We start from the raw sequence: 144,179 nt of genomic DNA, 5'->3' as shown, positions 1-144,179 counted from the left end.
TTATGATCACTAGCGTTTTGAAAAGATTGGTTAATCTAATCATATGGCTATTTTAATTAATAACCAGTTTTTAGTGGTGCGCTCCTTCGGGAATCCAATAATAGCAGTGTTCCAACACTTTTTTTTAGTTCTGCTTGGATCGCTTTGACCTAAAGCTAGGTGTCACCCTTCAATGTAATAATAGTAAATAATTGATCTAGCGCTTAACAAGTCCACATGTGTCAATCTACGCCTTCACAGTTCCAATACAGTTCAACAGGAATCTTGGCAATAATAGTCTCTGAATGCGCTCACCAGATTTGAATGCTAATCAGTTACAGATCAGCTAATGCGTTTTTGGCCCAGCCAGCTTGTTGTCTCCCAGACCGTATCTTGAGTAGCTCAAAGAGAGGAGAAAAAAAAACATATATGGTGTAGTATGCTGGAACAATTTCCCCCAAAGACTCCATACACATACAATGCGCTCACCCAGTGGCGGACATACGGCCGTGCAGGCCGTACCGCCGCACGAGGGCCCCTGAAGTTCAGTTGCTTCAGGGGCCCATTAAGTATTGCTGTTTTTTTTTTTCCTGGGGGCCCCCGACTCCAATCCTCCCCCCCTGACCTCGGGGCCCCCCCTCATGCGGTGGTAGAGCGGCAAATACAGGAAGTCTCCGGGGCTCCAGCAGGTGCTAGAGGCTCAGCCGCTTGGTCTCCGATGTCTCTCTCCTCTGTATACTGCTCGCTACTAAACCAGGAAGTAGCGAGCAGTATACAGAGGAGAGAGACTTCGGAGACCAAGCAGCTGAGCCTCTAGCGCCTGCTGGAGCCCCGGAGACTTCCTGTATTTGCCGCTCTCCCGCCGCGCATACCGGGAGGGGGGCCCCCGAGGTGAGGGAGGATAGGAGTCGGGCCTCCCACCCGGATAGCTACCCACCCACCCGGCTACCTACCTACCTACCTACCCACCCGGCTACCTAACCAACCACCCGGCTACCTACCCACCCACCAGGCTACCTACCTAAAGACCCACCAGGCTACCTACCTACCCACCCACCAGGCTACCTACCTACCTGGCTACCTAACCATCCACCCGGCTACCTACCTACCCACCTACCAGGCTACCTACCTAACCACCCACCCGGCTACCTACCTACCGGGCTAGTTACCAACCCACCCACCAGGCTACCTACCCACCCACCTACCTACCCACCCACCAGGCTACCTACCCAGCCATCCACCCACCAGGCTACCTACCCACCCGGCTAAACTCACCCACCCACCAGGCTACCTAGCCACCAGGCTACCTACCTACCCACCCACCAGGCTACCTACCTACCTACCCACCCACCAGGCTACCTACCCACCCACTAGGCTACCCACCCACCCGGCTACCTACCCACCCAGCTACCCAGCCACCCACCAGGCTAAGGGCTACCTACCTACCTACCCACCCACCAGGCTGCCTACCTACCTACCCACCCACCAGGCTACCTACCTACCCACCAGGCTACCTACCTACTAGTGTTGGGCGAACAGTGTTCGCCACTGTTCGGGTTCTGCAGAACATCACCCTGTTCGGGTGATGTTCGAGTTCGGCCGAACACCTGGTGGTGTTCGGCCAAACTGTTCGCGTTCGCCCGAACTGCCAAATTACTAGCCGAACAGGGCCCCTGTTCGGCCGAACAGGGCCCTGTTCGACCGAATACGGCCCCCCTATGGGGTCGCAGGCATAAGGGGGGAGCATGCCCCGATCGCGGGGGGGGGGGTCGGAAATTCCCCCCACCCCCTCCGCTAGCGCTCCCCCCTCTGCCCGCTTCCCCATACAAAAGTTGCAAGAAGTACCTGTGTCCGGGTGGTAGTGGGTGGCTGTCTGGCTGGCAGTGGGCGGCACTATGCAGTGACTAAATGAGGAGGAGGAGTCCGGAGAGTGACGCGTTGAGGGAGGCCGGGCAGCGGGCGGTTCAGCAGTACTACTGCTGAACCGCCCGCTGCCCGGCCTCCCTCAACGCGTCACTCTCCGGACTCCTCCTCCTCATTTAGTCACTGCATAGTGCCGCCCACTGCCAGCCAGACAGCCACCCACTACCACCCGGACACAGGTACTTCTTGCAACTTTTGTATGGGGAAGCGGGCAGAGGGGGGAGCGCTAGCGGAGGGGGTGGGGGGAATTTCCGACCCCCCCCGCGATCGGGGCATGCTCCCCCCTTATGCCTGCGACCCCATAGGGCCCCTACAAGCGGGATGTTCGGGGAGTTCGGGGTTCGGCCCGAACATGCCGAACATTGCGGCCATGTTCGGCGAACTTTCCCGAACCCGAACATCCAGGTGTTCGCCCAACACTACTACCTACCCACCCACTCACCAGGCTACCTATCCACCCAACCACCCATGGGAGCTGCACGCCAGATGGAGGCTGGGACAGGAGGTCTGCTGCTGCAGGTGAGTAAATGTTTTTTTTTTTTAATTTATATTAGCAGGTGTATGTTCTGGGCAGGTCTGCCACATGATTGCATGTATTTTCTGGGCAAATCTGCTACATGATTGCATGTATTTTCTGGGCAAATCTGCCGACATGATTGCACGTATTTTCTGGGCATATCTGCCGACATGATTGCACGTATTTTCTGGGCATATCTGCCGACATGATTGTACGTATTTTCTAGGCATATCTGCCGACATGATTGTACGTATTTTCTGGGCATATCTGCCGACATGATTGCACGTATTTTCTGGGCATATCTGCCGACATGATTGCACACATTTTCTAGGCATATCTGCCGACATGTTTGCATGTATTATCTGGGCATATCTGCCGACATGATTGCACGTATTTTCTGGGCATATCTGCCGACATGATTGCACGTATTTTCTGGGCATATCTGCCGACATGATTGCACACATTTTCTAGGCATATCTGCCGACATGATTGCATGTATTTTCTGGGCATATCTGCCGACATGATTGCACGTATTTTCTGGGCATATCTGCCGACATGATTGAATGTATTTTCTAGGCATATCTGCCGACATGATTGCACGTATTTTCTAGGCATATCTGCCGACATGATTGCATGTATTTTCTGGGCATATCTGCCGACATAATTGCACGTATTTTCTGGGCATATCTGCCGACATGATTGCACGTATTTTCTGGGCATATCTGCCGACATGATTGCACGTTTTTTCTGGTCATATCTGCCGACATGATTGCACATATTTTCTGGGCATATCTGCCGACATGATTGCACGTATTTTCTGGGCATATCTGCCGACATGATTGAATGTATTTTCTGGGCATATCTGCCGACATGATTGAATGTATTTTCTGGGCATATCTGCCGACATGATTGAATGTCTATCCACACCCATTTAGGTCATAGGGGCCCACTGCTGGCTGTGTCCGCCACTGCGCTCACCAGATGCTGTGGCCAATCTGTCTTAGATCAGCTATTAAGCTTTTGGCCCGGCCAGCTTATACCTCTAGTTTTCAGTTCTTCTTCTCAAAGTCGTATCTTTATTAACTCAGAGAGAACAGAAAAAAACATATATGGTGTAGTATATTACATCAGTTTCCACCCTAGGTGTACATACACATACACTGCGCACTCACCAGATATTGTGGCTAATCCAAATTAGATCAGCAGTTAAAGAGAATCTGTATTGTTAAAATCGCACAAAAGTAAACATACCAGTGCGTTAGGGGACATCTCCTATTCCCCTCTGTCACAATTTCACCGCTCCTCGCCGCATTAAAAGTGGTTAAAAACAGTTTTAAAAAGTTTGTTTATAAACAAACAAAATGGCCACCAAAACAGGAAGTAGGTTGATGTACAGTATGTCCACACATAGAAAATACATCCATACACAAGCAGGCTGTATACAGCCTTCCTTTTTAATCTCAAGAGATCATTTGTATGTTTCTTTCCCCCTGCAGCTATCTTCCACTGAAGTGTCAGGCTTTTTCTTCCTGCAGAGTGCAGACAGCTCTTCCTGTATGTAATTCCTCAGTATGTGAAAGCCCAGCCAGCTCAGAGGAGGATTTATCCAGATTGTAAAAGATAATAGAGCAGAGAGAACCTGCCATAATCTAAATAACACACTGGCAGTGTGCAGAGAGGGGCCTGGAGGGGGGAGATGCATCACAGAACCACAACACTGAAGAACTTGGCAGCCTTCCAGACACAGGCTGACAAGTCTGACAAGAGAGAGATAAGTTGATTTATTACAGAGATGGTGATAGTAGAACGTGCTGCAGTAAGCCAGAACACATTAGAATAGCTTTTGGAACTTGTAGGATGATAAAAAACAGGATGCAATTTTTGTTACGGAGTCTCTTTAAACTTTTGGCCCAGCCAGCAAATCTCCTCTTTTTCAATGGTTCCTCATCAGCTCCAGCATATGTGAGAAAAAAGAACACATCTATGGTGCAGTATGTTCATCCAGGTTTAACACCAAAGTGCAATCATCCACCTCAGCACCACCAGTGTGACCCCACACCAGACAATGTTAAAGCCTCCCATCAGATGCAGTAGCCAGCCCAGTACAAACCAGCCAAATTTCACTTTGTATCACAAACTCAACTCCTCCTCAATGATAGGACACTTTCAACTCAAAGAAAGGTTCCCATAGTGTAATACTGTTTATTCTAAAAAGATAAAATTAGTAGTGCACTTACAATATCCACATATCTTTGCGCATTAAAAACAGTTGCAGCACTTGTCCTGCCAGGGCTCGTCCTGCTCGGCTCCACCCTGGCGGGACGAGGAGACGCTGAACACGTGTGTTGCAACTGTCTTTAATGCGCATAGATATGTGGATATTGTAAGTGCACTGTGCACTACTATTTTTTTTTTTATAATAAACTTGTAACGATTGATGGCAGCACACAGAGAGAATCTGATCATTAATGATCTGCAGAATCATCAACAATACAGATGTAAGCGGTGATGGTTCATTCTTGTGCGCAGTTTTTGTCCTGTTTCTCCTATATAGAGTTGCATTTCATCTTTGCGTTTACCATTTACCTGCATCAGTGTTTTACTTCAGCTCACATCTGGAAATATGCCTGAAGAAGGGGACTAGATCCCAGAAAGCTTGTGCTAACATCTGGAAATATGCCGTAAGAAGGGGACTAGATCCCAGAAAGCGTGTGCTAACATCTGGAAATATGCCGTAAGAAGGGGACTAGATCCCAGAAAGTTTGTGCTAACATCTGGAAATATGCCTGAAGAAGGGGACTAGATCCCAGAAAGCGTGTGCTAACATCTGGAAATATGCCTGAAGAAGGGGACTAGATCCCAGAAAGCGTGTGCTAACATCTGGAAATATGCCTGAAGAAGGGGACTAGATCCCAGAAAGCTTGCATCATTTAACTCTATCAGTTAGCCATTGAAAGGTATTATTTTGTACAAAACGTTGTTTTTTCTACCTATAGAATTTGTTTGGTTAACACCGTACAGAAACTTTTTTGCCACCATCATACAATCTTTAGGAAAAAAATAAGAAAAATGTCCAGCATTCCGAATCGATAAAAAAAAAAATGGAAAATCTGATTCGATTTTTCAGTCGAAAGAAAAAAAGCTTTAGATTTTTTTGGGGAGATCAGATCATATTTTTTCGAATTGCCGCAAAATCGGATCATTTTATTGTATCGTGTGTGGCCACCTTAACCTCTTGACGACCAGCTAACGCCGATTGGCGTAAACTGGTCGTCTGCGGGTTACCATGGAAACGGCCGCTCGATCGAGCGGCCTTTCCATGTCAGTTCACGGAGGGTGTCTCCGTGAACAGCCGGAGAGCCGCCGATAGCGGCTCGCCGGCAAAATGTAAACAGGCGGGGAAGAAATCCCCGCTGTTTACATCATACGGCGCTGCTGCGCAGCAGCGCCGTAAGTCAGATCGGCGATCCCCGGCCTCTGATTGGCCGGGGATCGCCGCCATATGATAGGCTGAAGCCTATCCCACAATGCGCAGGACGGTTATCCGTCCTGCGCAGCCCAGCAAGGGAGAGGGAGGTAAGGGGAGGGAGGAGCGCACAAAACGCTGCGGAGGGGGGCTTTGAGGAGCCCCCCCTGCTACCCACTAATGGCCGGCGGCGATCAGACCCCCCCAGCAGGACATCCCCCTAGTGGGGAAAAAAGGGGGGTAGTCTGATCGCCCTGCTGCACTGCTGATCGGTGCTGCGGGCTGTAGAGCCCACGCAGCACCGATCAGTGAAAATTCCCCTGGTCGGCAAGTGGTTAAGGATCCCTGTATTTGCACAGAAGTATTATGCAGTGTTTTCCTGAATAAAGCATTCCCTGGTTGTGATGTACACAATGACTTCATATGTGACATTCTGCAGCTTGTATTGGATGAAGCGGTTTATTATAAAAAGATCCTTTTACCAGATGGTATATGAGATGTAAATAAGTAATATGCAAATTTACACAGTTTGAGAAAGGACCAATCATATTCCATCTCATCAATGTTGGATAGGACCACTTTCAAACTGCGTAAAATTCCATAAAAAGTTTGCAGAGTTCTGCATCCACTCAGAATTACAGTGGTTTGCAAAAGTATTCGGCCCCCTTGAAGTTTTCCACATTTTGTCACATTACTGCCACAAACATGCATCAATTTTATTGGAATTCCAAGTGAAAGACCAATACAAAGTGGTGTACATGTGAGAAGTGGAACGAAAATCATACATGATTCCAAACATTTTTTTACAAATCAATAACTGCAAAGTGGTGTGTGCATAATTATTCGGCCCCCTTTGGTCTGAGTGCAGTCAGTTGCCCCTAGACATTGCCTGATGAGTGCTAATGACTAAATAGAGTGCACCTGTGGTTAATCTAATGTCAGTACAAATACAGCTGCTCTGTGAGGGCCTCAGAGGTTGTCTAAGGGAATGTTGGGAGCAACAACACCATGAAGTCCAAAGAACACACCAGACAGGTCAGGGAGAACGTTATTGAGTTATTGTAAAACAGGTTTAGGCTACAAAAAGATTTCCAAAGCCTTGAACATCCCACAGAGCACTGTTCAAGTGATCATTCAGAAATGGAAGGAGTATGGCACAACTGTAAACCTACCAAGACAAGGCCGTCCACCTAAACTCACAGGCCAAACAAGGAGAGCGCTGATCAGAAATGCAGTCAAGAGGCCCATGGTGACTCTGGACAAGCTGCAGAGATCTACAGCTCAGGTGGGGGAATCTGTCCATAGGACAACTATTAGTCATGCACTGCACAAAATTGGCCTTTATGGAAGTGGCAAGAAGAAAGGCATTGTCAACAGAAAGCATAAGAAGTCCCGTTTGCAGTTTGCCACAAGCCATGTGGGGGACACAGCAAACATGTGGAAGAAGGTGCTCTGGTCAGGTGAGACCAAAATGGAACTTTTTGACAAAAATGCAAAATGCTATGTGTGGCAGAAAACTAACACTGCACATCACTCTAAACACATCATCCCCACTGTCAAATATGGTGGTGGCAGCATTATGCTCTGGGGGCACTTCTCTACAGCAGGGACAGGGGAGCTGGTCAGAGTTGATGGGAAGATGGATGGAGCCAAATACAGGGCAATCTTGGATGAAAACCTCTTGGAGTCTACAAAAGACTTGAGACTGGGGCGGAGGTTCACCTTCCAGCAGGACAATGACCCTAAACATAAAGCCAGGGCAACAATGGAATGGTTTAAAAGAAAACATTTCTATGTGTTAGAATGGCCCATTCAAAGTCCAGATCTAAATCCAATCGAGAATCTGTGGCAAGATCTGAAAACTGCTGTTCACAAATGCTGTCCATCTAATCTGACTGAGCTGGAGCTGTTTTGCAAAGAAGAATGGGCAAGGATTTAAGTCTCTAGATGTGCAAAGCTGGTAGAGACATACCCTAAAAGACTGGCAGCTGTAATTGCAGAAAAAGGTGGTTCTACAAAGTATTGACTCAGGGGGCTGAATAATTATGCACACCCCACTTTGCAGTTATTGATTTGTAAAAAATGTTTGGAATAATGTATGATTTTCGATCCACTTCTCACGTGTACACCACTTTCACGTGGAATTCCAATAAAATTGATTCATGTTTGTGGCAGTAATGTGACAAAATGTGTAAAACTTCAAGGGGGCCGAATACTTTTGGAAAGCACTGTATTTGCATCTGATTGACCATCACCAGTGATAGACTACAGACCTGCAATGTTACAGAGAGCTCTGGCTACAAACACTGAGCTTACACGGGCCTCATTCATTATAACATTGCAATGTATTTATTACAGTAATCTGATTGATGCAGGTAATAGTACATCTTACATCCCTTGCAGAGGAACAAAACACGTCACACTGTGGGAACAATATACAGCAGATCTTCAGCACATTATCCAGAGGAATAACTTTATTAGCAGCTTTACTCACAGGACAGATACTTGGAGATGCATCAGATTTCCATTCCAATAGGATTTATATTGTTACATAGTGAACTCAACTTGCCTAATCTCCATGCCCCCAACCAGTGACTAAGCATTAACTGGTACTCATACTGTGCTGTGTGATCTCCATGCTCCATCCAGTGACTAAGCATTACCTGGTACTCATACTGTGCTGTGTGATCTCCATGCTCCATCCAGTGACTAAGCATTACCTTGTACTCATACTGTCCTGTGTGATCTCCATGCTCCATCCAGTGACTGACTAAGCATTACCTGGTACTCATACTGTGCTGTGTGATCTCCATGCTCCATCCAGTGACTAAGCATTACCTGGTACTCATACTGTGCTGTGTGATCTCCATGCTCCATCCAGTGACTAAGCATTACCTGGTACTCATACTGTGCTGTGTGATCTCCATGCCCCCACCCAGTGACTGACTAAGCATTACCTTGTACTCATACTGTGCTGCGTGATCTGGTTTTCTTGTATTCCTGTATTGTCATATTGCTGTATGTCACCCCTAAATATTGTCTGTAACCTAAACTAATGCTCAGCGCTGCGTAATATGTTGGCGCTTTATAAATACAATAATAATATTTGTGCTGGAGTATAATATGACCTGGGAATACATCTGACTTCTAATACCTTATCTATTGCTATCATATTTATAGTATTATTTAGCATGTAAAATAGTTGCCAATCTTCCTCTGTGAGGGTGTAACAATATAGATCTATAACGTTACCCCTAGAATTATGTAGAGAAGTCAGGAGATCCCTGGAAGATCCCGTCACAGTCACAGTAATCCATTCTCTCTTAATATCAGTCCTGGGAGCTCCTCAGCAGCTCAACTAGCCAGCCAGTGGAAGATTACACCACAACCAACAATTAAATAAGCCCCCAAATTTTTTGAAATAAATATCAGAATCTTATAACATGACTGATTGGCATCACTGACACTTCTCCAGCTCTCAGGCAGTACTGAGCCAGACCCCTCAACATCCCCAGCATTGTCTCCCCTTACCTGATTACCTCATTCATTCAGCCCCCCACATCATAGGCTTTCCGGGTCCCAGCTACTCACTGTGTCAGGTATCACTTTGTCCATTTAAACAGTTCCATTATTTTACACAATACAGAATGAGGGGTTTACCATTCAATAAAGGATCCCCATAACTTGGAGAACTTTGCCGAGGCCTTGGTCTTATTCTGCTCAGCATCAACCATAGCAATATACATCAGGGGATGCAAAGCACCCACTAATTGTCTCTGGGAGGGGGTAAAGACTGGACCTGCTGTTTCAAAATACTCTTTTTGCAGCTTATATTATGAAATTCTCCATGGACTGTGATGGTCAGAGCAGATGTCCGCTTGTTTCTGGTGTGGATTTGGATGAGAAGGTCCTGGATAGTGTCAGTTGTTGCACGTTAGCAACAACACTATCCTGCAGATTCATTTGGGATCCAGTACTGGCATGTATTGGGAAAAGGGTGGGCCTTGCACGCCACTCCTCCAGGTCCAGGCCTGTGTCTGGCAGACGGAGGGTTAACTGGCTCACCTGTGTGATTTGCATAAGAGACTGCATCACTCAGTATGCAGTGGGCTGTGTGTGGAGCAAGGAGCTCCTGAAAGGCTGTACAGCCAAGAGAGAGCTGCCAGGCCTATTGAAGCAGAGAAGCTGACAAGCCTGGTACTTTGCAGAGAGAGAGAAAGGCTGCAAAGTCTGCGTGTAGCAGAGAAGCTGTTTGAGCTGCTGGAGGGGATTTGGACTCCAGTACTGGGAATTCAGGAGAAGCCTGGGTAGGTGAGTGTCACAGGACTGCCATTAGGCCTGTGGCACGGTGTCACTCACAAGCCAGTGTGGCTGTAGAGGGCAAGAAGCCTGAGCTATGGTTGGTACAGATACAGAAGGCTTTATATCCGGTGTGTGACTACAACCCTGTGGTGGATTTTATTATTGTTTGGACATGACTGAGTCAAAGCCGATATTGTTTTATTTTAACCCTAAAAAGACTCACTGTCTGGTATGTTGTGACCCTTGTGCTTTGATCTCCTCTACTAATATGAGCTAAACACCAGAACTTCCCCCAGAATATCACAGGACCTCTGGGCCTGGTCATCTGTCTCCTCAGAAGGATCACAGCCATGAAATAAGGCCTCCCAAGGATTAATGCTAGGTACACACGGTGCATTCCCGCACTCGATGCGCCCATCGATTCCCGACAATTAGATTATTTCCAACATGTCCGATTCGCGTTTCGATGGATCGTTAGGTGGATTTGGCATACTTGACATGACAATCGACCTAAAAATCATCGAAATGCGCTTGGATATAATCGAATAGTCGGGAATCGAGCGGCGCATCGAGTGCGGGAACGCACCGTGTGTACCCAGCGTAAGAGTCCTCTGAGACAATGGCCTCAATTCACTAAGATCATGCTGGAGATAAGGCAAGAGATAAGTTGCCACCATACAATGGGCCATATGCAATTACATTCTTCACCTGAGTTTTCTCCTCGGAGATAATCTTTCAACGTCTTTTTAAAGTGGATTTTCAGCATTTTGTAATCGAAAAAGTACCAAAAGGTAGGTGAAAAGTATCATCAAAATTATTTTGAGTATTTTTTTGCTTGCTGGTGGCTTAAAAGGAATTTTATTGAAAAGTTTAAAAATATTCCCTAGGAGAAAACTCAGGAAAAAAAGTTAATTGCATATGGGCCAATGAGAGTTATCTTATCTCTTCATCCCTTAAAGCGGACCTAAACCAAACATTTTTTTTATTCAAAATATTTAGTTGCACCACTCTGACACATACAAAAATAAATAAACTCTCCTTCAAGCCTATGAGCATTTCAGTGCATGCTTTTCACCCTCCTCTTTGCATAACTAGGATTATACTGGGGGCAGCCATTAGCAATTCCTCCTTTGCTGGACACCATCAACTCCACCAGTTTGCCGGATTATTTGCCGGCAATATGAAAGGAAGAGAGGGGTTTCTCCGATAAATGTAAAATATTTTATATTTGTCATCGTGCAGCTGAAAAAAGGCTGCTATTTATTATTATAATTCAGAAAATAGATTCTATTTCTGAAATCTTGTATTTTTAGTTTGGGTCCACTTTAAGTTACCTCCTCTGTAGTTATTTTCACATGCAGTTAATTAACCTCCTGGGCGATAATCCCGAGCTAAGCTCGGGGTAAGCCGCCGCGGAGGATTTCTCAGGCCCTGGTGGGCCGATTTGCATAATTTTTTTGTTGTTTGCACGCAGCTAGCACTTTGCTAGCTGTGTGTATATAACGATCGTCGCTGCTCCGCGCTGATTCACCGCTACCCGCCGTGCTGTGCCACCCCCCCCCAGACTCCGTGAGCAGCCTGGCCAGTCAGTGCCAGGAAGCGCTGAGGGGTGGATCGGGACTCCCTCTGACATCGCGACGTTGATGACGTCCCATGGCGATGGGGGAAGCCAAAACGGGAAATCCCGTTCTGAATGGGATTTCCTGTTTGCTCTGATCACCGGAGGCGATCGGAAGGGGTAAGGGGATGCCGCTGCACAGCGGCTATCATGTAGCTAGCGCTAGGCTAGCTACATGATTAAAAAAAAAATTTAAAAAGTGCTGCGCCGCCCCCTGGCGATATTATTGTATCGCCCAGGAGGTTAACAGCCTGTCTAACTTTAGAATTCTGGGGTTATTTTAAGGATTGAAGAGTCAACTTTAGAGATCTCACCTTAACGATAGAAGAGTTAACTTTAAGGTGCGTACACACGCACTACGAACGCCAACGGCGGGTCCATCAGACCCTCCCGCTGGGCGGACTTTTAGCAGACTGTAGTGCGTGTGTATGCGCTGTCGGCGGACTGATAAGGGTGTTCCTGAACAATCCACTGAGTGGATTGTTCAGAAACAGTCTTATCAGTCCGCCGACAGTACGTACACACGCACTACTGTCGGCTGAAAGTCCGCCCAGCGGGAGGGTCTGAAGGACCCGTCGTTGGCAGCTGTAGTGCGTGTGTATGCACCTTTAGTTTTGCCTGAGGTAAAATGTGTCCTGAATACTACATGCCTCATCACCATGGTGATAACTGTAGAAACGTTATTAAAGACAGGAGATAAGCTTAGTGAATTGAGGCCATTGTAACCACAGAACACATCTGCCTAACCTTCTTCCAGAATAATGGTATTTGAGGGCAAACTCACAGCAGGTGGAATAAGTCAGGTGTGGGTTCCTCACATTTTGGACAAACCGTTAAATATCGAGATCCAGGAGGAAGATGTTTGAAATAAAAAGCATGATACCCCTTCATGAACCTGTCCTACGCGGAGTCCTGTATGTTTGTTGTGTGTGCCAAAGATCCTGTCATACCTGGTTAATAAAAAAAACATTTTGTGGGGTTGGGTTTGCTCTCCCCATCTTCCCATACAGTGGTTACCTTTGTGAGTATCACTCTTCAGCAATTTTTTTTTAAATCTCAATATCAGTACCGCCTTACTACACTATACTGGGCTCTCAGTTGTCCCCCTTTTGTATTTCAAGCAGTTCTGGAATGGGCGTCACAGTCCCCGGGCGTTATGGGAAATCTATGGGAGGATATGAAGCAGGCTGTCCATGCTCAGCAGCCATCACATGTAACTGAGCTGGAGAGATTTTGTATGGAAGAATGGTGAAAATGACCTCCACCCAGAATCCAGACTCTCATGAAGGCTATAGGAGGCCTCGTCTGGAGGCTGTTATATTTACAAAAGGAGGCTCAGCTGAGTACTGATATCATATCTCTGTTGGGGAGACACATTTCTGCACCTGTGTAATCTTGTTATGATGCACACTGCATAGTATTTCCTGTTACCCAATAAATGTAATATCACTGCAGAAATACTATTTCATTATCACATGGCATAAATTAAAAGGAAGCTGCTACTTTATTCAAGGGAGTTGAAAGTGCATATAAAATGAATATATAAATATTATCCAATATCAAATTAATTATCTCCTTTGCCTGCCCAGTCTGCAGTATTTTTCTCCAGCAGGTTTATTAGATAATATATTTTTTTTTGCTTTATTTCCATCTTGTGAGGATAAAACTGACATCACTTCCTCCCTGTCTTTTGTCTTTCTTTGTTTCTGTTCCCTCCCTCCTTGCATGATTGATGTCCCTTCCAGGGAAGGAGGTGATGACATGTTGCCTAGGGAATAGAGAGTCACTGCTGAGCACGTCAGGTGAGAGTTACCAGCACACAGGAGGCGGTATAAGCAGATACAGCACAATAAGGACATTCTCATCTGCTTGTGCAGCTGTTAGTGCTGGTGGGGGAGGGGAGAATTTGTAGGTGTTACCGAGGAGCCCCGGAGGGTGTTTGTGACTCTTAATTATCACAGTATGTTTAAAACCCCCACCCTTAATGTATTCATTTGGTGCCACAAGATCTCCCTGGCTAGCATGTCTCCTGCAGACCCCAAACTTGGAAGGTAAGGAGGGGACCCCCGAGCTGCTGCCATACCAAATTACAGAGTCCTAGATTGGTTTGTATGTGATATCTCAGGAAAAAGCAGTGTTGCAGGTCTGCAATATGACACAGAAGTGGCACGGGGGTCCCTACCCTACAAATGGGGGGGATTGTAGGAGGCCTGGCTGGGGGGATATTCAGCATGAAATGTAATGAATGAGGGGTGCATCTGAAAAGGCCCTGACTTCTGGTTCAGACAGTACCCATGATTCTTTTCTTTGTTTCACTTTTCGATGCTCATGCTCACACACTTTCTCTGCTCTAGGTGGTTATCCCTGGAAGAGAGAGCAAGACCTCTTGGCCTCCTTTTAACCAGGCTCTCCAGGGATGCTCTACTTCTAGGTTCCTATTGACCAAACTCTCACCATCTGCGTCACGAGTATCCCTTACAAACTTGCATGATTATGGAAAAGTGAAACTTGTTTGTCTGTTAAGCAATGGAGCTGTGCCAGGTGTCTTCTAAAAAAACGTATTCAATCAGCTCCATCATAGGTATTGCTGAAAGTGAGAAACCTAACCTTGTATAATGTAGCTTAGCTTGGAAATATGGGCTTATGAGACTGTCTATATGACACCAATCTCTTAACCATGTTGATTTGTTTGCGTAATTTCACACACAAACTCATCTGTGTAATGATGCATATGATTGCAATTCCCATCATTACGACCAGTGGGTGTAGAAAAAAGTCTTGAACTGCAGAGGCCCGGTCCGAGTGTCCCTGGAACATCGCCAGAAACCTGTTCCACCTCGTCAGACTGGAATTCACCTGATTATATTTGTGTTCAACCTCTTTAAGATCACCTTGATCATGGTGAAATATCTCCTTGAGATTAGTGTTCTGTTTGTTTAAACATTGTAACAAAGTGTGGTCTTGTGTCAAAACCTGTGCCCATTTGTCCAATGGCATCTCAGGATGGACACTTCCTGTGGAGCTTTGAACTTTAGAGTCCTTTTACCAATTTGAGGAGTCAAACCTTGATGACTGTATCCAAATGGGATCTCCGCTCACACAAAAGGTTCCCCTTGTGAAATCAAACTTGTCTAAACAATTATGAAAATGTACAATGAATGTGTCATTAGACCTCATGTTTAAAAAACAAACTTTTCCTTCAGCCACCGGAGAGATTGGTTTGGCATGAGGAGGGATCTTTTGGATGGCCGCTGTGCATTCTGTATTATTGAGCCAGCATGCTTTCTCACTAAATCGGACTTGCCCCGGCAAACACAGGTACCTCTCTGAGAATTGCAAGCATGATGACAAATCTACTTGTTTCACCTCCCCTTCTAGCACCAAAAAATGTGGACCTCTCAGGTCATGGTGTAAGACATGTGTTGAGGAAACAGGTGTACCCAGGGATATTACTGGAAAAACTACCTGGGTTTCTCCACCGGTAGGAACTAAGGAAGTAGTGGTGCATAAAAAATTGTCACACCCTTTCCACCTGTTTACCCAAACATCTCGGTACCTCCATGCAAAAGATCCTTCCCCAGGAAAATTGACAAATCGCTCCTTGTCAAGTCTCAGCTGTAAAGGAGTTTTACCTTCTGAAAAGGCTTGAATCCGCTGTTAACTCGGTCTGCATTGACAGGCATGCTGTCTCCCATGCAGTACCCCTAGCATTTGCAATCATCTTCTGAAGAATTATTTGAATGTGCTTTTGAGTGTACCCCTAAACTTTATAGGTGTTATGATGATGATGATGTTGGGTACCCAGATTCTGTTGTCCCAATGAGCCTAATTGTTGAATGACCCTCGTCTCCCCCCTGTACATACTCGGCCGCAATATGTACTGAGTACGGATGCCACACTCTTGTTGCTGCTACCTGCAGACTGCTTTTCAGCTAAGCTTGCAATGCTCTTACCTATTTTCGTTTACTTACCTAGAAGTACCTTTTAAGACGGGTTGCCATGCCCAATGTGGGCGGGCACTCTACTATTTAAACTTGTGTTAAATTTGTACATGCTGGCTATGATTAAGGAGCCTTTCAGAGCTCCGATACGCGTCAGCCTTTTGTGTGTCCACTGATGTGCTAATAAAAGGAAGAAAAGTTTTATACCCACCCTTGGTGTAGCGGGACATCCTTCTTTTGCCTACTTACCTAGAACTTCATTGATCAGAACCAGCTCTGCTAGAAGTCCTGTTTGTTGTGACCTCTGACCAATGTTTGCCAGGTTACTGCCTCTACACTTGCCCCAAAAATGGCTACCTCCCTGTAGGAAGGTGTGCTTTTCACTTTCACTAACCAGGGTTCAGGGTTCCACATGCCAGCTTCATATGCCTGCATAAGAATCTCTGAATGCCCACTAGGTAGGTAGTCATATGGCAAACATTCTACTGATACACTGTCACTTTGTAAATGGCAATTCCTTGCATATTTTTAATTTCCCCTTGAACTGCTTTCAGTTCTGTTCTTTGTGCTAAACTTGGTAGGAGCTGTAAAATATATGTTTAACCAATCAGTGGACAAGAAAAAAAAACACACAAACAGCCCAGCATTGACCACTTTGTCAATCTCTGGCCCTATTCACAACAAAAAACAAAAAAAGTTACCACTCTGCAGCCGTGGCGACGACCACCTGGATTGGTCAACTCCTTTTTTCCAGCTCTTGTATGCCCTATGTTCTGTTCCCCCCTTCTCTATTGGGAACTCATGCTGCACCACCGTTAAAGGTGCATCACTTAAAGGAATAATCCCTTATGTAACCATCTCCAGGTACCACCCTGATTCGCTACTGCAAATCCTTCTCAGGGAAATATCTGACATCTATGTGTCTCCATGTACCTTGCTTGAAGACACTTCCTATGACCTCAGTAACAATGATCGTCTCATAGCCACTGCTTGCTTCACATATTCTGGCATTCTTTATTCCACATGATCAGACTCTGGGAAAACAATCTGGAATCAGATACTCTGTAGAGTATCTTTGTCACCTCTATAGATCTCCAGCAATGTGCACCGTTTGCACAGCACTGATCCCTGGCCCCTACGAGCCCCCCCCCCCCCCCCCTTGCTGACATGACGCTATTTTGCAAGCTTCTCTGGGCATTGGGGGTATGCCTTCCAGCACCCCCCACCCCCACCCACGTGAGCTTCACACGTCACAAATTTTGGGGTGGACCTTCCCTGAGCTGTGTCACCATCTTGGAAACTGGAACATGCCAAACAGACCTACCACACGTCTGCTATTCGTCTTCATGAATGCAAACCTGCAATTTGTTTCACCCTCTCCAGTGTTTTGTAATGGTTTTCTATTGGAATGTCTTTCAAAGAGCTGGGATCACATTTGTGGGCCTCTGCAAAATGTGCAGAGACGCTATGCTTTTTATAACCTTTGCATATATTATACATATGTTGGTAAATCCGTTTTTTTTTAAAGGTCTAGTAGTCCTACCTATGTATTGTTTGTCACACTCACATGTCAACAAATACACCACATAGCTTGTTGAAGAAGTCATAAACTGTCTAATTCCGAATTGCTGGTTCGAGCTAGTTGATAAAAATTCAGTCACTCCCCTAGTATTAGTATCTGAACATATACAGCAATTCTTACACGGGTAATACCCCGGTTTTTGCCACGGATTACATTTTCTTTCAGGTGGGTTTACACAACTTGGGACCAATAGGTCTCGCAGATTCGGGGCCCTCCTATACACAAAATCAGGCCTCGCTAGCACCACCCTTCTCAGTTGTGTGTCCTGCAATAATACTGGCCAGTGTTTCAGAATTATAGATTCCATCTTTTTATAGTCACAATTAAAAGTACTGATAAATGCAAGCTTTTCATTCTCCCCTTTTACCCTTTCACCTCTCTTCATCAGCTCCCCTCTGTCCATGCATGCAACCTTTTCAACAATATTGTCAATTTCATTAGGCCTATATCCCTTATCAATAAATCTGTTTCTAAGTATAGGTGCCTGTTGCCGAAACCAGTCAGAAACCTCTGTACAGTTTTTCCTCAATCGTTGAAACTGTCCCTTGGGGATAACTCGTAACCATAAAGGGTGATGGCAACTTCCAATTGGAATAAATCCATTTCGATCTGTTTTTTTAAGTGACACACCGTACTTATGTCCCCTCCCACCTTCTTAATAGTAAGATCTAAAAAATCTAACACTTCTAAGCTCACTGTGGCTTCTAATTTAATATTAATTTCTAGGTCTTTCCCAGATATTCTATCCATTCATCGCTGGATCCTTCCAACAGAATAAACAGGTCATCAATAAATTGCCTCCATTACATCACCAACCCCTTCTGTAAACTAATGGCTCCCTCCTCCCATTCTGCCATACATATATTAGCTAGGGACGGGGCATACGATGCCCCCATCGCACATCCCTTGATTTGCAGAGAGAAGTCATTCTCATGCCAGATAAGTATTACGCTTAGAAGGTCCGTTATGAATTTAAATGTAAGGCTGTTTTATCTGTGGATATAGTATGCCGCTTGCCGTTGCCTAGTGACAGCTAGAGGGGGCGAGACACAGGCAGGGGAGGCAGAGCAGGACTACAATTTTTAAGCACGTCAGGAGAGTGTGTCACCAGCCCCCTGATGAGTAATTTATGACGAACCGCGTAAAGGAGGAGCCTGGTGACACGCTGACATCCAAGCAGAAAGTAGGACGGGAGCGAAGCACGGCGATAGCAGGCTATATCCGCAGTACAGCCGCTGCTGCTTGTAGCTGTACTATACGCTGAACCTCCTGAGCTGCTTTTTAGTAAGATATGCCTGTTTTATGGATTTTTTACAATTTAAAAGCATTTTTTTATTGGACTTTGCATCGGACCTATAAATTGTGGGACTGGAAGGAGAGGAGGAGTCATAGTACCCTGAGTACTGATACGCTGTATGACAAGCATCATCACAGTGAGTGCATACCCATAGGGGGGGGTGTACCAATCGTGATCCCTAACTGGTGGGCACATCCCGGTGGAGTGCATGAATGTGGTGATAAGGGTTCTAATACCCAGACAATATTGAGCACTATGTGCGATTTGTCATTTCTTCCAGGGCTGATTAATGTACCTCTGTGGTGGGGGCCATTTGATCAAGGAGCGCAGTGTGATTGGAAATTGTAATGATCAGTGGTATATATAATGATCAGAGTGAGCTCAATCAGTACAGTAGTTAGTATTTTATTCAGAGTGTGATCACAGGTGTTAGTGCACAGTAACACAGGAGTACTCCTATGTGATAGCCCTTAACGATAGGGACTATCACTAAATTCAGAGAGGTCGTACAGGCAGTGTCAGTAACGGGTCGGTCAGGCAGCGGTACAATAACGTCAGGCAAACTCGTAGTGAGAGAACAGGCAGAGGTCGGCAACAAATCAGATGGACGAAAGTACAGAATCAGGAGGCTTAAATCAGAGTGGAGGTCGGGCCGAGGTCGGCAGCAGATCAGAATGGCGAGGTACAGAATCGAGAGGCAGAGAGAGTAATCAAAGGTTCAGGCAAAGAGTCATACACAAATAATCAATATACAATGATATGTTTTTCCTAAGCTAAGTGTGAATCCCCGGGGTCCTGCCGGATCAAACACACACGGATCTGACTAAGGTCTGAGAGCTTTCACTGCAAAGTTTCAGCAACAGCAGACAACGAGCCACTGACAGCCCAGGGCTTAAATACAGATGATCATACCAAAAGGTCCCGCCCAGCGAATCCCGGCCAATCAGTGGTGAGAGTCAGACCACTGCTGTCAGATGACCGGCTGGTCAGCTGACCCGCCTCCTCAATGCATAAAGGTCCTGTCTCTGGGTACGCGCGTGCGCTACTCTGGCCTGATGCACCCTGGAGAGAACTGTTCTGCCGGAAGGAGATGAGTGAGAGGACGCGGCGGGATCCGCCGTGACGTCAGACGTGGGAGCGGCGACCGCGCCGCTCTCCGCTGCAGAGGTAACACCATAATTCCTAACAGAAATAAGATTGATAAAACAAAGACAGTGACTTTAAATTTAGCTGCGAGCCCCTGGTATTTATCTTGAACCATTTGGAGCGCAATCCTTCTCTATTGGATAAATGATAAAAAACAAGCAACAACAAAAACAATTGAGGAGGTTTACATCATTTTTTATGACAGTAAAACAATAATACGGAGACAGTCTGGATGAATGGGTGCTTCTAATATTCCCACATCTGCAGCTTACAGTAGGTAAATAACATTGTTATATAGAACTTTCCTGGGGTCTCTCATTCTTGATTGATATGTAAGAGGGTTAATTCTGGCTCTGAATTGTACAAAGCAGCCATATCAGCATGACATAAATCTGGTTCATTCAACTCCCAACAAAAACAAATAATTCACTTTCCTGCACTTTCGTTTTACTGTCAAAGTATTTTATTAAGATATAAAGTTAACAGAAAGGAAAAAATAAACATGTCATCATATATATATATATATATATATATATATCAGGTCTTGCAACAATATTCATTGCAGATGAGTATACAACCAGGGATGCTCGGGTAGTACTTTTTACTACCCGCCCGAATCCGGATCCGGGTACTCAGTTATCCGAATCCGATTCGGATATCCGAAATTGGAAATTTTTTCTACCCGAATAGAATTCGGGTATTCGACTCTATTATCTATACTATCCGGCCGGATTCGGATACCCGAACTGAAAAATCCAAAGCCTAAAAAGAACCTGAACCTCCTCCTCCATCCATCCATCCATCCTCTTATATCATCCTGTAGGAAATTGCAGTTTTTCAAAACAGCTTACATACCATAGCTGGGATTAGAACCCAGGACTCAGTGTGTAGTAGGTATCTGTCTTACCCACTAGACCATCAGCCACACTACATGCTAAAGCTGGCCTAGCATCATTGTACCATACTACCATTATGATCAATTCAATAGAAAAAGTAGCATGATTAAGGATTTGTACTTTTTGAAAAGCCAGCTCACATACCATAGCTGGGATTAGAACCCAGGACTCAGTGTGTAGTAGGTATTTTAAATAAAAGTCTAGTGCGCTCTATAGCTTGTAACAATGAGAGTTCAGTTCACATAAGTCACCATCCAGCAGCTTGAATCCATCCAGCTGAATATCCCAAGGATTTCAATCACTTAATCTCCTCATTGGTCAGCCAACACGTCATAGAGAAATAGAAAGAGAAAACATATAGCGTAATCCAGTTGCTACAAAAATCTGCCCTTCACCATTCCAGAGTGAACACACACCACCTTGTGCTGGGACACACTCCCCCCAATGTGCCCGCACTCACCCTATTAGCCTCCAATCAATCCGGAGGTATGGATATAGCGTGTATGGGGGAAGGCAGGGATCACTCCAGTATGCAGGCAATCTGTGTCGGAGAGCTGCTGGCGAGCGTTCGGATCCCCGGGGCTGGGCGAGCGTGCGTCTCTCTGGCTACTGCCGCTGGGAGGAGAGTCCGGACTCTCCTCCCAGCGGCAGTAGCTCCCTGCTGCTGGACTCTCCTCCCTGCTGCTGGATGGTGACTTATGTGAACTGAACTCTCATTGTTACAAGCTATAGAGCGCACTAGACTTTTCTTTAACGTGTGTTTTAACAATTTACAGTATTGTTTATCCAGCGCGCTCCACGTGCCGATTTTTGTGTTACCCCCTTTTTTCCATTAGCGCAGCTTTCTGTATATTCTAATTGTAGTAGGTATTTGTCTTACCCACTAGACCATTAGCCACACTACATGCTAAAGCTGGTTAATGATTTTTTGAAGGCCAGTCACTTTTTAACCAGTGTTTTAGCCACTACAATGAGAACACAACAAAACAGACTTCTCTCAAAAGGGAAAGGGTTCACCAAACATTGCCTCCAGTCACAGACTTTGAAGATTTTTGTGACCTGGCTGAAATACAGTACTGTATTAGAATCTTTTTATTGGAAATAAATTTAGGAAATACATAGGTGTGACCTCTCTCCTACCATCTGATAAATGCTAGGCCAGCAGATCATAATGGTAGTATGGTACAATGATGCTAGGCCAGCTTTAGCATGTAGTGTGGCTGATGGTCTAGTGGGTAAGACAGATACCTACTACACACTGAGTCCTGGGTTCTAATCCCAGCTATGGTATGTAAGCTGTTTTGAAAAACTGCAATTTCCTACAGGATGATATAAGAGGATGGATGGATGGAGGAGGAGGAGGAGGAGGAGGAGGAGGAGGAGGAGGAGGAGGAGGAGGAGGAGGAGAGAGAGAGTCCGGGTAATTCGGATATCCGCGGGTATCTGGATCAGTGGTGGAACTATCTGCAGATAGCTATCCGGATATCTGCAGAACTATCTGGAATCCGGATCCGACCCGGATAATAGAAAAAGGTCGGATATCCGGATTCATTCGGGTACCCGAGATCCGAATGAGCATCCCTGTATACAACCAGATATAATTAGATATAAAATGGCAACCATTGTTTCCTTTCTTTTGCAATACAATAATACCATAAAAAAACATAATTAATAAACATTGAGTGAAACAGCGAGGTTGCGTAGATGTGGTGATTTAGAGTTCTATGTGGATGCATCTTTGAGGCAGCTATAGAGGTAGATCTGAAGCTTAAAGAGAGTCTGAAGCGAGAATAAATCTCGCTTCAGACCTCATAGATAGCAGGTGCATGTGTGCCCCTGCTAAACCGCCGCTATCCCGCGGCTTAACGAGGGTCCCTTCACCTCCAAATCCCCCTCCATGCAGCAGGGGAGCGCTTCCTGGTTGGGGCAGGGCTAACCGCCGCAGCCCTGCCCCACGCGTGTCTGTCAGCGTGTATCTCCGCCTCTCCCCCGTCCCTCTCAGTCTTCCTTCACTGAGAGGGGCGGGGGAGAGGTGGCGATGCGCCGCTGATAGACGCGACTGGAGGCAGGGCTGCAGCCGTTAGCCCTGCCTCCAGGAGCGACCAAGTCTGCGACCAAGTGTTGCAGTGGGGGGTTTGGGGGTGAAGGGACCCCCGTTTAGCGGCGCGATAGCGGCGGTTTAGCAGGGGCACACGTGTCCCTGCTAACTATGAGCTCTGAAGCGAGATTTATTCTCGCTTCAGAGTCTCTTTAAGGGAGAGTGGAGATTTAATGAAAATACCATGGGATGGTGTTTACAGTTTGTGGGAATAACTCTATTGATAAGGTTACTATTCCAACCAGATTTAGGTATCTTCTGTTTCTATCTGAGACAGTATGTGTTTTCCCTCTAATGAATGTAGCGAAGGATCCCACATTTTTAGAAAGGCAGTGGTATTTTCTTTCAGGAGGCTGGTGAGGTATTCATTCAGACAGATTGTGTTAATTTTCTGAATAATCACCTGCCATGGGATGTCCTGTTTACGCCAATGTGCAGCTATCGTTTGTTTTATAGCCGTGCATATTTTTGTCAGGAGATGATTTTCATTTCTCGTAAGAATAGAGGTAGTGGGAGATTAACCCATTTTGGTTCCTGGACGTAGTTTCTACGTCCAGGAACCATGCGCGCTCCCTCGGCCGATCACGCGCATGCACGCGCACTCCCGGCCGCGGATTCGGTAGCCAGGGAATCAATGTATCGGGCTATGGTGCCCGATCACTGATTCCTCTCCCCCACTGAAAAAGCGACAGCTTCTCTCGGAAGCTGCGCCTTTTCTGGCCGTTCCCTTCCCGATGCGTCACTGTAAGCGTGTGTTACGCTTAGAGAGATGTCATGTAAACAAACTCATGGCCGCCATCTTGTGGCCAAAAAGTAATACTACACCTGTAAGAAAAAAAAATAAAATTAACACACATTTACATTATAAATCTATTGTTTACCTCCCACCCTCCCAAAACTACCCAAATAAAATGTTTACTATAAAAAAAAAAAAACATGTAAATATTTACCTAAGGGTCTAAACTTTTTAAATATCAATGTAAAGATGAAATATTTATATATTTTTTTTATTTTAAACTTGTAAATAGTGATAGATGCAAAACGGAAAAAATGCACCTTTATTTCCAAATAAAATATTGTCGCCATACATTGTGATAGGGACATAATTTTAACGGTGTAATAACCGGGACATATGGGCAAATACAATACGTGAGTTTTAATTATGGAGGCATGTATTATTTTAAAACTATAATGGCTGAAAACTGAGAAATAATGATTTGTTTCCGTTTTTTCTTATTCTTCCTGTTAAAATGCATTTACAGTAAAGTGGCTCTTAGCAAAATGTACCCCCCAAAGAAAGCCTAATTGGTGGCGGAAAAAACAAGATATAGATCAGTGCATTGTGATAAGTAGTGATAAAGTTATAGGCTAATCAATGGGAGGTGAACATTTCTCACGTGAAAACGACGGAACCTGAATGGGTTAAGTAGGGCATTGGTGATTTCAGGAGAGATTTCTCTATTAATATTTAGACTCATCCAATTATATACTTTTACCCATGTGTTTTGGGTTATGTGACAATCCCACCAGATATGTTTGAAACTGCCTCTAATATTACGATTCCTGAAACAGTTGGGGTCTTTGTCTGAGGAATATTTATAATATCTATCTGGAGTTAAGTAAGTACGGTGTAATACTTTAAGAGCTGTTTCTGTTAAAGAAGTATTAGTGGAACATTTTGGGGTCAATTGCCATATTGTTTCCCAGTCAGCTTTCGTAATTGGTGTTGAAATATCGGATTCCCATTGTAGCTGTGAACGGGATTTCTCCTCCAGGTTGAAGGAAGATAGTTGTTTATAAATGTCTGAAATGAGATGTTTCGATGGTTTCCCAGAGATGCAGCTTCTCTAGTAATTTCTTATCCGGAATATGAGCTTTATTAAATGTTCTGTGAAAATAGTGATGTATTTGGCAATAGGTGTAGTGTTCTCTCAATGGGATATCAAGCTCTTGTCGAAGTGCTTGAAAGGAGATAAAATTGTCTCCCTTTAGTAAGTCAGAGAAATGTACTATATGATTAGTAGTCCACCATGTGAACAAAGTAGGATTGGTACCTGGATGCAATTTCTTTATAGAAAGAGAATTTGTTCCAGTGCTCTCCCCAGGCTCTTTTAGCCAGGTGCCCCACCCACCTAGTTTTGATGAGCACCCAGCTGTTATTGGCTCACCTCCTCCTATTCTGTAAGCATAATTTCTCACAGAAGCACTGGCCCTGCATTCTCTCATCTCACCCCACCCGGCTACTATTTAATGCCACCCGGATGGGAAAAAAAAGGTCTGGGGAGAACACTGGTTCAGACAATTGTGTGTTTTGGCTTCTATTTACTCTTCAGTAGAGCCCTGGCTGCATGCGGCTGCAGAACCTGCCTGTAATATCTATTTGCATTGATATTAACCCAGGATAATTAACCCTTTCAATGAAAAATATAAAAAGCGAATACAGGCAAGTTCTAAGATTAATACTATGGGCTCTATTCATAAAAGGCTTTGCGGTAAAAAAAAATCTTGGAGGGAAAATACCGCATTCGGTATTTGAGACTTCTGTGTGCCAATTCATAAAAATGTTTACACTTGCGATAGAACTAAGCTGGCGGTGCTGCCTGAGTTGTTACATTTTCTCTGTGCAGAGACAGCGTTACAATAAAAGAGGCAGCACCAGCTTCCCTTTAAATGTGCATTTTTTTTTTTAAACTGCCTCTCCTTGCCCTGAATCTGCGCTGAATCTGTCTATTAGTCTTTTGAAACAATCTAAAGCGGACCCAAACCAAACATTTTTTAATTCAAAATATTTAGTTGCACCACTCTGACACATACAAAGATAAATAAACACTTCTACAAGCCTATGAGCATTTCAGTGCATGCTTTTCACCCTTCTCTTTTCATAACTAGGGTTATACAGGTGGCAGCCATTAGCAATTCCTCCTTTGCTGGACACTATCTAATCCACCAGTCTACCGGATTCAGTCCCGGCAATATGGAAGGAAGGGAGGGGTTCCTCCAATAAATGTAAAATATTTTATATTTGTCATCATGCAGCTGAAAAAAGGCTGCTATTTATTATTATAATTTAGAAAATAGATTTTATTTCTGAAATCTTGTATTTTTAATTTGGGTCCATTTTCATTGCCACAGCTTAGAAGAACTTCAAGAAATGTTACACATGCAGGCTTTCTGATGTGAGAGTGAAATATATCTGAAAACAGGTACCCAAGAGGTTAAAAAACACAGCCTGGGTATTCCGGAAAGCCTTTTTTTGTTCCCTCCTCTCTGCTGCTGCCTGGGAGATCTGTCACCATTAGCTTTGCTGTTATCAGCTCTCTTATCACCGTCTCTAAACAGACGGTATTCTCTGTCCCAATACCGCCTGCTCTAATCTTTATGAATTGACATTTAGTGACATGTGTTGAGATAATCACCGCACAAGGCGGTATTTTACCTCACTGCTCAGTAATTTCAGCTTTTCATGCGGTAACAGCTTTTATGAATTGATGTTTTGCTAAGTACTTGGTAAAGTCAGCTGTTTTCAGCATTACCGCATGCGGGAATGCTTTATGAATAGAGGCCTATATGTGCACATATTTATCTCACCATGTCACCTCAGTTCAGGGACTTAACCCTCCTGGCGGTCTATTAAAAACCGCCAGGGGGCAGCGCACCAGTTTGTTTTTTTTAAATCATGTAGCAAGCCTAGGGCTCGCTACATGATAGCCGCTGTGCAGCTCCGGCGATCTTTCCTCGTCGCCATGGCGACGGGCGGGATGACGTCATTGAGGAATCCTCCTGCACGGCTTACCGCCAGGAAGGTGAAAGAGAAACTCCGACCAAGAATTGAACTTTATCCCAATCAGTAGCTGATACCCCCTTTTACATGAGAAATCTATTCCTTTTCACAAACAGACCATCAGGGGGCGCTGTATGGCTGATATTGTGGTGAAACCCCTCCCACAAGAAACTGAGGACCGTGGTACTCCTGGCAGTTTCCTGTCTGTGAACCTTGTTGCATTGTGGGAAATAGCTGTTTACAGCTGTTTTCAACTGCCAAAAAAGCATGCAGCAGCTACATCACCTGCCAACAGTAAAAATGTCACCATGTAATAAATGTCTGAATGTAAATCAGGGATTTAAAAGATTTTACAATGGGCAAACACTGACTAAATCATTTATACATAATTATTGTAAAAATGAAGCACTTTTTTATTTTCACTGGAGTTCCTCTTTAAACGCTTTACAAACCGATGCACTAAGAAGCCTGAAAAAGTCCTCTGGATACTGTGTAATTATGCTTCCTTGTGCAAAAAATTTCCCACACTCAACACAAGTGTCTGATAAGCAGAGACTTACACTGACATTTCCCACAGTCAGCACATGAAACTAGGACTTTTTACAGTGTTTTTGCAGTTTCTCATGTTTGACAAGGTTTGCTTTCTTTGCAAAACGTTTCCTACACTTAGTACACGTATGAGACTTCTCAACAGTGTGAGATCATTTATGTCTGACAAGATTTGATTTATATACAAAACACTTCCCACACTCAGCACATGGGCTTCTCCCCAGTGTGAGATCTCTCATGAGTAACAAGGTCCGATTTAAACCGAAAATATATCCCACACTCAGCACATGAATAGGGCTTCTCATCAGTGTGAGATTTCTCATGATAGGCAAGTAGTGATTTACGTCCAAAACATTTCCCACACTCAGCACATGAATAGGGCTTCTCACCAGTGTGAGATCTCTCATGTGTGACAAGATGTGATTTATGTGCAAAACATTTCCCACACTCAGCACATGAATAGGGCTTCTCTCCAGTGTGATATCTCTCATGTGTGACAAGGCTTGATTTATGTGCAAAACATTTCCCACACTCAGCACATGAATAGGGCTTCTCACCAGTGTGAGATTTCTCATGAGAGGCAAGTAGTGATTTACATCCAAAACATTTCCCACACTCAGCACATGAATAGGGCTTCTCACCAGTGTGAGTTCTCTCATGTGTGACAAGATGTGCTTTCGCTACAAAACATTTCCCACACTCAGCACATGAATACGGCTTCTCACCAGTGTGAAATCTCTCATGTGTGATAAGACTTGATTTCCATGCAAAACATTTCCCACACTCAGCACATGAATAAGGCTTCTCACCGGTGTGAGATCTCTCATGTGTGACAAGTTGTGATTTCTGTACAAAACATTTCCCACACTCAATACATGAATAGGGCTTCTCACCAGTGTGAGATCTCTCATGACTGACAAGTCTTGATTTCCATAAAAAGCATTTCCCACACTCAGCACATGAATAGGGCTTCTCACCAGAGTGAGATCTCTCATGTGTGACAAGTTGTGATTTCTGTACAAAACATTTCCCACACTCAGTCCATGAATAGGGCTTCTCACCAGTGTGAGATCTCTCATGCATGTCAAGAAGTGATTTACGTGCGAAACATTTCCCACACTCAGCACATGAATACAGCTTCTCACCAGTGTGAGATCTCTCATGAAGGACAAAACTTGTCTTATGCCCAAAACATTTCCCACATTCAGCACATGAATAGGGCTTCTCACCAGTGTGAGATCTCTCATGACTGACAAGTCTTGATTTCCATAAAAAACATTTCCCACACTCAGCACATGAATAGGGCTTCTCACCAGAGTGAGATCTCTCGTGTGTGACAAGTTGTGATTTCTGTACAAAACATTTCCCACACGCAGTACATGAATAGGGCTTCTCACCAGTGTGAGATCTCTCATGCATGTCAAGAAGTGATTTACGTGCAAAACATTTCCCACACTCAGCACATGAATAGGGCTTCTCACCAGAGTGAGATCTCTCATGTGTGACAAGTTGTGATTTCTGTACAAAACATTTCCCACACTCAGCACATGAAAAGGGTTTCTCACCAGTGTGAGTTCTCTCATGTGTGGCAAGACTTGATTTCCATACAAAACATTTCCCACATGTGGAACAGGAATGAGACCCTCCAGCAGGGGGAGAGCTGTGCTGGGTATGAGGCCCCTCAGGGTTAGACAGGTGAGGGGAGTCTGGGGGAATATTTGGAGTAACCAGGATATCTGCAGAAGACACTTGTCCAGTGACATCATCATCTGTTGTACAGTCTGTGGATACAGAGAGACGAGTCTCTGAGAGGCTCCTGATGCCGGGACTCTGCGCTGCAAATAGAGAAACATCATCACTTCCTGTTAGAGAATTCTGAGGGGAGGAACAATTATCATCAGGGAGGGTCAGTGAGCTGCTGATAACTCCAAGTTGGTGCAAAGTTGAAGCAGATTAGAAATTAGCATACAATTTGCACTATCTCAGAGTTATTGGCAAGTCACTGACCATCACTAGTTATCAGCCTGACAGAGAACTGCAGAAGGTTGTGCTCATTACATGAGGCCAATCACATGACAATAACATTGCCTTGCATGAACATTTTATGTGGCTTGGAATTCAGCCAATCCATTGCATTCTCTGACAAATGGGATTAGTTACATACAATTTGCATTATATTTGCATACAAGTCAGAGGTATCTCATTGACCCTTCCTACAGCTAAAGCACTGGCCATGCATGGAAAAGCAGTAAATTGTAGAGCTTGATGAGACAATGGAAGGAATATGTGAAAGTGGCCATATATCAGGCGACTTGGCGGCTAATTGACCATCTGGTTAGATTATTATAATCGAATTGGATGAAAATGGCGCCAAGTACATGCCCGACCAACAATATGACAAATTTCATGCCCAAATTTGGTCGTATAGTCAGTCGCGCACGCTGCAAGACGTTGGGCGACTTGCTCAATCGGGTGCGTGGCAGGAATGGCATGCAATTTTCAAACGATCGATGAAACCCCCTGACGCTTTGCCCCTAATGATAAATGCCCCCCATGCATGTAATACATGGTCTTTCTGCCACCTCCGCAAGCTCTGGGCACACTCCACTCGCCATACACGCAAACCCCTCATGGTTTCCTAGTAAGGGGCGTGTGTGTGACGTCAGACGTCATACACGTGGCCAAGTTGCTAGGCAAGCACATATCGCGTGTGTATGTCGTCAGACGTCCTACAAGCAGCCACGTTACTAGGCAACCACAGGGCGCGTGTGTATGTCGTCAGACATCATACACACAGCCACGTTACTAGGCAACCACATGGCGCGTGTGTATGTCGTCAGACATCATACACGCAGCCACGTTACTAGGCAACCACATGGCGCGTCTGTATGTCGTCAGACATCATACACGCAGCCACGTTACTAGGCAACTACATGGCGCGTGTGTATGTCATCAGACGTCATACACGCAGCCACGTTACTAGGCAACCGCATATCGAGTCAGTATGTCATCAGACGTCATACACACGGCCACATTACTAGGCAACCACAGGGCACGTGTGTATGTCGTCAGACATCATACACGCAGCCACATTACTAGGCAACCACAGGGCACGTGTGTGTGGTGAGTGGAGTGCGCCCAGAGCCTGAGGGGACTAGTGGAACTGGGACATTATCATTAGAGGGACAGCGTTGGGGTGGCGATGTGGTCGGAGGCGGCATCACAAGGCCGATTCCCAAGAGATTTCATGGGAAACAGATCGGGAATCTGGTGTATGGGCAGCTGACAGATCTCTCTCTCATCAGATTCAATAATAGAGAGATTTGTCTCTTGGTCAATCTGCCCATCATTGCTAGGTGTATGGCTAGCTTTACACCTGTGACACCAGACCTATATGTACTTATAGCAAGACATCTGTGTTATGTTTGTACAGCAATGTGGTGTCACTTACACATTCTTATTACCGCTGTATCCTCGTGTCACTCATATGCCCCTTGTAATGTACCTTTATCTCTGTCTTGGCCCCAATTGCACAAATAAAGATATTGTGATGACTAAATAATAGGAGTTGTGAGGTGGAGGAATTATCCATTTATGTCGTGGAGATCCCAAGCAAGTAATACTTCTGTAGCTGGATATAAATACACATATATACTCCTCTATATACAGCCATATCTCTCCTCTCATCCTTCTGTCCAATGAGGAACCACACTGCTGCACACTGGACAGGAGATCAGTGGGCGGTGGGGAGATCCCTAAAACCAGAAGCTTTTACACATCATATTGCAGGAGTCTTAATGATGGTGACTCTGCAGGGAAAGGAGACCCCAGACAGATCCCCCCTCATCATATCCTGTTACCACTGCAGTTATGTACACACACTACATAACACTAAGTCACCCCTACTGTGACCAATCTGTGTACAGTAATGTACAGTGACCATTATCAGCTTATTACAGGCCGGTAACACTAAGTCACCCCTTCTGTGACCAATCTGTGTACAGTAATGTACAGTGACCATTATCAGCTTATTACAGGCCGGTAACACTAAGTCACCCCTACTGTGACCAATCTATGTACAGTAATGTACAGTGACCATTATCAGCTTATTACAGGCCAGTAACACTAAGTCACCCCTACTGTGACCAATCTGTGTACAGTAATGTACAGAGACCATTATCAGCTTATTACAGGCCAGTAACACTAAGTACACCTACTGTGACCAATCTGTGTACAGTAATGTATAGTGACCATTATCAGCTTATTACAGGCCGGTAACACTAAGTCACCCCTACTGTGACCAATCTATGTACAGTAATGTACAGTGACCATTATCAGCTTATTACAGGCCAGTAACACTAAGTCACCCCTACTGTGACCAATCTGTGTACAGTAATGTACAGTGACCATTATCAGCTTATTACAGGCCAGTAACACTAAGCCACCCCTACTGTGACCAATCTGTGTACAGTAATGTACAGTGACCATTATCAGTTTATTACAGGCCGGTAACACTAAGTCACCCCTACTGTGACCAATTTGTGTACAGTAATGTACAGTGACCATTATCAGCTTATTACAGGCCGGTAACACTAAGTCACCCCTACTGTGACCAATCTGTGTACAGTAATGTACAGTGACCATTATCAGCTTATTACAGGCCAGTAACACTAAGTCACCCCTACTGTGACCAATCTGTGTACATTAATGTACAGTGACCATTATCAGCTTATTACAGGATGGTAACACTAAGTCACCACTACTGTGACCAATCTGTGTACAGTAATGTACAGTGACCATTATCAGCTTATTACAGGCCAGTAACACTAAGTCACCCCTACTGTGACCAATCTATGTACAGTAATGTACAGTGACCATTATCAGCTTATTACAGGCCAGTAACACTAAGTCACCCCTACTGTGACCAATCTGTGTACAGTAATGTACAGAGACCATTATCAGCTTATTACAGGCCAGTAACACTAAGTACCCCTACTGTGACCAATCTGTGTACAGTAATGTACAGTGACCATTATCAGCTTATTACAGGCCGGTAACACTAAGTCACCCCTACTATGACCAATCTGTGTACAGTAATGTACAGTGACCATTATCAGCTTATTACAGGCCAGTAACACTAAGTCCCCCCTACTGTGACTAATCTGTGTACAGTAATGTACAGTGACCATTATCAGCTTATTACAGGCCGGTAACACTAAGTCACCCCTACTGTGACCAATCTGTGTACAGTAATGTACAGTGACCATTATCAGCTTATTACAGGCCAGTAACACTAAGTCCCCCCTACTGTGACTAATCTGTGTACAGTAATGTACAGTGACCATTATCAGCTTATTACAGGCCAGTAACACTAAGCCACCCCTACTGTGACCAATCTATGTACAGTAATGTACAGTGACCATTATCAGCTTATTACAGGCCAGTAACACTAAGTCACCCCTACTGTGACCAATCTGTGTACAGTAATGTACAGTGACCATTATCAGCTTATTACAGGCCAGTAACACTAAGTCACCCCTACTGTGACTAATCTGTGTACAGTAATGTACAGTGACCATTATCAGCTTATTACAGGCTGGTAACACTAAGTCACCCCTACTGTGACCAATCTATGTACAGTAATGTACAGTGACCATTATCAGCTTATTACAGGCCAGTAACACTAAGTCACCCCTACTGTGACCAATCTATGTACAGTAATGTACAGTGACCATTATCAGCTTATTACAGGCCAGTAACACTAAGTCACCCCTACTGTGACCAATCTGTGTACAGTAATGTACAGTGACCATTATCAGCTTATTACAGGCCAGTAACACTAAGTACCCCCTACTGTGACCAATCTGTGTACAGTAATGTGCAGTGACCATTATCAGCTTATTACAGGCCGGTAACACTAAGTCACCCCTACTGTAACCAATCTGTGTACAGTAATGTACAGTGACCATTTTCAGCATATTACAGGCTGCTAACACTAAGTACCCCCTACTGTGACCAATCTGTGTACAGTAATGTGCAGTGACCATTATCAGCTTATTACAGGCTGGTAACACTAAGTCACCCCTACTGTGACCAATCTGTGTACAGTAATGTACAGTTACCATTATCAGCTTAATACAGGCCGGTAATCCCATACATGACAGAACAGAACAAGGCACTCCAAAGCATTCACAGTGTCTGTACTGTTATTGTTAGTAAGCTGTCACCAAACACAATAAAGAAAGATAGTTTTAGATGACAACATGCATACATAGCATAACCCCTAATATGGCCAGTCTGTGAGCAGTGACACTGTCATAATAACTAAAGATATTCAGTATTTAATGCTAATTACTCACCTGTTCTACCCTCTATAAGAACATCTTCCTCTTTACTTGTCCTCAACATGTCACCCTCCTCCACAGACTGCTGATCACTCCTCACATACGTCTCTTCTTCTTCCTCTTTACTTGTCCTCATCATGTCTCCCTCCTCCATAGACTGCTGATCACTCCTCACATACGTCTCCTCTTCTTCCTTCTTAATTGTTCTCATCATGTCACTCTCCTCCACAGACTGCTGATCACTCCTCACATACGTCTCTTCTTCTTCCTCCTTAATTGTCCTCATCATGTCACCCTCCTCCATAGACTGCTGATCACTCCTCACATACTTCTCTTCTTCTTCCTCTTTAATTGTCCTCATCATGTCACCCTCCTCCATAGACAGCTGATCACTCCTCACATTTGTTTCTTCCTCTTCCTCTTTAATTGTCCTCATCATGTCACCCTCCTCCATAGACTGCTGATCACTCCTCACATACGTTTTGTCTTCTTCTTTCTTAATTGTTCTCATCATGTCACCCTCCTCCATAGACTGCTGATCACTCCTCACATACGTCTCTTCTTCTTCCTTCTTAATTGTCCTCATCATGTCTTTCTCTTCTGTAGACAGCTGATCACTCCTCACATACGTCTCTTGTTCTTTGAGCTCAGATCTTAGTTCTGAAAAGGATAACACATTATAGCTGTAAGATATTAGCATTAATAAACAGAGCACAAAAAAGAACATAATTTGCTAGGGGTGATAATATCCCATAAGCTGTGGTATCTGCACATTCAGTACCACAGTCCTCTCTTCCAGTGTGCCTTGCTCATCATCTGGTGCTGCTCTCCTCCTCTCCATGCTCACATTCCTGGGAGGTTACAGCAGTGCCGGCAGCGGTAGATGGATGAGGATGTGAGGAGAGAACAGCTGGAGACAGAGGGAGATAGGAGCAGAGACCTGCAGCTAATTAGCTATAAATTCTAACTGAAATAGCAAACTGCTCCACTCAACCAATAACCTGCTGTGACTCTTATATAACAAGGAATGTTTTGTGATCATCTCAGCAATAAGTATTTCCCCCTGCAAACGACAAACTGTAATACTGCCAGTAAGTTAATGGGTTAACCATCTCGTCACCAGCAGGGCTGTGGAGTCGGTGCAAAAATCCACCGTCTCCTCAGTTTAGGATTCCACCGACTCTGACTCCGACTCCACGACTCCGACTCCTCTAATTTGCAAATTACAATCTTGTTGATTGAAAGTATGTAACATGAAATTCGTCTCTTAACTGCCAACGCTTAGGAATTTTACAAGACAACTGAAGTGAGAAGGATATGTAGACTACTATATTTATTCCCTTTAGACTAAAACTAGTCCTTGGTAAGCGTACTTGTAGAAGGTACAGACCGGAACAAAGAACATCTATCAGGCCCTAGGCAATGTAACTGTGGGTACATGTAAGAGTGATGTGCAGGTACTCTGCAGGGGAATAAGGAGATTCTTCCTCTATTACACATTCTTCATGCACAATCTGAACCAGGTTTATGGGTGATAGACAACACCTCTGCGTTCAATGTGCACAACATTCTCAGTGGATTCCCTGCAGGTCTGTGGGGAGTGCATATGTAGACTATAGTACTACTGTGTAGCAAAGTAAACCGGAGACAGATGAAATTAAAGTTTTATACATACTTGGGGCTTCCTCCAGCCCCCTTCATGCTAATCAGTCCCTTGCTGTCCTCCTCCGCCACCTGGATCTTCTGCTATGAGTCCAGGTACTTGAGCCAGTCTGGTGTAGTGCGCATGCACACACTGCTGCCAGGAGCGTACTATACCTGTGCAGCACTATTGCATAGGTGCAGAATGCTCCTTATTGTAGGAGCGGCATGTGGCCGAACTGCACTGACTGGCTGAATTACCGGGAGCAGAAGAGGAGGACAGCGATGGACTGATTGGCCTGAAGCCCCAGGTATGTATAAAATGTTTCTTTTCATCTGTCTCAGGTACCCTTTAATTCGTAGTCACCAAACCAAATTTTAACAACATATCAAATTATTTCATTTTATGAGCAAAGGGAGTGCATACATTTGCATAAATCAGCATCAACACAGAATTATTTCCATCTCATTCACCATCTCTATTAGTGACACGGCTACACATCAGGCTTTATTCTTACAGCATAGATGTTATTTAGTGTATATATATATATATATATATATATATATATATATATATATATATATATATATATATATTCCTGTGTACACATCATATATACTGTACAGTCACAATCAGATATGTGTATCTGACTTTAAAAATACGGGGACTGCTTTACTGAAGCAGCACAAGTAACTATTTTTGATTGGTTTATTTCATTTTTGTGGACTAAGCACAGCTATTACTGTGTATGTAAATTATTTATGATGACTATTATCTGAGAAATAGAACATTTTATCATATTTTCTATTTTAGTTACAGTTTAAATTCATTAGGAGTCAGTGCATTTTTTCCCGACTCTGACTCCAGGCACCCAAAATTGCTCCGACTCCACAGCCCTGGTCACCAGAGCCCCCGATGAGTCTGATCTTCTGAGGATGAAACGTGTAGGGCGGAGCTATTGGCAGAACATCTGACGTAGTGGATATGGGAGTGGCCTTGGCTGACGTGATGTACGAGGATACAGGTGAGACACGCTATTGGCTGGCAAGTGATCTGAGCGGGAACCAGACGGCATGCAGTAAACCTTTCATCTTTACTATTATACGCACATCACCAGATATTACAATCAGCAGATACAGAGGTGACTGGCACACGTAGCTTACTGTATATTCAACAGTTGGATTAGTGAACCGATTAGACAATACTCACCACCAAGTAGATCATACATCTGAAATTCAAGAAGAAAAGTAGGTCTGGCACTAGTCTGCTGCTTCAGTGAAAATTTTTATCCAACAGGTACAGTAAGGTTAACATTAAAAAGAGTACAAAAAGACGGCCTGACAGCCGTTTCGCAGGTCTCCCTGCTTCGTCAGAGGCCACTGACGAAGCAGTTAGAACTGCGAAACAGCTGTCAGGGCATCTGTTTGTAATGTTTAATGTCAACCTTACTGTACTTGTTGGATTAAAATTTTTACTGAAGTAGCAGACTAGTGCCAGACCTGCTTTTCTTCTTGAATCTTGCACATCACCAGATGTCAGTTGTGAATGAGATTCATGTAATTTGTATTAAAACCTTGGATTTTCTGCTATACAAGTTGATGTATTAGTGGTAGCATGGATTGAAGCCTGCTGTAATAAGGATGGATACTCTGACATGTAGATCCGGTGGGCCTCGAGTGTAGTGGGGTGCTGGCACTGTGTGTGAAATGCTCACGTGTGCTTTTGCTGTCAGTGCTGGACTGGTGACTGATAACATATTAAGATACTGGCTAGTTGCACCTGGATATACTTATTGCTGGACTGCACTGGGGTGTTATACAAGAGCCAAAGCAGGATACTGAGTGAGCGCAGCAGTTTGCGATTTGCATTTAGTAATTTTGACCATTCAATCAGATCTGCAGTGCTCTATAGGGAACTTTGCTGTTTTTAAACAGAAATTAACTGTATGTTTACCATGTCTGTGTGGTTTACTGGATTGTTGGTAGTGTGACCTCTATCTGTTGTACACAACCTTCCCAAAAAATTAGCATATTGTTATAAAGTTCATTATTTTCTGTAATGTACTGATAAACATTAGACTTTCATATATTTTAGATTCATTACACACAACTGAAGTAATTCAAGCCTTTTATTGTTTTAATATTGATGATGTTGGCATACAGCTCATGAAAACCCAAAATTCCAATCTCAGAAAATTAGCATAACATGAAAAGGTTCTCTAAACGAGCTATTAGCCTAATCATCTGAATCAACTAATTAACTCTAAACACCTGCAAAAGATTCCTGAGGCTTTTAAAAACTCCCAGCCTGGTTCATTACTCAAAACCACAATCATGGGTAAGACTGCCGACCTGACTGCTGTCCAGAAGGCCATCATTGACACCCTCAAGCAAGAGGGTAAGACACAGAAAGAAATTTCTGAACGAATAGGCTGTTCCCAGAGTGCTTTATCAAGGCACCTCAGTGGGAAGTCTGTGGGAAGGAAAAAGTGTGGCAGAAAACACTGCACAATGAGAAGAGGTGACCGGACCCTGAGGAAGATTGTGGAGAAGGACCGATTCCAGACCTTGGGGGACCTGCGGAAGCAGTGGACTGAGTCTGGAGTAGAAACATCCAGAGCCACTGTGTACAGGCATGTGCAGGAAATGGGCTACAGGTGCCGCATTCCCCAGGTCAAGCCACTTTTGAACCAGAAACAGCAGCAGAAGCGCCTGACCTAGGCTACAGAGAAGCAGCACTGGACTGTTGCTCAGTGGTCCAAAGTACTTTTTTCAGATGAAAGCAACTTTTGCATGTCATTCGGAAATCAAGGTGCCAGAGTCTGGAGGAAGACTGGGGAGAGGGAAATGCCAAAATGCCTGAAGTCCAGTGTCAAGTACCCACAGTCAGTGATGGTCTGGGATGCCATGTCAGCTGCTGGTGTTGGTCCACTGTGTTTTATAAAGGGCAGGGTCAATGCAGCTAGCTATCAGGAGATTTTGGAGCACTTCATGCTTCCATCTGCTGAAAAGCTTAATGGAGATGAAGATTTCATTTTTCAGCATGACCTGGCACCTGCTCACAGTGCCAAATCCACTGGTAAATGGTTTACTGACCATGGTGTTCCTGTGCTCAATTGGCCTGCCAACTCTCCTGACCTGAACCCCATAGAGAATCTGTGGGATATTGTGAAGAGAAAGTTGAGAGCTGCAAGACCCAACACTCTGGATGAGCTTAAGGCCGCTATCAAAGCATCCTGGGCCTCCATAACACCTGAGCAGAGCCACAGGCTGATTGCCTCCATGCCACACCACATTGAAGCAGTCATTTCTGCAAAAGGATTCCCGACCAAATATTGAGTGCATAACTGAACATAATTATTTGAAGGTTTACTTTTTTTGTTTTAAAAACATTTTTTTTTATTGGTCAGATGAAATATGCTAATTTTTTGAGATAGGAATTTTGGGTTTTCATGAGCTGTATGCCAAAATCATCAACATTAAAACAATAAAAGTCTTGAACTACTTCAGTTGTGTGTAATGAATCTAAAATATATGAAAGTCTAATATTTATCAGTACATTACAGAAAATAATGAACTTTATCACAATATGCTAATTTTTTTGAGAAGGACCTGTATATTATGTATAATTAGCTATAAATTAACATTACTTAAAGGGAGCCCGAGGTAAGCTCATAAAATAAAATCAATCAAACAAATATGCTACCCGATCCGGGAAGCTGAGCAGATCAGGGAGCTGCCAATCCCGCCGCTCCTGTGCGCCGCCACTGCCCACTTTCACTTTTGTGACCTTTGGGTCACAACGCTGAAAGAAGAGACTGTCTCTCATTCAGTGTTCAGGAAGGCGGGGGAGTGGCAAGGGGCGCGGCCAGAGAGAGAGCTGCCCAATGGTAGCACTGGAAACCCTGCAGGAACCTCCCTAGTGGGCATTTTGAACAAGGAATCCCTCTCCTCTGTTTACCCTCCGAGTTAGAGACTCAGGGCGCTATAGCACGGCTGGGGGGCATTATGCAGTGTCAAAGGCTAGGGAAATGAGGTGAGTTTTTAGCCTTTTTTTAAAGCTGTCCAGAGAAGGAGCCTCCCGTACTGATTGTGGAAGTGAGTTCCATAGAGTAGGTGCTGCATAGGAAAAGGCCCAAGCACCAAATGTTAAGTGTATCCAGGGAATAACCAGCTTCATCTTGTTGGCAGAGCGGAAGGTGCGTGGAGGGGCATAAAGTTCCAATAGATCCGCTATGTATTTGGGTCCCATGTGGTGTAGAGCCTTGAATGTCAGCAGGCAGATCTTAAAATTGATTCTCCATTTTACTGGCAACCAGTGAAGAGTTTGCAGTACTGGGGTGATGTGTGAGCTGCGGGGGGCATTGGCTAGGAGTCTGGCTGCAGCATTCTGTACTAGCTGTAAGGGGCGCAGAACCTTATCTGTAGATCCGATGAACAATAACAAGTATGTCCACCCTGACCTCTGCTCTGCCCAATATATAACAAGTATGTCCACCCCGACCTCTGCTCTGCCCAATATATAACAAGTATGTCCCACCCCGACCTCTGCTCTGCCCAATATATAACAAGTATGTCCACCAGGACCTCTGCTCTGCCCAATATATAACAAGTATGTCCACCCCGACCTCTGCCCTGCCCAATATATAACAAGTGTGTCCACCCCGACCTCTACTCTGCCCAATATATAACAAGTATGTCCACCCTGACCTCTGATCTGCCCAATATATAACAAGTATGTCCACCCCGACCTCTGCTCTGCCCAATATATAACAAGTATGTCCACCCCGACCTCTGCCCTGCCCAATATATAACAAGTATGTCCACCGTGACCTCTGCTCTGCCCAATATATAACAAGTATGTCCACCCCGACCTCTGCACTGCCCAATATATAACAATTATGTCCACCCCGACCTCTGCTCTGCCCAATATATAACAAGTATGTCTACCCCGACCTCTGCTCTGCCCAATATATAACAAGTACGTCCACCGCGACCTCTGCTCTGCCCAATATATAACAAGTATGTCCACCCCGACCTCTGCTCTGCCCAATATATAACAAGTATGTCCACCCCGACCTCTGCTCTGCCCAATATATAACAAGTATGACCACCCCGACCTCTGCTCTCCCCAATATATAACAAGTATGTCCACCTCGACCTCTGCTCTGCCCAATATATAGCAAGTATGTTCACCTCAACCTCTGCTCTGCCCATTATATAACAAGTATGACCACCCTAACCTCTGCTCTGCCCAATATATAGCAAGTATGTTCACCTCAACCTCTGCTCTGCCCATTATATAACAAGTATGTCCACCCCGACCTCTGCTCTGCCCAATATATAACAAATATGTCCACCCCGACCTCTGCCCTGCCCAATATATAACAAGTGTGTCCACCCCGACCTCTGCTCTCCCCAATATATAACAAGTATGTCCACCTCGACCTCTGCTCTGCCCAATATATAGCAAGTATGTTCACCTCAACCTCTGCTCTGCCCATTATATAACAAGTATGACCACCCTGACCTCTGCTCTGCCCAATATATAGCAAGTATGTTCACCTCAACCTCTGCTCTGCCCATTATATAACAAGTATGTCCACCCCGACCTCTGCTCTGCCCAATATATAACAAGTATGTTCACCTCAACCTCTGCTCTGCCCATTATATAACAAGTATGTCCACCCCGACCTCTGCTCTGCCCAATATATAACAAATATGTCCACCCCGACCTCTGCCCTGCCCAATATATAACAAGTATGTCCACCCCGACCTCTGCTCTGCCCAATATATTATTATTTAGTATTTATATAGCGCCAACATATTACGCAGCGCTGTACAGTGTATATATATTGTCTTGTCACTAACTGTCCCTCAAAGGAGCTCATAATCTTATCCCTACAATTGCCATATGTCTATATTATGTAGTGTAAGTTAGTGTCTTGTCACTAACTGTCCCTCAAAGGAGCTCACAATCTTATCCCTACAATTGTCATATGTCTATATTATGTAGTGTAAGTACTGTAGTCTAGGGCCAATTTTAGGGGGAGCCAATTAACTTATCCATATGTTTTTGGAATGTGGGAGGAAACCGGAGTACCCGGAGGAAACCCGCGCAGACACAGAGAGAAGATACAAACTCTTTGCAGATAGTGCCCTGGCTGGGATTCAAACCAGGGACCCAGTGCTGCAAGGCGAGAGAGCTAACCACTACGTCACCGTGCTGCCCATATATAACAAGTATGTCTACCCTGACCTCTGCTCTGCCCAATATATAACAAGTATGTCCACCCTGACCTCTGCTCTGCCCAATATATAACAAGTATGTCCACCCCGACCTGTGCTCTGCCCAATATATAACAAGTATGTCCACCCCGACCTCTGCTCTGCCCAATATATAACAAGTATGTCCACCCCAACCTCTGCTCTGCCCAATATATAACAAGTATGTCCACCCCGACCTCTGCTCTGCCCAATATATAACAAGTATGTCCACCCCGACCTCTGCTCTGCCCAATATATAACAAGTATGCCCACCCCGACCTCTGCTCTGCCCAATACATAACAAGTATGTCCACCCTAACCTCTGCTCTGCCCAATATATAACAAGTATGTCCACCCCGACCTGTGCTCTGCCCAATATATAACAAGTATGCCCACCCCAACCTCTGCTCTGCCCAATATATAACAAGTGTGTCCACCCAGACCTCTGCTCTGCCCAATATATAGCAAGTATGTCCACCTCAACCTCTGCCCATTATATAACAAGTATGTCCACCCCGACCTCTGCTCTGCCCAATATATAACAAGTATGTCCACCCCGACCTCTGCTCTGCCCAATATATAACAAGTATGTCCCCCCCGACCTCTGCCCAATATATAACAAGTATGTCCACCCGACCTCTGCCCTGCCCAATATATAACAAGTATGACCACCCCGACCTCTGCCCAATATATAACTAGTATGTCCACCCCGGCCTCTGCTCTGCCCAATATATAACAAGTGTGTCCACCCCGATCTCTGCTCTGCCCAATATATAACAAGTATGTCCACCCCGACCTCTGCTCTGCCCAATATATAACAAGTATATGTCCACCCCGACCTCTGCTCTGCCCAATATATAACAAGTATATGTCCACCCGACCTCTGCCCTGCCCAATATATAACAAGTATGACCACCCCGACCTCTGCCCAATATATAACAAGTATGCCCACCCCGACCTCTGCCCTGCCCAATATATAACAAGTATGTCCACCCCGACCTCTGCCCTGCCCAATATATAACAAGTATGTCCACCCCGATCTCTGCTCTTCCCAATATATAACAAGTATGTCCACCCCGACCTCTGCTCTGCCCAATATATATCAAGTATGTCCACCCCGACCTCTGCTCTGCCCAATATATAACAAGTATGCCCACCCCGACCTCTGCCCTGCCCAATATATAACAAGTATGTCCACCCCGATCTCTGCTCTTCCCAATATATAACAAGTATGTCCACCCCGACCTCTGCCCTGCCCAATATATAACAAGTATGTCCACCCCGACCTCTGCTCTGCCCAATATATTATTATTATTATTATTTAGTATTTATATAGCGCCAACATATTACGCAGCGCTGTACAGTGTATATATATTGTCTTGTCACTAACTGTCCCTCAAAGGAGCTCATAATCTTATCCCTACAATTGCCATATGTCTATATTATGTAGTGTAAGTTAGTGTCTTGTCACTAACTGTCCCTGTCAAAGGAGCTCACAATCTTATCCCTACAATTGTCATATGTCTATATTATGTAGTGTAAGTACTGTAGTCTAGGGCCAATTTTAGGGGGAGCCAATTAACTTATCCATATGTTTTTGGAATGTGGGAGGAAACCGGAGTACCCGGAGGAAACCCACGCAGACACAGAGAGAACATACAAACTCTTTGCAGATAGTGCCCTGGCTGGGATTCGAACCAGGGACCCAGTGCTGCAAGGCGAGAGAGCTAACCACTACGCCACCGTGCTGCCCATATATAACAAGTATGTCCACCCCGACCTCTGCTCTGCCCAATATATAACAAGTATGCCCACCCCGACCTCTGCTCTGCCCAATATATAACAAGTGTGTCCACCCTGACCTCTGCTCTGCCCAATATATAACAAGTGTGTCCACCCCGACCTCTGCTCTGCCCAATATATAACAAGTATGTCCACCCCAACCTCTGCTCTGCCCAATATATAACAAGTATGTCCACCCGACCTCTGCTCTGCCCAATATATAACAAGTATGTCCACCCCGACCTCTGCTCTGCCCAATATATAACAAGTATGCCCACCCCGACCTCTGCTCTGCCCAATATATAACAAGTATGTCCACCTGACCTCTGCTCTGCCCAATATATAACGAGTATGTCCAATCCGACCTCTGCTCTGCCCAATATATAACAAGTGTGTCCACCCCGACCTCTGCTCTGCCCAATATATAACATGTATGTCCACCCCGACCTCTGCTCTGCCCAATATATAACGAGTATGTCCAATCCGACCTCTGCTCTGCCCAATATATAACAAGTATGTCCACCCCGACCTCTGCTCTGCCCAATATATAACATGTATGTCCACCCCGACCTCTGCTCTGCCCAATATATAACAAGTATGTCCACCCCGACCTCTGCTCTGCCCAATATATAACAAGTGTGTCCACCCTGACCTCTGCTCTGCCCATATATAACAAGTATGTCCACCCGACCTCTGCTTTGCCCAATATATAACAAGTATGTCACCCGACCTCTGCTCTGCCCAATATATAACAAGTGTGTCCACCCCGACCTCTGCTCTGCCCAATATATAACAAGTATGCCCACCCCGACCTCTGCCCTGCCCAATATATAACAAGTATGTCCACCCCGACCTCTGCTCTGCCCAATATATAACAAGTATGTCCACCCCGACCTCTGCTCTGCCCAATATATAACAAGTATGTCCACCCCGACCTCTGCTCTGCCCAATATATAACAAGTATGTCCACCCCGACCTCTGCTCTGCCCAATATATAACAAGTATGCCCACCCCGACCTCTGCTCTGCCCAATATATAACAAGTATGCCCACCCCGACCTCTGCTGTGCCCAATATATAACAAGTATGTCCACCCCGACCTCTGCTTTGCCCAATATATAACAAGTGTGTCCACACCGACCTCTGCTCTGCCCAATATATAACAAGTATGTCCACCCCGACCTCTGCACTGCCCAATATATAACAAGTATGTCCACCTCAACCTCTGCTCTGCCCAATATATAACAAGTATATCCACCCCGACAAGTGCTTGAAGGTGGAAGCACGTGGATGTCCTCGTGAGGAGTGTGGTGGTGTTGAGGAATCCATGGACCACTTTCTACTTCATTGTCCTTTTAACATTGAAGTGTATAAACAGGTGGGAGGAAGCCTAGGTATTCCCTTTCTGGAGCGTCTAAGTTACGCAGAGTGGGCGTATGGAGCATTCAGACACCACCAGGGTTTTGATTTATGCACCTTATACTTAGTCAGCTTAGTTGTTAGGCAGCACACATGGTTGGCACGGTGTCAGGTACCACTTAGGCATAAAACCATTCCTGTTCAGGTGGTGGTAGGCAATATTCTGGGTGAGGTATCTAGGATCCGGGACTTGGAGAGGCGTAGTTTGGGCAGAGGTGCCTGGGTCCTTGCGTGGCAGAACATCAGGCCTCCTTAGCCTATCTCCGTCTCTTCTGGGTGAGCTTTCTGTTTCTTATCACCCTTTTTCAGTTTTTTGATTTATTTTTCATACCTTTTTTGATGATTGGCCGCAGACATAATTAGTGGAGTTATCCCTCCAACTAACTTATGGGTGTCCTTGTTTGTCCTGTGTTGATTTTGATATTTGTGTCTTTGTTTACCCCTCGTGCATAAATGGCAGAATGAGTGGTTGTTGTTTCTGGTGATTGTCACTTGTTGGGTGTAGGGTGATGGATTCATGTTTCCTGTTGTCCTGCCTGGTTTTGAATGTAGATTGAATGAGTATTCTTCTGCTCAGGGAGTTTGTGATGTGGATAATTCATCAGCTTGTGTAAATAGTATTGTTGCTAATACATTATGTATAGGATATACAATGTATATATCGATTAAGTATGTTTTGCTTTTGTGATCCTTTTGATCACGAATATAATTATTATTTATTGTATTGTATATTTTGTATATATTTTTTCAATAAAAATCAATATATAACAAGTATGTCCACCCCGACCTCTGCTCCGCCCAATATATAACAAGTATGTCCACACCGACCTCTGCTCCGCCCAATATATAACAAGTATGTCCACCCCGACCTCTGCTCTGCCCAATATATAACAAGTATGCCCACCCCGACCTCTGCTGTGCCCAATATATAACAAGTATGTCCACCCCGACCTCTGCTCTGCCCAATATATAACAAGTATGTCCACCCCGACCTCTGCTCTGCCCAATATATAACAAGTATGTCCACCCCGACCTCTGCTCTGCCCAATATATAACAAGTATGTCCACACCGACCTCTGCTCCGCGCAATATATAACAAGTATGTCCACACCGACCTCTGCTCTGCCCAATATATAACAAGTATGTCCACCCCAACCTCTGCTCTGCCCAATATATAACAAGTATCACCACCCCGACCTCTGCACTGCCCAATATATAACAAGAGTCACACAATCACCTCTTCCAGCCGTGTCTCCTCTCCACCGCGTGCAAAGTGTCGTACCACTATTACATTAATTCCAGTCTAAATTACATTACTTCCTTTCGTTGGCTTTATTACTTCCTGTCTGCTTTTGTTTTTTCCTCTTTGTGCGTTCCACCTGGGAGTGGTGAGGTCGCCATCTTGTGGTGCATAGGCTAACTGCAGCCTTTGTTTATGGAATCACCTGCACTCTGCCATCTAAATGTATTCTTATCAATATTGTTGTTGTTGTTGCTATTATGAATTATTATTATGCAGATTGGAAATGTAGGGCTGCTATTTTGATTCCATACATACACACACACACACATACTTACACATGTGCACATACACAGGCATAGTCCATAGTTCCCAACTGTCCCTCGTTCTTTCTCATGTGTCCTTCTTTCAGGACTCATGTACAGATTCATGTAAATATATATATATATTTTTTTTTTTTTTTTTTTTTACTGAAAAATGTATTTCGTTGACTAACTTTAATCCCATCCTTTAAATTGATGTATTTCTTATTTTCAAATGTTCCTTCTTTAAGGGAAAATTAATCAGGATAGAAAGGACCAGTGTGGTTCGAATTTTAAAATATAAACATATTTTTCTTAAGAAATCTTTGTGGTATGCATGACTAGGGTGTGTCAGGGGTGTCATCAGGGGTGTGGCAGGGGCGTGGCTTAAGTGTCCCTCCATCATCTCATAAAGTTGGGGGTTACTGCACACATACCCACGCATGCACACATACAGTATATCCCAGACACAAATCTGTGAATCAGTATGAACAAGCAGAATGAAAGAGAAGGTGAGAACAATATTACATAAAGCTAAACATTTGATGCTGATACAATTGCCACCAGATCACATGAAAACCATCCTAGGCAATCTCTGCTTATCTGGGAAGGAAACACTCAAAGCTGTATTCCTCATTAAAGGACAACTGAAGTAAGGAGGATGTGAAGGATGCCATATTTATTTCCTATTTAACAATACCAGTTGCCTGGCAGCCCTGCTGATCCATTTGGCTGCATTAGTGTTTGAATCACACCAAAACAAGCATGCAGCTAATCTTGTCAGATCTGACAATAATGTCAGAAACACCTGATTTCGCTGCATGCTTGTTCAGGGTCTATGGATGAAAGCATTAAAGGCAGAGGATCAGCAGGATAGCCAGGCAACTGGTATTGCTTAAAGGGCAACTGAAGTGAGAGAGATGTGGAGGCTGCCATATGTATTTACTTTTATGCAATATCAGTTGACTGGCTATGCTGCTGATCCTCTGCCTCCAATACTCTTAGCCACAGCCCTTGAACAAGCATGCAGCAGATCAGGTGTTTCTGACATTATTGTCAGATCTGCCAAGATTAGCTGCATGCTTGTTTCTGGTGAGATTCAAACACTACTCTAGCCAAATAGATCAGCAGGGCTGCCAGGCAGGCAACTGGTATTGTTTAAAAGGAGATAAATATGGCAGCCACCATATCACTCTCACTTCAGTTCCCCTTTAAACAGAAATAAATATGGCAGCTTACATATTCCTCTCCGTTCAGTTGTCCTTTAAGTCCCAATGGACTCCTACTTTGTACCCCATGGATCCCTTTCCCTTCAGCTGTGAGTAGTTTGCTGGTAATGTCTCCTCCTCCAATATCCTGCCTGATGTGGTGTAAACGGACTTTCAGGGGTCTTTTATGAGTTAAAACTGCATGTGCTGCTATTGTTGTGACTGGCTTTCCTTGTTCCAAGTATTCTTTGCAAGATTCACCATCACTACATGTTTTCATAAAACTACTAAAATAGAATACTGCACTGAGGAAAATTACATATATATCACCAGTCGCTATTTCTCAGGAGCGCAAAGAAAAGAAAAGTCACTTATATTTGTGTTACACCATAAATATAATAATATCGCGCTACAAGCTCACAGTCCCAACATGAATGCAGCAAAGTTCAATCAATGTCATCCAACGGATATTCTCTGTCCAGGGACACCAAGAGAAGACGCTTAAAAAAAGAGAAAAAAAAAGTGTCATGAAGTAGTACTGTAGGATATTCAGATACCCCTTCACCACATCTGCCTGTGATATAACACACTCCAGGGTTGCCCGAATACCCCCTTTTACTATTCTAGTTGTTGAGAATTCGGATTTGGTCATAATAACGATCATGCGAACCAATTCAAATTCGCATTGAGATCACAACGGAATCCAGAATCACGAGTCGTAATCACGAATGGCCTTTAAATTGCTTCCAAAACGTCTTTTAGAGTAAATGACACATAAAGCATCATGTTTTTTTTTAAAGAAAAACCGCAATTAAGTATATGTGGTGGTATAATTAAAAAGAAAAAAAAAGTTTTGATGAAAAACATTTGTTTTCTTTAAACATTCTGTGTTTTCTTTAACAGGCCAAAGTAGCAGGAGACTGAAGGTTGATGTACAAAAAAAAAAAAACCATTCCCAGCTACCTCGTGTTTCCCTCTCGCCGACAACAGGGGCCAGGAACGTGCCTTTAAGCCAGGCTTGGTTGATCTTCAGGAATGTGAGTCTGTCTACAGACTCTTGGGATAGACGAGAGCGCTTCTCGATGAGCACGCCACCGGCCGCACTGAAGCACCTCTCTGACAGCACGTTGGAAGGCGGGCAGGATAGCACTTCCAGGGTGTACTACGCCAGCTCACTCCAGATCTCCAAGTGCTTGACCCAGTACTCCATGGGGTCCACAGGGTCATCACCAGTGTCGAGTCCGCTGAAGGACCCCATGTAGTCGGCCACCATCCGGGTCAGGCGCTGGTTCTGACTTTGAGAGGAAGATGCTGCTGCAGGCCCCTCCTCTCTCAGCAGCTCTACCGTCATGTAGAGTGCCATATTCATAGACAGTAGGTCTCCTGGGCACCTGCTGCTGCTGCCCGCAGTCACCGGCTGCTGTCCTGGCTGGACAGGGACAGAGGGGGTGGAAGGCTGGGGGAAGGCATCCTCCAATTGTCGAACAAGAACCCATTGCAACTCCCTTGTTTGCTGCTCAGGGTCTCAAGCACTTATTTATAACTTTAGAAGAGGACTATATAAACTAATGCAATCTCAGAGAGGCAAAAAAACTCTGAAAAATGTTTATTGACACATATAGAAAAACATCAAAAACACATGGTTCTTCAGCATCACAGTGATTGGTTTTTAAGATACATAGGATAGATTTGAGTTGACCAATGGTTGTAGCTTTACGGGTATTAAACTTCAAGGCAACGACACATGTTCGTTTCGGGCTTTTTTGTAAAATTGTATGCGCCCTTCATCAGGCCGTGATACCCAATTCTGTGAAGCTCAACCGAAAAGGGAACCAATCAGGCTCACCAGACCCACAAAATCTTCCCAATGGCTGAAGACAAATGCTGCAAGGTGGGAACCTGAAAAAGGACTGTGTTTTTAATCCTTCACAATATAAAGGATTGTACCTCCAGAGTTTTCTAACCAGGGTCTCAAGCAGGCAGGATCTGACCCAGCTTTTTCTTCAGCCGTGGGTCTAGGACCATGCTGATGCAGATGTCCTCCTAAGCACGCATCCGCTTCACCCTGAGGTCCCTGCGCAGGCACCGCAGCATGTGCACTGCCATGGGGAACAGTTTGGATGCAGCAGAGATGTGATCATCAGGGTCGATGTCGGCACCCCCAGAGCCGACATCGCTGTCCTCCTCCTCTGGCCCGAGCCCAGCCCTGCCTTCTCCACCCTTGCACCATTGAAGCGCGCACTCCTGTTGCAACTCAACGTCTAGGTCAGGGACTTCCAACTCCTCCTCCAGAAACTCAAAGTCCTCCTGAGAGGTGGACTGTGCAGCTAGCTGCTGATCCAGCTGGGTCAGGGCCTCCTCTCCCGCTTCCATCAGATCACACAGGGCCCTGTCCAGCAGATAAACCATGGGCAACCACTCACAGAGGGATGCCCGTTCCTGGCTCACCAGGTTGGTTCCCTGCAGGAAGGGAGCCAACACCAAGCACAACTGCTGCATCTGCCCCCACTGTGCGCTGGAGAGGAGCTGGAGGTTGGTGGTGGTGCCGAAAATAGTTGCGTCCACGATGTAGCGGCTGACAGCCCTCCTCTGCTCAAGCAGCCGCTACAACATCACCAGGGTGGAACTCCAGCGAGTTGGCACATCAATGACAAGCCAGTGTCATGGCACGCCCTCGCGCTGCTGCAGGTCGGTCAGGTTTGCTGAGGCACCGGCGGAGCGGCGGTATTGGTGCATAATTTTCCTTCCAGCAGATCGTCCATTGCCGGGCAGGTGTGCAGGAACTTCTGCACCACCAGGTTCGGGACGTGGGTCAAGTGCCCCCTGGTGATGGCAGCCAGCAGGTTGGCCGCATTGTCGAACACCACCAATCCGACTCTGAGGTCTCTGGGGGTCAGCCACCTCTTCTCCTGATCCCTGAGGTTTAGAAGCACGTTGGCTGCCGTCAGTTTGGTCTTCCCCAGGCTGACCATCTTCAGCAGCGCTTGGCAGTGGCGGGCCTTCACGCTGCCACTGAGGCGGGGACGCTTGGTGGCGGTGGGTGTGCCGGAGGAGGGACCTGCTGCAGCTCCCCTAAACCTGCAGGGTGGCACCACCCACTGGGCTGCTGCTGTGCCCGAGGATGGACTTGCTGCTGCTGCTTCCTCACCCCTTTCCACCAGGCTGACCCAGTGAACAGTATGATGCACACTGCACAGTATTTCCTGTTACCCAATAAATGTAATATCACTGCAGAGATACTATTTCAATATGACATAGAAAATATTAAAAGGAAGCTGCTACTTCAAAGGTGAAATAGAAAATTATATTTTTCAATAGCAAATTAACTATCTCCTTTCCAGTCTGCAGTATTCTTCTCTGGGAGGTTTTAGTAGATATTTGACCAATAAAATACAAAATCTTTTTATTTTCTCTGCTTTTTCTTTACTTCGATCTTGTGAGGATAAAACTGACATCACTTCCTCCCTGTCTTTTGTCTTCCATGGACTTTGTTTCTGTTCCCCTCTCTCCTTGCAGGATTGATGTCCCACCAAGGGTAGGAGGTGATGACATGTTGCCTGGGGAACAGAGAGAGTCACTCCTGAGCACGTCAGGTGAGAGTTACCAGCGTACAGGAGGCAGTGTAATGCTGGGAATACACGGCTTGATTCTGAGCCATGAAAGGGGAACTGAAGAGATAGGTATATGGAGGCTGCCATGTTTCTTTCCTTTTAAGCAATACCAGTTGCCTGGCAGCCCTGCTGATCCTCTGCCTGTAATACTATTAGCCATAGCCCCTAAACAAGCATGCAGCAGATCAGGTGTTTCAGACTTTAAAGTCAGATCTGACAATACTAGCTGCATGCTTGTTTCTGGTGTTATTCAGATACTACTGCAGAGAAATAGACCAGCAGGGCTGCCAGGCAACTGGTATTGATTAAAAGGAAATAAAAATGGCAGCCTCCGTATACCTCTTACTTCAGTTCCCCTTTAAGATGGCTCGATAGTTTTGCCGCTCGATTCATGATTGAAGTTAATTGAAAAAAAGATAAGAAAAACGAGCAGAAGATAAGAGAGTCAAGGGGGCAAAACGATCGGGCACTGAATTGAGCTACAGAATCGAGCTGTGTATTCCCAGCATGAGGCAGATACATGCACAGTAAGGACATTTTGCTCTACATGAGCAGCTGATTGGCTGGTGTGTGTATGTTTGTGCTCGGGGGGGGGGGGGGGGGGGAAGAGAGACTTTGTAGGAGTTCCCTAGAGCCCTGGAGGGACCCCGGGACTCCTGATTATCACAGTATGTTTGACCCCCCCCCCCCCACATTCCTGTCTCCCCAAAGCTGAGTCTCCGCTTGTTATGAAGGGCCTCAGTGTCACAGAAAAGATGCACCCTAAATTACATTTGAGCCACAGAGTTTCTGCAACCATGGCTCCTGTAGACCCCAAATTGGAGGGTGAGGAGGGGACCCCGAGCTGCTGCCATACCAAGTTACAGACTCGTAGATTAGAGTTTATGTGATATTTTGTGAACAAGCGGTGCTGGAGATCTGCAATATGATACAGAAGTGGTACAGGGGTCCCCTCCCTACACTACAAATGGGGGGGATTGTAGGAGGCGGGGCTGGGGGGATATTCAGCATGAAATGTAATGAACGAGGGGTGCATCTTTCTGCACTTGCCCAGATCGCTGGTGACCAGCAGCCATTCCCTCTCCTCCACTGCTTCTATATTTTCCGCCATATAAGATGCAGACCCAAATAATGGGGAGAAAAAGTCAGAGTCTTATACGGGAAAGGCAGGGAAACCCAAACTTACGAACGCCCGTCGATACCATCCGTTGCCACATCAGCATTCCCTGCCTGTGTGCCCGCATTGTGACTGGCTCCCCCGTGTGCCTCCCCCCTCCTCTGTGTGCGTCTCCTTTGGTGTCGTCCCCCCATTCCTCGGCTCCCCCGCGTGCCTCGTCCCTCCCCTCCTCTGTGTGTGCCTTTCCCCCCCCCCCCCCCCGCTGCTTGATTCTGCTCCCCTGCATCCCTCGGCTCCCCGCTCTAATCTGTAGAGTACTGATTGCGTCATCAGTAGCCGCGCAGTAGAGGAAGCGTATGGTGAAGCCAGTTGTCTGCACTCTCCGCGGCGGCATGTATCGGGTAAGCCGCTGCTGACACCGAGGGGGGGGGGCAGGACATACAAGGTGATATGCAGGGGGAGCGGGAGCTGTGGAACGCGGGGGGGGGGGGGGGGGGGAGACACACACAGAGGAGGGGGCAGGAGGAGATTAGAGGAAGGGGGAGCTGAGGCACAGAAGGGGGGCACACAGAAGGACACATGGGGGACACCAAGTGGGGGAGGACATGTACAAGATGCTCCTGGAATATGGACGCACCAGGTTTAGTATTTTTTTTCCTTGGTTTTTGCTCACTAAACCGAGGTGCGTCTTATATCCTGGAGCTTCTTATATAGCAGAAAATATGGCAATTCTCCCCATACTATCCCATCGGGCTGACGGAATAATACAAATACCCACAATGCCTCTGGCCAAGCTCACTTCCTGCTACACAGCACCCATAAGAGTTGGAGTACAAATGCCATCTATAGGTGCACAAGTAGGAATCTATTCATTCAGGAAACGGGGTTTCATTTATTATTTTCACTTTATTTTCATTGCATTTTTTCTCACTTTCAACTCTCCATAAAAGCTCAGCCAATGATGCACACAAAGAAATTACATTTGGTTCACATAATTTTTTTGTTTGGGACCGTAAGACAAAAGAATTACAGAGAGACAGAATGAGGGAAATCTCCTTTCTTCAGTACAGTCTGGAAAAATTCTTCTAATATTCCCACATTCTTTTCTCACATTCTTGTTTTAAATAAAAGTGGGTTAAATTCTGACTCTGAATTCTACAAAGCAGCCATTTTAGTGTGACATAAAATCTGACTCATTCAGCTCCCAACAAACAAATTAATAATTCACTTTCCAGCATTTTCTTCAGTGTTCTCCACAGAATGGTTTCCCAGCCGGGTGGGGTGGGACAGGGAAATACAGGGCCAGCACTTCCATATGGGCCAACTGGGCAATTGCCCAGGGCCCCCCAATTGCAGGACAGCTCTCCCCCCTCAAGTGATGCCCTAAAACAAATGTGCAGAGAAGCCTTTTGTTTCTCTAGTGGAACTGACATAAGTAGGAGATGATGAATAATCGGGGCTGTCACAAAGCAATACATGCTCTGACTGACTGAGGAAACAGCAGTAGTGTGCCCTTGCATCTGTATTCCTGGGACTTATTGTTCATGATTGACAAAAAGTAATCATAAGTGAATCCCAGGAATGCAAAGGAGGAAGAATGCTATACAGTGCTCTGGAAAGCTGAAGAGAAGTCAGGGTCTATTGCTGTGTACTGCCAGTCTGCTGCACAACAAACGTGCTCAGAAGTTTATACACTATAAATGCTTTAAAGATCATAAATACACAGTTACAAGGTGATAATCAGAGCCACTGCTGCCCTGTGCACATCATTCTCACACCCTGCTGCTGACTAGCAGGATGGGAGAGCTGTGCCTGAGTGTCCCACCCATCTTCATTAGTATTCAACTGCTCGTTCCTGTTGCTGATAACAGACAGCTGGGCGGTGACAAGAATCAACCGGGCAGAGCACCTGGCTAATAGGGCTTGGGTAGGACACTGTTCTTGATATCAGGAGTGTTTGTTAAGCCAGATAAAAGTGTTTAGGCTTTAATTTACTCTTCAGGAGAGCTGTGGCTGCACGTGACAGCAGAATCTGCCTCATTTGCATTAACCCTGATGTATCAACCCTTCCCATGGAAAATAGAAAAAGTGATCACAGGCAAGTTCTAACTAGGCTTAGTACTATATGTCAAGAACCGCAAGGGCCGATCCTTGATTGGGTCAGTCGCTCAGAGTCAGAAACTCGGTCTTGCTGTCGCTTTGCGCATAGATGCCCATATGTGGATTCACAATCTATGAACAGACTAGCCGAGAGGAGTGTCCTGACGCCAAAGGAATCACCACACATATACAATTCAAATGCTTGCCACCACGTGCGAGTCAGCGCACAACTGTAAATATATTTTAACAAACTGAGAACACCATAACTTAACCCTTAGCTGTATGTAAGGACCAGCGCCAGATCTGTCCATCTGTGCCCAATTCAAGCATACAGGTTGTAAATACAAGATACTATAGGACCCAAGGTAACGTTTTCAGAGGAGTAAATACGATTATGTTCAGGAACAGGTCATAAACGCAAAATGATTTTTTAACGTTTTAATAACAAAAATGCATTACACACATTTCCATACACCAATTGACATATAAACACAAAGCATAAAATAAAAAGGGAAAACCGTAAAAGTTCTACTTAGCTGAATGCAGTCCATGGGATATTTCCTCAGATAGTCCAGTTCAAATGCAGACATTGATATCAAAAAGTCCTTGAAACAAAGCATATTAGGAAAGTCCGTGTGCTCTAGCCTCCTGGAGAGCACATGTGGGTGGAAGATCTTAGTTGATGGAATTTTGGAGACTAAAATGGCCGCCGATGGACCAGCCTTTTATCAAATCTGACTTAGTGGGCTGGCTTATCTGAAAAGTAGGTGTGTTTATCTCCTGCGGAACATGGGAGGCAGGATTCCTGTACAAGCCTGAAATTACACAATTTACCAATAACCTGCGCCATTTCTGTCTGGATTGGCGCACAGCGAATCTGAGGGCAGATTTGTAACCTGCGGCCGAGGTGTAGGCAAATGACACCAAATAGCAGTGAGGCAACGTGCGCTCAACAAACGCCGAATAACTCGATTTCCATACCCACAAGGCTGTTATAACTTGGATGATCAACTAGGTTGGTTTTTAGGAACCGGAAAATATATTTGTCTTCTGTCTTTGACAACCACATCTTGGATTATTAATAAAGGAAGTTTGTCTATTGTCTGTCCACAGTTTTGAGAGGGAAAATCTGAGGGTTTTTTAGAGAGAGCCAAAAGGACTTATCTTTATCTGCTGTCTGCTGTACAGGCCAACATTTGGTCATAGCTATGTGTGAATAGCTAGTAAGGAAGTGGATGGGTGAGGGGTTTGCTTTCATTCAGTGTGGGTGATGGGGAAGAGAAAAAAAATGAACTTCTCGTATGTTTAAAATGAGAATGACAGTAATGGTGCTGGACCATACGAAAATCGTTGACAATTGCGCACGACTTTCCGTATGGTTCATGACACTACATGTGCCCATATTTATCTCCTCATGTAATTTCACATCAGGGACTTTAAAGAGACTCTGTAACAAAATTTTCCACCTTATTTTTTCTATCCTATAAGTTCCTATACCTGTTCTAATGTGCTCTGTCTGACTGCAGCCTTTCCTATTTGCACAGTGGCTGTATTATCTCTGTTATATGATCGAATCTTCTCTCCTCTGTCGGGCTCAGGCTGGAATGTGTGGAATGTGCTGTGCTGCTTGTGATTGGCTAGAAGCTATACACACCCTCTCCAGGCCCCCTGCACAGCTCTGTATGACTCACACACTCAGCTCACACACTCAGCGTATCACTTGCTAGGTCTTTTGTTTGTAAACACTGCATAAAAATGGCAATTACAAGCCAGGATTGCATCAGGGAGTGGCAGAAACAGCACAGAGGGGCCCAGGAGAACATAATGAATAGAATGGTATGCTTTTTATTGTAAGAATTTTAGAGTACAGATTCTCTTTAATGCTTTGCAAACCAATACACTGAGTAGCATGAAACAGTCCTCGGAATGCTGTGTAATTATGCTTCCTTGAGCACACACACACACAAAAAATGACAGAGTATTAGAACACTTTTCAACAAGACATTCCCCACACTCAACACAAGTGCCTGATTAGCGGTGACTTTTCTCATACTCAGTGCATGAGTAGGGCTACTCACCAGTGTGAGTTCTCTCATGTGTGACAAAGTGTAATTTACACCCAAAACATTTCCCACACTCAGCACGTGAAAGTAGAGCTTTTTGCACCATGAGTTCGCTCATGTGAAACACATTTTGAATTATGCGCAAAACTTTTCTCACACTCAGCACATGAATAGCACTTCTCACCAGTGTGAGATATCCAATGTTTAACAAGGCTTGATTTACATGTAAAACATTTCCCACACTCAGCACATGAATAGGGCTTCTCACCAGTGTGAGATCTCTCGTGTCTGACAAGCTGTGACCTACGTCCAAAACATTTCCCACACTCACCACATGAATGAGACTTTTCACCAGTGTGAGATCTCTCATGATTAACAAGATGTGATTTCTGTGCAAAACATTTCCCACATTCAGTACATGAATAGGGTTTCTCACCAGTGTGAGATCTCTCATGTTTAATAAGGTTTGAATTGCTCACAAAACATTTCCCACACGAAGTACACGAATAGGGCTTCTCACCAGTGTGAGATCTCCCATGTGCGAGAAGATGTGATTTCCGCCCAAAACATTTCCCACACTCAGCACATGAATAGGGCTTCTCACCAGTATGAGATCTCTCATGCAAGGCAAGGTTTGATTTACTCCCAAAACATTTCCCACACTCAGCACATGTATAGGGCTTCTCACCAGTATGAGATCTCTCATGTCTAACAAGATGTGATTTCCGATCAAAACATTTCCCACACGTGGAACAGGAATAAGATCCTCCAGCAGGGGGTGAGCTATGCTGGGTATGAGGCCCCTCAGGGTTAGACAGGTGTGTGGAGTCTGGAGGAATATTTGGGGTAACCAGTATATCACCAGGAGACTCTTGTCCAGTGACATCATCATCCGTTGTACAGTCTGTGGATACAGAGAGACGAGTCTCTGAGAGGTTCCTGATGCCGGGACTCCGCCCTGCAAATAGAGAAACGTCATCATTTCCTGTTAGAGAATTCTGAGGGGAGGAGCAATAATCATTAGGGAGGGTCAGTAAGTGGCTGATAATTGTTGAGTTGATGCAAAGTATATGCAGATTAGAAATGGACCAAATGCAGCAGTTGCATAACTTTACATATAATTTGCATAACATTTGCACCATCTCTAACCTATTTGCATATCACTGACCATCACTAGTTATCAGCCTAACAGAGAACTGCAGAAGATTGTGCTCATTACAGGCGGCCAATCACGTGAATACAACTTTATCTTACACGCTAATTTTATGTAGCTTGGAATTCAGCCAATGAAACATTTCCTGACCAATGTGATTAGGTGCATACAATTTGCATTATATTTGCATACAAGTCAGAGTTATTTGCATCTCAGTGACCCTCCCTACACATAAAGCATTGGCCATAGATGGAAAGCAGTACAATGTAGAGCTTGATGGGACACTGGAAGCAATGTGTTACTCCTGTGACAACAGACCTATATGTACTTATAGCAAGAAATCTGTGTTATGTGTGTAGAGCAATGTGGTGTCACTTACACATTCTTATTGCCGCTGTATCCTCATCTGAGAGAGAAGATGTTCATCACCTTATAATATATACAGAGACAAAGGGAGCCCAGATTGTGTAGTATTAATGCTGAGCTGGTGATTTGTGGAGTGTGAAGGGAAACTCACAAAATAAGGCTGCTTTTTAGGGCACCAGCCATATAGGTATGTGGAGGAATCAGTCTGCACTCAGCTCCCCAGGGCTTCCTCTAGGTCTTGGTCACACTCCTGATAAAGCTATAGTTGGTGGGACAGGCCTGGTGGCCCAAGCTGGAGCCCGAGCCCTCCTGGTGAGGAGGTGGCAATGCAAAGGGGGAAAGAGGCACCCGGAGCTGATACAATTGTGTAAACCAATAAAATGAAGACAGAGGAGGTGGCTTACCTCCAGGGTGACACAATCAGGGAAACTGAAACAAGGTACATATGTAATTTGTTATCAACTATATTCTAAACTATATCATATAATGCTTATATTTATATGATATATTAGCTGAAGACCCGACATTGGACAAATATGTATGGAGAATGGAAGCAGTTTAAATTTTCTCATTAAAATCAAACAAATCTGATTGGCTATTTTTGGCTCCGCCCCTCCTCATACTTTGAACACCAGTAACCCAATGACCGACTGTAGCAGGTTTGAGGCCTCTGCTATTAACAGTTAGCATGAAATAATGAGAATAGACCTCCTCAAATAATTCTATGGCTAGTAAGCCGATAGCCAATCCTGATATATATCAATCTTTATTGGATATAGTATAACATGGGATGCATTAAAATCATCTAAAAACAAGGCGTGGCCCCAGGGAACTCCTCATATATAATTATTAAAAATTGTCAATTAATATACTACACACCAGCCAGGAATATGCAAATGGTTACAACCAGGACAATGTCAAAAAATAGTAACGGTAAAGGTTGGTGGATGTGATGCACAGCAGGGGTCCCCAACCACCGGGCCGTGGCCCACTGCCGGTCCGTGGCCCACTGCCGGTCCGTGGGCAGTTGCCAGCTGGGCCGCGGCGGGTCTGGCTTCTCGCCCCTCCTCCCCCTGCGGCCGCCGCTCCTGTCACCTTATGAGCTGGCGGCCGTTTCTTGTCACAGATTCCCCGTAGCCGCTCTCCTCTGTGTATCATCGCCTATTACAGCAGCGCGTCGCACGGCTGCTGTAAGGAGGGAAGGAGGCGGGGCAGCGGCTAAGGCTTAGACTATAATATAATATATATGTATATAAATGTAGCTGCATGATTGACAAACCCATCCCTTAGCAGAGGAAGTGGGAGCCAGACCTGGGGGGTGCCCTGGGAAGAGATAAATGGCACAAAATAACATTTGGAAATACCCGAATAGAAAAATACAATTGGGTCAATATAAAACCGTGGCCCGATGGTACCTTACCCCGGCCAGGATGGCAACATTCTCCAGGGACAGGAGAGAGACATGTTGGAGGTGCTGAAAATCATATGTGGTGGGGCTGCCCATTGGTGAGCAGATTTTGTCAGGAGATGAAGGGCTTCTGGATGAGTTGCATGCAGTAGGAGATACTTATTTCACCATTGGAGGCAATCTTTGGACTGGTGGAGGATGAGGAGAAAATGCACTTAAAGAGAAACCGTAACCAAGAAGTGAACTTCATCCCAATCAGTAGCTGATACCCCCTTTCCCATGAGAAATCTATTCCTTTTCTCAAACAGACCATCACCCCTACTATGACCAGTCTGTGTACAGTAATGTATAGTAACCATTACCAGCTTATTACAGGCCGGTAGCACTAAGTCACCCCTACTGTGACCAATCTGTGTACAGTAATGTACAGTGACCATTATCATCTTATTACAGGCCAGTAACACTATGTCACCCCTACTGTAACCAATCTGTGTACAGTAATGTACAGTGACCATTATCAGCTTATTACAGGTCGGTAACACTAAGTCACCCCTACTGTGACCAATCTGTGTACAGTAATGTACAGTGACCATTATCAGCTTATTACAGGTTGGTAACACTAAGTCACCCCCTACTGTGACCAATCTGTGTACAGTAATGTGCAGTGACCATTATCAGCTTATTACAGGCTGGTAACACTAAGTCACCCCTACTGTGACCAATCTGTGTACAGTAATGTACAGTGACCATTACCAGATTATACAGGCCGGTAACACTAAGTCACCCCTACTGTGACCAATCTGAGTACAGTTATGTACAGTGATCATTATCAGCTTATTACAGGCCAGTAACACTAAGTCACCCCTACTGTGACCAATCTGTGTACAGTAATGTACAGTGACCATTATCAGCTTATTACAGGCCAGTAACACTAAGTCACCCCTACTGTGACCAATCTGTGTACAGTAATGTACAGTTACCATTATCAGCTTATTACAGGCCAGTAACACTAAGTCACCCCTACTGTGACCAATCTGTGTACAGTAATGGACAGTGACCATTATCAACTTATTACAGGCCAGTAACACTAAGTCAGCTTATTACAGCTTATTAAGCTTATTACAGTAGTTTGCAGAAGTATTCGGCCCCCTTGAAGTTTTCAACATGCTGTCACATTACTGCCACAAACATGAATCCATTTTTTTTGGAATTCCATGTGAAGGACCAATATAAAGTGGTGTACAGGTGAGAAGTGGAATGAAAATCTTAAATGATTCCAAACATGTTTTACAAATAAATAACTGCAAAGTGGGGTGTGCATAATTATTCAGCCCCCTGAGTCAATACTTTGTAGAACAAGACTTCCTGGAAGGATCGGCACCACACAAAAGGTTGTATTCATAAGCTCTTTTGTGTGGTGCCGATCCTTCCAGGAAGTCTTGTAGTTTTTGCCCCTTGTGGTATAGGGGCCAGGATCTTGGCACACACTTTATATCCAGAGCTTGGAGGGTGCTCCCAAGTGTTTGTTTACAATACTTTGTAGAACCACCTTTTGCTGCAATTACAGCTGCCAGTCTTTTAGGGTATGTCTCTACCAGCTTTGCACATCTAAAGACTGAAATCCTGCCCATTCTTCTTTGCAAAACAGCTCCAGCTCAGTCAGATTAGATGGACAGCGTTTGTGAACAGCAGTTTTCAGGTCTTGCCACAGATTCTCAATTAGATTTAGATCTGGACTTTGACTGGGCCATTTTAACACATGGATATGTTTTGTTTTAAACCATTCCATGGTTGCCGTGGCTTTATGTTTAGGGTCGTTGTCCTGCTGGAAGGTGAACCTCCGCCCAAGTCTCAAGTCTTTTGCAGACTCCAAGAGGTTTTCTTCCAAGATTGCCCTGTATTTGGCCCCATCCATCTTCCCATCAACTCTGACCAGCTTCCCTGTCCCTGCTGAAGAGATGCACCCCCAGAGCATGGTGCTGCCACCACCATATTTGACAGTGGGGATGGTGTATTCAGAGTGATGTGCAGTGTTAATTTTCTGCCACACATAGCGTTTTGGTCTCATCTGACCAGAACACCTTCTTCCACATGTTTGCTGTGTCCCTCACATGGCTTGTGGCAAACTGCAAACGGGACTTCTTATACTTTTCTGTTAACAATGGCTTTCTTCTAGCCACTCTTCCATAAAGGCCAACTTTGTGCAGTGCACGACTAATAGTTGTCCTATGGACAGATTCCCCCACCTGAGCTGTAGATCTCTGCAGCTCATCCAGAGTCACCATGGGCCTCTTGACTGCATTTCTGATCAGCACTCTCCTTGTTCGGCCTGTGAGTTTAGGTGGAAGGCCTTGTCTTGGTAGGTTTACAGTTGTGCCATACTTCTTCCATTTCTGAATGATCACTTGAACAGTGCTCCGTGGGATGTTCAAGGCTTTGGAAACCTTTTTGTAGCCTAAGACTGCTTGCTATTACTCAATAACTTTATCCCTGACCTGTCTGGTGTGTTCTTTGGACTTCATGGTGTTGTTGCTCCCAATATTCTCTTAGACAACCTCTGAGGCACTCACAGAGCAGCTGTAATTGTACTGACATTAGATTACACACAGGTGCACTCTCTTTAGTCATTAGCACTCATCAGGCAATGTCTATGGGCAACTGACTGCACTCAGACCAAGGGGGGCTGAATAATTATGCACACCCCACTTTGCAGTTATTGATTTCTAAAAGATGTTTGGAATCATGTATGATTTTCATTCCACTTCTCACGTGTACACCACTTTGTGTTGGTCTTTCATGTGAAATTCCAATACAATTGATTCAGGTTTGTGGCAGTAATATGACAAAATGTGGAAAACTTCAAGTGGGCCCGAATACTTTTGCAAACCACTGTACAGGCTGGTACACTAGTCACCCCTACTGTGGCCAATCTGTGTAGAGTAATGTAAAGTGACCATTATCAGCTTATTACAGGCCAGTAACACTAAGTCACCCCTACTGTGACCAATCTGTGTACAGTAATGTACAGTGACCATTATCAGCTTATTACAGGCCAGAAAAACTAAGTCACCCCCTACTGTGACCAATCTGTGTACAGTAATGTACAGTCACCATTATCAGCTTATTACAGGCTGGTAACACTAAGTCACCCCTTCTGTGACCAATCTATGTACAGTAATGTACAGTGACCATTATCAGCCTATTACAGGCCAGTAACACTAAGTCACCCCTACTGTGACCAATCTGTGTACAGTAATATACAGTGACCATTATCAGCTTATTACAGGCCAGTAACACTAAGTCACCCCTACTGTGACCAATCTGCGTACAGTATTGTACAGTGACCATTATCAGCTTATTACAGGCCAGTAACACTAAGTCACCCTCTACTGTGACCAATCTGTGTACAGTAATGTACAGTGATCATTATCAGCTTATTACAGGCCAGTAACACTAAGTCACCCCTACTGTGACCAATCTGTGTACAGTAATGCACAGTGACCATTATCAGCTTATTACAGGCCAGAAAAACTAAGTCACCCCCTACTGTGACCAATCTGTGTACAGTAATGTACAGTGACCATTATCAGCTTATTACAGGCCGGTAACACTAAGTCACCTCTACTGTCACCAATCTGTGTACAGTAATGTACAGTGACCATTATCAGCTTATTACAGGCCGGTAACACTAAGTCACCCCTACTGTGACCAATCTGTGTACAGTAATGTACAGTGACCATTATCAGCTTATTACAGGCCAGAAAAACTAAGTCACCCCCTACTGTGACCAATCTGTGTACAGTAATGTACAGTCACCATTATCAGCTTATTACAGGCCGGTAACACTAAGTCACCACTACTGTGACCAATCTGTGTACAGTAATGTACAATGACCATTATCAGCTTATTACAGGCCGGTAACACTAAGTCACCACTACTGTGATTAATCTGTGTACAGTAATGTACAGTCACCATTATCAGCTTATTACAGGCCGGTAACACTAAGTCACTCGTACTGTGACCAATCTGTGTACAGTAATGTACAGTCACCATTATCAGCTTATTACAGGCCAGTAACTCAAAATCACCCCTACTGTGACCAATCTGTGTACAGTAATATACAGTGACCATTATCCGCTTATTACAGGCCAGTAACACTAAGTCACCCCTACTGTGACCAATCTGTGTACAGTAATGTACAGTGACTATTATCAGCTTATTACAGGCCGGTAACACTAATCACCCCTACTGTGACCAATCTGTGTATAGTAATGCACAGTGACCATTATCAGCTTATTACAGGCCGGTAACACTAATCACCCCTACTGTGACCAATCTGTGTACAGTAATGCACAGTGACCATTATCAGCTTATTACAGGCCAGAAAAACTAAGTCACCCCCTACTGTGACCAATCTGTGTACAGTAATGTACAGTGACCATTATCAGCTTATTACAGGCCGGTAACACTAAGTCACCACTACTGTGACCAATCTGTGTACAGTAATGTACAGTCACCATTATTAGCTTATTACAGGCCGGTAACACTAAGTCACTCGTACTGTGACCAATCTGTGTACAGTAATGTGCAGTGACCATTATCAGCTTATTACAGGCCAGTAACACTAAGTCACCCCTACTGTGACCAATCTGTGTACAGTAATGTACAGTGACCATTATCAGCTTATTACAGGCCGGTAACACTAATCACCCCTACTGTGATTAATCTGTATACAGTAATGTACAGTGACTATTATCAGCCTATTACAGGCCAGTAACACTAATCACCCCTACTGTGACCAATCTGTGTATAGTAATGCACAGTGACCATTATCAGCTTATTACAGGCCGGTAACACTAATCACCTCCCACTGTGACCAATCTGTGTACAGTAATGTACAGTGACTATTATCAGCTTATTACAAGCCGGTAACACTAATCACCCCTACTGTGACCAATCTGTGTATAGTAATGCACAATGACCATTATCAGCTTATTACAGGCCGGTAACACTAATCACCTCCCACTGTGACCAATCTGTATACAGTAATGTACAGTGACTATTATCAGCTTATTACAGGCCGGTAACACTAATCACCCCTACTGTGACCAATCTGTGTATAGTAATGCACAGTGACCATTATCAGCTTATTACAGGCCGGTAACACTAAAGCTTCATACACACACTCAACAAAAGTCTTTTAAATACACAATTATAAAACAACGTGAAGAAGTGGGGCAACTTTTGTCAAGTAAAATATCACTGATAGGAGGCGACCGACGACTGATAAGACGCAGCTGAAGTCAATCCACCTGCCGTGACTAATCTGTGTACAGTGAAGCCCATATACACAATCAGCAGCCATCTTTTATGCAGCAAAATTGTCAAACAACTTTTGTTGTGAAAGAAGTTGAAACAATAAAAAAAAAGTATTTTACTATTTTTCAAGATAAGACTGATAAGAAGTCAACCCAACTGTTAGATTGCCTTCCTATCAATCTTATCAGCTTTTTTAACAATAGCAAAACACTTTTTTTTTAGTTGTTTTAAGTTGTTTGACAACAAGTTGTTTGACAATTGTGCGGCATAAAAGACTGCTTAAAGAGACAACATTTTCCTCCTTATTTCTTCTATCCTATAAGTTCCTATACCTGTTCTAATGTGCTCTGTCTAACTGCAGCCTTTCCTAGGTGCACAGTGGCTGTATTATCTCTGTTATATGATTATTATTATTATTATTTATTTATAAAGCGCCAACATATTCCGTGGCGCTATACAATGTAAGAAAACAAACAAGGGATACATAATGATACAGACAATGATATACATCAAATATGCACACTGATACAAGATACAGCACTGCTGATTACAATTTGATTTAACATGATGACTAAAATGTATAAATGTCTAACAGTGTGCAAGCAATTAAATTAATAACAGTCCATGACACAAAAGGGTGAGAGCCCTGCCCTTGCGAGCTTACAATCTAAAGGAATGGGGTGGAAACAAGAGGTGGGGATGTATACAGTATATGTACAGGCAGTGCGTAATTAGGTTATTTAGTGGGTGCATGGCCTAAGCTAGAGAATATGCTTGACGGAAAAGGTGGGTTTTGAGGGAGCGTTTAAAGATTTCAAAGGAGGGAGAGTGGCGGATGTGTTGTGGAAGGGCATTCCAGAGGAGGGGTGAGGCACGTGAGAAGTCTTGTACACGTGAATGTGAGGAGGTAATTGTAGAAGAGGATAGAAGAAGCTCATGTGCAGATCTGAGATTGCGGTTGGGTTGGTATCTGGGGACTAGTGAGATGTACAGGGGAGTGAGATTGTGGAGATATGATCTAATCTTCTCTCCTCTGTCGGGCTGAGGCAGTCAAGCTGGAATGTGCTGTGCTGCTTGGGATTGGATAGAAGCTATACACACCCTCTCCAGGCCCCCTGCACACACTGTATGACTCACACACTGAGCTCCTCTCAGCCTATCACTTGCTATGTCTTTTGTTTGTAAACACTGCATAAAAATGGCAATTAAAAGCCAGGATTGCAGCAGGGAGTGGCAGAAACAGCACAGAGGGGCCCAGGAGAACATAATGAATAGAATAGTATGCTTTTTATTGTAAGAATTTTAGAGTACAGATTCTATTTAATGTACAGTGACCATTATCAGCTTATTAAAGGCCTGTAGCCCTATATGTGACAAAACAGAACAGAGACCTCCAAAGCAATCAGTGTGTCTGTACTGTTATTGTTAGTAAGCTGTAACAAAATGGAATCAGTAAAGATAGTTTTAGATGACAACATGCATACATAGCATAACCCCCAATATGGCCAGTCTGTGAGCAGTGACACTGTCATAATAACTAAAGATATTCAGTATTTAATGTTGATTACTCACCTGTTCTACCCTCTATAAGAACATCTTCCTCTTTACTTGTCCTCATCATGTCCCCCTCCTCCACAGACTGCTGATCACTCCTCACATATGTATCTTCTTCTTCCTTCTTAATTGTCCCCATCATGTCACCCTCCTCCATAGATTGCTGATCACTCCTCACATACGTCTCTTCTTCCTTTTTAATTGTCATCATGTCACCCTTCTCCATAGACTGCTGATCACTCCTCACATACGTCTCTTCTTCTTCCTCTTTCTTTATCCTCATCATGTCTCCCTCCTCCATAGACTGCTGATCACTCCTCACATATGCCTCCTCTTCTTCCTCTTTACTTGTCCTCATCATGTCACCCTCCTCCATAGACTGCTGATCACTCCTCACATACGTCTCTTCGTCTTCCTCTTTAATTGTCCTCATCATGTCACCCTCCTCAGACTGCTGATCACTCCTCACATACGTCTCTTCTTCCTCTTTAATTGTCCTCATCATGTCACCCTCCTCCATAGACTGCTGATCACTCCTCACATATGTCTCTTCTTCTTCCTCTTTAATTGTCCTCATCATGTCACCCTCCTCCTCAGACTGCTGATCACTCCTCACATACGTCTCTTCTTCCTCTTTAATTGTCCTCATCATGTCACCCTCCTCCATAGACTGCTGATCATTTCTCACATATGTCTCTTCTTCTTCCTCTTTAATTGTCCTCGTCATGTCACCCTCCTCCATAGACTGCTCATCACTCCTCACAAAAGACACTTCTTCTTCCTGTTTAATTGTACTCATCATGTCACCCTTCTCTATAGACTGCTGATCACTCCTCACATTCTTGCTCTTTGAGCTCAGATCTCAGTTCTGAAAAGGATAACAGATTATAGCTGTAAGATATTAGCATTAATAAACAGAACACAGAAAAGAACAATTTGCTAGGGGGTGATAATATCCCATAAGCTGTGGTATCTGCACATTCAGTACCACAGTCCTCTCCTCCATTGTGCCTTGCTCACCATCTGGTGCTTCTCTCCTCCTCTCCATGCACACATTCCTGGGAGGTTACAGCAGTGCCGGCAGCGGTAGATGGATGAGGATGTGAGGAGAGAACAGCTGGAGACAGAGGGAGATAGGAGCAGAGGCCTGCAGCTCATTAGCTATAAATTATCATTACTTATGGCTCTGGCACCTGATGTACTATGCAGATGGGACTGCAGCTCCATATCCTGACCATACCTGAGCCCATCTGTCCTTCACCTAGTAACCCCAAACCCTCCAAGAGCCTTAGCAACAAACCTCCCAGCTGGGGCAGTGCCAATACCAGGACCAAAGCAGCAGAGGCCACCCAACCCCTTTCCAGCTGCAGCCTCCATCTTCTCTGTCTGTCCTACCAGCCACGCCCTTGTTACCTGGCTCCACCTCCTAGCTGTGCCCCACCAGCCATCATCTCTGTGAAGACTCCAAACTCTTCCACTGCGGGACATAAACCTCCTGTGACTGCAGTAATAAACACAGATAATAACAGGTGTATTCAGCTGCATTATTTATAGCATAAGAAGTAATAGAAATCCAGAGATAAAGTAATACAGAGAGTGTGCATACGTGTGAGGCACCAGCTGGAGGTGGCAGCTGCTCCACGAGGATATTATGTGCTCAGTATTACATGGCATACAAGATCAGCCAGTCACAGCTCCACACTGACCTCCACTGTAACAAAGTAGGCCCACCCCAACCTGTGCTCTGCCCAATATATAACAAGTATGTCCACCCCGACCTCTGCTCTGCCCAATATATAACAAGTATGTCCACCCCGACCTCTGCTCTGTCCAATATATAACAAGTATGTCCACACCGACCTCTGCCCTGCCCTATATATAACAAGTGTGTCCACCCCGACCTCTGCTCTGCCCAATATATAACAAGTATGTCCACCCCGACCTCTACTCTGCCCAATATATAACAAGTATGCCCACCCTGACCTCTGCTCTGCCCAATATATAACAAGTATGTCCACCCCAACCTCTGCTCTGCCCAATATATAACAAGTGTGTCCACCCCGACCTCTGCTCTGCCCAATATATAACAAGTATGACCATCCCGACCTCTGTTCTGCCCAATATATAACAAGTATGTCCACCCCGACCTCTGCTCTGCCCAATATATAACAAGTATGTCCACCCCGACCTCTGCTCTGCCCAATATATAACAAGTATGTCCACCCCGAGCTCTGCTCTCCCTAATATATAACAAGTATGTCCACCCCGACCTCTGCTCTGCCCAATATATAACAAGTGTGGTATATTTTGTATATATTTTTTCAATAAAAATCAATATATAACAAGTGTGTCCACCCCGACCTCTGCTCTGCCCAATATATAACAAGTATGTCCACCCCGACCTCTGCTCTGCCCAATATATAACAAGTATGTCCACCCCGACCTCTGCTCTGCCCAATATATAACAAGTATGTCCACCCCGGCCTCTGCTCTGCCCAATATATAACAAAGTATGTCCACCCCGACCTCTGCTCTGCCCAATATATAACAAGTATGCCCACCCCAACCTCTGCCCTGCCCAATACATAACAAGTATGTCCACCCCGACCTCTGCTCTGCCCAATATATAACAAGTATGTCCACCCCGACCTCTGCTCTGCCCAATATATAACAAGTATGTACACCCCGACCTCTGCTCTGCCCAATATATAACAAGAGTCACACAATCACCTCTTCCAGCCGTGTCTCCTCTCCACCGCGTGCAAAGTGTCCTACCGCTATTACATCAATTCCAGTCTAAATTACATTACTTCCTTTCGTTGACTTTATTACTTCCTGTCTGCTTTTGTTTTTTCCTCTTTGTGCGTTCCACCTGGGAGTGGTGAGGTCGCCATCTTGTGGTGCATAGGCTAACTGCAGCCTTTGTTTATGGAATCACCTGCACTCTGCCATCTAAATGTATTCTTATCTATTTTGTTGTTGTTGTTGCTATTATGAATTATTATTATGCAGATTGGAAATGTAGAGCTGCTATTTTGATTCCATACATACACACACACACATATACTTACACATGTGCACATACACAGGCATAGTCCATAGTTCCCAACTGTCCCTCTTTCTTTCTCATGTGTCCTTCTTTCAGGACTCATGTACAGATTCATGTAAATATATGTATTTTTTTTTTTTTTACTGAAAAATGTATTTAGTTGACTAACTTTAATCCCATCCTTTAAATTGATGTATTTCTTATTTTCAAATGTTCCTTCTTTAAGGGAAAATTAATCAGGATAGAAAGGACCAGTGTGGTTCGAATTTTAAAATATAAACATATTTTTCTTAAGAAATCTTTGTGGTATGCATGACTAGGGTGTGTCAGGGGCGTCATCAGGGGTGTGGCAGGGGCATGGCTTAAGTGTCCCTCCCTCATCTCATAAAATTGGGAGTCATTGCACACATAGACACGCATGCACACATACAGTATATCCCAGGCACAAATCTGTGAATCAGTATGAACAAGCAGAATGAAAGAGAAGGTGAAAACAATATTACATAAAGCTAAACATTTGATGCTGATACAATTGCCACCAGATCACATCAAAACCATCCTAGGCAATCTCTGCTTATCTGGGAAGGAAACACTCAAAGCTTTATTCCTCATTAAAGGACAACTGAAGTAAGGAGGATGTGAAGGATGCCATATTTATTTCCTATTTAACAATACCAGTTGCCTGGCAGTCCTGCTGATCCATTTGGCTGCATTAGTGTTTGAATCACACCAAAACAAGCATGCAGCTAATCTTGTCAGATCTGACAATAATGTCAGAAACACCTGATTTCGCTGCATGCTTGTTCAGGGTCTATGGCTGAAAGCATTAAAGGCAGAGGATCAGCAGGATAGCCAGGCAACTGGTATTGCTTAAAGGGCAACTGAAGTGAGAGAGATGTGGAGGCTGCCATATGTATTTACTTTTATGCAATATCAGTTGACTGGCTATCCTGCTGATCCTCTGCCTTCAATACTCTTAGCCACAGCCCTTGAACAAGCATGCAGCAGATCAGGTGTTTCTGACATTATTGTCAGATCTGCCAAGATTAGCTGCATGCTTGTTTCTGGTGAGATTCAAACACTACTCTAGCCAAATAGATCAGCAGGGCTGCCAGGCAGGCAACTGGTATTGTTTAAAAGGAGATAAATATGGCAGCCACCATATCACTCTCACTTCAGTTCCCCTTTAAACAGAAATAAATATGGCAGCTTACATATTCCTCTCCGTTCAGTTGTCCTTTAAGTCCCAATGGACTCCTACTTTGTACCCCATGGATCCCTTTCCCTTCAGCTTTGAGTAGTTTGCTGGTAATGTCTCCTCCTCCAATATCCTGCCTGATGTGGTGTAACCACCTTTCAGGGGTCTTTTATGAGTGAAAACTGCATGTGCTGCTATTGTTGTGACTGACTTTCCTTGTTCCAAGTATTCTTTGCAAGATTCACCATCACTACATGTTTTCATAAAACTACTAAAATAGAATACTGCGCTGAGGAAAATTACATATATATCACCAGTCACTATTTCTCAAGAACACAAAGAAAAGAAAAGTCACTTATATTTGTGTTACACCATAAATATAATATCGCGCTACAAGCTCACAGTCCCAACATGAATGCAGCAAAGTTCAATCAATGTCATCCAACGGATATGCTCTGTCCAGGGACACCAAGAGAAGACGCTTCAAAAAAGAGAAAAAAAAAGTGTCATAAAGTAGTACTGTAGGATATTCAGATACCCCTTCACCACATCTGCCTGTGATATAACACACTCCAGGGTTGCCCGAATACCTCCTTTTACTATTCTAGTTGTTGAGAATTCGGATTCGGTCGTAATAACGATCATGCGAACCAATTCAAATTCGCATTGAGATCACAACGGAATCCAGAATCACGAGTCGCAATCACGAATGGCCTTTAAATTGCTTCCAAAACTTCTTTTAGGGTAAATGACGCATAAAGCATCATGTTTTTTTTAAAGAAAAAACGCAATTAATTATATGTGGTGGTATAATTAAAAAAAAAAAAAAAAGGTTTGGTGAAAAACATTTGTTTTCTTTAAACATTCTGTGTTTTCTTTAAACAGGCCAAAGTAGCAGGAGACTGAAGGTTGATTTACAAAAAAAAAAAACATTCCCAGCTACCTCATGTTTCCCTCTCGCCGACAACAGGGGCCAGGAATGTGCCTTCAAGCCAGGCTTGGTTGATCTTCAGGAATGTGATCCTGTCCACAGACTCTTGGGACAGACGAGAACGCTTCTCGATGAGCACGCCACCGGCCGCACTGAAGCACCTCTCTGACAGCACATTGGAAGGCGGGCAGGATAGCACTTCCAGGGTAGAGGTGGGCGAACAGTTCGGCTGTGTTAGCCGAACTGTTCGGGCTGCCCAACCTGTTATGTTGCTGTGGCTTTTACTACTTCCGGGTCGCAATGACCCGGAGTAGTACGTCTGCGCTGGCCCGGCGGAGCGCATCCTAGATCGCGCTCACGTTGCCGGGCACTCTCTGCGCATGTGTGTGACGTCACTCATGTGTGTGACGTCACTCATGAACACCACCAATCCGACTCTGAGGTCTCTGGAGGTCAGCCACCTCTTCTCCTGCTCCCTGAGGTTTAGAAGCACGTTGGCTGCCATCAGTTTGGTCTTCCCCAGGCTGACCATCTCCAGCAGCGCTTGGCAGTGGTGGGCCTTCACGCTGCCACTGAGGCGGGGACGCTTGGTGGCGGTGGGTGTGCCGGAGGAGGGACCTGGATCAGAGGAGCCTGCTGCAGCTCCCCTAAACCCGCAGGGTGGCACCACCCACTGGGCTGCTGCTGTGCCTGAAGATGGACTTGCTGCTGCTGCTTCCTCACCCCTTTCCACCAGGCTGATCCAGTGAACTGTGAAGGACAGGTAGCGGTCGGTCCCGAAACAGCTGCTCCAGGAGTCCATGGTGACGTGGACCTACCCACTGGTGCAGTGCTGGGATTGCTGTGCGGAAGAAGTAGTGGCAGCTGGGGATTCGCCACTCCGGGATTCCATACTGCAGGAGCACTCTCATGTCACTCCCCTCCTGCACAAAGGAGTACGGCAAGAGCTGGGAGCACATGGCCCGGGCAAGCAACCCGTTCAGCATCTGAACGTGCTTGTGGTTGGGAGGCAGAGCCTTGGTCACACCGGGAAATGACTCTTTCAGCAGTGTCTGGCGGCGTATGCCTGCACGGGAGAATGAGGAGTCAACTGTGGAGGGAGCAGAGGAGGCCTCTGAGGACTGGCTGCACGAACCAGCCTCAATCGTGGCGGGACTGACAAAGTGCACAGTGGGGGGGCAGCGAGTTTCCCTGATGCTGATGCAGGCTGTGCAGTGGGTCTTTGGCTCTGACCACTGCCAGTGCCACTGTCCTTCAGCCTCTGAAACTCCTTGTAGTCCGGTGGGTGCTTTGTCTGCAAGTGGGTCTGCAGGCATGAGGTACCCATCTTGGACAGATCACCTCCTCTGCTCTGGCTGGCCCTGCAGTTGTTGCAAACTGCTTGGCTCTCATCCATGTCAGACACGACAAAAAACGCCAGATTGGGGATCTGAACTTTCCCTTCAGGCTTGAAGGCTGGACTTTTCTCCCTTTGGTTGGGGGTTGACTGGTGAGGGTGCCGGTGGTGGTAGCGGCTGAAGCAGGAGGCTGTGGCTCCTGCCTTCCAGGCCCTCTGCTGGCCCTGCCCCTGGTTGCCAAGCTGCTGCACCTATGTGCCAGAGCCGCCTCCTCCTCCAAGCTGCCTTCACCCAACTGTGGCACATAGGGACGGTCCCGCACCTCATCATTATCATCACCATCATAATCATCATCATCCTCCCCAAACAGTTCCCCTGAGACTCCAACCACCTCTTCTGCCCCAACATCCCCTGGACAAGGCTCCACCTCCTCCTCATCAAAATCCGGTTGTTGTTCGCCGTCGCCGACCACAACCTCCTCCATCTCAAACTCCTCCTCGCCTGTCCCCATGATCTCCTCCTCAAATTCTGCCAGATGGACTGACTGTCTAGCATAACACTGTATTTGTAATTGCATCCTGTACACTTCTGTCCATGCTTGTTTTGATTATGCATATTCCTTACTACTGCTCTGTGAGATTGTATGAGCCAAACCAATTCCAGGCATGACCCAGTCGTGTCTGGCGATTAAGATTTCTGATTCTGCTTCTTCATCAAATTTTAATAAAATCTATCTATCGAACGCCCACTTACTGCACTATATTGGGCTCTCAGCTGTCCCCATTTATATTTCAAGCAAAGTTCTGGAATGGGCGTCACAGACAGTCCCCGGGCATTATGGGAAATCTATGGGATGATATGAAACAGGGTGTCCATATGCTCAGCAGCCAGCAAATGTAACTGAGCTGGAGAGGTTTGTATGGAAGAATGGTGAAAATTTTCTCCATCCAGAATCCAGACTCTCATAAAAGGCTTTCCATATGTCTCCATGGCAGCACGATCGGGTTAGCCCCGCCCCCTCTAACCCCCATAGGACCTTTTAACTATAAATGGCTCCCTTTGACTCCCTCCCCTAGTCTTTTTTTCGTCCTCGCCATTACCTACCATATGGACCTGGTGTATGCTGACCCTTCTATCTAGAATCCTTTCCGTATAGGTTACGCCTCTCCTATACGAAGGTCTGTAAAATCTAAATGATGGAACTGACACACTGTTGCTGGTCGCAGTAAGTAAGCCAACAGATTGAGTAAATCTCATATTAACACGCCGAGATATATACCTTGTATGGTGGCAGTGGCTGTGTGGCTAAATGCTGCTGAAGACGGCGCTCGGGAAATCCTCTCTGTGCTGCCTGATAAATGCCTGCCGCCGCTATGCCTCACAACAAACGCCTCCGCGTATATGGATTCCGGAAGAGGAAGCATCCTCACGCATGCGCAGTACCATTCCCCAGGGTCGGGTCGGCGTGTCCCGGCGTGCGTTCCGGCGTACGTCGCATTTCCACCTCTGCACTTCCGTCTCCTCCTATAAAAGGAAGTAAGGAGAGAGCGCTGCCACCGCTTCACGCCGGAGGCTGTGGGAGACGGAAGTCTGAATCATGGATGACAAAAGTAAGTGGGTAAAGACGATGGAGGCTGAAATCTTGAAAAATAATTCACACTGAGGTTATTGCCAGACTAAATGGCTGTATTTTAGCAGGTGCAGACGGCATGGAGCAGGGAGCGCCAGACACAGACCAGACTCCTGTTGAGGAGCATAGACAGGATTCTAGGTAGGGGGGAATTGCTGTAAGGTAAGATTATTTATTTTTTCAGCAAAAGAGTGCCATACTAATTGAACCTCCTGGCTGTTGTATTACAGACAGAAGCAGCAGGAGAAGGAGAGATCAAAATCTGCAAGAAGGTCTGACCACCATGATGAACCATACAGAAGGAGATCACCTTCAAGGCACAGATCCCGATCCAAGAGACGATCTAGGTCAAGATCGAGAAGACGTGACCGTACTAGATCACCTTATAGAAACAGATCACATCACAGGCATTCATCAAGGAAAAGATGCTGGGCCTGTGGTCAGGAGGTGATGCCAGGGAAGCTGGTATGCCAGGAATGCTTCAATACCATGGCAAAAGAACCAGAACAACCCAAGGACATTACTACAATAATTAAGGAAGCTGTGCAGGAAAAAATGCATGAATATATATCTAATCTACCTAATTACTACCCAGCCCACACAACGGAACAACCGGATCCATCCCAAGCCTCTGATACAGAAATGGAATCATCAGAAGTGGGATTTGACTTTAATTTAGTACAGCCTTTTATCAAATCAATTAGAGAGGCCATGGAATGGCCGGAAGATCAAATGCAAGAGCCTAGTACTAGTCAAAAACAGTATTTTCCACATCTGAAAAAATCTATTAAACCCTTTCCACTCATTAATACAATTCATGATGTAATAACAGAGGAATGGAAAAAAGTGGATAAAAAAAATAACCGTCACTAACCGCTTCAACAAACTTTACCCTATGGAAGAAGGAAAATTGACTACGTTAGAAGAAACACCTAAAGTGGATGCAGCGGTAGTGGGGTTAGCAAAGCATATGACACTACCCAAGGACGACTCGGGGGGTTTTAAAGATCCACTTGAGAAAAAGATGGATGCAGAACTAAAAAAAGTATATATTTCATCAGGTGCAGCATGCAAACCGGCCATAGCACTTACTTCTATATCCGAAGCCTTAAGATCATGGATTTATAATATTGAGGAGGCCTTGAGGGCCGACACCGAAAGAGACGCTATAATAGCTGCCCTAGACGATCTGAAACTGACGGCGGATTTCGTAGGAAAGGCAGCTGTGGACGTACTGAGGTGCTCAGCTCAATCGATGCTACATTCCGTGGTTACCAAAAGGGCACTATGGTTAAAGAACTGGTCAGCTGATGCAGCATCAAAACAACAGTGGTGTCAAATACCATATGATGGAAAAAAAATATTTGGAGAAGAACTGGATACGGCCATTCGGCGAATTACAGGCGGTAATTCAGGAGTGATACCGCAAGACCGTAAAACAAGGAGACCCAACTTCTCTCAGAGGAGAACGTTTCAACAAAGTCGCTATAGAACTAACGCAAATTACAGACCAGGTAGAGAATACAGAAGATCATGGCAGAGTTCACAGTCAAGCCTACAACGTTTAAACAAACAAAAGAAAACCGCACCGCCTACGAATATACAGAAGAGTTTTTGAAGTATACTCTGCCCAGAAGTCACCAGTGGGAGGCAGACTAAAGTCCTTCAAAGACGTCTGGGCGAAAGAGATACAAGACCACTGGGTAACACAGACGGTTACGACAGGTCATCAATGGACATTTATAACAGATCCTCCAGATATGTTCAAGATCACAAGAATACCAAGGTCAGAGGCCACACAAAAAGTCCTGATAGACTATGTACAAGATCTAATTCAAAAAGATGCGGTTCAAGAAGTCCCACACAAAGAAAGAGGAAAGGGAGTTTACTCCCCACTATTCTTGGTCAGGAAGAAAACCGGGGACCTCCGACCAGTAATGGACCTCAGGTATCTCAACAAATACATACAACTAGAACACTTCAAAATGGAGACATTACAAACCATCACCAAAGTAGTAATGATGCAAGATTGGGCAATTTCAGTAGACCTTCAAGATGCCTATCTCCATATATTAATACACAAAGAGTTCCGAAAATACCTGAGGTTTGCGATAGGGGATCTTCACCTACAATTCAGATGTCTACCTTTCGGGATCTGCACAGCCCCACGCACGTTTACAAAAGTATTGGTGGCCTTGGTACAATATCTGAGAGTCGATGGACTCAGACTATACCACTACCTGGACGATTTATTATTACTTCATCACGACCACAATACCATACTGGCACACAGACAGATCCTATTGACACAGCTCGAGATATTCGGCTGGAAAGTCAACATAGCCAAGAGTCAGCTAGATCCATCCAGGGAAATCACGTTCCTAGGTGCCCAATTTCGGACACAACTCAACGAAATAGGACTACCACTGGACAAACAATCCAAAATACAAAAGTTAGCACGGAACATGTTGGGGGCCACCACAATAACAGCAAGGCAATGCCTCAGTTTCCTGGGAACCTTAACTTCCACAATAACAATGGTGAAATGGTCACAATGGCACTCCCGACAATGGCAGAAAGGCTTCTTATCCCAGTGGAAAAACAGGACAATGCATCAGCAAATAATAGTAACGCCAGCTATGAAACACAGCCTGCTCTGGTGGACAAGATTAAAAAATCTAAACAAACCGTTACCCTTAGAGACCCTATCGCAGACCATACTTACTACAGACGCCAGTCAGAGGGGTTGGGGAGCTGTTCTCCAGACTCAGTCCATACAAGACAAATGGAAAACAACACAGAAACATACCCCTGCCAACATATTAGAAATAAGGGCAGCCTACTTAGCACTGAAAAAGTTCCAGAATCAACTAGAAGGAAAACATGTCATGTTGAGAATGGACAACTGTACAGCAGTGGCATATATAACACACCAAGGGGGAACAAGGTCCTGGAGACTACTGCAAGAGGTATCACCTATCTTCCAGCTTGCAGAACAGAAATTCAGCAGTCTAACAGCAACCTATCTGCCAGGAGTGGAGAATCAGAAGGCAGACTTCCTAAGCAGACAAGACTTGGACAACAACGAGTGGTGCCTACAGATGGAAATATTCCAGGAACTGTGCAAACAATTGGGATCTCCCCAACTGGATCTTATGGCAACCTCATCCAACACTCGATGCAAGAATTTCATATCCAGGAGGTACACACCGAGAGCTATAGCGACAGATGCACTAACAGCAGCATGGGATTTCGACCTGGCATATGTCTTCCCCCCGATTCCATTGATACACAAATTACTACTCAGACTAAGCCGAGAATATGTGACGTTAATTGCAATTATACCATATTGGCCAAGGAGGCCATGGTTCCCCTTATTATGGCAAATGAAGACACAACAGCCGATAATGCTTCCGAAAGTTCCGGACTTAATAACGCAGGGACCGATATCCCATCCCAACCTGAACAGTCTAAATCTAGCAGCATGGAGATTGAAAGGAGGAAGTTGGAGAGCTTAGGTTGCTCCACTGCAGTGATAGAAACCATGTTAAAGGCCAGGAAACCAACCACAAATAACACCTATCAGAGAATTTGGCTGAGGTTCCTGGAATTTGCTAATAGCATTAAATGTGATCCTCTAAAACCAAAAGTTACAGAGATTTTGCAGTTCCTACAGTCTGGAATGGAAAAGGGCTTAGGTTTCCACTCTCTCAAAGTACAGGTCTCAGCACTATCAGCCCTGACAGATGAGAAATGGGCCTTCAATCCGTTAGTATCACAGTTTCTCAAAGGTGTAATGAAGGAAACCCCCCCCCCCCCCCCCCCGTAAAACAGTATTTCCTAAATGGGATTTACCCTTGGTACTGGACAGTTTGTCAAAAACTCCATATTTCCCAACCGATAACTGTACACTTTTACAATTGACCCATAAAGCAGTCTTTCTAGTGGCTATGTCTTCCGCCAGAAGGATCTCTGAGATTCAAGCACTGGGCTGGCAGGAACCATCTCTCACATTTTTTCCAGATAGGGTCGTATTAAGACCAATACAGCACTTCATTCCCAAAGTATCAACCCTTTTCCACTTTAACCAGGAATGGACTCTGCCAACTTTGCTCGGAGAACAAAACCTAGATCCTCATCCGTTAGATGTAGGACAAACACTTAAAAACTATGTGCAAAAGACCAAAGACTTAAGACAAACAGTGTACAAGATACAGAGGCGCCAAAAGAATAAAAGGTAATTAAATGAACTTAAAAAACCAACTGGTTAAACAGAGGAGGCAGCGGTGGTCTTACCCCCTCCAAACAGACACAGGCAAGGACTGCGATTCAGACAGTCAACAATTTATTTGGAACTCCAAAAAACAATGCAACGCGTTTCACGTGCCATACATCCCGCTTCCTCAGGCAAAATACAGTAGGAGTCACAGCTGCAGAAAATACACAAACAGACAACCAGAGGCATAAAATCGTCAAAGTGCTGATATGAATACGTAAATTTACATTTTGCATTACATTTTAGTGACAAGTTGTGCGCGGGTTATAAATATTAGTTTCAGACTGATAGTAGTCTCATAGGTATGCTTGACAGCTATAGAATGGGTAGGGGGAATGTTAAAGGTGCATTGTGCTAAACAGAGTAAGACCAATGATAAATACAAACAAATATGCAAATACATAAAGTAAAAAATTGGCTGGGTTTGCTGCCGGTTGTTGTGGACATCATACAGAACAACAGTGAATAGTGGGTGAAATTGGGAGAAAGGGTTGACATGGTCTAGAGGAGGAGGAGGAACAGAGGGTGTTGGAATGGCTAAAAAACAGGTGGGGTGTTTTAGGCAGCAAGTAAACAAGAGTATAAGGAGAAGGCAGACTTACCATCTGTATTATATCAGCGAGCTCGGCGCCTCTGTAATGCCAGAGGACACCTGAGTTCATTAAGTAGCATGGATCAGTGTGAGGAATGTGAGAGTACTTCCGGGCGGAAGTGTGTCATAGAGGGGCGGGGCCATCATGTGTGTAAACTTTGTAAATTTTGTAAATAAAGTTGAAGAAGAAAAAAAAAAAAAAAAAAAAAAGGAACGGCTAGAAAAATTAGTTTCGAACTGATGGAAGTCTCAAAGGTATGCTTGACCACTTTAGAATGGATAAGGGGGGGGTGTAAAAAGTTGCATTGTACTGAATCAGAGTAAGACCAATGATAAATACAAACAAATATACAAGTATTCAACATAAAAATGGTAGAAAGACATGTAAAATGCATAAAATGTATAAAAATCAAAATAAAAGTTGTATATCATAAAATTAGAATAAACATATACATTATTAGAAGGATAAAAGAGAGGACTATTAAAAGACTGAACGGATTAGGTAAAGTGCTTAATGTATTTTTTCTAGTACTTCATTAAGACCCTCAGGAACCAAAGTCCTGAGGGTCTGTATCCAATACATTTCCAGTTTTTTTAGGGTAACAGAGGCCGCCGGGGCACTGTCGTTGATCTGATCAATGAGAGTGATGGTGAAGGTGTCAGGGGTGCCGTCGTGTGCGTGGTGAAAGTGACGTGAGACACTGTGCAAAGGGAAGTGTTTGAGGATATTCCTTTTGTGTTGTCCTATCCTACTACGGGCTTCTTGTGTGGTTCTGCCAATATACTGGAGACGGCAAGAACAGGAAATGAGATAGATGATAAATTTGGAATGGCATGAGATATGTTTTTTTATTTGGTATTGAGTACCTGTGGTGTGAGAACTAAAGCTGACTGTGTTGGTAATGAAAGGACAGGCTAAACAGCGGGTGTGGTTACAGGCCCAGGAGCCGGGGGGAAGTGTACTGGAAGAGGCGGAGGGAGGATGGTTGCGAAGTTTACTGGGAGCTAACAGGCCACGGAGGTTGGGTGCTCTCCTATAGGTGATTTGCGGTCGGGTAGGTAATAGGGGTTTAAGGTAGGGGTCCTGGAGCAGGATTTCCCAGCGATTATGTAAAATAGATCTAATGATTGAGTGTTCTTTGCAGTATTTTGTGATGAATCTAGATTGAGGGTTATTGTCAGTGGTAGGATTGGAGATGGTTTTTGTAGTGGATGGTTGGATTTTGGCCTTATGCCGTGCATCGCGGATCAGCTTCTTGGGGTATTTTCTCTCAGAGAATTTTTTTGCAAGAATATCGGATTGAGAATTGTAGTCATTGATATCGGAACAGTTTCTAAAAATCCTTTTAAACTGGCTATATGGGGTATTCTGGGTCCAAGGGCGGTGGTGAAAACTGCTGAAATGAATGAAATTGTTGGAGTCTACTGTTTTGAAGTATGTTTTGGTTTGTATGGAGTTGTTAACTATGGAAATAGTAAGGTCGAGGTAGTTGATTGTGGTAGGGTGGTGTTGGGCAGTAAAATTGAGTCGGGCTTTGTTACTGTTGAGGAATAATATGAAATCAGGAATGAGGGTGGTATCACCCTTCCAAATGAAAAATAGATCATCAATATAGCGTTTATATAGGATTATATTGTTTTTGAACGGGTGATCATTGTTGAGTAATGTTGTTTCAATTAATCCCATGGTCAGGTTAGCGTACGAGGGTGCAAAGGAGCTCCCCATAGCTGTACCGCTAACCTGATGATAAATACAGTCATTAAATGTGAAAATGTTGTTGTAAAAAATGAACTCAATGCACTGCAGAAGGAACTGTTGTTGTAAGGGGGGCATATTGGGAATAGTGGTGAGATAATATTGAATAGCAGAAAGGCCGAATTGATGTGGGATATTTGTATATAAGGATGTAATGTCACAGGTTAACCAACTGTATTCAGAGGACCAGGTGATCTGGGATAATAGTTGTGTGAGGTGGTAAGAGTCTTTTAAATAGGATGGGAGGTTGATGACAAGTGGCTGTAGATGTTTATCAATAAACCGGGAGAGATTACTGGTCATGGAATTAATACCGGAAATGATGGGTCTTCCGGGCGGTTTATGTAGCTGTTTGTGGATTTTAGGTAGATGATAGAAAAAGGGGGTAGCGGGGTGTTGGTTAATGATGAAATTGCGTTCGTTTTTTGTAATGATGTTCTGGAAGAAGGCCTGATTGATGAACGGTTTGAGAATATTGTTAAGGGCTGTTGTGGGGTCGGAAGTGAGTCGGTTGTAGTGGTTGCGATCATTAAGAAGTCTGAGGGATTCATCAAGATAATCAGATTTATTGAGAATAACTATACCACCGCCCTTGTCCGCAGGTTTGATGACCAGATTGGGGTTTCGGAGTAGTGTTTTAAGAGCTGTATGTTCGTTGGGGGTAAGGTTTGGTTTTGTGGTGTGAGTTTGTGTTTGCAGGGTACGCAGATCATCCATAACGAGGGAATAAAGCGTTTCAATGTAATGGCCCTTAGAGGCTGTAGGATAGAATCGGGACTGTCCTTTCAGTTGGGTGGTGATGAATGTTTCCAAATGTATCTCATTGGGATCAGTTGTAGTGATGGCAATTGAGTCGTTGGCAGTAATGATGAGGGGTACAGAGGAGAGAAGTGTCTGATTTCTCTTAATCGCAAAGTGGCGTTTGAGAGTGAGTTTTCTGATATATGAGTTAAGATCTGAAAATAATTCGAACATATTGACTGAATTGGTTGGACAGAATGATAGGCCTTTGTCCAGAAGACTTATTTCATGTTGGGTGAGTATGTGCTCAGAGAGATTGAATATGCATTTGCTGGTGGGAGCGAGGGAATTAATGTTATGTTTGTTATGTTTTTTATTTTGGCCTTTACCTCTGGAGCCCCCGATGTACTCGAGACGGCAGAGCAGCACCCCCAAAAAAACACTCCCCCCCTGACCCAAAACAAAAAAACAGCCAAATTACCTTCCTTAGATCACACTATCACTAACCCCACGGCCCTTTCCTTAAATATCATCAACAAGCATACCCTTGACATTTCCTCCCCCTCCGAATTCAGGATCTCACAGATTAGTCTGTGTGACACTGAACCCCCCTCACCAAAACCCGCTTTCCCCACCAACCCTCGGCCGCTAAAAACTCCAAAAATTCCGATTCCCAATACTATCCAAACCTCTATGAGGTCCTTCCTAAAACCCATTAATGTCCTATCTCATCCAGCCCCCTCTTTACAACAAGAACCCAATATATCTGAGCTGTCTTTTTTAGACCTTCCTACATCCCTAGTGCAGGAGACGAACAGTCCGCCTACCCACATGACATCCAGTCAGATCCCGCACCATCCCATAGTTCAGCCGCATCCAGACAATTCCCAGAACATGATCCACCACCCACACTAACCATAGACCAACCCATTACATCCACCCGGAGGAAAAAAAAGGGGCTCCAGAGGTAAAGGCCATAATAAAAAACATAACAAACATAACATTAATTCCCTCGCTCCCACCAGCAAATGCATATTCAATCTCTCTGAGCACATACTCACCCAACATGAAATAAGTCTTCTGGACAAAGGCCTATCATTCTGTCCAACCAATTCAGTCAATATGTTCGAATTATTTTCAGATCTTAACTCATATATCAGAAAACTCACTCTCAAACGCCACTTTGCAATTAAGAGAAATCAGACACTTCTCTCCTCTGTACCCCTCATCATTACTGCCAACGACTCAATTGCCATCACTACAACTGATCCCAATGAGATACATTTGGAAACATTCATCACCACCCAACTGAAAGGACAGTCCCGATTCTATCCTACAGCCTCTAAGGGCCATTACATTGAAACGTTTTATTCCCTCGTTATGGATGATCTGCGTACCCTGCAAACACAAACTCACACCACAAAACCAAACCTTACCCCCAACGAACATACAGCTCTTAAAACACTACTCCGAAACCCCAATCTGGTCATCAAACCTGCGGACAAGGGCGGTGGTATAGTTATTCTCAATAAATCTGATTATCTTGACGAATCCCTCAGACTTCTTAATGATCGCAACCACTACAACCGACTCACTTCCGACCCCACAACAGCCCTTAACAATATTCTCAAACAGTTCATCAATCAGGCCTTCTTCCAGAACATCATTACAAAAAACGAACGCAATTTCATCATCAACCAACACCCCGCTACTCCCTTTTTCTATCATCTACCTAAAATCCACAAACAGCTACATAAACCGCCCGGAAGACCCATCATTTCCGGTATTAATTCCATGACCAGTAATCTCTCCCGGTTTATTGATAAACATCTACAGCCACTTGTCATCAACCTCCCATCCTATTTAAAAGACTCTTACCACCTCACACAACTATTATCCCAGATCACCTGGTCCTCTGAATACAGTTGGTTAACCTGTGACATTACATCCTTATATACAAATATTCCACATCAATTCGGCCTTTCTGCTATTCAATATTATCTCACCACTATTCCCAATATGCCCCCCTTACAACAACAGTTCCTTCTGCAGTGCATTGAGTTCATTTTTTACAACAACATTTTCACATTTAATGACTGTATTTATCATCAGGTTAGCGGTACAGCTATGGGGAGCTCCTTTGCACCCTCGTACGCTAACCTGACCATGGGATTAATTGAAACAACATTACTCAACAATGATCACCCGTTCAAAAACAATATAATCCTATATAAACGCTATATTGATGATCTATTTTTCATTTGGAAGGGTGATACCACCCTCATTCCTGATTTCATATTATTCCTCAACAGTAACAAAGCCCGACTCAATTTTACTGCCCAACACCACCCTACCACAATCAACTACCTCGACCTTACTATTTCCATAGTTAACAACTCCATACAAACCAAAACATACTTCAAAACAGTAGACTCCAACAATTTCATTCATTTCAGCAGTTTTCACCACCGCCCTTGGACCCAGAATACCCCATATAGCCAGTTTAAAAGGATTTTTAGAAACTGTTCCGATATCAATGACTACAATTCTCAATCCGATATTCTTGCAAAAAAATTCTCTGAGAGAAAATACCCCAAGAAGCTGATCCGCGATGCACGGCATAAGGCCAAAATCCAACCATCCACTACAAAAACCATCTCCAATCCTACCACTGACAATAACCCTCAATCTAGATTCATCACAAAATACTGCAAAGAACACTCAATCATTAGATCTATTTTACATAATCGCTGGGAAATCCTGCTCCAGGACCCCTACCTTAAACCCCTATTACCTACCCGACCGCAAATCACCTATAGGAGAGCACCCAACCTCCGTGGCCTGTTAGCTCCCAGTAAACTTCGCAACCATCCTCCCTCCGCCTCTTCCAGTACACTTCCCCCCGGCTCCTGGGCCTGTAACCACACCCGCTGTTTAGCCTGTCCTATCATTACCAACACAGTCAGCTTTAGTTCTCACACCACAGGTACTCAATACCAAATAAAAAAACATATCTCATGCCATTCCAAATTTATCATCTATCTCATTTCCTGTTCTTGCCGTCTCCAGTATATTGGCAGAACCACACAAGAAGCCCGTAGTAGGATAGGACAACACAAAAGGAATATCCTCAAACACTTCCCTTTGCACAGTGTCTCACGTCACTTTCACCACGCACACGACGGCACCCCTGACACCTTCACCATCATTCTCATTGATCAGATCAACGACAGTGCCCCGGCGGCCTCTGTTACCCTAAAAAAACTGGAAATGTATTGGATACAGACCCTCAGGACTTTGGTTCCTGAGGGTCTTAATGAAGTACTAGAAAAAATACATTAAGCACTTTACCTAATCCGTTCAGTCTTTTAATAGTCCTCTCTTTTATCCTTCTAATAATGTATATGTTTATTCTAATTTTATGATATACAACTTTTATTTTGATTTTTATACATTTTATGCATTTTACATGTCTTTCTACCATTTTTATGTTGAATACTTGTATATTTGTTTGTATTTATCATTGGTCTTACTCTGATTCAGTACAATGCAACTTTTTACACCCCCCCTTATCCATTCTAAAGTGGTCAAGCATACCTTTGAGACTTCCATCAGTTCGAAACTAATTTTTCTAGCCGTTCCTTCTTTTTTTTTTTTTTTTTTTTTTTCTTCTTCAACTTTATTTACAAAATTTACAAAGTTTACACACATGATGGCCCCGCCCCTCTATGACACACTTCCGCCCGGAAGTACTCTCACATTCCTCATACTGATCCATGCTACTTAATGAACTCAGGTGTCCTCTGGCATTACAGAGGCGCCAAGCTCGCTGATATAATACAGATGGTAAGTCTGCCTTCTCCTTATACTCTTGTTTACTTGCTGCCTAAAACACCCCACCTGTTTTTTAGCCATTCCAACACCCTCTGTTCCTCCTCCTCCTCTAGACCATGTCAACCCTTTCTCCCAATTTCACCCACTATTCACTGTTGTTCTGTATGATGTCCACAACAACCGGCAGCAAACCCAGCCAATTTTTTACTTTATGTATTTGCATATTTGTTTGTATTTATCATTGGTCTTACTCTGTTTAGCACAATGCACCTTTAACATTCCCCCTACCCATTCTATAGCTGTCAAGCATACCTATGAGACTACTATCAGTCTGAAACTAATATTTATAACCCGCGCACAACTTGTCACTAAAATGTAATGCAAAATGTAAATTTACGTATTCATATCAGCACTTTGACGATTTTATGCCTCTGGTTGTCTGTTTGTGTATTTTCTGCAGCTGTGACTCCTACTGTATTTTGCCTGAGGAAGCGGGATGTATGGCCCGTGAAACGCGTTGCATTGTTTTTTGGAGTTCCGAATAAATTGTTGACTGTCTGAATCGCAGTCCTTGCCTGTGTCTGTTTGGAGGGGGTAAGACCACCGCTGCCTCCTCTGTTTAACCAGTTGGTTTTTTAAGTTCATTTAATTACCTTTTATTCTTTTGGCGCCTCTGTATCTTGTACACTACATTGAGTCCACCCTGGGTGGAGGGTTGTTACCCTATCTTCCTGTCTACAGAGAGCGACTTTTTATTCCTGAGTGGGGTCAGGATTGTTCTCCCCACCTGCCTATACAGTGGTTGCCTATTGGTAACCCTGGTTTGTGAGTATAATTTTACCTTCTCATTTATTTTGTTGTCCCCAAGACAAATTACACTATTGGGGCTCTTGGTGTCCCTCTGCTTTATTTTCTTTTAAGACAAACAGACAGGCTATTCATAATCCCTACAGGCTATAGAAAGGGACAACCGGCATCCTCAAGGACAATCGCCCACTGGATTGTAACCATTATTCAGAACGCATATAAAAATAATGACTTGTCTCCTCCGCAGCAGATAACTGCGCACTCCACCAGGGGTGTTGCAGCTTCTTGGGCTGCATTTACAAAGGTCTCAGCTGAAAAGGTATGCCAGGCGGCCAGTTGGTCGTCTGTCAATACCTTTATGAGACACTACAGAGTGGATCCTTCGGTTAATTCCACTAGACAATTTGGAGAAAATGTTTTGAGTGCTAACATGTTTGGTGTGAAGAAATAAATTTTCAGCATTACACCTCATCCCTCCCTGTGTATTTCTTGGCTAGTTAACTCCCGATCATGCTGCCATGGAGACATATGGAACACGGAAAATTGAATACTTACCTGCCGGTAATTTTCCTTTCCAGATGTATCCATGGCAGCACGAGGCTCCCACCCTAGATTCGGTAATGCCGAGACTAAAAGACTAGGGGAGGGAGTCAAAGGGAGCCATTTATAGTTAAAAGGTCCTATGGGGGTTAGAGGGGGCGGGGCTAACCCGATCGTGCTGCCATGGATACATCTGGAAAGGAAAATTACCGGCAGGTAAGTATTCAATTTTCCGTTATAGGAGGCCTCTAGAGGCTGTTATATTTACAAAAGGAGGCTCAGCTAAGCACTGATATCATATCTCTGTTGGGGAGACACATTTCTGCACCTGTGTAGTCTTGTTATGATGCACACTGCACAGTATTTCCGGTTACCCAATAAATGTAATATCACTGCAGAAATACTATTTTAATATGACATAGAAAATATTAAAAAGGAAGCTGCTACTTCAAAAGGAATTAAAAATTCATGTAAAATAGAAAATTATATTTTCCAATAGCAAATTAATTATCTCCTTTACCTATCCAGTCTGCAGTATTCTTCTCTGGGAGGTTTTAGTAGATATTTGACCAATAAAATACAAATCTTTTTATTTTCTTCCATCTTGTGAGGATAAACACTGACATCACTTCCTCCCTGTCTTTTGTCTTCCATGGACTTTGTTTCTGTTCTCCTCCCTCCTTCCAGGATTGATGTCCCACCAAGGGTAGGAGGTTGCCTGGGGAACAGAGAGAGTCACTCCTGAGCATGTTAGGTGAGAGTTACCAGCACACAGGAGGCAGTGTAATACTGGGAATACATGGCTTGATTCTGAGCCATTAAAGGGGAACTGAAGAGATAGGTATATGGAGGCTGCCATGTTTATTTCCTTTTAAGCAATACCAGTTGCCTGGCAGCCCTGCTGATCCTCTGCCTCTAATACCATTAGCCATAGCCCCTGAACAAGCATGCAGCAGATCAGGTGTTTCCGACTTTAAAGTCAGATCTGACAAGACTAGCTGCATGCATGTTTCTGGTGTTATTCAGATACTACTGCAGAGAAATAGACCAGCAGGGCTGCCAGGCAACTGGTATTGATTAAAAGGAAATAAATATGGCAGCCTCCGTATTCCTCTTACTTCAGTTCCCCTTTAAGATGGCTCAATAGTTTTGCCGCTCGAATCACAATTGAAGTTAATTGAAAAAAAGATAAGAAAAACGAGCAGAAGATAAGAGAATCGAGCAGGCAAAACGATCGGGCGCTGAATTGAGCCGTGTATTCCCAACATAAGGCAGATACATGCACAGTAAGGACATTTTCCTCTACCTGAGCAGCTGATTGGATGGTGTGTGTGTGTTGGGGGGAGGAGAGACTTTGTAGGAGTTCCTTAGAACCCTGGAGGGACCCCGGGACTCCTGATTATCACAGTATGTTTGACACCCCCCCCCCCACATTCCTGTCTCCCCAAAGCTGAAGTCTCCGCTTGTTATGGGGGCTTCAGTGTCCAGTAAAGATGCACCCTAAATTAAATTTGAGCCACAGAGTTTCTGCAACCATGGCTCCTGTAGACCCCCACTTTGGAGGGTGAGGAGGGGACCCCCAAGCTGCTTCCATACTAAGTTACAGACTCATAGATTGGAGTTTATGTGATATTTTGGGAACAAGCGGTGCTGGAGATCTGCAATAAAACACAGAAGTGGCACGGGGGTCCCCTCCCTACAAATGGGGGGATTGTGGGAGGCCTGGCTGGGGGGATATTCAGCATGAAATGTAATGAATGAGGGGTGCATCTTCCTGCACATGCCCAGATCTCTGGTGACCAGCAGCCATTCCCTCTCCTCCACTGCTTCTATATTATCCGCCATATAAGATGCAGACCCAAATAATGGGGGGAAAAAGTCCCTGAGTCTTATACGGGAAAGGCAGGGAAACCCAAACTTACGGACGCCCGTCGATACAATCCGTTGCCACATCAGCATTCCCTGCCTGTGTGCCCGCATTGTGACTGGCTCCCCCGTGTGCCTTGTCTCCCCTCTCATCTGTGTGCGCTCCCATTGGTGTGTGTCCCCCCCCCACGTTCCTCGGCTCCCCGCGTGCCTTGTCCTTCCACTCCTTTGTGTGTGCCTCCCCCCCCCCCCCGCCACGTGATTGTGCTCCCCCGCGTCCCTCGGCTCCTCCCTCTAATCTGTAGAGTACTGATTGCGTCATCAGTAGCCGTGCAGTAGAGGAAGCGCATGGAGAAGCCAGTTGTCTGCACTCTCCGCGGCAGCATGTATCGGGTAAGCCGCTGCCGACACCAAGGGGGCAGGACATACAAGGGGGGGGGGTTGCTGTGATATGCAGGGGGAGCGGGAGCGATGGAATGCGGGGGGGGGGGGGGAGACACCGAAGGAGACACACACAGAGGAGGGGGCAGAAGGAGATTAGAGGGGGGGGAGCTGAGGCACAGAAGGGGAGACATGGGGGATGCAAATTGGGGGAGAACATGTACAAGACGCTCCTGGAATATTGACGCACCCGGTTTAGTATATTTTTTCCTTGGTTTTTGCCCACTAAACCGAAGTGCGTCTTATATTCTGGAGCATCTTATATAGCAGGAAATATGGCAATTCTCCCCATACTATCCCACCGGGCTGACGGAATAATACAAATACCCACAATGCCTCTGGCAGAGCTCACTTCCTGCTACACGGGACCCATAAGAGTTGGAGTACAAATGCCATCTATAGGTGCACAAGTAGGAATCTATTCATACAGGAAACGGGGTTTCATTTATTATTTTCACTTTATTTTCATTGCATTTTGGTTCACATAATTTTTTTTTTTGGGACCGTAAGAAAAAATTACAGAGAGACAGAATGAGGGAAATCTCCTTTCTTCAGTACAGTATGGAAAAATTCTTCAAATATTTCCACATTCTTTTCTCACATTCTTGTTTTAAATAAAAGTGGGTTAAATTCTGACTCTGAATTCTACAAAGCAGCCATTTTAGTGTGACATAAAATCTGAATCAGAATCATTTATTTCGCCAAGCACGACTGGGTCGTGCCCGGAATTGGACTTGGCATACAGGGCTGAGAAAAAACACAAAACACAATATAAATGTTATACAAACACAATACAATACATATATAGTTCCGAACACAATTGCTCTACTGCTATAAATGATTTAACTTTGGACTGCCGTAAATCATCATCCTGGATGATTCGGATGATTCCGCATTCTCATCCCCAGGTTTCCTACATATTGCGTAAGGTGCATCAATGCAATCTGACCACACCTGCTTGCGAGGGAGGATTAACAGCGTGTGTAGGGAGTTTTTGAAGAGAGTTAACAGCAGAGGGGAAGAAGCCATTCCTGTGCCTTGAGGTCCTGGTGGCGATGGACCTGAACCTCCGGCCTGAACGGAGTCGGCTGAAAAAGCGGTAACCTGGATGAGAGGGATCGTTGGTGATCCTCAGTGCTCTGGAGCGCAGTCTGGAATTGTAGAGGAGGTCCAGAGGGGGGAGTGGTTTCCCGATTATCCTCTATGCTGATCTTATCACCCTCTGTAGTTTGTGTCTGTCGCTGGCGGAGGAACCAGCGTACCAGACCAGGATGGAGGAACAGAGTACGGCATCGATTGTGGTGGAATAGAAACTCGTCAGGAGTTTCTGGGACATACCAAACTTCTTCAATTGACTCATTCAGCTCCCAACAAACAAACTAATAATTCACTTTTCAGCATTTTCTTCAGTGTTCTCCACAGAAGGGTTTCCCAGCCGGGTGGGGCATGACAGGGAAATACAGGGCCAGCACTTCCATATGGGCCAACTGGGCTATTGCCGAGGGCCCCCCAATTGCAGGATAGCTCTCCCCTCAAGTGATGCCCTAAAACAAATGTGCAGAGAAGCCTTTTGTTTCTACAGTGGAACTGACATAAGTAGCAGATGATGAATAATCGGGGCTGTCACACAACAATACATGCTCTGACTGACTGAGGAAACAGCAGTAGTGTGCCCTTGCATCTGTATTCCTGGGACTTATTGTTCATGATTGACAAAAAGTAAACATAAGTGAATCCCAGGAATGCAAAGGAGGAAGAATGCTATACAGTGCTCTGGAAAGCTGAAGAGAAGTCAGGGTCTATTGCTGTGTATTGCCAGTCTGCTGCACAACAAGCGTGCGCAGAAGTTTATACACTATAAATGCTTTAAAGATCATAAATACACACTTACAAGGTGATAATCAGAGCCACTGCTGCCCTGTGCACATCTTTCTCACACCCCGCTGCTGACTAGCAGGATGGGAGAGCTGTGCCTGAGTGTCCCATCCTGCTGCCGACTAGCAGGATGGGAGAGCTGTGCCTGAGTGTCCCAACCATCTTCATTAGTATTCACTGCTCATTCCTGTTGCTGATAACAGACAGCTGGGCGGTGACAAGAATCAACCGGGCAGAGCACCTGGCTGATAGGGCTTGGGTGGGACACTGTTCTTGCTATCAGGAGTGTTTGATAAGCCAGATAAAAGTGTTTAGGCTTTAATTTACTCTTCAGGAGAGCTGTGGCTGCATGTGACAGCAGAATCTGCCTCATTTGCAGGAACCCTGATGTATCAACCTTTCCCATGGAAAATAGAAAAAGTGATCACAGGCAAGTTCTAAGTAGGCTTAGTACTATATGTCAAGAACCGCAAGGGCCGATCCTTGATTGGGTCAGTTGCTCAGAGTCAGAAACTCGTTCTTACTGTCGCTTTGCGCATAGATGCCCATATATGGATTCACAATCTATGAACCGACTAGCCGAGAGGAGTGTCCTGACTCCAAAGGAATCACCACACAAATACAATTCAAATGCTTGCCACCACGTGCGAGTCAGCGCACAACTGTAAATATATTTTAACAAACTGAGAACACCATAACTTAACCCTTAGCTGTATGTAAGGACCAGCGCCAGATCTGTCCATCTGTGCCCAATTCAAGCATACGGGTTGTAAATACAAGATACTATAGGACCCAAGGTAACGTTTTCAGAGGAGTAAATACGATTGTGTATGTTCAGGAACAGGTCATCAACGTAAAATGATTTTTTTAACGTTTTAATAACAAAAATGCATTACACACATTTACATACACCAATTGACATATAAACACAAAGCATAAAATAAAAGGGAGAACCGTAAAAGTTCTACTTAGCTGAATGCAGTCCGTGGGATATTTCCTCAGATAAAGTCCAGTTCAAATGCAGGCATTGATATCAGAAAGTCCTTGAAACAAAGCATATTAGGAAAGTCCATGTGCTTTGGCCTCCTGGAGAGCACATGTGGGTGGAAGATCCTAGTTGATGGAATTTTGGAGACTAAAATGGTCGCCGATGGACCAGACTTTTATCAAATCTGACTTAGTGGGCCGGCTTATCTGACAAGTAGGTGTGTTTATCTCCTGCGGAGCATGGGAGGCAGGATTTCTGTACAAGCCTGAAATTACACAATTTACCAATAACCTGCGCCATTTCTGTCTGGATTGGCGCACAGCGAATCTGAGGGCAGATTTGTAACCTGCGGCCGATGTGTAGGCAAAAGACACCAAATAGCAGTGAGGCAACGTGCGCTCAGCAAACGCCGAATAACTCGATTTCCATACCCACAAGGCTGTTATAACTTGGACAATCGATTAGGTTGATTTTTAGGAACCGGAAAATATATTTGTCTTCTGTCTTTGACAACCACATCTTGGATTATTAATAAAGGAAGTTTGTCTATTGTCTGTCCACAGTATTGAGAGGGAAAATCTGAGGGTTTTTTAGAGAGAGCCAAAAGGACTTCTCTTTATCTGCTGTCTGCTGTACAGGCCAGCATTTGGTCATAGCACCTATGTGTGAATAGCTAGTAAGGAAGTGGATGGGTGAGGGGTTTGCTTTCATTCAGTGTGGGTGATGGGGAAGAGAAAAAAAATGAACTTCTCGTATGTTTAAAATGAGAATGACAGTAATGGTGCTGGACCATACGAAAATCGTTGACAATTGCGCACGACTTTCCGTATGGTTCATGACACTACATGTGCCCATATTTATCTCTTCATGTCATTTCACATCAGGGACTTTAAAGAGACTCTGTAACAAAATTTTCATCCTTATTTTTTCTATCCTATAAGTTCCTATACCTGTTCTAATGTGCTCTGTCTGACTGCAGCCTTTCCTATTTGCACAGTGGCTTTATTATCTCTGTTATATGATCCAATCTTCTCTCCTCTGTCGGGCTCAGACTGGAATGTGTGGAATGTGCTGTGCTGCTTGTGATTGGCTAGAAGCTATACACACCCTCTCCAGGCCCCCTGCACACTCTGTATGACTCACACACTCAGCTCTTCTCAGCGTATCACTTGCTAGGTCTTTTGTTTGTAAACACTGGATAAAAATGGCAATTACAAGCCAGGATTGCAGCAGGGAGTGGCAGAAACAGCACAGAGGGGCCCAGGAGAACATAATGAATAGAATGGTATGCTTTTTATTATAAGAATTTTAGAGTACAGATTCTCTTTAATGGTTTACAAACCAATACACTGAGTAGCATGAAACAGTCCTCGGAATGCTGTGTAATTATAATTCCTTAAACACACACAAAAAAAAAATGACAAAGAGTATTAGAACACTTTTCAACAAGACATTCCCCACACTCAGCACAAGTGTCTGATTAGCGGTGACTTTTCTCATACTCAGCACATGAGTAGGGCTATTCACCAGTGTGAGTTCTCTCATGTGTGACAAAGTGTAATTTACACCCAAACCATTTCCCACACTCAGCACGTGAAACTAGAGCTTGTTGCAGTACGAGTTCTCTCATGTGAAACACATTTTGAATTATGCACAAAACTGTTCTCACACTCAGCACATGACTAGCGCTTCTCACCAGTGTGAGATATCCAATGTTTAACAAGGCTTGATTTACATGTAAAACATTTCCCACACTCAGCACATGAATAGGGCCTTCTCACCAGTGTGAGATCTCTCGTGTCTGACAAGCTGTGACCTACGTCCAAAACATTTCCCACACTCACCACATGAATGAGACTTCTCACCAGTGTGAGATCTCTCATGATTAACAAGATGTGATTTCTGTGCAAAACATTTCCCACATTCAGTACATGAATAGGGTTTCTCACCAGTGTGAGATCTCTCATGTTTAATAAGGTTTGAATTGCTCCCAAAACATTTCCCACACGAAGTACAGGAATAGGGCTTCTCACCAGTGTGAGATCTCCCATGTGCGAGAAGATGTGATTTCCGCCCAAAACATTTCCCACACTCAGCACATGAATAGGGCTTCTCACCAGTGTGAGATCTCTCATGCAAGACAAGGTTTGATTTACTCCCAAAACATTTCCCACACTCAGCACATGAATAGGGCTTCTCACCAGTGTGAGATCTCTCATGTCTAACAAGATGTGATTTCCGATCAAAACATTTCCCACATGTGGAACAGGAATAAGACCCTCCAGCAGGGGGAGAGCTGTGCTGGGTATGAGGCCCTTCGGGGTTAGACAGGGGAGGGAAGTCTGGGGGAATATTTGGGGTCACCAGGATATCTGCAGGAGACTCTTGTCCAGTGACATTATCATCCGTTGTACAGTCTGTGGATACAGAGAGACGAGTCTCTGAGAGGTTCCTGATGCCGGGACTCCGCCCTGCAAATAGAGAAACATCATCACTTCCTGTTAGAGAATTCAGAGGAGAGGAGCAATTATCATTAGGGATGGTCAGTGAGCTGCTGATAATTGTTGAGTTGATGCAAAGTATATGCAGATTAGAAATGGACCAAATGCAGCAGCTGCATAACTTTACATATAATTAGCTTAACATTTGCACCATCTCTAACCTATTTGCATATTACTGAGCATCACTAGTTATCAGCCTGACAGAGAACTGCAGAAGGTTGTGCTCATTACTGGCGGCCAATCACATGACTATAAATTCATCTTACACGCTAATTTTATGTAGCTTGGAATTCAGCCAATGAAACATTTCCTGACCAATGTGATTATTTGCATACAATTTGCATTATATTTGCATATAAGTCAGAGTTATTTGCATCTCAGTGACCCTCCCTGCAGCTAAAGCATTGGCCATACATTGAGAAGCATTAAGTTGTAGAGCTTGATGAGACAATGGAAGCAATGTGTTACTCCTGTGACAACAGACCTATATGTACTTATAGCAAGAAATCTGTGTTATGTGTGTGAGCGATGTGGCGTCACTTACACATTCTTATTACCGCTGTATCCTCATCTGAGAGATAAGATGTTCATCACCTTATAAAATATACAGAGACAAAGGGAGCCCAGATTGTGGAGTATTAATGCTGAGCTGGTGATTTGTGGAGTGTGAAGGGAAACTCACAAAATAAGGCTGCTATTTAGGGCACCAGCCATATAGGCATGTGGAGGAATCAGTCTGCACTCGGCTCCCCAGGGCTTCCTCTAGGTCTTGGTCACACTCCTGATAAAGCTATAGTTGGTGGGAGAGGCCTGGTGGCCCAAGCTGGAGCCCGAGCCCTCCTGGTGAGGAGGTGACAATGCAAAGGGGGGGAAGAGGCACCTGGAGCTGATACAATTATATAAACCAATAAAATGAAGACAGGGGAGGTGGCTTACCTCCAGGGTGACACAATCAGGGAGACTGAAACAAGTTACTTATGTAATTTGTTATCAACTATATTCTAAACTATATCATATAATGCTTATATTTATATGATATATTAGCTGAAGACCCAACATTGGACAAATAAGTATGAAGAATGGAAGCGGTTTAAATTTGCCCATTAAAATAAAATCTGATTGGCTATTTTTGGCTCCGCCCCTCCTCATAATTTGAACACCAGCAATCCAATGACCGACTGTAGCAGGTTTGAGGCCTCTGCCATTAACAGTTAGCATGAAATAATGAGAATAGACCTCCTCAAATAATTCTATGGCTAGTAAGCCAGAAGTATGTACAACCGATAGCCAATCGTGATATATATCAATCTTTATTGGATATAGTATAACATGGGATGCATTAAAATCTAAAAACAAGGCGTGGCCCCAAGGATCTCCGCATATATAATTATTAAAAATTGTCAATTAATATACCACACACCAGCCAGGAAAATGCAAATGGTTACAACCATGAAAATGTCAAAAAATAGTAACGGTAAAGGTTGGTGGATGTGATGTACACTATAAGTACTGTAGATCGTAAATGACAGCAACAATTAACCAATCCCCTTTATTAAACAGAAGTATAAATTACACCAATCAAAGCAAATATATACTGTTCTTGTGGCAGCCGTAATTGGTGTATGTGATGTAAACTATAGATACAGTAGATGAAATATATGGCAGCGTCACTTTAAAACGGATCCGAGATGAAAAACTAACAATAACAAGTAACTTGTCTATATATCTTATCTAAAGTTTAGATAGTTTACACAGCAAATGTAGCGGCAAACAGCTTCAACAGTATATGATTATTTCTTCCTGTGATACAATGAGGGCAGCCATATTCTGTTTGTCACATTACACACAGGCAAGCTGATCTTCATCTCTAGCCCTCAGCCTGTAAAAATGTCACTCCTCCTCCCTCCTCCCCTCTGCAATCTCTGGCTAGTAACACCTCCCGCCTATACTGAGCTCCCATAGATTCATGAATAATGATTGGCAATATAAATGGCAGAAAACAGCATTTCAAAGTGCTAAGGGCCCTGAGCCACTAAGGCAGTTGCGCGCAGTTGTGTCCGCTTTTCAGAAACACATCAATGTTAAAAATGCTGAAAAGTGGACACAACTTGCGTACAACCTCGTTAGTGGACTCAGGCCCTTAGTGCATAAGTTACCGTTATCACATATATGTGTAAACATGGACTGCAATACAGCAGAGGAGCCGACTAATCAATCCAAACCAAGAAACAGAAAACCCCACAGCCACCAATGGGAGCCGTGGGGTAGTAATAGGGGTTGCAGAGGTCTCCACCGCACTGGGGCCCTTGGGCTAGAGGGGGCCTGTAGGCCCTTCCCTCAATCGCAGTATTAGCTCTTTATTGGTCTATGAATGCTTTGAATGATAATAATCAATAACAAGCTGTTCCCCATCCCCTTCTTCCTCCTCTGACACTGGGGTTGTCTTTGGCAGGTTTTGATGTGCCGAATCAATTGTTATGTATACAGTGCTTGGGGGGCCCAATGTAAAACTCGCACCGGGGCCCATAGCTCCTTAGCTACACCACTGAATGGCAGAGAGAAACACACCAGGTGAATAGGAGAAAGACAAAGAAACCCACAGCACTGTGTCAGAGCAATGTGGGCAGTGTGGCGAGCGGTGTGACCCAACGGACACCCTCCAAGACATCCAATTACCATCTGGGTAAGCTCCTCTATTTATTCCTCTCCAACCTGCAGTTTGCTCTCACCTCCCACATGCACTATATCTGTTCAATGCAACAAAGCAGTCACCGTATTCTTAAAGTCAGATATACATACTGTATCTGATTGTGACTGTATATATGATGTGTACACAGGAATCGCTTATATATACTAAATAACATCTATGCTGTAAGAATAAAGCCTGATGTGTAGCCGTGTCACTAATAGAGATGGTCAATCAGATGCAAATAATTCTGTGTTGATGCTGGTTTATGCAAATTTATGCACTCCCTTTGCTCATGAAATCATGTGATATGTTGTTAAAATTGGGTTTGGCGGCTACAAATTCAGTTATACCGTAAGGCTGAAATACTTCAGCTTCATACTCAGTAGTAAAACTATAGCGCTATATATTAACAACCACCCTAAGTTACTCAAGTTATGCAAAGAAATTTTAAAGGGAGCAGATCGTCTTTGCTTCAACCCCCTGGGAAGTGTAGATATTGTCAAAATGCTAATTCTCCCTAATGGTGCCCATACATGGTACAATTTTTTCATTTTTTTGATTAAATATTTTAGTCCGATTATTCCGTTAGATCGAATATAAAGATTTTTCCAACATGTCCCATTGGATTTTTATTGAAAAAACAAGATAATTGTTCATTTTTCATGATCGAAAAAAAGATTCTTTTCAACTTTCATTCGATTCAATCGTGTTGGTTGAATAAAATGTGAAAATGTATCCTTTTTATTTTACAGTGTATGGGCACCATGAGATATTATATGTGCTCCAATGCCTCCCATTAGCTCTCCCCAGCCGATGGTGCAAAGAAAGGAGAGTTATCTATCAGAAATGCATCTGGGCCGGGAATAAACTAACTATGGGACTAAATATACGTTATGGATAAGGGAGAAAGAACATGGCGGGGAGAGTTCTCAGATATCCTAGCCTATTATAAAAGCATCCATCTATAAAGGGTGGTGTACTGAGGGGGGGGGGGGGGTAGATGTTAGGAACACATGATGGGTTTCCACAGAAAAAGTGGAAGCAAACTTCAGCTTAATATGTACAAGTATACACACAGTGATGGATGTGGTCATCCACTCATCATTACACCTACACTTAGGACACTTTATGAACTGGTGAGGAAGAGGAATAGGGAACCAGGCACTTCTCCCCTGACCACACTAAAAGAGGACATGGAAGTTTCTCCAGCCAGTCAGAAAACTTGGTTCATAGCTAATGGATTAAGCCCAAAAACAAGTCTGCTAGATGTAAGAGGAGAGCCGAACCTAGGAATGAAGGGCATACTTAAGGGGGACAATAACATACTCCCAAGGGGTAGAGTTCAGTATAACCGTTTTTCGGGTTCCTGTAGAGGAAAGGCCTCGGAATCAGATCTCAGCTAAACCCGGTTGAGAAATGGATCTTCTCCTGGAAAAGACCACCAAAACTATTGTCCTTAGACTATAATATAATATATATGTAGCAGCATGATTGACAAACCCACCCCTTAGCAGAGGAAGTGGGAGCCAGACCTGCGGGGTGCCCTGGCTGGGAAGAGATAAATGGCACAAGATAACATTTGGAAATACCCTAATAGAAAAATACAATTGGGTCAATATAAAACCGTGGCCCGATGGTACCCTGCCCCGGCCAGGATGGCAACATTCTCCAGGGACAGGAGAGAGACATGTTGGAGGTGCTGTAAATCATATGTGGTGGGGCTGCCCATTGGTGAGCAGATTTTGTCAGGAGATGAAGGGCTTCTGGATGAGTTGCATGCAGGAGGAGATACTTATTTCTCCAATGGAGGCAATCTTTGGACTGGTGGAGGATGAGGAGAAAATACACTTAAAGAGAAACCGTAACCAAGAAGTGAACTTCATCCCAATCAGTAGCTGATACCCCCTTTCCCATGAGAAATCTATTCCTTTTCTCAAACAGACCATCACCCTCTACTATGACCAGTCTGTGTACAGTAATGTATAGTAACCATTACCAGCTTATTACAGGCCGGTAACACTAAGTCACCCCTACTGTGACCAATCTGTGTACAGTAATGTACAGTGACCATTATCAGCTTATTACAGGCCGGTAACACTAAGTCACCCCTACTGTGACCAATCTGTGTACAGTAATGTACAGTGACCATTACCAGCTTATTACAGGCCGGTAACACTAAGTCCCCCCTACTGTAACCAATCTGTGTACAGTAATGTATAGTAACCATTACCAGCTTATTACAGGCCGGTAGCACTAAGTCACCCCTACTGTGACCAATCTGTGTACAGTAATGTACAGTGACCATTATCAGCTTATTACAGGCCGGTAACACTAAGTCACCCCTACTGTGACCAATCTGTGTACAGTAATGTATAGTAACCATTACCAGCTTATTACAGGCCGGTAGCACTAAGTCACCCCTACTGTGACCAATCTGTGTACAGCAATGTACAGAGACCATTATCAGCTTATTACAGGCTAGTAACACTAAGTCACCCCTACTGTGACCAATCTGTGTACAGTAATGTACAGTGACCATTATCAGCTTATTACAGGCCGGTAACACTAAGTCACCCCTACTGTGACCAATCTGTGTACAGTAATGTACAGGGACCATTATCAGCTTATTACAGGCCGGTAACACTAAGTCGCCCCTACTGTGACCAATCTGTGTACAGTAATGTACAGTGACCATTATCAGCTTATTACAGGCCGGTAACACTAAGTCACCCCTACTGTGACCAATCTGTGTACAGTAATGTACAGTGACCATTATCAGCTTATTACAGGCCGGTAACACTAAGTCACCCCTACTGTGACCAATCTGTGTACAGTAATGTACAGTGACCATTATCAGCTTATTACAGGCCGGTAACACTAAGTCACCCCTACTGTGACCAATCTGTGTACAGTAATGTACAGTGACCATTATCAGCTTATTACAGGCCGGTAACACTAAGTCACCCCTACTGTGACCAATCTGTGTACAGTAAAGTACAGTGACCATTATCAGCTTATTACAGGCCGGTAACACTAAAGCTGGCCATACACTGGCCCGATTTGCCACCGTTTCGACAGCAGATTCGATCACTGGGATCGAATCTGCTGCCAATCGTTCGCGCTAAACGCACCCGCCGATCCGATTTCCTCCCGAAATCGGATCGGTCTGTCAATCGCGCCGTGCGGGAAATTACCGTCGATCGCCCGCTGATAGGGAGCGCGTCGCTAGCGGTGGCCGATCCGATACAGGTATACATTACCTGACGCTGGCTCAAGGGCATCTTCTCCGCGCTGCACCGCTCTGTTCCTGCTTCCATCCCAGCGTACATTAACTTCCTGTGTCACTCCAGTGACCAGGAAGTTCAAATAGAGGGCGCTCTATTTGAACTTCCTGGTCACGGAGTGACACAGTGTACGCTGGGGTGTGGTGCGGTGCAGCGCGGAGAAGAGGACCCGGAGCCAGCTTCAGGTAATGTATACGGGGGGACAGGCGGCAGGAGCAGCTGAACAGATTGTGATCGGTTTCAGGACGAAATCGATTCACAATCTGTTTGCACTAAAGGCAGCCATACGATCCCTCTCTGATCAGATTCGATCAGATAGAGATCTGTCAGTTGGTCGATCTAATGGCAAATCGACCAGTGTATGGCTACCTTAAGTCTCCCCCTACTGTGACTAATCTGTGTACAGTATTGTACAGTGACCATTATCAGCTTATTACAGGCCAATAACACTAAGTCCCCCCTACTGTGACCAATCTGTGGACATTAATGTACAGTGACCATTATCAGCCGATTACATGGCAGGAACACTAAGTAACCCCTACTGTGACCAATCTGTGTACAGTAATGTACAGTGACCATTATCAGCTTATTAGGGGCCAGTAACACAAAGTCACCCTTACTGTGACCAATCTGTGAACAGTAATGTACAGTGACTATTATCAGCTTATTACATGGCAGGAACACTAAGTAACCCCTATTGTGGCCAATCTGTGTACAGTAATGTACAGGGACCATTAGCAGCCTATTACATGGCAGGAACACTAAGTTACCCCTACTGTGACCAATCTGTGTACAGTAATGTACAGTGACCATTATCCGCTTATTACAGGCAAGTAACACTAAGTCCCCCCTACTGTGACCAATCTGTGTTCAGTAATGTACAGTGACCATTATCAGCTTATTACAGGCCGGTAACACTAAGTCACCCCTACTGTGACCAATCTGTGTACAGTAATGTACAGGGACCATTAGCAGCCTATTACATGGCAGGAACACTAAGTAACCCCTACTGTGGCCAATCTGTGTACAGGAATGTACAGGGACCATTAGCAGCCTATTACATGGCAGGAACACTAAGTAACCCCTACTGTGACCAATCTGTGTACAGTAATGTACAGTGACCATTATCCGCTTATTACAGGCCAGTAACACTCAGTCCTCCCTACTGTGACCAATCTGTGTTCAGTAATGTACAGTGACCATTGTCAGCTTATTACAGACCAGTAACACTAAGTCACCCTCTACTGTGACCAATCTGTGTACAGTAATGTGCAGTGTCCTTTATCAGCTTATTACAGGCCAGTAACACTAAGTCACCCTCTACTGTGACGAATCTGTGTACAGTAATGTACAGTGACCATTATCACCTTATTACAGGCTGGTAACACTAAGTCACCCCTACTGTGACCAATCTGTGTACAGTAATGTACAGTGGCCATTATCAGCTTACTACAGGCCAGTAACACTAAGTCACCCCTACTGTGACAAATCTATGTACAGTAACGTACAGTGACCATTATCAGCTTATTACAGGCCAGTAACACTAAGTCACCCCTACTGTGACCAATCTGCGTACAGTAATGTACAGTGACCATTATCAGCTTATTACAGGCCAGTAACACTAAGTCACCCCTACTCTGACCAATCTGTGTACAGTAATGTGCAGTGTCCATTATCAGCTTATTACAGGCCAGTAACACTAAGTCACCCTCTACTGTGACCAATCTGTGTACAGTAATGTACAGTCACCATTATCAGCTTATTACAGGCTGGTAACACTAAGTCACCCCTACTGTGACCAATCTGTGTACAGTAATGTGCAGTGTCCTTTATCAGCTTATTACAGGCCAGTAACACTAAGTCACCCCTACTGTGACCAATCTGCGTACAGTAATGTACAGTGACCATTATCAGCTTATTACAGGCCGGTAACACTAAGTTACCCCTACTGTGACCAATCTGTGTACAGTAATGTGCAGTGTCCATTATCAGCTTATTACAGGCCAGTAACACTAAGTCACCCTCTACTGTGACCAATGGGTGTGCAGTAATGTGCAGTGACCATTATCAGCTTATTACAGGCCAGTAACACTAAATCACTCCTACTGTGACCAATCTGTGTACAGTAATGTACAGTCACCATTATCAGCTTATTACAGGCTGGTAACACTAAGTCACCCCTACTGTGACCAATCTGTGTACAGTAATGTGCAGTGTCCTTTATCAGCTTATTACAGGCCAGTAACACTAAGTCACCCTCTACTGTGACCAATCTGTGTACAGTAATGTACAGTGACCATTATCAGCTTACTACAGGCCAGTAACAATAAGTCTCCCCTACTGTGACCAATCTGTGTACAGTAATGTACAATGACCATTATCAGCTTATTACAGGCCGGTAACAGTAAGTCACCACTACTGTGACCAATCTGTATACAGTAATGTACAGTGACTATTATCAGCTTATTACAGGCCAGTAACACTAAGTCACCCCTACTATGACCAATGTACAGTAATGTACAGTGACCATTACCAGCTTATTACAGGCCAGTAACACTAAGTCACCCCTACTGTGACCAATCTGTGTACAGTAATGTACAGTGACCATTATCAGCTTATTACAGGCTGGTAACACTAAGTCACCCCTACTGTGACCAATCTGTGTACAGTAATGTAAAGTGACCATTATCAGCTTATTACAGGCCGGTAACACTAAAGCTTCATACACACACTCAACAAAAGTCTTTTAAATACACAATTATCAAACAACGTGAAGAAGTGGGACAACTTTTGTCAAGTAAAATATTACTGATAAGAGGCGACCGACGACTGATAAGACGCAGCTGAAGTCAATCCACCTGCTGTGACCAATCTGGGTACAGTGAAGCCCATATACACAATCAGCAGCCGTCTTTTATGCAGCAAAATTGTCAAACAACTTTTGTTGTGAAAGAAGTTGAAACAATTAAAAAAAAAGTATTTTACTATTTTTCAAGATAAGACTGATAAGAAGTCAACCCAACTGTTAGATTGCCTTCTTATCAATCTTATCAGCTTTTTTAACAATAGCAAAACACTTTTTTTAGTTGTTTTAAGTTGTTTGACAATAAGTTGTTTGACAATTGTGCTGCATAAAAGACTGCTTAAAGAGACAACATTTTCCTCCTTATTTCTTCTATCCTATACGTTCCTATACCTGTTCTAATGTGCTCTGTCTAACTGCAACCTATCCTAGTTGCTGTATTATCTCTGTTATATGATCTAATCTTCTCTCCTCTGTCGGCTCTGTCGGGCTGAGGCAGTCAAGCTGGAATGTGCTGTGCTGCTTGGGATTAGATATAAGCTATACACACCCTCTCCAGGCCCCCTGCACACACTGTATGACTCACACACTGAGCTCCTCTCAGCCTATCACTTGCTATGTCTTTTGTTTGTAAACACTGCATAAAAATGGCAATTACAAGCCAGGATTGCAGCAGGGAGTGGCAGAAACAGCACAGAGGGGCCCATGAGAACATAATGAATAGAATGGTATGCTTTTTATTGTAAGAATTTTAGAGTGCAGATTCTATTTAATGTACAGTGGCCATTATCAGCTTATTACAGGCCTGTAGCCCTATATGTGACAAAACAGAACAGAGACCTCCAAAGCAATCAGTGTGTCTGTACTGTTATTGTTAGTAAGCTGTCACAAAATGGAATCAGTAAAGATAGTTTTAGATGACAACATGCATACATAGCATAACCCCTAATATGGCCAGTCTGTGAGCAGTGACACTGTCATAATAACTAAAGATATTCAGTATTTAATGTTGATTACTCACCTGTTCTACCCTCTATAAGAACATCTTCCTCTTTACTTGTCCTCATCATGTCACCCTCCTCCACAGACTGCTGATCACTCCTCACATATGTATCATCTTCTTCTTTCTTAATTGTCCCCATCATGTCACCCTCCTCCATAGGCTGCTGATCACGCCTCACATATGTCTCTTCTTCTTCCTTCTTAATTGTCCCCATCATGTCTCCCTTCTCCACAGACTGCTGATCACTCCTCACATATGTCTCTTCTTCTTCCTTCTTAATTGTCCCCATCATGTCACCCTCCTCCATAGACTGCTGATCACTCCTCACATATGTATCTTCTTCTTCCTTCTTAATTGTCCCCATCATGTCACCCTCCTCCACAGACTGCTGATCACTCCTCACATACTTCTCTTCTTCTTCTTCCTCTTTAATGGTCCCCATCATGTCACCCTTCTCTGCAGACTGATCACTCCTCACATATGTATCTTCTTCTTCCTTCTTAATTGTCCCCATCATGTCTCCCTCCTCCATAGACTGCTGATCACTCCTCACATATGTATCATCTTCTTCCTTCTTAATTGTCCCCATCATGTCTCCCTCCTCCACAGACTGCTGATCACTCCTCACATACTTCTCTTCTTCTTCTTCCTCTTTAATTGTCCTCATCATGTCACCCTCCTCCACACACTGCTGATCACTCCTCACATACAGCTCTTCTTCTTCCTCTTTAATTGTCCTCATGTCACCCTCCTCCATAGACTGCTGATCACTCCTCACATACGTCTCTTCTTCTTCCTCTTTATGTGTCCCCATCATGTCACCCTCCTCCATAGACTGCTGATCACTCCTCACATAGGTCTCTTCTTCTTCCTCTTTAATGGTCCCCATCATGTCACCCTCCTCCATAGACTGCTGATCACTCCTCACATACGTCTCTTCTTCTTCCTTCTTAATTGTCCCCATCATGTCACCCTCCTCCATAGACTGCTGATCACTCCTCACATAGGTCTCTTCTTCCTCTTTATATGTCCTCATCATGTCACCCTCCTCCACACACTGCTGATCACTCCTCACATACGTCTCTTCTTCCTCTTTAATTGTCCTCATCGTGTCACCTTCCTCCATAGACTGCTGATCACTCCTCACATATGTCTCTTCTTCTTCCTCTTTAATTGTCCTCATTATGTCACCCTCCTCCATAGACTGCTGATCACTCCTCACAAAAGACTCTTCTTCTTCCTGTTTAATTGTACTCATCATGTCACCCTTCTCTATAGACTGCTGATCACTCCTCACATTCTTGCTCTTTGAGCTTAGATCTCAGTTCTGAAAAAGATAACAGATTATAGCTGTAAGATATTAGCATTAATAAACAGAACACAGAAAATAACATAATTTGCTAGGGGGTGATAATATCCCATAAGCTGTGGTCTCCTGCACATTCAGTACCACAGTCCTCTCCTCCAGTGTGTCTTGCTCATCATCTGGTGCTTCTCTCCTCCTCTCCATGCACACATTCCTGGGAGGTTACAGCAGTGCCGGCAGCGGTAGATGGATGAGGATGTGAGGAGAGAACAGCTGGAGACAGAGGGAGATAGGAGCAGAGGCCTGCAGCTAATTAGCTATAAATTATCATTACTTATGGCTCTGACACCTGATGTACTAGGCAGATATCCTGACCATACCTGAGCCCACCTGTCCCTCACCTACTAACCCCAAACCCTCCAAGTGCCGTAGCAACAAACCTCCCAGCTGGGGCAGTGCCAATACCAGGACCAAAGCAGCAGAGGCCACCCAACCCCTCTCCAGCTGCAGCCTCCACCTGTCTGTCCTATCAGCCACGCCCCTTGTTACCTGGCTCCACCCCCTAGGTGTGCCCCAGCAGCCATTATCTCTGTGCAGACTCCACCCTCTCCCACTGCGGGACATAAACCTCCTGTGACTGCAGTAATAAACACAGATAATAACAGGTGTATTTAGCTGCATTATTTATAGCATAAGAAGTAAAAGAAATCCAGAGATAAAGTAATACAGAGAGTGTGCATATGTGTGAGGCAAAAGCTGGAGGTGGTAGCTGCTCCACGAGGAACTTATGGGCTCAGTATTCCATGGCATACAAAAACAGCCAGTCACAGCTCCACACTGACCTCCTCTGTAACAAAGTATGCCCACCCCGATCTCTGCTCTGCCCAATATAAAACATGTCCATCCCGACCTCTGCCCTGCCCAATATATAACAAGTATGTCCACCCCGACCTGTGCTCTGCCCAATATATAACAAGTATGTCCACCCTGACCTCTTCTCTGCCCAATATATAACAAGTATGACCACCCCGACCTCTGCTCTGCCCGATATATACCAAGTATGTCCCCCCCCCCCCCCCCCGACCTCTGCTCTGCCCAATATATAACAAGTATGTCAACCCCGACCTGTGCTCTGCCCAATATATAACATGTATGTCCACCCCGACCTCTGCGCTGCCCAATATACAACAAGTATGTCCACCCCGACCTCTGCTCTGCCCAATATATAACAAGTATGTCCACCCCGACCTGTGCTCTGCCCAATATATAACATGTATGTCCACCCCGACCTCTGCGCTGCCCAATATAAAACAAGTATGTCCACCCCGACCTCTGCTCTGCCCAATATATAACAAGTATGTCCACCCCGACCTCTGCTCTGCCCAATATATAACAAGTATGTCCACCCCGACCTGTGCTCTGCCCAATATATAACATGTATGTCCAACCCGACCTCTGCGCTGCCCAATATACAACAAGTATGTCCACCCCGACCTCTGCTCTGCCCAATATATAACAAGTATGTCCACCCCGACCTGTGCTCTGCCCAATATATAACATGTATGTCCACCCCGACCTCTGCGCTGCCCAATATACAACAAGTATGTTCACCCCGACCTCTGCTCTGCCCAATATATAACAAGTATGTCCACCCCGACCTCTGCTCTGCCCAATATATAACAAGTATGTCCACCCCGACCTGTGCTCTGCCCAATATATAACATGTATGTCCACCCCGACCTCTGCTCTGCCCAATATATAACAAGTGTGTCCACCCCGACCTCTGCTCTGCCCAATATATAACAAGTATGTCCACCCCGACCTCTGCTCTGCCCAATATATAACAAGTATGTCCACCCCGACCTGTGCTCTGCCCAATATATAACATGTATGTCCACCCCGACCTCTGCTCTGCCCAATATATAACAAGTGTGTCCACCCCGACCTCTGCTCTGCCCAATATATAACAAGTATGTCCACCCCGACCTCTGCTCTGCCCAATATATAACAAGTATGTCCACCCCGACCTCTGCTCTGCCCAATATATAACAAGTATGTCCACCCCGACCTGTGCTCTGCCCAATATATAACATGTATGTCCACCCCGACCTCTGCGCTGCCCAATATACAACAAGTATGTCCACCCCGACCTCTGCTCTGCCCAATATATAACAAGTATGTCCACTCCGACCTCTGCTCTGCCCAATATATAACAAGTATGCCCACCCCGACCTCTGCTCTGCCCAATATATAACAAGTTTGTCCACCCCGACCTCTGCCCTGCCCAATATATAACAAGTATGACCCCCCCCGACCTCTGCTCAATATATAACAAGTATGTCCACCCCGACCTCTGCTCTGCCCAATATATAACAAGTATGTCCACCCCGACCTCTGCTCTGCCCAATATATAACAAGTATTTCCACCCCAACCTCTGCTCTGCCCAATATATAACAAGTATGCTCACCCCAACCTCTGCTCTGCCCAATATATAACAAGTATGCCCACCCCAACCTCTGCCCTGCCCAATATATAACAAGTATGTCCACCCCGACCTCTGCTCAATATATAACAAGTATGTCCACCCTTACCTCCGCTCTGCCCAATATATAACAAGTATATCCACCCGACCTCTGCTCTGCCCAATATATAACAAGTATGTCCACCCCAAGCTCTGCTCTGGCCAATATATAACAAGTATGTCCACCCTGACCTCTGCTCTGCCCAATATATAACAAGTATGTCCATCCCGAGCTCTGCTCTGCCCAATATATAACAAGTATGTCCACCCTGACCTCTGCTCTGCCCAATATATAACAAGTATGTCCCCCCCCCCCCCCCCCCGACCTCTGCTCTGCTCAATATATAACAAGTATGTCCACCCCCGGCTTCTACTCTGCCCAATATATAACAAGTATGTCCACCCCAACCTCTGCACTGCCCAATATATAACAAGCATGTCCACCCCGACCTCTGCTCTGCCTAATATATAACAAGTATTTCCACCCCGACCTCTGCTCTGCCCAATATATAACAAGCATGTCCACCCCGACCTCTGCTCTGCCCAATATATAACAAGCATGTCCACCCGACCTCTGCTCTGCCCAATATATAACAAGTGTGTCCACCCCGACCTCTGCGCTGCCCAATATATAACAAGTGTGTCCACCCCGACCTCTGCTCTGCCCAATATATAACAAGTATGTCCACCCCAAGCTCTGCTCTGGCCAATATATAACAAGTATGTCCACCCCGACCTCTGCTCTGCCCAATATATAACAAGTATGTCCACCCGACCTCTGCTCTGCCCAATATATAACAAGTATGTCCACCCCGAGCTCTGCTCTGGCCAATATATAACAAGTATGTCCACCCCGACCTCTGCCCAATATATAACAAGTATGTCCACCCCGACCTCTGCTCTGCCCAATATATAACAAGTATGACCACCCTGACCTCTGCTCTGCCCAATATATAACAAGTATGCCCACCCCGACCTCTGCTCTGCCCAATATATAACAAGTATGTCCACCCCGAGCTCTGCTCTGCCCAATATATAACAAGAGTCACACAATCACCTCTTCCAGTCGTGTCTCCTCTCCACCGCTTGCAAAGTGTCGTACCGCTATTACATCAATTCCAGTCTAAATTACATTTCTTCCTTTCTTTGGCTTTGTTACTTCCTGTCTGTTTTTCTTTTTTTCTTCCTATTTGTGCGTTCCACCTGGGAGAGGTGAGATCGCCATCTTGTGGTGCATTGGCTAAATGCAGCCTTTGTTTATGGAATCACCTGCACTCTGCCATCTAAAATTATTCTTATCAATATTGTTGTTGTTGCTATTATTAATTATTATTATGCAGATTGGAAATGTAGAGCTGCTATTAGAATTCCATATATACACACACACGCATACACATACTTACACATGTGCACGAACAGGCATAGTCCATAGTTTCCAACTGTCCCTCTTTCTTCCTTATTTGTCCCTCTTTCAGGACTCATGTACAGATTCATGTAAATACATGTACTTTTTTTTTTGTATTTAATTGACTAACTTTATTCCCATCCTTTAAATTGATTTATTTCTTATTTTCAAATGTTCCCCTTTTAAGGGAAAATGAATCAGGATAGAAAGGACCAGTGTGATTCGAATTTTAAAATAACAGATTTTCCTTAAGAAATCTCTACTGTATGCATGACTAGGGTGTGTCAGGGGCGTCATCACGGGTGTGGCAGGGGCGTGGCTTAAGTGTCCCTCTTCATCATCTTATAAAGTTGGGGGTTACTGCACACATAGACACGCATGCACACATACAGTATATCCCAGGCACAGATCTGTGAATCAGTATGGACAAGCAGAATGAAAGAGAAGGTGAGAACAATATTACATAAAGCTAAACATTTGATGCTGATACAATTGCCACCAGATCACATCAAGACCATCCTAGGCAATCTCTGCTTATCTGGGAAGGAAGCACTCAAAGCTGTATTCCTCATTAAAGGACAACTGAAGTAAGGAGGATGTGAAGGATGCCATACTTATTTCCTATTAAACAATATCAGTTGCCCGGCAGCCCTGCTGATCTATTTGGCTGCATTAGTCTCTGAATTACACCAAAAACAAGCATGCAGCTAATCTTAACAATAATGTCAGAAACACCTGATCCGCTGCATGCTTGTTCAGGGTTTATGGCTGAAAGTGTGTAAACAATGCATGTGCTGCTATTACTGTGACTGACTTTCCTTGTTCCAAGCACATTTTTTGGCAACATGTTATAAAATTACTAAAATAGAACAACGCACTGAGGAAAATTACATATTTATCACCAGTCACTATTTCTCAGGAATGTGGAACGCAATAAAAAGAAAAGTCACTAATCTTTGTGCTACACCATAAATATAATAATATCGCGCTACAAGCTCACAGTCCCAACATGAATGCAGCAGATACAAAAGAAACACCAAGAGCCTCATATAGTGTAGTATGGAGATTAGACCTGTCCCCACTCAGGATTAAGAAGTCGCTCTCTGTAGATCGGAAATAAATGGGTATATTACCCCTCCACCAGGGGTGGACACAACACTTGTAGATAGAGAACAGAGGCGCCAACAGGATAAAATAAACTACATTTTTTAAAGTATGCTCGGTAGGCAGTGGTGGACTTACCTCCTAGAAGCAGACACAAATATTGTCAATTTTGAAAAGACACAAATTGAATGTATACTCCCCAAAAAATTGCAACGCATTGCGCAGGTATAACCTGCTTCATCAGGGAATAGACAGGGGTATAAACAGTAAGTTGTCTGATGAAGCAGATTATACGTGCGAAACGCGTTGCAACTTTTTTGGTTGTATACAATAAATTTGTGTATTTTCAAAATTGACAGTATTTGTGTCTGTTTCTAGTCCACCACTGCCTCCCGAGCATTTTTGAAAAATGTTAGTTTATTTTATCCTGTTCTAGCCTCTGTTGTCTATCTACAAATGAAAGCAGCAAAGTTCAATTAATCAATCAACGAACGGATATGCTCTGTCTAGGGACACCAAGAGCAGACACTTCAAAAAGAGAAACAAAGTGGCGTAGAGTAGTACTGTAGAATATTCAGACACCCTTATCCGCCTGTGATATAACACACTCCACCAATGATTCCACAAAGCAGCAAGTGAGTGACAGGCACCCCCCACACTCACCCAGGCATCCTTTAAGGCAGTGATCTGCAAACTTGGCCCTCCAGCTGTTAAGGAACTATAAGTCCCACAATGCAGTGTGGGAGTCTGACAGCCACAGTCATGATTCATAAAAGCAAATGCATTGTGGGACTTGTAGTTCCTTAACCTCCTTGCTCAGCTCGGGGTAACCCGCCGCGCAGGATTGCTCTGGCCCTGCTGGGCCAATTTACATAATTTTTTTAAAATCATGCAGCAAGCAATTTGCTTGCTGCGTGTCAACTGCAATCGCCGCCGCTCACCGCCGATTCGCCGCTGCTCACCGCCGATTCGCCGCTACCCGCCGCGTTAGTGGCCTTCCCCCCCCCCCCCCGCCGAGACCCCGTGCGCAGCCTGGCCAATCAGTGCCAGGCAGCGCTGAGAGGTGGATCGGGACTCCCGCTGACGTCACGACGTCATCGCGATCGTCGCCCTGGCGACGGGGGAAGCCCTTAAGGAAATCCCGTTCAGAACGGGATTTCCTTATGGGTGAGTGCGCCGGCGGCGATCGGAGGGGTGGGAGGGACGCCACAGGGAGGGGGGCATCATGTAGCTAGCGCTAGGCTAGCTACATGATACAAAAAAAAATGCCAAAAATGTAGACCGGCAAGTAGGTTGACAGCTGGAGAGCCAAGTTTGCAGATCACTGCTCTAAGGCAAGAGGTATATGTATTGCTTTGGTGGTAGATAGCATCAATAGGCAGCCAGATCGTTCCAAACTTCAATCAGCAGTGCATAGGTAAGCAGAGTCCTCCTCAGACCTCATGTCAGCCATACACTAGGACTCAAAAACAGCATTCATAGTGAAGTACCATTTATTAAAAGGTTTAAAGCAAGTATTGCACTTACAAATTGCCAGAGGTAGCAAACATGTAGTACACAGGTGTTCCCGGGACACCGCTACCACAGCATGGGAGAGGAAGGAGATTGAGGCTGCGGGGATCGGCAGCGGAAAGTGAGATGTAACTACTATGCCTGCTCCCGTGCCGCTGCAGGGCACCTACCTAACCTTCACTGTGGGCACCTAGCTTTCTAAACTATACTGGGGGAACCTATCTATCTAATCTATACTGGGGGAACCTACCTATCTAACCTATATGGGGCACCTACCTATCTAACCAATACTGGGGGAACCTACCTATCTAGCCTATACTGCGGGCACCTACCTATCTAACCTATACTGGGGGAATCTACCTATCTAACCTATACTGGGGGAACCTACCTATCTAACCTATACTGGGGAACCTACCTATCTAACCTATACTGGGGGAACCTACCTATCTAACCTATACTGGGGGAACCTACCTATCTAACCTATACTGGGGAACCTACACATCTAACCTATACTGGGGAACCTACACATCTAACCTATACTGGGGGAACCTAGCTATCTAACCTATACTGGGGGAACCTACCTATCTAACCTATACTGGAGGAACCTACCTATCTAACCTATACTGGGGGAACCTATCTATTGAACCTATACTGCAGGCACCTACCTATCTAACCTATACTGTGGGCACCTACCTATCTAACCTATACTGGGGGAACCTACCTATCTAAACTATACTGGGGGAACCTACTTATCTAACCCATACTGGGGGCAACCGTACTGGCTACCTATATTGGAGGCACCTATGCCTCCGCTGTGCAAGTGGGTGTGGCTTTCAGGTGTACGGGACCTAGGCCTGAACGATTTTAGGAAAAGATAGAATTGCACGATTTTTGTCAGAAATTGTGATTTCGATTCTGTAGACGATTTTTGCTATACAACGATGGATCAGTTCGCTCTGACCATCCAGTCGCTCTCTACCTGACGGGGGACAGTCTGCGACAACTACTATAACTGCGGTCCCCTCTCTGTCTGTCCCATGTGTGCTGCCTGGATGGGGGGTGACAGTGACTGACACTGAAAACGTCACCTCCCTGCTGCTGCTGGCTGGACAGCTTCTAGCAATCACACAGCTATTACACTCATCTCCCCTGAGCACTGATAGGGTACATGGGGAGTTGTTACTGCTGTCATGTCACACAGTACTGAGCAGTGTATAGATAGGAAGTCAGCTAGATATATGCAGAGGAATATATACTCATATTGCCCTACCTCTTCATATATCTAGCTGACTTCCTATCTATACACTGCTCAGTACTGTGTGACATGACAGCAGTGACTCCCCATGTAACTTATCAGTGCTCAGGGGAGATGAGTGTAATAGCTGTGTGATTGCTAGAAGCTGTCCGGGCAGCAGCAGCAGGAAGGTGACGTTTTCAGTGTCAGAGTCACTATCACCCCCCAGGCAGACAGCTCACACGGGACAGGCAGAGAGGGAGCCAGTAATAGTAGTTGTCGCAGACTGTCCCCCGTCAGGTAGAGAGAGCGGACAGAAGTTAATTGCTGTGTTAATGGCTCTCCCGGGCAGCGCGTCTCCGATTCTTTTCATCTTCCGGTGGTAGGGGCGGGACCAGCCCTACTTCCCTGTCTGCCCCATTCACCAGCCTGGCTCTCCCCCGGAGAGGGAGGGGGCATGGTCCGATTTGTTAACCCCTTACTGGCCTCCTCTCCAGCATTTACAGGGGAAGGTCTCTGTTTTACACATGGAGAGCGGCAGAGAAAACCGCAGCAAAACCGAAGCTCTGACGATCTCAAGATCGTCTTAACCTTGATCACGATTTTCGGTTTAAAACCGAAAATCGTTCAGCCCTAACGGCACCCCATAATTTCCTATTGCCTGGGGGCCCCATGAGTTATCAGTCCGCCCTTGCCGCCAGCACAGGTGCACCTCAAGGCTGTTTCCACTGCTGTTCTCCCTGTATATGAATAACTGCAGATCCATGGCAGACTCTGTTAAGGTCATCACGTTTGTCGGCCTTGTCACCAAGGATAACATCTAGGAGTACTGTCAGCAAGTGGAGAGAATTTGCCACTGGTGTAAGGAGTTCATGCTGGTGCTCAATAATGAAAAAAACAATAAGCTGATTGTTGACTTCAGGAAGTCCGCTCCCATCCCACCTCCAATCTACATCGATGGCTCTGAGGTGGTCACATCCCTTGGGACAGACGCAGGGGGAAAGGAACGTTTCTGCAGCCTGTGGATTCTATCAATAGATAGTTCAATATCTGGAATTGCCGGTAAAATCGATTTGACTTCGAGTTGTCACATATGGCTTCAGCTCATCAGGACTGATTTGTTCTGAGATTCCCCTAAACTTCAGATTGTTTCTCCTGCACCCGTCTTCTAAATCAGCAGATTTGTTTCCTAGCCAAGTGATCTCATCAGAATGATTATTGGCTGAATCAACCATCTTATCTAATTCTCTTGCTAAAACAACCAATTTTCTTTCATTGCCATCTACTCTATTGCCTCAGGGCTGGTGCACACCAAGAGCGCTTCTAAACACTTTTTAAAATGCTTGCACTTTGAAAAGCGTTTGACTAAAGTATCTGAATGGGATGGAGCATACCAGAGCAATGAGCTTTTTTTCCCAAACGCAAACGCACTGAGGGCGATTCAGCCTCAATGTTAAATATAGAAAAGTGGAAAATCGCTCTGAAAAAGCGCTAGAACAGAGCGATTTTCCAGGCATTTTTGTTACAGAAGCTGTTCAGTTACAGCTCTACTGTAACAAAAAATAAAAAACGCTACACCAAAATGCACTGAAAATCACTAGGCATGCTTAGTAAATCGCTAGGCACATGCCTAGAATAGTCTTAAAAATCACTTCAGTGTTTGCGATGATGTTAGCACTTTTTGGTGTGCACTGGCCTTATGTCCTGTATTTCAGATTGGAGCTGTTTCTGTATGCTAGACATCACAGCTATAAGGGAAAGTCTGAATGACTGCAGAATGTCTTTTATATACAGCTGAGAAGCTGTTTGATCTGTGGCAGGGAAGGAGTCGGCTCTGTCTCTGACACAGGTGCCCTGGGTTCGAATCTTGGCTCTGCCTGTACAGAAAGTCAGCACCTATTCAGTAGGAGACCATAGGCAATACTCCCTAACACTGCTACTGCCTATAGAGCGCGTCCTAGTGGCTGCAGCTCTGGCACTTTGAGTCCGCCAGGAGAAAAGCACGATATTCATGTTCTGTGTAAGTGGAGCAGGAGAGCTCTGCAGAGTCGCTGTGATCCTGAGTCCTGATCGCCAGGGGTGCTCGGATGTAATTCATGATCACGGATTAGTCGTGTATCACGACCATTTTTCCGCTATCTGCCTCCGATATTCGATTCTGTGGACACATTTTCAATCACTAAAATCCGCTTCGGCAGACCGTGAATGCGTAAATTTGATTATTAGCTACATGTCTGGCAGGGTTCATGGAGGTGTCAGGAAAGGGAGTTCCATTGCCTCCGCCCCTTCTGGGACTGCTCCATGGCCAGGGAGAGGAAGCCCAGCTGTACGGGGTCGTGGTGCATCAGAAAGGGCAGCACAGCCTGGGCCGAATCAGCCTACGCCGTTATCCCAATACTTTAACCTCCTTGCCAGGTTATCCCGAGCTCAGCTCGGGGTAACCTGCGTAGGAGGATTTCTCATGCCCCGCTGGGCCGATTTTCACAATTATTTTTACTGCACGCAGCTAGCACTTTGCTAGATGCTTGCATATCCCGATCGCCGCCGCTCACCGCTGCCCGCCGCGCCGCCCCCCCCCCCCCTCCAGACCTCTTGCGCAGCCTGGCCAATCAGTGCCAGGCAGCTCTGAGGGGTGGATCGGTATTCCCTCTGACGTCCCGACGTCCATGACATCGGTGACGTCTTCCCGCCCCGCCGCCATGGCGACAGGGGAAGCCCTGCAGGAAATCCCAATCTGAACAGGAAATAGGTAGGGGGATGCCGCTTGTCAGTGGCTATCATGTAGCAAGCCCTGGGCTTGCTACATGATTTAAAAAAAAAATTAAAAAGTGCTTCGCCGCCCCCTTGCCATCAGAATTGGAACGGCAAGGGGGATAAACTTTCTGGTCCCCGTGTGGTGGTTGAGCAGATGGAACCTGACGTATTGATGGACATCATGACTGCATCCCAGACCTCTACGGTGAGCAGCACTCAAAGCAGCAGCAGCCAACACCCCACGCTTGCTGTGACATCCATCCCAGCAGCCAGTGGTCAGCAGTCCTCCGAGAACGAGAGCATTCTGTCCCTCAGTCCGGCATCTGGGAACATACTGATGAATGAAGCTCAGGAACTACTGGAGACTGATGTGGAGGAGATTGTTCATGGGCCAGCATCACAACTGTTATTGGACGATGTCAATGAAGAGGGGTCTGTGTCTGGGGATGTAGGGGCGGAAGAGGAGATGGGGGAGTCAGAAGAAGAGCTTTATCCTGATGATGATGATGAGGTTGTGGACCGTCCGTATGTGCAGCCCGAGTCAGTGAAAGAAAGCTCGGAGCAGGATGCTGAGTCACCTAGGCAAGGATATCGCCATATATCAGGTAGGTGCAGGTGCAGCAGAGGGTGTCTAAGAAGACAGGCCACTGCTTCAGCCGGCACCACTACCATGTAACCTCCAACCACAGAGATTGCCGCTGCACCCTCTGCTTGCGAAGCGTCCAGGATCACAGGCCATTGACGTCCCCGGTATGGAACTTTTTTGAAGTGTCAAGCCAGGACAAAAAGTATGCATTCTGTAATTTATGCAGAAAAAAATTGAGCCGTAGGAAAAATGTGTCTAAGATGGGTACCTCATCCCTCCAGGGCCACCTGAAGAGCTCCCACTGCCATGAGTATGGCGAGTTTGAGAGGAGGCAGGCACTGCAAGCAGGGGGTGCTCAGAGCACAAGGCCCACCACAGAAGCAGCCTCATCCCGCCCTCAGGGTCGTGAATCCCCCGCCGCAGCAGCACGCAAGCGCTATTCCACTTCCAGCGCTCCCTCGGCTACTCAGGACACAGATATTGAGGCTGGCAGCCAGTCCTCATTGGCCTCCTCTGTTTCCCTTGCAGCAAATCGTCGTCAGACCCTGCTGAGCAACACCTTTCAGGGTCTGACCAAGCCTCTGCCTCCTCACAACAGACGCATCCGAAAGCTAAATGGGTTTCTGGCCTGGGCAATGGCATCACAGCTCCTTCCCTACTCCCTAGTGCAGGAGGGGAGCGATATGCTGATGCTGCTCTAGTTTGGCATCTCCGAGTGGCAGATCCCCAGCCACCACTATTTCTCCAGGAACGCCATCCCAGAACTCCACAAGTTTGTGGTGGAAAACGCGGCCCGTTCGCTCAACTACTCTGTTGGCGAGTGGGTCCACGTCACTAGTAGCCGATTTGGGACAGGTCGCTACCTGTCCTTTAAGTCGCACTGGGTGACATTGGTGAAAGGGAGGGAGGACAAGAGCGCAGCAGCCCAGTTGGTGGTGCCACCACGCGGTATCAGGGGGATGCAGCAGGCTCCTCTCATCCCAGTTCCTCTACACCTGGCAAGCAAGCCCGCCTCGGCACTGCCAAACGCTGGGGAAGGAAAAACTTATGGCCGCCAACATCCTGGCCACCCTCAGGAAGCAGGAACGGAGGTGTCTGTCCCCCAGAGGCCTGGAAGTGGGGTAAGTGGCGGCCGACAATGCAGCAGGGAAACCTCCAGCACATCCCCTGCTTGGCCCACATTCCAAATCTCGTGGTGCAGTGCTTCCTGCGCACTTACCAGGGGATGAGCGACCTGCTGCAAGATGCCCGGGAGGTGGTACGCTTTTTCCGCCACTCCGCCACTGCCTCTGCACTCCTGTCCAGCTTACAGCGGCAATATGGCAAGCTACACCGCCTGATCATAGATATGCCAACTCGCTGGAATTCAAATCTGGCCTTGTTGGAGCGGCTGTGTCAGCACAGGCTGGCTGTTAGGGCCTACATGTTAGACACAAGTGTGTCCAGCAACCAGCAAGTCTCCATCATCACTGCAACTCAGTGGACACTGATGCAGCAAATATGCCTGGTGCTGAGTCCCTTCCTGGAGGCAACCAAGATGGTCAGCGAGGAGCTGGCCTCCGTGTTTCAGTGGGCAGTGGTGCTCATCCGGATTCTGGATACCCGAACTACCCAGATTACCCGAACTTTTTCTGCTATCTGACCTCGGATCTGGATTCCAGATAGCTGGCTAAATCCGGAAATGCACTATTCAAGTGAATCCAGATACGCATGCGGTATCCAGGAAGCAATCCAGATACCTAGTTTGGGTACCCAGATCCGGATAGCGTAACCACAGAGATGACGTCCATGATGTCATTGAGCCAATCAGAGGGTTTCCAGCCGAAGCCCTAGCAACCAATCACAGAGGGGAACCCTGGCCAGCCCCTCCTGTATATAAGGCAGGCGCCATGATGAGAATCTTGTCCTTGCTTGTGACTGCTCACTGAGAGACATCTCCTGTGGTGTTGGCTAAGCAAGTGCTTCTCACACTGTTAAACCTAGCGTTTTTGAGTGTAAACACCTGTACTACACTATTGTTTTTTAGTTAGATAGCTTGTGTCATTTTGTGATTTCAGTCAGTGACAGTCAGACTCTGTGCTGCTGCAGCTGCTAGTTAGGTCCTGTGTGTGCGCAGGCCAGGCCTGCTATTAGCCTTAGCTACAGTATAGGTTAGGGAATAGGATTACTGTGTTATTGTGTAGTTAGTACTGCGGTGCTAGTCAGTTTTTAGAGTAGTACTGTGTTAGCTTACTACAGATTACTGCAAGATTACTGCAGTGCTACTGAGCGGAGTAGTGTCAGTGTGACAGATAGAAGTCCAACCCCGATTTTAATAAAGTATAAGTACCCCACATCATCTGGTGACATCATCACATATAACTTGTACTATGTCTGCTGTGCTGTGGTAGCTGGGGGAGAGGCAGCAAGGCTAAGAGGAGAGGGAGCAGCATTGCCACCACTCTCAGCAATTCTGCCACGTCAGTGTCCATTCCGCTGTTAGCCACTGGCCATCATGCTGTTAGGGGAAGTCACGCTGCAGATGTGCAGCAGTGTGTAGCAGCCATTTTCCAGCAGGATCAGTGGCGCAAATGGAGGAGAAAAACAACAGGCAGACCAGAGCGCAATCAGGGCTGTTACCAGAGACTGAGAGGAGGAGGATATTCTGGGCACATTGGGCTATTTGGAGGAGTCACAGATGGTGACGGTGGTTGTTGGGGGAGGAGGGGTGGTCCTTGCATGATGTGTCAGCAGAAGAGGAGTTTGTTGGGGGGGGTTCATCATTCCAGCAGTTGTTTGAGGAGGGGGGAGTATGATGATGATAAGATGAAGGGGACTGTGACTACCATCCACTGGAGGGGGATGTGAGCTCTGACTCTGAGGAGGAGGATGCGTCGGTGGGTCTGGCACAGAGGATCAGCATTGCAGACATTGGCAGGAGCAGTGGTGGGCGTGGAATGCGGGACCCACAGCCTGATGCTTCATCTTCTGACAGTACCACCAGCCGCACCACTCAACCCCAGGCCCCAACCACCACAGGGAGAAAAACAGCAGCAGCAGCATCCCATTCAGGGCGCAATCCCTATCTGGCAGTTCTTCACTCTGCCCACAGTGGACAGCAAGTTTGCCACATGCAATGTGTGCCATGTGATGCTGAGCGGAGGTTGTAACCCCTCTAACTATGGCACCTCCTGCTTCATCACCCATCTGGCCAAAAAAACATTATGTTGGGCATGAAGACTTCAAGAGGCTGAAGCAAGCTGGCATTGGCCAGAGCACCATAACCCCCTCTGCCACTCCTGCCGACACTGAGGCCTGTTCAGGCAGCCAGTCCTCAGTGGTCTCCTCTGCTCCCTCTTCCGCTTCCTTCCTGGTCAGGGCTCAGCCTCCCAGCAGCCGACGCATTCACCAGCTAAACAGCTTGCTTGCATGCGCCATGTCCTCCCAGCTCCTCCCGCACGCTTTCGTGCAGGAGGGGAGCCAGATGCATGTGCTCCTGCAGTGTGCAGCTCTGGATTGGCCAATCCCCAGCCGGCACTACTTCACACACATGGCCATCCCGACACTGCACCAGTACATAAAGGCCAACGTGGAACGTGGACTAGATCATGCAGTTAGTGAGTGGGTCCATGTGACAATGGACTCATGGAGCAGCTGGTTTGGGACAGGCCACTATCTGTCCTTCACCGCACATTGGGTCAGTTTGGTGGAAGGGGGTGAGGAGGGGACAGCAGCATTGGGCACAGCAGCAATCCAGTAGGTGGTGCCATCCCGCAGCAGGGTCAGGGGAAGTGCAGCAGGTTCCTCTGATCTGGTTCCATCCTTCGGAAAACCCGCCGCCAAACACCCCCGCCTCAACAGCAGCGTGAAGGCCCGCCACTGCCAAGCACTGCTGGAGATGGTCAGCCAGGGGAAGCATAATCTGACGGCAGCCAACATGCTTCGCTACCCGAGGGAGCAGGAGAAGAATTGGCTGACCCCCAGAGGCCTGAGAGTTGGAGAGGTGGTCTCTGACAATGGGGCCAAACTGGTTGCCGCCATCCCCCGGGGAAATCTCATCCACATCCCGTCTAGCCCACGTCCTGAACCTGGTGGTGCAGAAATTCCTGAGCACCTACCAGGGGATGGACACTCTTTTGAGAGAGGCAAGGAAAACGGTGGGTCATTTCCGCCGCTCGGGTGGTGTCTCAGCGTCCCTACAAAGCGACCAGGACAAGCTCAACCTGCCACGGCACCGTCTGTTTATAGACGTTCGAACACGGTGGAATTCTACTCTGGCCATGTTGGAGCGTCTGGTTAAACAGAGGCAGGCAGTCAACCAGTACCTGGCCACCGCCAGGTGCCATTGGGACTCACCTTCACCTCTGTGATTGCTTAACGTGTATTTCCCTGTTTAAAACCACTTATTACCAAATAATAGCCACATTTCAAGCATTGATTTCACTTCGAAAACGAAAAAAAAAAATCTTTGTGGAATTTTTGTTGTTGAAGTTGTAGCCCCTTATCACCTTGATAATCCATGTAATTTGGGGGATTGCAGCATGTATGGGGGATTTGCTATTAACTTAAAAAGAAAATATGGGTCACGATTGTGAATCTGGCCGTGATTGCATCATTCCCGACCAAGAATCCGCGTGGAAGCGTGGACATGTATCAAAATCCGGAGCCAATCACGTCGGAGGCAATTTTTTTTGGCCAACAGCCGTGGTTGACGAATTCGAGGATAGGGATATTTGAGCATCCCTGCTGATCGCTGAGTTCTCCTACCTGCTCTGTGACACCTTGTGGGGCAGACTTGCAAGGCCTGGCTTTCAGCGGGTTTCTGGCCGAGGGAGACCCATCTGAAGAGGAGGAATCGGCGTGAGCGGGGAGAGCCGCGGTGGATGCAGGTGAGAGCTGCTGAAGATGGGAACACGCTGATGCTCTTTCCTGTCTGGCTGCACATGTCTTTTGGTAAAGACGTCCGTTAACTTCTGTAGTCGGTGGACCGCCTAACTTTATTTTCTTTGTCTGATCCGTGATGGTAACCATTTCCTCCATCTCTGCGAAGGGCAGCCCGAACACCGAGCTCGTCTCCTATGCAGCCATCTTCACTGCACGCTAGGCCATGCCCCCTACTTCCTCCCCTTTTTTTATTTAATTTTTTTTTATGGACTTTGTTTCTATTCCCCTCCCTCCTTGCATAATTGATGTCCCTCCAAGGGTAGGAGGTGATGACATGTTGCCTGGGGAACAGAGAGAGTCACAGCTGAGCATGTCAGGTGAGAGTTATATGCACAGTAAGGACATTTTCCTCTACATGAGCAGATTATTGGGCTGATGTGTGTGTTTGTGTTGGGGGGGGAGGGGAGACTTTGTAGGAGTTCCCTAGAAACCTGGGGGGTCCCCGGGACTCCTGATTATCACAGTATGTTTGAGCCCCCCCACATTCCTGACTCCCCAAAGCTGAAGCCTCCTCTTGTTATGGGGGCTTCAGTGCCACAGTAAAGATGCACCCGAAATTAAATGTGAGCCACAGAATCTTTGCAACCATGGCTCCTGCAGACCCCCAATGTGGAGGGTGAGGAGGGACCCCCGAGCTGCTGCCATACCAAGTTACAGACTCGTAGATTGGAGTTTATGTGATATTTCGGGAACAAGCAGTGCTGGAGATCTGCAATATGATACAGAAGTTGCACGGGGGTCTCTACCCTACAAACCCCTCATTGTAAGATTGTAGGAGGCCTGGCTGACATGGGGGCACCAATTGGGGGAGAACATGTACAAGATGCTCCTGGAATATTGACGCACCAGGTTTAGTATATTTTTTCCTTGGTTTTTGCCCACTAAACCGAGGTGCATCTTATATTCTGGAGCTTCTTATATAGCAGAAAATATGGCAATTCTCCGCATACTATCCCACCGGGCTGACGGAATAATACAAATACCCACAATGCCTCTGGCCAAGCTCACTTCCTGCTACACAGCACCCATAAGAGTTGGAGTACAAATGCCATCTATAGGTGCTCAAGTAGGAATCTATTCATTCAGGAAACGGGGTTTCATTTATTATTTTCACTTTATTTTCATTGCATTTTGGTTCACATAATTTTTTTTTTGGGACCGTAAGACAAAATTACAGAGAGACAGAATGAGGGAAATCTCCTTTCTTCAGTTCATTCTGGAAAAATTCTTGTCTCACATTCTTGTTTTAAAATATTAGAGGGTTAAATTCTGACTCTGAATTGTACAAAGCAGCCATTTTAGTGTGACATAAAATCTGACTCATTCAGCTCCCAACAAACAAACTAATAATTCACTTTTCAGCATTTTCTTCAGTGTTCTCCACAGAATGGTTTCCCAGCCGGGTGGGGAGGGACAGGGAAATACAGGGCCAGCGCTTCCATATGGGCCAACTGGGCAATTGCCCAGGGCCCCCCAATTGCAGGACAGCTCTCCCCTCAAGTGATGCCCTAAAACAAATGTGCAGAGAAGCCTTTTGTTTCTCCAGTGGAACTGACATAAGTAGCAGAGGATGAATAATCGGGGCTGTCACACAACAATACATGCTCTGACTGACTGAGGAAACAGCAGTAGTGTGCACTTGCATCTGGATTCCTGGGACTTATTGTTCATGATTGACAAAAAGTAAACCTAGGTGAATCCCAGGAATGCAAAGGAGGAAGAATGCTATACAGTGCTCTGGAAAGCTGAAGAGAAGTCAGGGTCTATTGCTGTGTACTGCCAGTCTGCTGCACAACAAACGTGCTCAGAAGTTTATACACTATAAATGCTTTAAAGATCACAAATACACACTTACAAGGTGATAATCAGAGCCACTGCTGCCCTGTGCACATCATTCTCACACCCTGCTGCTGACTGGCAGGATAGGAGAGCTGTGACTAAGTGTCCCAGCCTGCTGCTGACTAGCAGGATGGGAGAGCTGTGCCTGAGTGTCCCACCCATCTTCATTAGTATTCACTGCTCATTCCTGTTGCTGAGAACAGACAGCTGGGCGGTGACAAGAATCAATCGGGCAGAGTGCCTGGCTAAAAGGGCTTGGGGAGGACACTGTTCTTGATATCAGGAGTGTTTAATAAGCCAGATAAAAGTGTTTAGGCTTTAATTTACTCTTCAGGAGAGCTGTGGCTGCATGTGACAGCAGAATCTGCCTCATTTGCATTAACCCTTATGTAGCAACCCTTCCCATGGAAAATATAAAAAGTGATTACAGGTAAGTTCTAACTAGGCTTAGTACTATATGTGCCCATATTTATCTCCATGTCATTTCACTTTAGAGATTGTAAAAGGCTTTTTTCGGGGGAGTTTCAAACACTTACCTGTGGGGCTTCCATCAGCCCCCTGTAGCAGTAATGTCCCGCGCCGTCCTCCTCCGATCTGCCATTCCCTGCCGCTGGCACCGGGGAATTATTGTGTAATAAGAAGTTTTCTTGTTCCGATGAAGCACGCGGGAGCGAGCACACGCACAGCCACGGCCGCCCAGCCGCAGTTGAGTAAGATGCCGCGCTACACCGGGGCCGGCGGTGGGGAACGGCGGATCAGAGGAAGACGGCGTTAGAGATTACAGCTACAAAGGGTTTATAGAAGGCCCAGGTAAGTGTCTGTTTATATTTTGAAGAGAACTCCTTTAATGGGCTACTCACCAGTGTGAGTTCTCTCTTGTGTGACAAAGTGTCATTTACACCCAAAACATTTCCCACACTCAGCAAGTGATACTAGGGCTATTTGCAGTATGAGTTCTCTCATGTGAAACACGTTTTGAATTATGCGCAAAACTTTTCCCACACTCAGCACATGCATAGGGTTTCTCAACAGTGTGAGATTTCTCATGTTTAACAAGGTGTGATTTATTCCCAAAACATTTCCCACACTCAGCACATGGATAGGGCTTCTCACCAGTGTGAGATCTCCAATGTTTAACAAGGCTTGATTTTAATGGAAAACATTTCCCACAATCAACACATGAATAGGGCTTCTCACCAGTGTGAGATCTCACATGTCTGACAAGATCTGACTTCTGTGCAAAACATTTCCCACACTCAGCACATGAATAGGGCCTCTCACCAGTGTGAGATCTCTTATGTATTAAAAGATGTGATTTCTGTTCAAAACATTTGCCACACTCAGCACATGAATAGGGCTTCGCACCAGTGTGAGATCTCTCATGTCTGTCAAGCTGTAACCTACGTCTAAAACATTTCCCACACTCAGCACACGAATAGGGCTTCGCACCAGTGTGAGATCTCTCATGTCTGTCAAGCTGTAACCTACGTCTAAAACATTTCCCACACTCAGCACATGAATGAGACTTCTCACCAGTGTGAGATCTCTCGTGATTGACAAGATGTGATTTCTGTGCAAAACATTTCCCACACTCAGCACATGAATAGGGCTTCTCACCAGTGTGCGTTTTCTCATGTTTAACAAGGTTTGATTTATCCCCAAAACATTTCCCACACTCAGTACATGAATAGGGTTTCTCACCAGTGTGAGATCTCTCATGTGTGAAAAGATGTGATTTACGCCCAAAACATTTCCCACACTCAGCACATGAATAGGGCTTTTCCCCAGCGTGAGATCTCTCATGCAAGACAAGGTTTGCTTTGCGTAAAAAACATTTCCCACACTCAGCACATGGATAGGGCTTCTCACCAGTGTGAGATCTCTCATGCCTGACAAGACGTGATTTCCAAACAAAACATCTCCGACATATAGAACAGGAATAAGACCCTCCAGCAGGGGGAGAGCTGTGCTGGGTCTGAGGCCCCTCAGGGTTAGACAGGGGAGGGGAGTCCAGGGGAATATTTGGGGTCACCAGGACATCTGCAGGAGACTCTTGTCCAGTGACATCATCATCCGTTGTACAGTCTGTGGATACAGAGAGGTGAGTCTCTGAGAGGTTCCTGATGCCGGGAGTCCGCGCTGCAAATAGAGAAACATCATCACTTCCTGTTAGAGAATCCTGAGGGGAGGAACAATAATCATTAGGGATGGTCAGTGAGCTGCTGATAATTGTTGAGTTGATGCAAAGTATATGCAGATTAGAAATGGACCAAATGCAGCAGCTGCATAACTTTACATATAATTAGCCTAACATTTGCACCATCTCTAACCTATTTGCATATCACTGAGCATCACTAGTTATCAGCCTAACCGAGAACTGCAGAAGGTTGTGCTCATTACTGGCGGACAATCACAATAACTTTAGCTTACATGCTAATTTTATGTAGCTTGGAATTCAGCCAATGAAACATTTCCTGACCAATGTGATTAGGTGCATACAATTTGCATTATATTTGCATACAAGTCAGATATATTTGCATTCAATTGTTCCTCCCTACAGCTAAAGCATTGGCCATACAGCCAGAGCTTGCTGAGACAATAGAAGCAATGTGTTACTCCTGTGACAACAGACCTATATGTACTTATAGCAAGAGATCTGTGTTATGTTTGTAGAGCAATGTGGTGTCACTTACACGTTCTTATTACCGCTGTATCCTCATCTGAGAGATAAGATGTTCATCACCTTATAAAATATACAGAGACAAAGGGAGCCCAGATTGTGTAGTATTAATGCTGAGCTGGTGATTTGTGGAGTGTGAAGGGAAACTCACAAAATAAGGCTGCTTTTTAGGGCACCAGCCATATAGGCATGTGGAGGAATCTGTCTCCACTCGGCTCACCAGGGCTTCCTCTAGGTCTTGGTCACACTCCTGATAAAGCTATAGTTGGTGGGAGCGGCCTGGTGGCCCAAGCTGAAGCCCGAGCCCTCCTGGTGAGGAGGTGACAATGCAAAGGGGGAAAGAGGCGCCTGGAGCTGATACAATTGTATAAACCAATAAAATGTAGACAGAGGAGGTGGCTTACCTCCAGGATGACACAATCAGGGAAACTGAAACAAGTTACTTATGTAATTTGTTATAAACTATATTCTAAACTATATCGTATAATGCTTATATTTATATGATATATTAGCTGAAGACCCGACATTGGACAAATATGTATGGAGAATGGAAGCAGTTGACATTTTCTCATTAAAATAAAATCTGATTGGCTATTTTTGGCTCCACCCCTTCTCATAATTTGAACACCAGTAACCCAATGACCGACTGTAGCAGGTTTGAGGCCTCTGCCATTAACAGTTAGCATGAAATAATGAGAATAGACCTCCTCAAATAATTCTATGGCTAGTAAGCCAGAAGTATGTACAACCGATAGCCAGCATGTGAAAAATATCAATCTTTATTGGATATAGTATAACATGGGATGCATTAAAATCATCTAAAAACAAGGCATGACCCCAGGGAACTCCTCATATATACAGTGGCTTGCAAAAGTATTCAGCCCCCTTGAAGTTTTCCACATTTTGTCACATTACTGCCACAAACATGAATCAATTTTATTGGAATTCCACATGAAAGACCAATACAAAGTGGTGTACACGTGAGAAGTGGAACGAAAATCATACATGATTCCAAACATTTTTTGCAAATTAATAACTTCAAAGTGGGGTGTGCATAATTATTCAGCCCCCCTGAGTCAATACTTTGTAGAACCACCTTTTGCTGCAATTACAGCTGCCAGTCTTTTAGGGTATGTCTCTACCAGCTTTGCACATCTAGAGACTGAAATCCTTGTCCATTCTTCTTTGCAAAACAACTCCAGCTCAGTCAGATTAGATGGACAGCGTTTGTGAACAGCAGTTTTCAGATCTTGCCACAGATTCTCGATTTGATTTAGATCTGGACTTTGACTGGGCCATTCTAACACACGGATATGTTTTGTTTTAAACCATTCCATTGTTGCCCTGGCTTTATGTTTAGGGTCGTTGTCCTGCTGGAAGGTGAACCTCCGCCGCAGTCTCAAGTCTTTTGCAGACTCCAAGAGGTTTTCTTCCAAGATTGCCCTGTATTTGGCTCCATCCATCTTCCCATCAACTCTGACCAGCTTCCCTGTCCCTGCTGAAGAGAAGCACCCCTGAGCATGATGCTGCCACCACCATATTTGACAGTGGGGATGGTGTGTTCAGAGTGATGTGCAGTGTTCGTTTTCTGCCACACATAGCATTTTGCATTTTGGCCAAAAAGTTCCATTTTGGTCTCATCTGACCAGAGCACCTTCTTCCACATGTTTGCTGTGTCCCCCACATGGCTTGTGGCAAACTGCAAACGGGACTTCTTATGCTTTCTGTTAACAATGCCTTTCTTCTTGCCACTCTTCCACAAAGGCCAACTTTGTGCAGTGCATGACTAATAGTTGTCCTATGGACAGATTCCCCCACCTGAGCTGTAGATCTCTGCAGCTCGTCCAGAGTCACCATGGACCTCTTGACTGCATTCTGATCAGCACTCTCCATGTTCGGCCTGTAAGTTTAGGTGGGCGGCCTTGTCTTGGTAGGTTTACAGTTGTGCCATACTCCTTCCATTTCTGAATGATCGCTTGAACTGTGCTCCGTGGGATGTTCAAGGCTTTGGAAATCTTGTTGTAGCCTAAGCCTGCTTGAAATTTCTTTATCCCTGACCTGTCTGGTGTGTTCTTTGGACTTCATGGTGTTGTTGCTCCCAATATTCTCTTAGACAACCTCTGAGGCCATCACAGAGCAGCTGTATTTGTACTGACATTAGATTAAACACAGGTGCACTCTCTATAGTCATTAGCACTCATCAGGCAATGTCTATGGGCAACTGACTGCACTCAGACCAAAGGGGGCTGAATAATTACGCACACTCCACTTTGCAGTTATTTATTTGTAAAAAATGTATGGAATCATGTATGATTTTGGTTCCACTTCTCCCGTGTACACCACATTATATTGGCCTTTCATGTGGAATTCCAATAAACTTGATTCATGTTTGTGGCAGTAATATGACAAAATGTGGAAAACTTCAAGGGGGCCAAATACTTTTGCAAACCACTGTACAGGCTGGTAACACTAGTCACCCCTACTGTGGCCAATCTGTGTACAGTATTGTAAAGTGACCATAATCCGCTTATTACAGGCCAGTAACACTAAGTCACCCCTACTGTGACCAATCTGTGTACAGTAATGTACAGTGACCATTATCAGCTTATTACAGGCCAGTAACACTAAGTCACTCCTACTGTGACCAATCTGTGTACAGTAATGTACAGTGGCCATTATCAGCTTATTACAGGCCAGTAACACTAAGCATGCCTAAATATGCAGGGTCAAAAACCAAAAACCGCAAAACAATCGCCCTGCGGGAATTAGTTCATGCTACATAGCACTATCCAGGGGCGCCACGAGGAGGCTTCCCATTGCCCCCATACAACCGGGGGGCCGCGGGGGTCCCAGGCTCTCTCACCGCCTGGAACCCACACAGCGGCACCTCGGAGGTGGAGGCTGGGGGGTGCAGGCGATCTCCCCAGCGTGGCCAGCGCCGGGAAGAGCCGCCCGCACACACCTCCCAAGATTAAAAACAGGCACTTACCTTAACGTCCATTGCGTTCTGCTACTAAATCACCCCTACTGTGACCAATCTGTGTACAGTAATCATTATCAGCTTATTACAGGCCAGTAACACTAAGTCACCCCTACTGTGACCAATCTGTGTACAGTAGTGTACAGTGACCATTATCAGCTTATTAAAGGCCAGTAACACTAAGTCACCCCTACTGTGACCAATCTGTGTACAGTAATGTACAGTGACCATTATCAGCTTATTACAGGCCGGTAACACTAAGTCACCCCTACTATGACCAATGTACAGTAATGTACAGTGACCATTACCAGCTTATTACAGGCCAGTAACACTAAGTCACCCCTACTGTGACCAATCTGTGTACAGTAATGTACAGTGACCATTATCTGCTTATTACAGGCCGGTAACACTAAAGCTTCATACACACACTCAACAAAAGTATTTTAAATACACAATTATAAAACAACGTGAAGAAGTGGGGCAACTTTTGTCAAGTAAAATATTACTGATAAGAGGCGACCGACGACTGATAAGACGCAGCTGAAGTCAATCCACCTGCTGTGACCAATCTGGGTACAGTGAAGCCCATATACACAATCAGCAGCCGTCTTTTATGCAGCAAAATTGTCAAACAACTTTTGTTGTGAAAGAAGTTGAAACAATTAAAAAAAAAGTATTTTACTATTTTTCAAGATAAGACTGATAAGAAGTCAACCCAACTGTTAGATTGCCTTCTTATCAATCTTATCAGCTTTTTTAACAATAGCAAAACACTTTTTTTAGTTGTTTTAAGTTGTTTGACAACAAGTTGTTTGACAATTGTGCGGCATAAAAGACTGCTTAAAGAGACAACATTTTCCTCCTTATTTCTTCTATCCTATAAGTTCCTATACCTGTTCTAATGTGCTCTGTCTAACTGCAGCCTTTCCTAGGTGCACAGTGGCTGTATTATCTCTGTTATATGATCTAATCTTCTCTCCTCTGTCGGCTCTGTCGGGCTGAGGCAGTCAAGCTGGAATGTGCTGTGCTGCTTGGGATTGGATAGAAGCTATACACACCCTCTCCAGGCCCCCTGCACACACTGTATGACTCACACACTGAGCTCCTCTCAGCCTATAACTTGCTATGTCTTTTGTTTGTAAACACTGCATAAAAATGGCAATTACAAGCCAGGATTGCAGCAGGGAGAGGCAGAAACAGCACAGAGGGGCCCAGGAGAACACAATGAATAGAATGGTATGCTTTTTATTGTAAGAATTTTAGAGTACAGATTCTATTTAATGTACAGTGGCCATTATCAGATTATTACAGGCCTGTAGCCCTATATGTGACAAAACAGACCAGAGACCTCCAAAGCAATCAGTGTGTCTGTACTGTTATTGTTAGTAAGCGGTCACAAAATGGAATCAGTAAAGATAGTTTTAGATGACAACATGCATACATAGCATAACCCCTAATATGGCCAGTCTGTGAGCAGTGACACTGTCATAATAACTAAAGATATTCAGTATTTAATGTTGATTACTCACCTGTTCTACCCTCTATAAGAACATCTTCCTCTTTACTTGTCCTCATCATGTCACCCTCCTCCACAGACTGCTGATCACTCCTCACATATGTATCTTCTTCTTCCTCTTTACTTGTCCTCATCATGTCCCCCTCCTCCACAGACTGCTGATCACTCCTCACATATGTATCATCTTCTTCCTTCTTAATTGTCCCCATCATGTCCCCCTCCTCCACAGACTGCTGATCACTCCTCACATATGTCTCTTCTTCCTTCTTAATTGTCCTCATCATGTCCCCCTCCTCCATAGACTGCTGATCACTCCTCACATATGTCTCTTCTTCTTCCTTCTTAATTGTCCTCATCATGTCCCCCTCCTCCATAGACTGCTGATCACTCCTCACATATGTATCTTCTTCTTCCTTCTTAATTATCACCATCATGTCCCCCTCCTCCACAGACTGCTGATCACTCCTCACATATGTCTCTTCTTCTTCCTTCTTAATTGTCCTCATCATGTCCCCCTCCTCCATAGACTGCTGATCACTCCTCACATATGTATCTTCTTCTTCCTTCTTAATTGTCACCATCATGTCCCCCTCCTCCACAGACTGCTGATCACTCCTCACATATGTATCTTCTTCTTCCTTCTTAATTGTCCCCATCATGTCTCCCTCCTCCATAGACTGCTGATCACTCCTCACATACGTCTCTTCTTCTTCCTCTTTACTTGTCCTCATCATCTCCCCCTCCTCCACAGACTGCTGATCACTCCTCACATATGTCTCTTCTTCTTCCTTCTTAATTGTCCCCAACATGTCTCCCTCCTCCAAAGACTGCTGATCACTCCTCACGTACTTCTCTTCTTCTTGCTCTTTAATTGTCCTCATCATGTCACCCTCCTCCATAGACTGCTGATCACTCCTCACATATGTCTCTTCTTCTTCCTCTTTAATTGTCCTCATCATTTCACCCTCCTCCATAGACTGCTGATCACTCCTCACATACTTCTCTTCTTCTTCCTCTTTAATTGTCCTCATCATGTCACCCTCCTCCACACACTGCTGATCACTCCTCACATATGTCTCTTCTTCTTCCTCTTTAATTGTCCTCATCATGTCACCCTCTTCCACACACTGCTGATTAATCCTCACATACGTCTCTTCTTCTTCCTTTTTAATTGTCATCATGTCACCCTCCTCCACAGACTGCTGATCACTCCTCACATATGTCTCTTCTTCTTCCTCTTTAATTGTCATCATGTCACCCTTCTCCATAGACTGCTGATCACTCCTTACATATGTCTCTTCTTCTTCCTCTTTAATTGTCCTCATCATGTCACCCTCCTCAGACTGCTGATCACTCCTCACATACGTCTCTTCTTCCTCTTTAATTGTCCTCATCATGTCACCCTCCTCCATAGACTCCTGATCACTCCTCACAAAAGACTCTTCTTCTTCCTGTTTAATTGTACTCATCATGTCACCCTTCTCTATAGACTGCTGATCACTCCTCACATTCTTGCTCTTTGAGCTCAGATCTCAGTTCTGAAAAAAGATAACAGATTATAGCTGTAAGATATTAGAATCAATAAACAGAACACAGAAAAGAACATAATTTGCTAGGGGGTGATAATTAGCTATAAATTATCATTACTTATGGCTATGGCACCTGATGTACTAGGCAGATGGGACTGCAGCTCCATATCCTGACCAGACCTGAGCCCACCTGTCCCACACCTACTAACCCCAAACCTTCCAAGAGCCATAGCAACAAACCTGCCAGCTGGGGCAGTGCCAATACCAGGACCAAAGCAGCAGAGGCTAGTGTTGGGCGAACAGTGTTCGCCACTGTTCGGGTTCTGCAGAACATCACCCTGTTCGGGTGATGTTCGAGTTCGGCCGAACACCTGGTGGTGTTCGGCCAAACTGTTCGGGTTCGCCCGAACTGCTCAATGCCCGGCCGAACAGGGCCCCTGTTCGGCCGAATACGGCCCCCCTATGGGGTCGCAGGCATAAGGGGGGAGCATGCCCCGATCGCGCGGGGGGGGGGTCGGAAATTCCCCCCACCCCCTCCGCTAGCGCTCCCCCCTCTGCCCGCTTCCCCATAAAAAAGTTGGCGTAAAGTTAAATAGTACCGGTGGTGGCTGCTGCAGTGGCTGGCTGGCAGTGGTGTAAGGAGGAGGAGGAGGAGGAGTCCGAGTATGACGCGTTGAGGCCGGGCAGCGGGCGGTTCAGCGGTAGTAACCTTGTGGTACTTCCGCCCTTTCTCTGACCTCACGTCCTCTACGTGATGACGCATACGAGGGTACGCGAGGTCAGAGAAAGGGCGGAAGTACCACAAGGGTACTACCGCTTAACCGCCCGCTGCCCGGCCTCAACGCATCATACTCGGACTCCTCCTCCTCCTCCTCCTCACTCACACCACTGCCAGCCAGCCACCACCGGTACTATTTAACTTTACGCCAACTTTTTTATGGGGAAGCGGGCAGAGGGGGGAGCGCTAGCGGAGGGGGTGGGGGGAATTTCCGCCCCCCCCCTCCCCCCCGCGATCGGGGCATGCTCCCCCCTTATGCCTGCGACCCCGTAGGGGGGCCGTATTGCGGCATGTTCGGGTCCCCATTGACTTGCATTGAGTTCGGGGTTCGGGCCGAACATGCCGAACATCTGGCCCATGTTCGGCCTGTTCGGCCCGAACCCGAATATCCAGGTGTTCGCCCAACACTAGCAGAGGCCACCCAACCCCTCTCCAGCTGCAGCCTCCATCTTCTCTGTCTGTCCTACCAGCCACGCCCCTTGTTACCTGGCTCCACCTCCTAGCTGTGCCCCACCAGCCATCATCTCTGTGAAGACTCCAACCTCTCCCACTGCGGGACATAAACCTCCTGTGACTGCAGTAATAAACACAGATAATAACAGGTGTATTTAGCTGCATTATTTATAGTATAAGAAGTAATAGAAATCCAGAGATAAGGTAATACAGAGAGTGTGCATACGTGTGAGGCACCAGCTGGAGGTGGCAGCTGCTCCACGAGGATCTTATGGGCTCAGTATTCCATGGCATACAAGAACAGCCAGTCACAGCTCCACACTGACCTCCTCTGTAACAAAGTAGGCCCACCCCGCCCTCTGCTCTGCCCAATATATAACATGTCCATCCCGACCTCTGCCCTGCCCAATATATAACAAGTATGTCCGCCCCGGCCTCTGCTCTGCCCGATATATAACAAGTATGTCCATCCCGACCTCTGCTCTGCCCAATATATAACAAGTATCACCACCCCGACCTCTGCTCTGCACGATATATAACAAGTATGTCCACCCCGACCTCTGCTCTGCCCAATATATAACAAGTATGTCCACCCCGACCACTGCTCTGCCCGATATATAACAAGTATGTCCACCCCGACCTCTGCTCTGCCCAATATATAACAAGTATGTCCACCCTGACTTCTGCTCTGCCCAATATATAACAAGTATGTCCACCCCGACCTCTGCTCTGCCCAATATATAACAAGTATGTCCACCCCGACCTCTGCTCTGCCCAATACATAACATGTCCATCCCGACCTCTGCCTTGCCCAATATATAACAAGTATGTCCACCCCGACCTGTGCTCTGCCCAATATATAACAAGTATGTCCACCCCGACCTCTGCTCTGCCCAGTATATAACAAGTACGTCCACCCCGACCTCTGCTCTGCCCAATATATAACAAGTATGTCCACCCCGACCTCTGCTCTGCCCAATATATAACAAGTATGTCCACCCCGACCTCTGCTCTGCTCAATATATATATAACAAGTATGTCCACTCCAACCTCTGCTCTGCCCAATATATAACAAGTATGTCCACCCCGACCTCTGTTCTGCCTAATACATAACAAGTATGTCTACCCCGACCTCTGCTCTGCCCAATATATAACAAGTATGTCCACCCCGACCTCTGCTCTGCCCAATATATAACAAGTATGTTCACCCCCGACCACTGCCCTGCCCAATATATAACAAGTATGTCCACCCCGACCTCTGCTCTGCTCAATATATAACAAGTATGTCCACCCCGACCTCTACTCTGCCCAATATATAACAAGTATGACCACCCTGACCTCTGCTCTCCCTAATATATAACAAGTATGTCCACCCTGACCTCTGCTCTGCCCAATATATAACAAGTATGTCCTCCCCAACCTCTGCTCCGCCCAATATATAACTAGTATGTCCACCCCGACCTCTGCTCTGCTCAATATATAACAAGTATGTCCATCCCGACCTCTGCTCTGCCTAATATATAACAAGTATGTCCACCCTGACCTCTGCTCTGCCTAATATATAACAAGTATGTCCACCCTGACCTCTGCTCTGCTCAATATATAACAAGTATGTCCACCCCGACCTCTGCTCTGCCCAATATATAACAAGTATGTCCACCCCGACCTCTGCTCTACCCAATATATAACAAGTATGTCCACCCCGACCACTGCTCTGCCCAATATATAACATGTATGTCCACCCCGACCTCTGCTCTGCCCAATATATAACATGTATGTCCACCCCGACCTCTGCTCTGCCCAATATATAACAAGTATGTCCACCCCGACCTCTGCTCAATATATAACAAGTATATCCACCCCAACCTCTGCTCTGCCCAATACATAACAAGTATGTCCACCCTGACCTCTGCTCTGGCCAATATATAACATGTATGTCCACCCCGACCTCTGCTCTGCCCAATATATAACATGTATGTCCACCCCGACCTCTGCTCTGCCCAATATATAACAAGTATGTCCACCCCGACCTCTGCTCTGCCCAGTATATAACAAGTATGTCCACCCCGACCTCTGCTCTGCCCAATATATAACAAGTATATCCACCCCGACCTCTGCTCTGCCCAATATATAACAAGTATGTCCACCCCGACCTCTGCTCTGCCCAATATATAACAAGTATGTCCACCCAGACCTCTGCTCTGCCCAATATATAACATGTATGTCCACCTCGACCTCTGCTCTGCCCAATATATAACAAGTATGTCCACCCCGACCTCTGCTCTGCCCAATATATAACAAGTATGTCCACCCTGACCTCTGCTCTGCCCGATATATAACAAGTATGCCCACCCCGACCTCTGCTCTGCCTGATATATAACAAGTATGTCCACCCTGACCTCTGCTCTGCCCGATATATAACAAGTATGTCCACCCCGACCTCTGCTCTGCCCAATATATAACAAGTATGTCCACCCCGACCTCTGCTCTGCCCAATATATAACAAGTATGTCCACCCCGACCTCTGCTCTGCCCAATATATAACAAGTATGTCCACCCCGACCTCTGCTCTGCCTGATATATAACAAGTATGCCCACCCCGACCTCTGCTCTGCCCAATACATAACAAGTATGTCCTCCCCGGCCTCTGCTCTGCCCAATATATAACATGTATGTCCACCCCGACCTCTGCTCTGCCCAATATATAACATGTATGTCCACCCCGACCTCTGCTCTGCCCAATATATAACAAGTATGTCCACCCCGACCTCTGCTCAATATATAACAAGTATATCCACCCCAACCTCTGCTCTGCCCAATACATAACAAGTATGTCCACCCTGACCTCTGCTCTGGCCAATATATAACATGTATGTCCACCCCGACCTCTGCTCTGCCCAATATATAACATGTATGTCCACCCCGACCTCTGCTCTGCCCAATATATAACAAGTATGTCCACCCCGACCTCTGCTCTGCCCAGTATATAACAAGTATGTCCACCCCGACCTCTGCTCTGCCCAATATGTAACAAGTATATCCACCCCGACCTCTGCTCTGCCCAATATATAACAAGTATGTCCACCCTGACCTCTGCTCTGCCCAATATATAACAAGTATGTCCACCCAGACCTCTGCTCTGCCCAATATATAACATGTATGTCCACCTCGACCTCTGCTCTGCCCAATATATAACAAGTATGTCCACCCCGACCTCTGCTCTGCCCAATATATAACAAGTATGTCCACCCTGACCTCTGCTCTGCCCGATATATAACAAGTATGCCCACCCCGACCTCTGCACTGCCCAATATATATCAAGTATGTCTACCCCGACCTCTGCTCTGCCCAATATATAACAAGTATGTCCACCCCGACCTCTGCTCTGCCTGATATATAACAAGTATGTCCACCCTGACCTCTGCTCTGCCCGATATATAACAAGTATGTCCACCCCGACCTCTGCTCTGCCCAATATATAACAAGTATGTCCACCCCGACCTCTGCTCTGCCCAATATATAACAAGTATGTCCACCCCGACCTCTGCTCTGCCCAATATATAACAAGTATGTCCACCCCGACCTCTGCTCTGCCTGATATATAACAAGTATGCCCACCCCGACCTCTGCTCTGCCCAATATATAACAAGTATGTCCACCCCAACCTCTGCTCTGCTCAATATATAACAAGTATCACCACCCCGACCTCTGCTCTGCCCAATATATAACAAGTATGTCCACCCCGACCTCTGCTCTGCCTGATATATAACAAGTATGCCCACCCCGACCTCTGCTCTGCCCAATATATAACAAGTATGTCCACCCCAACCTCTGCTCTGCTCAATATATAACAAGTATCACCACCCCGACCTCTGCTCTGCCCAATATATAACAAGTATGTCCACCCGACCTCTGCTCTGCCCAATATATAACAAGTATGTCACCCCGACCTCTGCTCTGCCCAATATATAACAAGTATGTCCACCCGACCTCTGCTCTGCCCAATATATAACAAGTATGTCCACCCCGACCTCTGCTCTGCGCAATATATAACAAGTATCACCACCCCGACCTCTGCTCTGCACGATATATAACAAGAGTTAAACAATCACCTCTTCCAGCCGTGTCTCCTCTCCACCGCTTGCAAAGTGTCGTACCGCTATTACATCAATTCCAGTCTAAATTACATTTCTTCCTTTCTTTGACTTTATTACTTCCTGTCTTTTCCCCCCCCTATTTGTGCGTTCCACCTGGGAGAGGTGAGATCGCCATCTTGTGGTGCATTGGCTAACTGCAGCCTTGGTTTATGGAATCACCTGCACTCTGCCATCTTAAATTATTCTTTTCAATATTGCTGTTGTTGCTATTATTAATTATTGTTATGCAGATTAGAAATGTAGAGCTGCTATTTGGATTCCATACATACACACATACACACACACACACATACTTACACATGTGCCCGAACAGGCATAGTCCATAGTTCCCAACTGTCCCTCTTTCTTCCTCATTTGTCCCTCTTTCAGGACTCATGTACAGATTCATCTAAATACATGTACTTTTTTTTTGTATTTAATTGACTAACTTTATTCCCATCCTTTAAATTGATTTATTTCTTATTTTCAAATGTTCCCTTTTTAAGGGAAAATGAATCAGGATAGAAAGGACCAGTGTGGTTCGAATTTTAAAACAACAGATTTTTCTTAAGAAATCTCTACTGTATGCATGACTAGGGTGTGTCAGGGGCGTCATCACGGGTGTGGCAGGGGCGTGGCTTAAGTGTCCCTCTTCATCATCTTATAAAGTTGGGGGTTACTGCACACATAGACACGCATGCACACATACAGTATATCCCAGGCACAGATCTGTGAATCAGTATGGACAAGCAGGATGAAGGAGAAGGTGAGAACAATATTACATAAAGCTAAACATTTGATGCTGATACAATTGCCACCAGATCACATCAAAACCATCCTAGGCAATCTCTGCTTATCTGGGAAGGAAACACTCAAAGCTGTATTCCTCATTAAAGGACAGCTGAAGTAAGGAGGACGTGGAGGACGTAGGATGCAAGGAGAACAAGCATGCAGCTAATCTTAACAATAATGTCAGAAACACCTGATCCGCTGCATGCTTGTTCAGGGTTTATGGCTGAAAGTATTAAAGGCAGAGGATCAGCATGACAGCTGGTATTGCTTAGGAAATAAATATGGCTTCCTACATATTCCTCTCAGTTCAGTTGTCCTTTAAGTCCCAATGGACTCCTACTTTGTACCCCATGGATCCCTTTCCCTTCAGCTGTGAGTAGTTTGCTGGTAATTGTCTCCCCCTCCAATATCCTACCTGATGTGGTGTAAACCCCCTTTCTGGGAACTCTTATGTGTAAACAATGCATGTTCTGCTATTACTGTGACTGACTTTCCTTGTTCCAAGCACATTTTTTGCAAGAGTCACCATTCAATATATGTTATAAAATTACTAAAATAGAACAACGCTCTGAGGAAAATTACATATTTATCACCAGTCACTATTTCTCAGGAATGCGGAACGCAATAAAAATACAAGTCCCTTATCTTTGTGTTACACCATAAATATAATAATATCGTGCTACAAGCTCACAGTCCCAACATGAATGCAGCAAATACAAAAGAAACACCAAGAGCCTCATATAGTGTAGTATGGAGATTAGACCTGTCCCCACTCAGGATTAAGAAGTCGCTCTTTGTAGATCGGAAATAAGGGGTATATCACCCCTCCACCAGGGGTGGACACAATACTTGTAGATAGAGAACAGAGGCGCCAACAGGATAAAATAAACTACATTTTTAAAGTATGCTCGGTAGGCAGTGGTGGACTTACCGCCTAGAAGCAGACACAAATATTGTCAATTTTGAAAAGACACAAATTGAATGTATACTCCCAAAAATGTTGCATCGTGTTTCACAGGTATAACCTGCTTCATCAGGCAATAGACAGGGGTATAAACAGTAAGTTGCTTGCTGTTTATATCCCTGTCTATTGTCTGATGAAGCAGATTATAAGTGCGAAACGCGTTGCAACTTTTATGCGTGTATACAATAAATTTGTGTATTTTCAAAATTGACAGTATTTGTGTCTGTTTCTAGTCCACCACTGCCTCCCGAGCATATTTCAAAAATGTTAGTTTATTTTATCCTGTTCTAGCCTCTGTTCTCTATCTACAAATCAAAGCAGCAAATCAATTAATCAACGGATATTCTCTGTCCAGGGACACAAAGAGCAGACGCTTCAAAAAAGAGAAAAAAAAGTGTCATAAAGTAGTACTGTAGGATATTCAGACACCCCTTCACCACATCCGCCTGTGATAAAACACACTCCACCAACGATTCCACAAAGCACCAAGTGAGTGACAGGCACCCCCCCCCCCCCCCCACACACACACACACACTCCCCCCGGCATCCTCTAAGGCAGTGATCTGCAAACTTGGCCCTCCAGCTGTTAAGGAACTATAAGTCCCACAATGCATTGTGGGAGTCTGACAGCCACAGTCATGATTCATAAAGGCAAATGCATTGTGGGACTTGTAGTTCCTTAACAGCTGGAGTGCCAAGTTTGCAGATCACTGCTCTAAGGCAAGAGCATGGGCGTCCGCAGAAAATTTTCCAGGGGGGGGGGCAAAAAGTGGGGAGCAAAAAGCGAATCCGGGCTGGTGTCTACGCGCGCCAAAAAATGGAGCTACGCGCGTCGCTCCGAAAAATGGGTGTGGTCATGAACCAGAATGTGGGTGTGGTCGTGGGTGGAGACAAGTTTACATGAACTAAGCAATGGTGGGACATTAGATTAGGACAGTGGTGGCGAGCATTTTGGAGGTCGAGTGTCCAAACTGCAAAGTCACTTTACTATCACAAAGTGCCAACAGCAATTTAAACTAAATACAAACGTTTTAACTCATACATGAACATTATGGAAAATTAAGTTGAAAATAAACTGTGAAGATAAACAATTTCATCCATCGTACTCCTGAAAAAAATTATTCATTTTTTTAGAACCTCCCAGTTTCATTTTCTGTTTTAAAAAGCGGAAAAAGTAGGTTTAATGCTATTGTCTCATATGATGATGATTCAGCTTTTTCCATAGTCTCGCAGTTAGCAATCATGTGACCCCCATCAAGACAAATTCAGCAATCATGAGGCCGCCAACATGACCAACTCAGCAATCATGAGGCCCCCAACAAGACAAATTCAGCAATCATGAGGCCCCCAACAAGACACATTCAGCAATCATGAGGCCCCCAACAAGACAAATTCAGCAATCATGAGGTCCCCAACAAATCATGAGGCCCCCAACAAGACAAAGTCAGTAACCATGAGGCCCGCAGCAAGACAAATTCAGCAGTCATGTGGCACATAAATAGACAGCTTTTCACATAAATAGGCAGAATGCCCCCTTAATATGTAGACACCTCTCACCTGGCAGCAGTTCCCCAAAATACACTCAATCTGACAGCAGTAGTTCCCCAAAAATAGGTAGCCCCAGGTCTATAGGTGTCCCCAGAATAGGTAGCCAGCGGTATAGATGTCCCCAGAACTGGTAGCCAGGGGTAGAGATGTCCCCAGAACAGGTAGCCAGGGGTATATGTGCCCAGTATATGTAGGCAGGGGTATATGTGCCCAGTATATGTAGGCAGGGGTATATGTGCCCAGTATATGTAGGCAGGGGTATATGTGCCCAGTATATGTAGGCAGGGGTATATGTCCCCAGTATATGTAGGCAGGGGTATATGTCCCCAGTATATGTAGGCAGGGGTATATGTCCCAGTATATGTAGGCAGGGTTATATGACCCAGTATATGAAGCCAGGGGGATACGTCCCAGTATATGTAGCCAGGGGGATATGTCCCAGTATATGTAGCCAGGGGGATATGTCCCAGTATATGTAGGCAGGGGTATATGTCCCAGTATATGTAGGCAGGGGTATATGTCCCAGTATATGTAGGCAGGGGTATATGTCCCAGTATATGTAGGCAGGGGTATATGTCCCAGTATATGTAGCCAGGGGGATATGTCCCCAGAAAAAGTGGCCATGTCTGTGTGCAGGAGGAGGGGAGCAGCGGAGAGAAGAGGGAGAGCTATGGGCACTCACCTTAGGGGGCTCTCCCTCCCTCTCTCGCTGTCCCCTCCGGAGTCCGGAATGAAGTGTGCAGCGGCTGGCAGCGGGCGGAACTTACCTCCTCTCGTCGCACGCGCCGGATGGATTAGCCGCTACTCTGGCCTGATCCAGACCAGAGTGCGGCACCAGAACTTCCGGCGCAGGAGCGAGAGGAGGTAAGTTCCGCCCACTGCCAGCCGCTGCACACTTCATTCCGGAGGGGACAGCGAGGGAGAGAGAGCCCCCTAAGGTGAGGGAAGGGGGGGGGGAGACGTCCGCCCTTCCCCACTGTGCCCATAGCTCTCTCTCTTCTCTGCACTGTTCCATCCTGCTGGCTGCATGGGCACGCGGCCAGGGGGGGGGGGGGGGCAGCGGGCGGCCAGGCTCGGGCAGATGCCCGGTTTTGCCATATGTGCGGACGCCCATGGGCAAGAGGTATATGTATCGCTTTGAGGGGGTAGATAGCATTAATAGGCAGCCAGATCGTTCCAAGCTTCAATCAGCATAGGTAAGCAGAGTCCTCCTCAGACCTCATGCCAGCCATACACTAGGACTCAAAAACAGCATTCATAGTGAAGTACCATTTATTAAAAGGTTTAAAAGCAAGTATTGCACTTACAAATTGCCAGAGGTAACAAACATGTAGTACGCAGGTGTTCCCGAGACACCGCTACCACAGCATGGGAGAGGAAGGAGATAAAGGCTGCGGGGATCGGCAGCAGAAAGTGAGATGTAACTACTATGCCTGCTCCCGTGCCGCTGCAGGGCACCTACCTAACCTTCACTGCGGGCACCTAGCTTTCTAAACTATACTGGGGGAACCTACTTATCTAATGTAACGATCGGTGTAACACAGAGAGGATCCGATTATCGGTGATCTGCAGTATCACCGAGAATACAGATATATACCCAATTATTGATGATCTGCAGTATCACCGATAATCAGATATATCTCTAACCTCTGGACACCTGAGTAATATGAGTGTTTGGTGCAACAGTAATACTTTGAGGAGAGCACCCGTATAGAGGGTGCAAGGCAGTAAGAGATACTGCCCAAAGAACAGGCTCCCTCCAACGGCCTGAGGTTCCCCAATAGGAGGAGTCAGGCTGAGAGTGGGAAGGACCAGAGTGTGAGTGACACCAATGGAGGAGTGTCACTGACAGATCTGTGAACTATCTCTAAACAGAGGAGATAGTTCTCGAGGTCGGGCAAGCCAGGTCGGCAACAGCCAGACAGGTCAGATACAGAGACAAGAGACTGATTCGGAATCCTGAGGCAAGCAAGGTTTGGCAACGGAGAATCAGATATAGTAAAGTACAAAATCAGAGATCAGAAGAGTGGTCAGGAAAGCAGAAGGTCATAACAAATAATCAAACAATGCCTAGACTTAGGTGTGAGCTCCTTGATCATCAACACCCCGGAACTAGTCTGAATATGACAAGATGGTAACGCTAATTCCTAGTCTTGGGTAGTGTTGGGCGAACAGTGTTCGCCACTGTTCGGGTTCTGCAGAACATCACCCTGTTCGGGTGATGTTCGAGTTCGGCCGAACACCTGACGGTGCTCGGCCAAACCGTTCGGCCATATGGCCGAACTAAGAGCGCATGGCCGAACGTTCCCCGAACGTTCGGCTAGCGCTGTGATTGGCCGAACGGGTCACGTGGTTCGGACCCGAACGCGCTCTGATTGGCCGAACTGTCACGTGGTTCGGGTAAATAAATACCCGAACCACGTCATATCTCCGCCATTTGTCTGTGGGTTTAGCTTTGGGTAGGCAGGCAGGGTAGTTCGCGCTCCAGCCACGCTAGCCAGGGTCCCCCCCAGTCATTGTGTGTCGCTGCTGGGAATAGTAGTACACCGCTCGCTCAGCATTCTGTTTACTGCCACTCTGTGTACCTCGCTCAGCCACACTATATAGCATTCTGTTTACTGCCACTCTGTGTCTGCTGGGAATAGTAGTACACCGCTTGCACAGCCACACTATATAGCATTCTGTTTACTGCCACTCTGTGTACCTCGCTCAGCCACACTATATAGCATTCTGTTTACTGCCACTCTGTGTCTGCTGGGAATAGTGGTACACCGCTCGCTCAGCCACACTATATAGCATTCTGTTCACTGTTCTGTGTCTGCTTGGAATAGTGGTACACCGCTCGTTCAGCCACACTATATAGCATTCTGTGTACTGTTCTGTGTCTGCTGGGAACAGTAGTACACCGCTCGTTCAGCCACACTATATAGCATTCTGTGTACTGTTCTGTGTCTGCTGGGAACAGTAGTACACCGCTCGCTCAGCCACACTATATAGCATTCTGTTCACTGTTCTGTGTCTGCTGGGAATAGTGGTACACCGCTCGCTCAGCCACACTATATAGCATTCTGTTCACTGTTCTGTGTCTGCTGGGAATAGTGGTACACCGCTCGCTCAGCCACACTATATAGCATTCTGTTTACTGTTCTGTGTCTGCTGGGAATAGTGGTACACCGCTCGCTCATCCACACTATATAGCATTCTGTTCACTGTTCTGTGTCTGCTGGGAATAGTGGTACACCGCTCGCTCAGCCACACTATATAGCATTCTGTTCACTGTTCTGTGTCTGCTGGGAATAGTGGTACACCGCTCGCTCAGCCACACTATATAGCATTCTGTTTACTGCCACTCTGTGTACCTCGCTCAGCCACACTATATAGCATTCTGTTTACTGCCACTCTGTGTCTGCTGGGAATAGTGGTACACCGCTCGCTCAGCCACACTATATAGCATTCTGTTCACTGTTCTGTGTCTGCTTGGAATAGTGG

At 45.3% G+C, this 144,179-nt stretch overlaps 2 protein-coding genes across 2 annotated transcripts; both read right to left on the bottom strand.

The window, feature by feature from the left end:
- Nucleotides 1-26,974: 26,974 nt before the first annotated feature.
- Nucleotides 26,975-109,092, bottom strand: LOC137537215 (uncharacterized). The gene is made up of 17 exons (XM_068259317.1): nt 109,015-109,092; nt 104,148-105,456; nt 93,612-94,320; nt 80,931-81,694; nt 74,444-74,515; nt 72,755-73,031; nt 72,400-72,635; nt 72,083-72,232; nt 66,007-66,849; nt 56,268-57,146; nt 50,725-50,854; nt 50,009-50,459; nt 49,362-49,901; nt 48,474-48,726; nt 33,884-34,099; nt 33,455-33,547; nt 26,975-28,930 (listed from the first exon to the last, which is right to left on the bottom strand). The coding sequence occupies exons 2-17, from the start codon at nt 105,388-105,390 to the stop codon at nt 27,297-27,299; spliced, it is 8,490 nt and encodes a 2,829-aa protein (XP_068115418.1). The 5' UTR covers nt 105,391-105,456; nt 109,015-109,092; the 3' UTR covers nt 26,975-27,296.
- Nucleotides 109,093-122,594: 13,502 nt separating this feature from the next.
- LOC137535458 (uncharacterized) lies at nt 122,595-137,450 on the bottom strand. The gene is made up of 3 exons (XM_068257289.1): nt 137,363-137,450; nt 130,504-132,028; nt 122,595-125,453 (listed from the first exon to the last, which is right to left on the bottom strand). Exons 2-3 carry the CDS (start codon nt 131,960-131,962, stop codon nt 124,234-124,236), a joined length of 2,679 nt encoding a protein of 892 aa, XP_068113390.1. The 5' UTR covers nt 131,963-132,028; nt 137,363-137,450; the 3' UTR covers nt 122,595-124,233.
- Nucleotides 137,451-144,179: the final 6,729 nt, after the last annotated feature.

Source organism: Hyperolius riggenbachi, chromosome 10 (assembly GCF_040937935.1).
Source record: "Hyperolius riggenbachi isolate aHypRig1 chromosome 10, aHypRig1.pri, whole genome shotgun sequence".
Classification (NCBI taxonomy): domain Eukaryota; kingdom Metazoa; phylum Chordata; class Amphibia; order Anura; family Hyperoliidae; genus Hyperolius; species Hyperolius riggenbachi.
The sequence above is the reverse complement of the archived record's forward strand: the minus strand, read 5'-3'. Positions and strand labels throughout refer to the sequence as shown.

Excerpts from the sequence above, each read along its gene's own strand:
- LOC137537215 (XM_068259317.1), bottom strand. The coding sequence starts at position 105,390 with ATGATGAGTACAATTAAACAGGAAGAAGAAGAGTCTTTTGTGAGGAGT. Across the intron at positions 73,032-74,443 it reads TCGGGATCTGTGCCTTGAAG|AATTTGAGGAGGAGATCATG; the intron begins GTGATCTCCTTC and ends TCCATCTGGCAG. Across the intron at positions 57,147-66,006 it reads TCTTATAGAGGGTAGAACAG|GGCGGAGTCCCGGCATCAGG; the intron begins GTGAGTAATCAA and ends CTCTATTTGCAG.
- LOC137535458 (XM_068257289.1), bottom strand. The coding sequence starts at position 131,962 with ATGATGAGTACAATTAAACAGGAAGAAGAAGAGTCTTTTGTGAGGAGT. Across the intron at positions 125,454-130,503 it reads TCTTATAGAGGGTAGAACAG|CGCGGACTCCCGGCATCAGG; the intron begins GTGAGTAATCAA and ends CTCTATTTGCAG.